The sequence below is a fragment of the Oreochromis niloticus genome, linkage group LG23 (genome assembly GCF_001858045.2).
Source record: "Oreochromis niloticus isolate F11D_XX linkage group LG23, O_niloticus_UMD_NMBU, whole genome shotgun sequence".
NCBI lineage: Eukaryota > Metazoa > Chordata > Actinopteri > Cichliformes > Cichlidae > Oreochromis > Oreochromis niloticus.
In genome coordinates, this window is record NC_031986.2 from 42,178,207 (window position 1) to 42,297,044 (window position 118,838).

Below are 118,838 nucleotides of genomic sequence, written 5' to 3' on the forward strand. Positions count from 1 at the left end.
TGAATTTGTTTGCTTTTTAGATATATTGGAGCTTCTTTTTTACTGTCCTGGGGACTTGTCAGGCAACAGAAGTGCGAATGGACAAAATGTCTGCTTTCTAAAAGATGACATGCAATTTGAGAGGTACCACGTATACTTTGAAAATGTCGAACCACACTTAAAAGCACGTACACCTGTCTTGACCTCCTCTCTTTTCATCACTGAATGGCTTCATTGAGTGTAGCCATCTCGAGCTGTATGTGTATTAAAAAAACCCTGCTCCTTTCATTTGGGGGAAAATAAACTCAGAATGGTCTCCGGTTTGATGATAAAGCACATTTTTATTGCAGAAGTACCCTTCAAAGAGATACACGTACATCCACGTTTGATATCCAAAAGTGAAAATACATATGAGGGACTTTCAGAATAAAAGCCTCCATCTTCTAAAGGTTCAGATGATAAACTGTTGATGGCATTTGCTGGAGGACTCTTTCAACGATCCCCATTGTTGTGTATGTATGTGAATACATAAAACAAGGTGTGTATAAACACTTGTACAGATCTCGTAGTCGATGCTAAACCAGATGAAATGCGTTGCTGTTCTTACAACTAAAGCTAACATGCTACCTTGCTTGTGAATTAAGCTCGCGGCACGTCGTCCTCCCATCTAGCTGCATACTGTATGTATCTAGTTACATACTGTACTTGTTGTAGTGAAATGCAGAGCGTGTAGACAAAGCAGAACACACACACACATCAATGCATGTCTGCGGGGGAACTGAGATTGATTTCTTTCTAGTGGAGACATGTTTTTTTTCCTTTTTAAAGAATGTTTGATCCAAACTTTCTGTGATCGATGCACTCGTTCCTTTTCTCCCCCCTTTTCTTCGTTTTTAAATATTAATCGATATGAGCTAGAGGGAGATTTGCAAGGCTGACGTTTTAGACGTACAAATGAAATTCTATGTATTTGTTGAAGTAGTTGGAGGTGCTCGCCTCTGTATACAGTTATACATAGAAAGCTTTATGTGTATATGGCTGCATCTTCTCTTGTCTGTCCTGGATGATTCTTGTGCTATTGTGTTACAAAACCGATGTGACACCAGGGGGGAGGGAAACTGCAGTATGTTGACCTTTTCACCCTTTGATCCCCCTTTCCTTTTCTCCCCCTCCCACCACCCAAACACTCCCTCCCTCCCACCCACTCCCCTTGACTCCTGTGCCACCTACCCGCCTCTTTGCCCTCATAGCGTGAAGCATTGTAAGCGTTTTGAGCTTTGTAAAGGTCTTTTTTTAAATACTTATTTTGTGTATAATGTAAAACCTGAAAGTGTGTACTTTGGCAAAAAAAAAATGTTTTGTGTCTGAAATCATAGCTTCATTTAAACAAACGAAAAAGAAACTATAAAAAAAAAGTACAGCAAACATTTACTATAAATAAAATGAAATGTTCTGCAGTAAGGAAGGACTTCTGGTGCCTTACAAATAAAGTCAATCAAATCATGAAAAAAGTCTCGTCTTTGACTTGATGCACACCGTCTCCTGAGTGGGATGATTGGCTCTCGTGGGCTTCCAACATTTTATTGACCTTTTTCTGCTTATTGCTGGCAGGATGGAAGAGTCATTGCTTCCCGGTTATCTCAGGGTATGAGTGTCAACTTGCAGACTGAAAATTTTGCAGTCAACATTAACAATAACCAATCCCTAGCTTGGCTGGCTGCTGCACCACTCACACCCCAAAAAGACAATGTTATTGCAGGGTAAGTGAGGTTTTTCAGGCATGCTCTACTGTGAGGGGAACCCTAGGGTGGAACCAGGACGTGTCTTCTCTTGGCTGACCTGGGACCACCTTAGTACCGCCACAAAGAGCTTAAGGCCTGAGAGAGGGAGGTCTGATAATCTCTGCTCAGGCTCGTGACTCTGATAAGGACAAATGGAGGGATGGATTGATTATTAGGAAATATGCACGTTGTAATCAGGTGAATACTGTTGCTTTTCCAAGTGTGCAGGTGTAGCAACGCTGACTCCTAAAAATAAGAATAACCCAAACCCCCCTCTCTAGGTTTTTGCCACTTTAGACAGGTGACTGTGAAAGTCTTATTTATTGTAAGGTAACACAAACCTAACAATTTTTAATTTCAGCTCTAAATAAATCACGATTATGATCTCTGCCAACAGATTCCACTCGATCCTACTTTAATTTCAGCATACACCCATGAAGCATACTTCACAAGGTAACATACTATTTGGAAAATGGGCAACTTATTTTTTTAATTGATGGGATGGAAGATGCAGAGCCAGTGATATATTTTTAAATCAGTTTCACTTCATGATACTGAAGTGCTCTTTTGCCACCATTCAGAGAGACCGATTAAAAACCCAGATCCACAAAGAAACGCTGGCATGGCTGATTAATGTGCGGATTAATCAAATCTCTCTCAAGTGTTTCAGCTTAAACTTGAGCTTGTGCGTGTCTTTGGTAAGCAGTTACTCATCACGCCAGCGCAGATGTTCTTTATAGTGGCACTAAAAAACTCAACATACGAGTGAATCACCCATCTTTTAAATTTTAGGGTCTAATTCTGAAGCCCAGATAAGAGAGCACTCGGTGATGTTTGAGGTTTTTACCAGACCTGGACTTATTAATTTAAACCTGATGTCCTGATGTTTTCTGGCCGCCCCAGGGTGGCTGTAGTTCACGTCAGATCCACCAGGAGGAAGTGTTGATTTACGTTTACCAGCCCTTTTTCCACTGAGGTGAACCCGGCAGGTAATTGCTCTGAGGTATTCTCACATGCGCTCCTGTGTTTGTGTGTCACATTGGAGGGGAAGCTTCCTGTTCTTAAGGCTGCCATGATGAGATTTTATCTATTCTGCACTGCGTGCGTCCAGATTTGATGTTACATCTCGAAGGCAGCGGATCACGACCCCGCTTGGCACCTGTACAATATCCCCATTTGGATGCTCTGTTTATCAGGTTTGAGCCCTAACTTGGTTCACCACTCCTCCTTGTCCGTTCAGGTGGATGCACATCCAGTGGATTTTTGTTTTTCTTTGTGCAAAATCACATTGGTTTCTTTCTCATTTCCTCCTCAGTCTGTTTTCTCTTTTTCCTCCCTGTCACCGTCTCCCTCTGGTTGCCTTCCTCACCGTGTGTCCAAGCAGCCAGATGTGTGTGTGTGTGTGTGTGTGTGTGTGTGTGTGTGTGTGTTTTCAGAGATGAGGGAGAGGAAGGCTTGTGAGCCCTCTGAGTTCCTGTGGTTGCAGCCCTTCCTCCCCTCTTCCTCCCTTTCCTCTCTTATTCTGTCTCCCTGCAGACGGCTCTGGATCTGACACTTAAATAAATATGAAAGTGCCCTATTTTTTCCTCTTTCTGTCTGAGGATTCACACATTCCTCACAAGAAGCTACACAGGCAGCAGAGGAGGCGCACATCTCTCTCATCCAGTGTTTTTTTTTTTTTATTTATTTCTTCCCCTCCCCTCCCCTTTCTAAACCCCACTGGAAAAAAGTGCCACATTCTTACTTAGGTTGTTTAATTAGTGGCACTTTAAAGGATAAAGTTGGTGTCATATTATGTGAACAAATCCCATGAAAAGATCCCTATTGTAGCATATTCCTCAGTGCCATCTCAGGACAACAAAAACAAACAAAACAAAAAAAAAAACCTCTTTTTCAGGCCATTTAAAAAAAACCTTTCAGATTTTAGCAGTCCGTGCTGGAGAAAGTCAGTCTTTGGTCCCCTACAGCTCCTCTCCTCACTAACACACGTAAAAGACTCAGAGCTAGGACAGCAATATGCTGCTATTTGTTGTTAATGGTGCTTGGCGATACAGGCCAGTGCCGGCCGCTGAGCTACATTTATTTAAAGGTGCCCAGCCCTGCAATGCATCGAGGCTGCGGGGGGTAGGGGTGTAGGGGTGCAGGGTTGGGGGGTGGTTTCAGATACATTATGCTTTGTACACATGAGAGAGTGAATCAAAACCAGACAAAAGCCACTCACATTTGTTGTGATGCGGAGATGTTACCAGCATGAAAGAGCAGCAGTGACAATAAGAGTACCAAGGCTCAGGTGTCAGTGTTTTATTTTTTAAAGGCACACTGCTTGTCCTTAAATTCTGCCATACAGTGTATATATTGTGGTATCCAATCTTGAAAGTCAGGCTTTGTGCAGCTCATCCCCATGAATCAAACACAGCCCAGTATAATATTAGTAAGAGGGTATATACTCAACATAGTAATCTCGCGCACACTGCTCCACCCACTTCCTGTTTATACCTTTTGCTTGCAAGCGGTGGCCAATCAGAAGGAAGCTGGCTTAAAAATGGAATGGAAGGGAAAACTGTGAGTCATACAAAGCAACTCTAGTAGAATCCAACAATAAAAATGAGCATAATTGACACTCATTATTTTTTCCAAAACGGTTAAAACCTGACACGGTGCTCTCATTGCTGCATAAACAAATGAACCTCTTTCATTACAGCAGCGCTCAGAGCCCCTCAGCTTTTCCCATCGGGCACTTTTCACCATTCAGCTGAGAGCTCTGCTTATATCCGTGTCTGCTCTTCATATAGCATACAAATGTAAGTTAGTATTGTCACTGCCCACTTGCTGCTTGTGTTGAGCTCGATGCTGTTGACAGAGCCGGAGTGGAAAAGTCAAATCTGTAGATCATGTGCATTTATATTTTAATCCATTCCACGTGCGTGACTTAAAGCTGCACGAGCCAACAGGTTTGGAAAGGACACGTTTGAAGACGCCGGCTGCGGACCTGCAAACCGAATGAAAGCACCAACTCTGTGTATGTGTATGCAGTCCTGATGGGAATGCACAGGGCCTGCGCTGGAAAACAAGCGTCTGTGTGTATGTGTGCGTGTATATGATGATGATGATGAGTGCAAGCAAAAAGAAAGAGGGAGAGAGCGGCGGAGAGCAAGAAGCGTCTTGATTAATCATGATTGACTCATTCAGAGCCCACTCGTCTTTTCCCCCTCGCTCCCTCGCTCCAGCTCTCCTTTATGGCTTGATTACGGAGACGTACTCTATCTCTCATTACCTCCCCTCCTCCGTCTCTCACTCCTTTTCTTCATCTTTTCTCTCTTCTTCTGACAACCCCCCACCCCCACCCCCAATACTACTCACCACCCCCCCTTCAACGCCTACCCCACTGCGCCACTTTATTCATCCCTCCCCGGGAAAGGAGGCTGTCAATCTCCACGTCTGCCGTGTCTCCATCCTCTAACCCGCCGCCGCACTAGCCCTCCATCCATTCATCCCTGGCCCATCCATCACAGTCATTCTTTTCCCTCTCTCCTTCCTTTTTCCCTCCCTGCCTCACTCATTCCTGCCACTTTGTGACTCTTTTATATATAAAATTTCCCCTCTTTCTCCGTTCAAAGCCTTCCTCTATTTATCTTCATCCCCCCTCCACTGCATTCAGTGATCAGTGTCTGTGTGTCTGTGAGGCACGCTCGGAAATGGAAAGAAGCAAACACACAAAGCAAAAACCATCTCTCTCTCTCTCTCTCATTCTCAGCCTTTCTCTGTGTCTCTCTTCCTTTTCTCTCGGCCTCAGCTGGAGGAACTGAGTGTTGACATAGCCCGGTCTAATACAGATGCTTCCAGAGATGCACCCTGGGAAAGCATCTCTTGGCCTGCTTTTCTAATCTTGTCTTCTCTCCGTACAGTTCCCGAATGCACACACACACACAGTTTATGCATGCTTTTATGTGTGTGCTGCATCTGATCTTTTCTGTATTGGTGTGTGTGTGTGTAGCTGGTTTTCGAATGCAGAAAGAGAGATGAGAGACTATTCAAACTTTAATGCACTCATACGAGATACAAACGACCTTTCTCTCACTCCTTCATGCTCTGCCCTCTCCTTTACTCACTTCCTCGTCTCTTCTTTCCTTTTCTCTCTTTCTTCACTTTGATATTTTCATCTTTAAAAAAAAAACCAACCCAAAATTTACTCTAACCCTTTGTCTCTCCTCTCTCTGTTCTCTCTTCTCTTTGCTCGCCTCCTCTTTCCTCCTCTCCCATTCTCTATTCTCTTCATCATCTCACCCCATTTCATTCACTTCTCTTCTTCAGTTTTGTCTTTCATCTCCCACCCCGTCCTCGTGTTTGACTCATAGCCACTCTCGTCTTATCTCTATTACTCAGCATCTATCTCTGCTGCTTTTTTCCTGTCTGAGCCTCTCTTGTTCTGCTGTCTAACGGCTGCCGTCTTCAACCAAGGCCTTTTTTCCCCACTTGGACATTTTTCGAATCTTTGTTGATAAAATTGTCAAGACTGTCTTTTTTTTTAAAAATAGTTGTTGAAATGCTGTGAAAATAATCAGAGAAATATGATTATTAGAGTTCTTTATGATATGATGAAAAGTTTTACACTGCTCTGTATCCGTGCTTTAGGTTTACAGCAAGGAGTCTGTGGATTGTTCAGCATGGCTGCTGTTAAAACTAAACACTTCTGTGCATGTGACTGATTTAAGAGCTGTTGTGTTTCTGCACAGACCGGGCGTTTCCAGGAAGATTTCAGGTTTAGTCACTGCATGTAGATGTTACTCACCGATGTTAGATGCAGGGTGTAACTTGCTTAGAGTCACTATTACCACCACAGGCTACAATCACAGACTGACACATTCACAGTTTTCAGACCAAAGTATTTGTATATGAAATTAACATCTTCATATGTATTTCTTGAACAAAACAAATAAGCAAAAGAAACTTTAGTTATATATTCTTTTTGCCTGACATTTGACTTGGTTCTTGGTTGTCTTTGTGTGTGGACAAAACACAGCATTATTACTTTTGTAATGTCATCCCATCATGGATTAGGTTCAAGTGGGGTTTTATTGCACGCTAAGCCCACATTAGACTGCATTTGTCTACAGTTGAGCACACCGGGTGTTTTTATTTGTTTGTTTTTGTTTGGGATGCTTTTAGGTCCATAAGCGTTTGGGCAATGGCACACTTTTCCTAACCTCGCCTCTGTACACGATCACATTAGATCTTAAATCAAATGATTGGATTGAAGTGCAGACTTTCAGCTCTAATTCAAGGGTTCTAATTAATTACATTAACAGCTTCTCTGGGAAAAAAAAGGAAAGACGGGATATTCTTCAATGGCCGACTTAGTCACCTGATTTCAAGCCAAGAAGGCATTTACTGAAGGCAGAGAGACCGTGTGGCTGCATGTTTAAAGGCCTGGCAGAGCACCTCAAAGGAGGAAATGCAGCATTTGGTGGTGTCCATGGGTTCTGCACTTCAGGGAGTCATTGACTGAGCGGTATGCCTGGTTATGTCCAGTGTTGTAAACCTTGCACCCTGCTGTGTCAGGCTGCGTCTGGTGCATCTCCATCCATTTACTCCTCTGCACATTCCTTCTGGCTCTTTATCCATCTAACCCATCCCTCTTTTCTCTCTTTCTTTCCTCTTCCCTCTCTGTTTCACTCATTCCCGAAGTTCCTTCTCTGCTGACTTTGCACAGTCGTTTCTCTATTTGTTGCTTGCACGCTTATTAACTCGCAATCACTGAAACAACCTCAGACCGTTAGAGGGAATGAAAATCCCACCATCGCTCATCAAAACATTACCTCACGCTTCTGCTAGGGGTCAGATAGTCCACGTGGTATTATCTGCCATGTCATTCTTTCCATGTAATTCTTGAAAATAAAGCAAAGAAGCTCCGAAACAGCTGTTCCCAAAACAAATTTTCTTTTCTTTTTTTTTTACTCCTCTGTGCTCTTTCCATTTGATTTTCATCTCTGCCCCCCAAAACCTCCCCACATCTCCCTCTGTAGTCTCTCTGCCCCCACTGGTTGTGTTGTTCAGTGTGGAGCCCTCCCCTGTGTGGTTAGTGGGCTGTTACCCAGCTGCCTCTGATACTTCCTGCCTGTCACTTCCAATCCCAGTGACAGTGTGTGTGTAAAACGTGCACACACACACACACTCCTCGTTTTTTTCCGACACACCATAGTTTAGGAACATTATTTAGCCGCCTGTCCAAAAGATATGCACAAACACGCACACGGATGTTTTTTGCACACAAATCTGCAGAACAATTTGCGTATTAAGATGCACAGAGACAGCCATGCAGAGGCGCACACACACACACACACACACACACACACACACACAGAGAAACCGTTGCTGGCAGTCATACATGTGTTTATATGAGGATATGAACATACAAGCACATGTGCCTACACACACACACACACAGCACACACATTACTGGCGCAGCAGTGCAGTAGACTCCCCATCGCTGAAAGCCAAATTCATTTAGCAAGTGCCCTCTCTCTCTCCTCTCCCTCTCTCCAGCTCTATTTGCAGCCTGCCACGCTGCTCCTCCTCCTCCTCCTCCTCCTCCTCTTTGTCTCCTGGCTGCCAGAGGAGAAACCAGGTCTTCTTTTTCTCTTCCTCTACCTTCTGTCTTCCCATCTTTTTTCTGCCTTCCATATTTGTCAGCAACTCGCTCTCCTTCTGTTTTTATATTTGCTTCGAGCCTTTGTCTGTCTGCATTTCTCACAGTTTTAACAGAACAACACTTACTCTGCACGCAGACTACTGTGCATTCACAAACTCTGCGTGTAAATGGATTCATACATTTACGTAGTGTACATAAGTAGCTTGGGAAAATTAGGGCTACTGTGCAGACGTTGTGAAACGTTTCAGAATGATGAAGGTCCTGGTGCCACTTTTCCACCTGTCAATGCACTTCATCTCAGTGGAAGTGCTCAGAGTGGTTATGATCAGGTTCAGTGGTTTGAAGTGGACTGTTTCTGTGCACTGCAGAGATTTACGTATTCAGGATCCCTGTGACACTTAAACAAACTCAGAATGCTCCCATCTTACTGCAACAAATACTGCCATTCAGTCAAAAGCCTCTGATGCATCCACGTCACTCACAAGGTGTCCCCTGGTCCTCGATGCACCGGCCACGGCAGCACTGGACGCTGCATCAAACCACATTGGCGGGTTGGAGTGGCAGCAGTTTGCATCCCATTCGGACCTTTGTTTTCACTTCCTCTATCATTTTATTTTGGTTTTAAGATGCTCCTTCACAGCAGTAATGGCACATTTCATTATATGTAAATCTGTGTAGGATTTCAGTACATTAAGGCAGTGAAAACAGCAAAATGAAACATCAAAGCTATTAAGTGTAAACCTGTGTTGAGTCTCTTTTTGAATATATGCACAGGTGTATTTGACCTCAGGTCAGCAGTAACTGAAAGCACCTTCAGGACACTTAGATCTGATTCTAGGCTTGTAAACAGTGAGCAAGTCAGAATTGTACTGAGGAGCCAAACCATTGAGGTACTTCTATAGTCCCCTGGGAACCAGTGAAGTGACTTCAGTGCTGGGGTGATGTGGTCAAATGTCAGCGTACCTGTAAGAGTCCTGCAAATAGAGCATTTCAATGATCTAAGCTACTTGAAATGAAAGCGTGGAGCAATTTGTCAGAGTCAGTTTGAACTTTTCTGCATTAACGCTGCACTTCAAAGGATGCCTACTCCATGCATTTATTCTAACTTTGAATCCCCTGTGAGCGTCCTTATGTGATCACATGGAAACAGAGACACGTTAAAGGCATGAATGGGACACGTTAAGCGAGTTTGATGAAACTGCGTAAATCGATGCTCCGGGAATGAGAGCAGGCCGGATGAGTCGTACGCTCCCTGACTATAATGGGTGATGAGGGCTTGGCACAGCACTGTGTGGTTGCTTATAGGCGTCTGATAAAATTGTTTTCACAGTTACTAAAAGCTAATGCAACCAATCAGGATCCAGAATTATTAATGCTCTTACATTTATTTATGTGTTAAAACAAACATCGGACTTTACATGTTTCCTTTGGCTGTTTGTTTGCAGTTTAGGCTGAGACATGCAGGAGCCTTAAATATTATATTATTACAATATTATTGTACTTATTACACACTGTAAAGGGGTTTAAAATGGACCTCTGCTACTCCATATAAGGCAACATACATGCCATAATTCTAGGTTATTGTATACAGCATAAATTAGTCATATATTTTGTATATTTTTGTCATTTCATTTCACAGTTTTATTTCTTGAAGTAAGCTCCTTGTTGCAGAGATGGCCAGATGTAATCACAAACTCTTTTTTTGTAATGTTTGCAGATATTAGGCCAACATAAGTTTCCTTATTTGCATATCTCCCGAGTGCCTGCCGGGAGGTTTGAGAGGAAGTTTAGTTCCATTTGTTTTAGCTATAAACAGAAGACATTATCCTGTTTTGATCATAATGGAGAACAAGGCAAAAACCATATTTATCATATGGATACAAATCTATGCAGATGAGGTGAATAAACCTGTTTATGCAGACTAGAACGTCAGCACAAGCGCACGCGTGTTTAATAAAACACAGGATGTATGACGACTGTGGCTTTAACGTTACAACATTTTCTTAACTTTACTAACATATGTTTCATGTAAACTCTGTTACGTCTTTGGTGCTATGAGCAAATTAAGTCCCTCCTGAAACTCTCATGCAGAGGTTTTATTTTTTTTCTTTTTCTTTGACCTTCATTTTGTCTTACCTTTTTTTGGCTTCCTTGCTTTTCTTTTCTGTTTTTATCTTCAAGGGAGTGCTGTTAAGCTCCAAGTGCATCTAATTCATCAAAGCCTGGCTAATTTCTCAGCTTGTTTGATTTACTGTTAATTGTTGCTAAAATGCCGGTATCGAGCTGTGAACTTTGGAGGAAAATCTTTGAGTGGATGAGAAAAGAAAAGGGAAAAAAAAAAGACACTGAAAACCCTGAATGCACTAAAATGAGATAACACTCACACTGACAGGTCTGCAGATTGCACTGAAGCTCGGTTGGCATGTGTGATACGTGTTGACAGTTCGTGGGTTCATGGCCAGCCCGTCCCGTCTATCACTCCGGCCTCACACCCTGGGCTTACCTGTCCCATGTGTCCCGGCTCTGTCTGGTCAGGCCTGTTGTTTCTGGAAAGCACTTTCATCCTGATCCTCATCACTAATTCATCCGCTTACGACCTCCATCCATCAGTGCTAGCTCAAGTATGAAAACACCTCAGGCTAACTCACTACAATAGCGGTCTGGCTTCCTCCTTGCACCATGAAACCTGCTCTGCTTCTTTCTCTTTTCTACCTGAGAAAAAACACCATCTTTCTCCCAGTTTGGCTTTTCTTCTTCGATTTCTCTCCTCTATTAGTAACTGTCAGAGTTTTTTGTTGTGTTCCTCTTGTATTCTCTGTTTATTCTATTCTTTTGCCATTTATTTCTCCCTCTCTCTGTATTTCATTTCTTACTGCGTTTATCCTTTAAATGCAAGCACTGCAGTGAGCGCTACTGACAAGATAATGGCCTTCCTCTAGTTAGTCTCCTAAACACAGTAATGCTAATGTTAGATCCTCTCGGCACCTTTGTGTGCTTCACAAATATATTCCTGGCAACACGTGCTTCCTAATTCTAATTTACCTGGTTTTCTTTTTTTCTTCTTCTTCTTTCTTTTCTTTTGTTGTTTGTATTAAAAATTTATGCGACTCGTCTGCAGCACCGCTGCACAGAGATCAAGGTTGCAGACTTTTTTCACGTCGCAAATTTATTTATTTATTTATTTTTTAAATGTTTTTTCCCCTTTCAGTTCTGGCCTTTGGCAGCCATTTAGAGTCTCTTGTATGACTTAAAAAATACACGGTTGTCAGGCTGTGAAATATTAGGTTTGCTCGAATGCTGATTCCTCGGTGATGGAAGTGTTTCCAGCTGTCACTTGTGCCAGCCAACATCCCAATACTTCGAAAACCGGTCAGTCCACACAGGATTTTATCCACGCTAGAAACGAGATTGTACCGAGGTCGCTGTTTATCTTTTGGTAATTTGGTCCGACTCTTGGAATTTTTAAGTTCACTAATTCAGCCCACTGTTGTAAATCTTTGTGTAAATATTAATGATCCCATGCAAGTAAACCGATCAGCCACAACAATAAAACCAGCTGTGGCTCATTCCACCATGTTTAGCCTAACCCATCATCACAAAGACTCCAGAGGTAGTTTTAATGGGAATTATGCAAAATTTTAGATCTCTGTTGTCATTAGTTTCAGGAGTGCAGTTCAAGTTAACACAATGACAGTGTCATGGTCCTGGAATTGTTTGACTATTTGGACTTTTTAATTTTATTTAGTTATTATACGAGATCCCAGCATTGTGTAATGCTTATATTACTTATTGTATTCCTCCTCTCACTTTAAGTTTGATTCCTCCCTTAGTGTTCCTCCCTCCTGTTACAAATCTCTTATATTAAGTTCCTTCGTTTGTCTGTGCCATCCCCATTTAGTTATCACTTCCTGTTGTACTTTGAGACTTTGTGGTCCTGGTGTTTTGCTTTTAGTTCCCATCCTTTGTCTCGTCTGCTGTGATTTGGTTCACCTGTGTATTACTCTCCCCAGCTCTGTACGCTTTGCTTAATGACCCCTCTGTGTATATATTGTTATCTCTATTCCCTCATCACAACATCTGCTCTTCTTCCTCACTGAATCCCAGCCCTGGGAAGTTTTCTAGTTTTCTGCTGTTATGTTCCAGCAGTCGTTGTTCTCAGTTTACTTGTGGACTTTTACTTTTGTACCACAATCAGGCTAATAAATGGCTCGCTCTTCGTTAAACGTTGCCTGCCTGAGAGTCTGCACTTGGGTCCTCAATATTATATCTAAAATTTGTAATGTGGTATTTATTTATTTTAGCAAATATAAAGATATTAGGGACCTGAAATTCATGTCAAAAAGTTTATCTTTCCCCTGTAGTTTTTTAAAGGAAAATCTGTGAAGGTCTGGGAGGAGGGGGCATCCTTTTTCCTCTTCCATCTCAGGGCAACATGTGTCACCAAAGCAAATATGAGGTAACGCCATGGATGTAGGAATGTTGGAGCTCTCTTTAGTCCATTCACTTAGAGCCCATTCATTTGGTAAACTGTGCTCACATTTTACACATCAAATACGATCGCTTCTCTAGTTTGAATTTGCCATGCCTGCAGCCAGTCGACCACGTGTTATCATCAAACAAGAACGCCTTTCAGTGCTGGAAATTCCACGCTACTTTCCTTCTGAAATCTGAGAAAGGCTCCAACAAACTGTGCAAAGTAATGCGTGATCTCTACTTAAGCAAACATCTGCCGCCTCTAGATATCCTTCTGCTTTATTGCACGCTTTAAAGCATTTGATGTAAGAGTAATCAAAAAGAAACCAAATGGATTAAATTACATTTCTTTGACAAAATAATTAAAATAGTTACATTTGTCTTAAAAAGTGAAAGATCCCTGGTTTGATCCCAGGAGGAGGCACAAAAATCCCTTTGGAGTTGCATCAGGAAGGGCATCCGGTAAAATTAAAATTAAATATCTGTCAAATCAAACGTGTGCTACCTGTGCACTGTGGCCGCAACTTCTGAATAAAGTATCATCTTAAAGTATCTTCTTCTATAGTTACATTTGTCATAAGATTTGTTAGAAAGTAACTAAGGTAACAAATGTATCCAGTTACATTCTCACCTTGGAATTCTTCTGTACTCTTGTCTTTTTACAGCTGGAGATCCACAGCGGTGAGTGACGGTGAAAGGCTTATTTAAAACACTCAGTTTTTATTTTTCAGCATCTTTGTCTCTTTCAATGCCAGAGTGAATCTGAAAGGGAGCGTCAGTGTGCTGCCAGGTAACACGCCCCTGTAGCTCGCTATCTCGGGTTACCTGTGCAATATAACGTTAAGGATTGCATGCAGGTGGTTATTAAGGGAAATTGTTTCTCCATGGTGACGTCGCTCGGCTGTCGGTAAATATAGCGGGCTTTACGCAGACAGGATGAGGACGGAAAAATTGCTCAAACTGGCTTCTTAGTCCCTATAAATGTCTTCTTCCTTCGTCTCTGTGTTTCTGCTCTTTTTTCCTCCCCTGACAGTCTGTTCCTGCCTTCTTAACAGCACTTCATTCCTCTTGCCAACTCTCCTCCTGTTGTCCTTCCTCCCTGACTCTTACTCCTGCCCTTCCTGCTCCACTTTTCTTTCTTCATCCTTTGACACTGCCATCACACCTGTCCTTCCTGCCATCACTCTTCTTCCTTTGTTTTTTTTTATATATGACTTTCTTTCTTGTTTTGCTGCTTTCCCTCCCTCCTCCTTCCTCTCCCTCCCTGCACACAGCCATATGCAGCTCTGTAAATGGCAGGATGCTGTGTGGTTGTGATGTGGTCTGGCTGTGGTCTGTTTGCACTGCCACTGTGGTTCATTCTGCTTACCAGCCTGCTGCTTCACCCTGTCTGGACCCGGCCGGCTGGCTGGCTGGCTGGCTGGCTGTTCGTCCGATTGACTGAGTGCTGCGTAATTGAGGCGGTAGATGCACACACATAGATGCTACCACTGCCACAAGCCTGTCACAAACCGTTATAAACTATCCCGTCGCTGCAGAGACGCAGGCCAGCCATCAGAGTCGCATTTACTGCTCTGTTTTCAACTTAATGCCCCCGTCGTCTAAATTTTCTGACAATACCACCAAATGGCATTTATCATCCAATAATTGCAGCCTGCAGAAAACTGGTCAGTGAGAATGATTAACGCGATGACTCATGGGCTGTGTTAGCCCACCTGATGGGAGCGGTGATATATTATGTGGAGCAGAGGACGGAGTCTGTATCCGAATGTGGGTAAAAAGTGTGTGCCTTCTGTGTGTTTTGGCACATACAGTGGAGCAGTTACATTAAACAGTTATATCCAGAGAGACACAAATTGAAAAGGTGACCATTTTGGGGTAAGTGCAGTAATAAGGTAATGTGGTAAAGGGAGACTTTCCGTATGTGTGTTTCGCTGTCTGTGTGAGAGAAACTGAGTCAGACAGAGAGCAGACAGAGAGCGAGAGAGGAAGAGGAAACAGGAGGAGGGTTGCTGCCAGAGGGTGAATGTTGGAACATAGAGCATGCTGTGTTGATTTGATTAAATTCAGTTCTGTTCTATTTGCAGTAGGCCTAGTTACTCAGCTATATTTGTACAGTGCTGTCTGCAGAGTTTTAACAACACCGACACAGATCCGTGTGAGAGCGGGAGGCCTGGGATTAGGCTGCAAAATACACTTTTGAAAAGGATACGCCAAGTTTTGGGGGAGATTAGCCCCCGTTTGTACGGTTTATTTAAATTAAGCCACGTGTCCCCCGTTTGGACCTGCTCTCAGTGCTAACACTTTAACAATTTATCGTACAAAAACTACAAAAAACGTGGAGAGAGGACTAACATTATCGCAAATTTAAAAAAAGATGAAAGAATAGGCCTTGAAGCGGTGCTATAAATAAATACCCAGCAGCGTTGTGTACAGTACTTCTTTATTTTGAATACCAAAGACTGTAATTGCATCTGCATGGCTAAACATTTATTCATTTATTCATTCTATTTTTATTTATCTTTCAAAGTGTCCCTTGTAGTGGATGCCATCAGAGGAGGAAAAGCTTAATCAGCAGCCCTCATTTACATCCTCCTTGTTTAAGAGCCAAAAAAGATCCCACCCAGGTTTTCTACTGGTTTTCTACTGGGCAGGAAATTGACTGGCTTTAAACCACAGTGGAGCTTCCATGGAAATGTATGTATGTGAATGGCTGTTTTGTATTTTTGCACATGTATGAATAGTTGTTGTATTTATTGATTTTTGTTTGTCTGTAACATATTCTGTGAACGAAACAAGCCGAAACACTGGTTGTATTCTGATTACTTTCATATATTAAAGTAAACAAGCACACTACGTCACTATTTGTGGAGGAATTTCAGTGAGGTTGTGTGAATATGTAAATGTACCTGTATATTGTTTACATGTTTGAAATAAATTAACAATCAATCAATCAATATAGATGGCTACAGATTTGCAGTTTTTGCCATATTATTACGAGCAGATTGGATGTAACTGCCATCTTGACCCCATTCGATCGTAGACTGACTCCGTCTTATCCTGTTTTTTATCCAAAGTATCCTTGACGACAGTAACTGACTGTGAGTAGTTGCAGACCTGGTCCCATCTTCAAAGCAACCATTTCAAAGGCAACAGGATCCCAAGTTCATTGCACGCAGTCCCAATAATTTTGGTGGTGCCGTGGTCTGCGCCCTGTTTCCTCTAATGTGACATTACCCTCTTCACACTTTACGTTCTTCTCCACGTACCTTTGGCAAAGGTGAGAAACTTTCATCCAAAGGATTAAATATGTTGTACTTCACTGAAAATCTTAAGAAAGAAAAAAGGTTAAAACCTGGAACCAACACAGTGTATGTTAAGTGTTAGCATGTAGCCCTGGAACAAATAGTTTTCCCAGGGAAAATCCAAAGTATTTAATAGTGAAGCTAGTATTTGAGACTTTCCTGTTGAGAGGATGGTGTTTTATATGTGTAATCTTTGTACAATTTTGAATTTTTAGGCATTAGTTTGATGTTATCCTTTGACAGCAGCTGTATCTGTAACTGACGGGAAGGTTCGGTTGGATCTGAAGCTGGAAACAAACAATCGGTGTTAAGTGAAAGCTTCCCTGCACTTTGATTTGAATGTGTATAACTTTCAAGCCTTTCAAGTGACAAACTACCCAAAACTCTGAGTGATATTTATGATTTTAGTTTAATTAAGATAAATCATCTTGATGAGAGTTTAGAATAAAGCTTAAACTCTGTAAGCATTTGGCTCCGGCTTCTCCTTTGTACTTTTTACTGCGTGATTATTAATACAGTTAAAACTTTTTGCTCTCATTGGCTGAGTGGCTGCTGAGTTTGACAGGCTTATATACAATGTGTGATGTGACCGCTCAGACTAACTGGAGCTGTTTTGTGCTGATGCTTTATGCAGGTTGGTGCCAATAAAACAAATACAAGCTGAAAACTGTGCATCACCACCTAAACTCCTGAAAACAAATCAGACGTGCAGCCTTTCATTTTATATTATACTGAATATTTGTTTGTTTATTTTACAATTTTGAGCAAATCTTCAGTCCACCACAAAATAATAATTTTGTCATCGGGGAAAATGACCATGTCTGCTTCTTCTTCCTGCTTTCCTGCCTGCTAGCACCACTGTTAGTTGTTCTGACCTCTTTTTAAGCATTAAAGCATTTTGTTGTCCTAACAGCACATGACGTTCCCTTCACCTGCAACTTTTCTGTTTCTAACAGGCTCTCAAAATTTCCCAAACTGCCAGTTTTCAATCAGAAACGCTTTTTCAGAGAAGGCAGTTTGATACGGCCGGTAAGAGGGTCGGGTGCACTTTTTCCTTTTAGACACCGTTTGACAAAATGGAGAAAATGAGGTTGTTTCAAGCACTTTAAATCCCCACACAATCCACGAGGCACTCTGCATAAAGTAAGTCTGAGTTACTCTCAGAATTGGTAGCCACATGTAGGAGGAAGAAAGGGGCCCATGGTTCAGTTAGCAGCCAGTTCATCTCTCATATCCTGAAATCATTCAGCACTGCAGACAGAAAAACAGCGGCGATGCTGTGGCCTGAATGCACGGTGCTGCCAGCGAAATCATTGAAGCCTTAACAGGACGAAATGCATCCTGATAGAGAGAGTTCGATAGGGAAATACTTCCTGAAAACAAATCCAATTCCAGGTGTAACAAAAAGGGAGAGATTTGAAAAATAATGCTTTCAGAGGGAAGCTGAAATCATTAGGTTCGGCGTGGAATTCAGAATTTCTCCGAGTGTGTTTTTGAACGTGATGGATGGATCGAGTCGATGTGTCGATGGTGAGTGTATAGGCGCCTGAGTCAATGTCTGGTGACAGCTTGGGAACAGTCAGCCAGCCAGCTCCAGTCCCAGGGGACACTCGGAGTAGGTCGCGCGCGCACACACACACACACACACACACACACACACACACACACACACACACACACACACACACACACGGCCCAGACTGGGTTGATGCTCACTCAATGTCACTCTGACATTTACTCTCTGAGGGAACGCTGCTGTCACTGAGGACGATGTGTCATGAGATGGAGGCAAATTTTTTTGCAGCCTTACTCTGCAGCGCACACGTACAGTAATAATACAGGGCTGGATTTTTTGGTTTTGGAAGTGAAATCCTGAGTTTACGTCTCTTTTGAGATGCGTTTTGATGAATTGGTTTCCCTTTCAGAGCTCGATGCGGAACACGTTACAAGTTTTTGTTGTTTTGATTTTAGGTGGATGCCCCGCTACTGCTGCATGAAACCCATCTGACCAGACACACAGCTTCACTCTCTGTTCAACAGACACACACACAAAGGTACTTTACCTAAACTCTGTGGCTTTCTCTCCTGCTGGCCTACAGCTACTCGTGCATACATACCTCTGCAGCACCATTTTCAGTACAGACACACCCAGGAACACACACACACACACACACACACACACACACACACACACACACACACACACACACATTCCCTGGTTGATTTTGTCCCAGCTTCCTGCCAGATGGTGTCATTTGGCCAGACAAGGTTGCTCTGCCCCAGTTGCTGACAAAAATGTCAACTCTAGCAACTTGTTTATAGTTGCACTTCACCTCATATATATATACTGTATAAATATATACAATAAGCTTTTCAGCTTATCATTAGTGATGTCTAATTGTATATTTTCATTTGTTTTTTTTTAAATTTCCTATTTGTCTCCATTCTTGCATGATGTACACAAACAGCGGATTGTTTTTGGCTCTTGGAGCTTTGGAATAATTTCAAATCTCAACAGTCACACACTTTCCCACAAACAATATCATCGTCACTCTGGATAATCCGTAGATCTCACCTCACCGACAGATGACTGGAAAGTGTAGCAGATTTCTCTTGGCCTTAAGACTGAACGCACAACTCGGTGCTTCCTTCCAATCCTCCAACATCCTTTGACTCCTGCGCTTTCCTTCGCACCGTCCCTGCCTTCACTGCATCCTCATTTCCCGTGTTACCTCAGACAACCTCGCGCTTCCATCTGTGTTCACATCCCATTACTTTTATATCTGTCAGCTCCCAAAGATGCCATTTCCTTATTTCATTTCACCCCATCACTGATACAACACAAAACTGGGTTAATTTTTATGGCAGATGCTCGGAAATAAGTTTGCATGCCAGGGCTTTGTCTCACTCTTCTTGAATTGTGTGTGAGGCTCCGAAAATGTGTGTATTTCACTCTCACTTCAGGCCAGGGTTAATGCTGTGGATTGCTGGTAGAGTCTGACCTTAATTAGCATGATATAACCCGGGCACGGTGCCAAGCTCTGTTTGCGCTTGCTCATGTGTGCGACGGGGACATGCATCGTGTCTTCTCGTCTGCATGTGCGCACATGGTTGTGCTTCTGTCTCTAAAAATATCTCACAATAAACTTGTGTGTCCAGGTATGATCATTTAGGCACATGCAAAACACGTTGCGTGCAAATGTGTAGCTCGTTTATGTGTTATTATGTGTGCAGACATGCGTGAACCAGGTGCCACAAAGCAGAAGCAATATTTCATGTAATGTAACAAAAGTAAGGAAAATGCATTTACTAACAAAAGCTTACAAGGTGAAGCCATCCAAGATTTTAAACTGAAACCTGAACCTGACCTGAAGCCAATGCAGTGGATATGAGAAAATCTATGACACTGAGTTAATCGACTTACAGCAGCATCTTCAGGCAGACTGAAGGTGATTAAAAGATGCTTTAGACAGATGAGAAAAGCAGGAGATGAATGAACATCTCTAGTTCACAACCCTGAGTTTAGCAATATTTCTCAAAAGACAAGAAATCTCTGAAAGTATTTAGTTAAAATATAGTTTCTTGTTCAAATTCGTGCAAATTTCTTTTCACTGCAATTTTGAAATCTTGGTTTCTTTTACAGACCACGTAGACGAATGACGGTGCAACAAAGACTGAACTGGGTCTTTAACCTTGCAAGAGAGGGTATACTGAGTGTACTGCATGCACATGAGCTGAACAGTCATGTGATGTGTAATTGTTTCTTTAAGGAGGACACTGTTTGCTGCACTAACAGTCTTCCTGTGATCACAAGTAGAATGAGTGAAATACTCACTTTCACCCAGTAAGACTGAAAGAAAGAAGACCTCCCCAAGCATTATCATAAAGTTTTTATTGATTCATATGAGAAAAAACCTCTCCTGCACACTCCCTGGTGTATATTTCTGAATAACAGATTCAGTATTAATAAACCTTAAAGCTGGTAAAACAACAGTGAAACCTCCACTGAGATTCACGATTAAGAAATCAAGACAAATACGATTATATTACTGACATCAGTATTATTGAATCATGTTGATCTGACAACTCTTTCTAAACAAAAGCAGTGGTGGCTGCCTTTAAAAACGTAGAGCTAGAGAAGAAAATGGGGCTGTAATGAGAACGCTGGCTTATATTCAGCTCTGTGTGAGGCTCCGGGTTGGTCACGCCGGTCGCTGCCAGTTTCCATTACCTAGTGCAGAGTCCGAACCCGCTCCACTTGGGCTCAGAGTGCTCTGTTTGCACAAATGATCTTGGCACGCTAATGTCTCGAACACCTCACTCAACAAACACTGTGTCAAGGGAGCGGCCACGGAGTAACGTGTGTAATGGGGAGTTAGGATCACTTTGTTCACTGGCAAGGAAAGCATGTCTTGTTTTCTCCAATCTTCCCTCGCTCTTTATTGCTACCTCTCCCTCTTTTATTTTTTTCGTGCATACAAACAACACAAAAATCAAATGATTGATTCTTTTTTTTGGACCAAATATTATCTAAAGATGGTGCTCATTCCTGATTTATTGCTGATCAGCCTTCTCCAACTGAAAACATTTTAATGAGAGGCGTAAAAATGTCTCCAACTCAGTTCATCAAAAAATACACTTTTTATGAGATATTTTAGTTGTTGTGTGCTTTTGTTTGCTTTGCTTGGCACAACACTGTTACCAATACTCTGCAACCTGAAAAGCAGATTTTAGTCGCACTCAAACTGAATACTCAGGTAAACACTTAACTGATAAAAATATAAAAAATAATATGGTAACAAGGTTAAAATTATAGAAACTAACTGGGATGAATGGATGTATTACTTTTTGTTATGTCATATGACATAAATGTGACAATTAAATGCTCAGGCTAACAGAAGTACTGTATACAGTTAGGTCCATACATATTTGGACACTGATACAAGTTTTGTTTTTTACCTGTTTACTGAAACATTTTCCTGTTATAGTTATATAATAAACATGGACATAATGTGTAGACTGTCAGCCTTCATTTGAGGGTATCCACATTCAACTTGAATGAAGGATTTAGGAGTTTCAGCTTCTTAACACGTTCCACCCTCTTTTTAAAGAGACCAAAAGTAATTGGACACTTGACTCATGGGCAGGTGTGGGCAATTACTCTTTTATGTCATTATCAATTAAGCAGATAAAAGCCCTGGAGTTGATTTGAAGTGTGGTGCTTGCATTTGGCATATTTCGCTTTGAACAGAGAACATGCGGTCAAAGGAGCTCTCCATGCAAATGAAACAAGCCATCCTTAAGCTGGGAAAACAGAAAAAAACCCATCTGAGAAAATACTACAATATTAGGTGTGTCAAAATCTGCAGTTTGAGAAGTGGTAGACTCAGAAATGCAAAAAGACCCGGACGTCCACGGAAGACAACAGTGGTGGTGGATCGCAGAATCATTTCCATAGTGATGAGAAATCCCTCCACAACAGCCAACCAAGTGAACAACACTCTCCAGGAGGTAGACGTATCCATATCCAGGTGTTCCATAAAGAGAAGACTGCATGAAAGTAAATACAAAGGGTTCAAGGTGCAAGCCATTCATAAGCCTAAAGAATAGAAAGGCTAGATTGGACTTTGCTAAAAAAAAAAAATCCAGCACAGTTCTGGAAAAACATTTTGGACAGATGAAGATCAACCTCTACCAGAATGATGGCAAGAAAAAGGTATGGAGAAGGCGTGGAACAGCTCATGATCCAAAGCGTACCACATCATCTGTAAAACACGGTGGGGGCAGTGCGATGGCTTGGGCACGCATGGCTGCAGGTGGCACTGGGACACTAGTGTTTACTGATGATGTGACACAGGACAGAAGCAGCCGAATGAACTCAGAGACTCTCTGCTCAAATCCAGCTAAATGCAGTCAAACTGATTGGGCGGCGTTTCATGATACAGATGGACAATGACCCAAAAGTTGAATATTATTGAACGGCCAAGTGAGTCACCTGATCTTAACCCAGCTGAGCATTTCACTTGTTGAAGACTAAACTTGGACAGAAAGGCCCACAAACAAACAGCAACTGAAAGCTGCTGCAGTAACGGCCTGTCAGAGTAATGAAAAGGAGGAAACTCAGCATCTGGTGATGTCCATGAGTTCAAGACTTCAGGCTGTCATTGTTAGCAAAGTGTTTTCAACCAAGTATTAGAGATGAATATTTTATTTTCACTTATTTAATTTGTCCAATTACTTTTGAGCCCTTGAAATGAAGGGATTGTGTCAAAAAATGCTTTAGTTGCTCACATTTTTATGCAATCTTTTTGTTTAACACACTGAGTTAAAGATGAGATTCTGCATATTTGTTTCATTTACAGTTCAATGTGGTAATGTACAGAAACAAAATTATTATTGTATAGTGGGGGCTAAATATAGTGATATAAGTAAAAGAAAAGCTTTGAAAAATCTCTTCTTTTTGGTAATTTCAGTAATGATGTTGCTTTGGTTACCATCGTTAATCTAGTCAGAAAAGACTGGAAAAATATAAAATGTATCAAAGAAGTTGGCTCTATGTTGTGGGACACAACTATAACTACATATCTGTTTTTTTATACTTTAAAATATGTTGTGCAATATTAAATCTCATTCCTATTCTCAGTTTCATGTATACTTGAGGAAATTAAACCAAGATTCGTTAAAAGATCAACAGATCTGAGGTGCCGGTAGTTTTTTGACTTTATTTTGTACTTGGTGGGAAGAGAGATTTTTTGAAATCTGAATATATTTGTCAGAAGTCTGCTAACATGTTATTGTTGTGCAAATTTTGTGAAACAGATAAATAGATCTTGGAACTTTTGTGTGACAAAGAAACCCTCGAGGGATAGATGAAACAGAAAACCAGCGAGAAGAAAAAGCCAAATACCAAAAAGATCTTTCTTTTCTAAGTTTCTGTATCTCAGCTTCTCCATATGTTTCTTACTTCTAACTCTTTCTTTGATCCCATGTCTTTTGAGTAGACACACACGCAATGCACGGGTCCAGTGTGTATTGCGTGTGCATGAGCGAGTGAGCGAGTGCCGTGCATGCCTGCTCTGTAAGGCCAGTTGAACAACAAGATATCCCCCAGGAATCTCCAAACATGGCATCATGAATTTTTCAACACTGACATTCGCCATCTGCACCTCGACCAACACACACATGCACATGCGTGCACACACGAGCACACACATCCCAATCCAGCATTCCTCGCACGCATACGTGCATCTGCTCTCTTTCAGTCCATCTCACCTCTCTCTCTTCCTCTGTGTGTTTTTGAACACTCTGCATCTGGTCGGAAGAACCCCTGCCAGTACATTTCACACTTACATAATGCATCCTACTGTCAGAATCTTTAAGAAGAGACGGAGAGAGGGGAGAGGAAGGAACAAAAAGAAGGAAAGAGAGCAGAGCGATGGGGAGAGGTATTGATATTCCTGTTTGATTAGTATTATCGATAATGCAACAAACCATTTTTCCAGTCCAATGAGGCACGACGTGGAATTCGAGGCAGAGCTGAGAGTTGGATGAGGAGAGCAGGAATCGAGGGAAAGCTTTGATATGCAGGATGTATATAGAGCAGCACGCAGAGATTCAAAACAAAACACAGCGATTGTGTTGTACTGCTGCTGCCGCCGCCGCTGCTGCTGGATAAATGACCAACTATCACAAAGTAAAGAGCTGCATGACTTTATTTTCCTGGTGTCAGTGGAAATGATCAAGGAAAGAAAAATGCAGAGGCACAAATGAAATACACAAGGCCTCTCGTGCATGTGCACTCATTTGCACAAACACAGACCGAATGTGCACGTTCTGCTGGAAGCGTTAGCTCAGCGGGGAACCGTTTTTGTGTGCTTGACTTTGAAATTACATACGTGCCTTTATTAAACTTATCTTTTTTAAGTTAATCTATTATGTGTGTTTGTTCAAGTGTTTGTTTCAGACTGTGCAAGTGTTTATAGTCAGTCTACATTCAAGCTAACACCCCTGTGAAGCCGTACTTTGGCTCAGCTGTGAATGTAGTCAGCATGCTAACATGGTGATGGTGTTGAAATGGTTCCAATGCTGCGTTTGAAATATTAAAAGGCCCATTAGCTAATCGCCACAGAACATAAAGGCTACAGGAATGCTATTTGTTTGGAGAGTAACCATTAAAAAAAAAACAACTAAAAAAACTAAGTACTGAATGAATTAAAGCTATAACGGGAACTTGAGAGCTCATTTCATGGCAATCCACCAAATAGCTGTAAATATGTAGAGCAATTTCTCTCCAAACCACAAATGTCAGCTCTTGACGAGAAGTCAGGGGATCACCACAGGCGGAGGGCTTCATCTCTGGGGACCTCAAGTATGAAAATTCAGTGACGATCCACCCACAGCGGGTTTTTCAGTCTGGACCAAACTGGCTGAGAGAGCCGACAGAGCTGACAGAGCAGCGCTGCCATCCGTAGAGCCACGCTGCCAGCTTGGCTAAAAAGGTAAGAGTAAATATTGCTATATGCATTCAGGAGAGACACAAGCAGGACTGAGTGCGAGATGATGACAATAATGGTGGAAGGGGAGAAGGTGTTTTATTTGCTGGAGTCTGCCTCGGTCCAAATTAGTCACAGAATTGGCTTACGCAAAGCAGTCTGATCCCAGGACAGTCTGTGAACACGCACACACACACAAACTGAGCTGTGCAAACACATCTGCATAGGTAACCGCTCTCGTAGCACAAACACAAGCGTTCTCACTGAGTGTCCAGTTGCAGTCCATGCGTTTCTGAACGATCAAACATTTCTTGTAATTTTGCCTCTGTGCATCACCACAGACAATATCCTCTGAATACTTTGCCTTGTTTCCTGTGAATGAAGCGAGGACTTTCAGCTTTAATTCAAGGGATTTAACAAAAAAATTAGCATTAACTTTTTACAGGAACCATTTTCTACACAGTCCCCCATTTTTCAGATGCTCACGGGTAACTGGAAAAACTGGCATAATTTTAAATATAAAGGTGTTTTGTAAAGATTATACGAAAATCATTTGAAGTCTGCAGAAGCTTTCTGCTTCGGTTTTATCTTCAGTAACTGAATATCTGTTGGTTCAGGTGACCGACTTTGCCACTGAAGAATATCCCATTTCTTTACCTTGAGAAACTCTGGAGTTGCTTTTGCACTGTGAGCAAACGAGCAGATTATAGACCTGCTGGCTTCAGAATTCATCCTGCAGTCACGTCATTAGAAAACACTGGTGAACAGATTTTACTGGCAGCTGTAAGCGCACACGCTGTAACACTGGCTCCACCGTGTTTGACAGATGATGTCGTATGCTTCAGATCATCTTGGTTTCATCTGCCCAAAGTTTCCAGAACTGTTCCAGCTGTTTATTGGCAAAGTGTAATCTGACCTTCCTGATCTTGAGTCTAACTAGTGGTTTGCACCTTGTTGTAAACCCTGTATTTACACTAATGAAGGTGTCCCTTGATTGTAGACCTCGACAATCATACACCTACCTACTCGAGTGTTCCTGACTTGGCTGGATGGTGTGAACTGGCCTCCCCAGTTGAACTGACTTCACTTGGGGTCTCACATTCAACATGACAAGGAAAAGCTATAGAATACAAATTCAAAACTTTGAACCAATTCAAAATCTTTTATTTGGATCATTTGTCTTGAAATAATAAGAGCATCTGCCTCACCTGGCCATGATGCTGACTATTAGTCCACTGTCCAGTTAGATTAGGATTTTTAACATTATCAGTATCTCAAAACAGTTTACGCAAAATTTTTGTAAAACCCTTTCACTAGCTGGGCCCACGTCCTCATTTTAGGTTTGACAGCTTTTAGTAGGTAAAGGTGAATGCTTTGACATGAATTGAGCTGCGGTTTGGGGAACGCCTCGAAGGGGCCTGGCAGATCCCCATGTACTAAATAGAAATGAAGAAGTTAAAGAATTGAGAACAAGGAGGGAGGGAGGGTGGGGCACGTAAACGAGAATGAACAACTTGCAGAACTGGGGGAACCTATATAGCTGACAGCCGGAAGGAGCGTGTTTGGAGGCGTGGTCCCGCTCCTGAAATTCCGATAGATAATCTCCAATAAATTAAAGATGAAAGTATGTGTACAGTATGCACATGCATACATACCAGTTACGCATATTATATCATCATATTTTGGGAAAAAACATACTGCACACACATTACAGCTAATCAGATGTGGAGATAGCCGATACAAACCTTTTACTACACTTATTGCATCCACCTGTGGTGAGTGTGCGTCAGTCGCCTCACGTGACGAATCACACACACGAACAATATAGAAACAGGTCGTAGAAATGTCATGACTCTCCCTTCTCCTGAGATGCACAGGTGGAAAGCACGGAGTCCCCTCTCCCTTTATGTCCTTTCACGTGACCGGATGCCGACCATCATCGTCTGGATATTTGCCACGTTTCCTGTTGAGCTGACCTTCAGGTGCTACAGCCCATTAAGGGACACAAGGACTTCTGAGTTAATGAAAAATTAACCTGACAAACTAAGGATAGCATTAAGTCTTGTTTGGAGGAAGTGCATTCTACTGTAGCACTGACCTCTAAGGCCTGTTGCATTCACTGTGTGACCACACCCAGCTTTACCGCTACGTGTTGGTAATGATCAGCTGAAGTCACCACAAGATTATCTCCTGGCTGCACCTTTTTTTTCCTTTTTGTTTTTGAAGTAAACTTGTCACAGTAAGATTTCCTGAACCAGTCAAGTTTAGTGTTCCTGGGGAATTATGCCGATGTTGGAGAACTCTGAACCTCTGAATTCAATACCAGTGTGCAGTGCAGGGTACAGGAAGCAGTGCATCCGGCTTTCATGCAAAAAAACTAAGTTTGCCTCCTGTTACAGACGGGCAAAACGTTTGATCTAACATCCGTGTACTGGAGATATTATTAGAGAAAGACACGGCACTCAAGGAATTCTGCAACAGTAAAGATGATGGTAGAAATAATCAGATCTGACTGGCGATTCCATACACGCTGTCTTCATGCCTAGCTGACTATTGAATTTGGAGCTAATTTAGACAGTTCTTAAAAACAACTTCCCAAAAATGTGTGCGAAGTTGTTTTGTTTCATTTAAGATCTAATGTGCTGGAATGCAGACCCAATTCAAATCTTGCCCCATAGAGATGCACACATGCACATCACACAGAAGTGACACAGTTCTTTCCTGCAGCAAGGAGCAGGAAATAAGTTGGATGAAGCTAATTATGGCACAGAGTGTTGCTGCACATATCCCACACAACCAGCCAGGAAGTCACACTGATCTTGCAGAAACATACACAGTCACACCCAAACATGTCAATACACACGCAAGCATGCACTCACACACATGCACAGATCCTTTCACGGTATAGCCCAATGTTTGCACTACAAGGTCAGGAGATCACATGTGTTTGCAGGCACTCAGGGGCCTGTAACACACCGCAGGTATATATACATGGCAGCTTTATTTGCTCTGTGTGTGTGTGTGTGTGTGTGGAGGGGTCTGCTAGTAACGCATGTCGACGCATTCCCCTGTTTGTGTGTGCCAGTGTGTGAATAGGCGTCTATTTATCCGGCATCAACCACACCAGAGTTTCTCCAGACTCCCACATCACAGGGATAGGGTTTCTCCTTGTGCCGTTTCCTATTACTGAATAGATTAGTCAGTGCAGATCTGCAGATCGCTTCCCTGACTGACAGCTGTGTGTGTGTGTGTGTGTGTGTGTGTGTGTGTGTGTGTGTGTGAAATCATTTAAACAAAACAGAAAACATCCGAACTGAATAGAAGATTCGAAGAAATGAACTCTAAGTCAATCAGTTAACTTTTTTTACCGCTGCGTCTTATAGTTGACATCAGCAAGTAAAATCTACTTACTCCTGATCTTCCTCCGCCAGTCCTTGGCAACAATTGGGTTCAGTCTGCAACTGACACATCTGATAGACACCACCCGAATACCTTGAAGTTTGATTAGAAAAACTGTGAAGTTTCACAGTCATAAAAGCAGAATAAGGACCGGCAAAAAAAGGAAAAGAAATGAATTCAATAGAACGCACTTTAAATCTTACTCGAACGAACTAATATTACTAAAACTTCTGAAAAGATACATGCACAAGCTTTATAAATGATCAGTTTGGTCGTTCATTTTTCTGGTCAGACCTTGAAACTGGTGTTGCATGCTCTGCAGCCACAGTCTGAAGATTTTTTTCTTCCTCTTTGCCTCCTGCCTGACGCCTCCACCTTTGTCCAGTATTTGCGAGTTTGGTTAATCAGTAATTCTAAAATGGACATAGGTGTGGATGACTTTGTATATGTTCCCGTACCCCTCATCCGCCTTTCCACCCTGAATCGAATAGAAGACTGATGGACGTTTGTATCAAACGACTCATTTCAAAGAAAACTACAACAAAAGAACTTTCATCAAAGCTACAAAGGAGTTTGATTTCCATTTCACTTCTAATAATCTGAAACAGCAATGATAAATGTCATGGTTATGGTGCTTGACCTTTCTAAAGAGCAAGTGATTGTTTCCAGACAAACAATGTGGGTATAAACCTACTGCAGAAGACGCAGAGATGCCAGTTGCTCTATTGACGTCCTACAGCAGGTGACGCAGCCACACGTGCGCTCCGAGCCAAAGACAAGGATTCGCATTCAAAGAAAATGTACTGCGGCGTGGAGTGCATTTCCCCCTAAACATCACTGTCTTTGGTGACCTCTCGGTTCTCCAGCATCCGTGTTCCCTTTAATGAGTAGTTACAGTCAGACCCTTTTACTGCATTTCACTGCCACACATTGACAGTTTCCTCTGTAGCCTGTCCATAAAGCTTTATGCAGCCTTCCACACACCTAAAGACAAGACAGTGAGTACAATGGCACTCAGCAGCTTTTTATTTTTACCCTGCAGTGCAGAGTTGTAAAATGTGGTCCGTGAAGGGAGTCATCATGCCGGAGCGTGTTTTGTTGAGACACACCAAATTTGCACAGTATCGCTCTGGAGGTGCACGCAAAAGCTCAGTGTGTGTGTGTGTGTCTGCACGCATGCACTGCATACAGCGATGTATAGAAAGCGCCACAAACAGCAGTAACTACGGAACTAGAAAATCATGTGTGTGTGTGAGTTTATACACTATGTGTGTGCAAGTTGCATCTTTAAAGATATAGAAATAATTTTACACACAAAGAAAGATAGAAAGAGCTGGGAAAACACATCGGGCATGAAAGCCAGACGCTGCAGGTTGTTTGTCATAACCGACTCGTTTTATGTGTGTAGGTTAGAGTTGTTCCACATGAATGTTTACTTATTTTAATTTTTAAGTGTTTGAAGTGGAATAAAGGAGCAAGAAAAAAAGGCTTTAATTTCGTGCTGGACTTAACTGCGTGTGAGGTGTTTACCCACTCTGTGTGTGTGTGTGTGTGTGTGTGTGTACAGTATCCTGTGTGTGAGAGAGACCGTGTGTGTGTGTGCAGTAGAAATAGCGGGATTGAAATTAACGGCAGAATTTACTGAGCATTTATGTAGCGTGACTGACAGGGTGCGTGTGTGTTTGTGCGCGCGCGCAGAATAATTGGAACTTCAATGCCCACAATCCCCACAGACTCGTCGGCTCCCCCCTCCCCACCGCCGCCGCCACCACCACCGCCCACACCCATTCAATGGCCAAGCTGCACAACGATTGGCCCGCTCTCCTCATGACATCAGGACCCAACGTGGGGTTCCCTGAAGGCAATTGGTTAAAACAGGGAGACCCTCTCTCCAATCAGAACGCGGAGAGAGCCCTCAGTCAGAGCTGAGCTTTTAAGGTGGAACCGAAGTGTTGGGGTGTGAGGGATGTGGGGGGCGGTCCTTTTCTACAGTCTAAATTGAGATGTGTTAGCATGAAACTCGAGTTTCCCTCACCTTTACGGCGTGTTGTTACCTAACTAATAGGTAATCTTATTTGAATGTAAGTTGTATTCAGCCACTGGACATTTCTGGTTTAGGCGTCGTGTGAAAATGCCGCCACTGCTAATTTGTCATATTTTAACTGTCATTAGGTACCATAGTTAAGTTGGCTGGACTAAGTTTTGGTTGCTAACAGGTTTTTGTCTCATTGTGTAGTCTTTAGTTGTAGTGCTGGTTATTTTCCATTATAGACCATGAGAGGACCACGTTTGTCCCATGCATGGCCTGATCTCGCTCTGCTAGAAATGATTACCACACATATAAACAGTGTATAAATCATCTGTTGCTGCTATTTAGTGCTTTGGAAGCTGAGATCATAGTGTCATTGTTGTATCTCATCATGTGACTTTTTGCATCAGTCTGAAGGCGCTGACTCAAAGGCAAAGGTCAGTCAGAAGACACTCCTACGCATGCATTTGATATCCATAGAGAAACTGTAGGTTGTCCAGGGTTTCAACAGTCCAACAGTTGAAATTGGCAAAAGTATTTTTTTCTTGTGATTTTTTGTTTTAAAAGACATTCAGTTAATGCTTTAACATGAGATGAGTAGGCTCTCTGTGTATCCCAAATAATATCAGTTCTTGTGCATTAACAGATTATGCCTCTATGAATGTCACTGGTGGACCTGCTGGACCTGGTACTGCGATGTGACTTGGTCATTTTGGGCTAGTGCACCCGTTTAGCCCATATTGTGTTCCGTTAAATTCCGGTCGGCACTATAAATGCTTTGAACTGATCTGTACTGATGTCTGCATCTGTCTGTGTGTTTGTATGCTTACCTATCTGTCTCTCTTAAACCCAATGTGAGGAGTCGGGGGAGTAATTACCTGCATAATCCATTCTAGAAAATTAGATAATGCTGATTAGTACAATGGGCTACACGGGGAATAGTGGTGGGCATCACTGAATGACAGTATGTGTGTGTCTGTGTCAAAGAGAACGCTAAGAAAAAAGCAATTTAGAAAGAGGAGAGACAAAGAGGAAAAAAATGTGTTTCCTCACTAAATTATAGCTTAAGCAGACTTAAAAGTTTTTTTTTGTTTTGTTTTGTGCTTCCCTCTCCTAGAAGTTTCCTCAGGTGACCCATCCACCTCTAGTCCTGCTCGGATTAATTGTTTGGATGTGAATAATCTGGATGCGTAGATGTGATGAATAAGGTGAGGCGCTTCTTTCTTAACCTTTGGACTGCTGTTGCCTGATTGCACTCATGATTTCCATTATGTGTCAAACTCTGCTCGATGCTCCAAGTGTAAATTTATGGAGAATGAACTGAGAGAGTAAGGACGGTTTCAAACGCTGAAAATATAAGAGCTTCTGTAACTTCTCTGTCCATTCATCCATTTTCTTAACCAGTTATTAAATTCAGGGTCGTGAAGGTGTGGAGCCTATCCAGACTTTCAAAAGACAAGAGGCAGGACACACGCTGGACAAGTCGCCACTTCATCACTGAGCTAACGCAGAGAGACGGACAACTGTTAACAGTTGCATTCACACTTACGACCAATTTAGACAAGTAAGCTAACATGCATGTCATTGGGCTGTGGGAGGAGCTGAGAATCCAAACATGCAAACTCCACACAGATCTTTGGTTCATGTTACAGCTTAAATTTTGTATTATTTCCCATTGGTTAGTTAGCAGTAGTTAGCAATAGTAAGCAGAAAGGGGTCACTTTCAGAGTAAAAGTCCTCCAGTATTGTAGTGGGTAGAAATACTTTTTTAAAAATGTGGGCTTTTATTTTGAAAGGCATACATATTGCGGCATTACAGACATGAGACCACTAACCATAAGACATTAACTTGTCGGACATTTTGGACATGTGACAGTCATGGTGAGAGTCAGTCAGTCACACAGGCCTAGAGACTGGTCGTGAGGGGAAATAGGAGAATTCTTTGACTGGTTGTGAATGGTTGCTGGCAGTCACTGGAAAAATGGTTGATAAAGCTCCAGTCACACAGGCCGGTCAGACACCCCCATTTTTTCTCTAGTGATCCACCTGTTGCTATAGAAAATGGAACAGGTAGGCAAAAAACCTCGCTGTTTGCTTGTATGCAAGTCACAGACTAGTCTGCAAACACTGTCCAGCTTTTCTCTGAGCTGTTGACTGTGAAGAGCAATGCACACCAGGAATGGGGACTGTTGAAATTAAAAGTTGGGCTTTTTGATGCATTGATAGAACATTTCATAGTACTTATGGAGTATATGCAGACAAACATGAAAAACTACAGGCAACCATGGCAATCACCAGCAGGTTTTGAGTGCAGCACATTCTTTGCAACCACTTTTATCCAACTAAAGCCAGCAACCTCCAGAAACCGCTGCCAACCAATCGGGGAATAGACATTTACACCATTTAACCCTATAGAAATTAAAACAAATCTCATTAGAGTAATAAAATGGCACTAGCGTTTTGAATAGCTAGCTAAACATAACAACAGTACTTAATCTACCCATGTTTTTTTTTCCCTAACCCGTATTTGTGGGGCGTCCTTGTGTTTTTGCCCCCGGCCATTATTCTGTCCTTTAAATGACTGCTGGATAAAATGTAGCATAAAAGAAGCAGAAAACATAGTATTTTATCACTTTTAAATTTAAAGAGTTGACATCAAATTATTTCCCTTTTTTTGGTGAAATGAAATGACAGAAACGAAAAGTTAAAATGAATGAAAGACAAAACATATGAGATGGGATCCTATTTCTTTTTTCTTTTTTGTTGATTTAAAATCAGTTACCTCGCAAAATGTTCTGAAATCAATTCCAGTAAGACAGCTAACAACTGAAATAGTTCATTTATCATAACAACAGATTGGCGTGTAGCATCTAGGCTCATCACTCCCCACAGATATGCTTTATATTAAATTAGGGAGTGACGAGTAAAATCCCCCTGGAGCGCACAGGTGGATGCTGGGGTGATGGAGGGGTTTTAAACAGCAGGCGGTGAAGCAGAGCTCAGGTCAGACGGGCATTTTGTTGGGAGAGACGGTAAATTTTGCAGCTTAAATAGATAAATATCCAAATTTGGATGGTGTGTTTGGTATATGACGTAAGGTAGCAGGGAAGTAAGTGTGCATGATGCATTGCAGCTTGACTGAACTAACTTACAGGCTTCTCACCATTAATCAACAGATTGCAATTAACAGCAGAAATGTCTGGCCTCATCACCACCACAGCTGCCATCAGCTGCCGTCATAAATGTATAGTCTGCTGAAATGAACTGTAGAGCCTCGCTTAGTTTCAGTCAAATGACAAATCAAACATTTGAACAAATGTAGAACAATACATGTCAGAGCGCACTGACAGCAGATTACTCTAGGATCTATAGTGTGTGGTAATAGGCTGTATTGGATAATAGGATGTCTGTATGTGGCCTTAATTGAAGCTCTGGAGCTGCCCTCTGGCTAACCCACTAGTTATCCAATGCAGTTTCTGTCTTACTGGAAACCCTCCACGGATGCCAAGACCGACTGTGTCCGATTCTACAGCGTCGGATTAATGGCTGTTTGATCAAGTTCAAAGGCAGAGCTACCCTGGATAAACTCATTATAAACTGCGCCAAAAGACGGCTTGGCCAGACTGTCGTACTGTACATGGAAAGGCTTTAAATACCAGGTCTTAGTTGGTCCAGGTCCATTCTGGGCAGTCCTGTAAATAACAGGTGCGCTGGAGCCAAGAGTCAAAAGTAGGCAGGGAGACATTTTTATCTTGCTCTAGCTTGGATATTTCTGGTGTGTTACGCTGGTAATCCTCCACTTACTCGACATGTTGATTAAGATGGCGTCTTTGGCGGGAAGTGGACGTAACTGTGGCGTTCCTGCTCTGAAGTTTTGACAATAATTATCCATTTTAATTCAGAAGTCTCTGCAGGTGGCACGTCTAGTTGTTTATTCCAGCCGAGTGTTCTTGTTAATGTGTAAGTTTTGAAAAATAGTCTGTTTTTAAACGAAATCTTGATGCCCAGGTGTTTTTAAATAATATGCTGTGAGTTTCTGTTCACCTTAAGAAACCCATGGAGAAGCAGTAGATCAGAATTCAGAACCACCAAAAACAGTTCTGAGCAGATTATTTATAAAAAGGGACATATGTGTTGTGTTTAGAGTTTTAGGCCCGTTGTAGAACATGATAAGGCTGCTGCTCTCTGCACCTTTAGTGTGGTAGCCCTGGAAAACTGTATCATTATGGAGTGTATGCAAAGCCCTGTGAATACCCTTCAACTATGCGCATCAACTGTGCACCCTTCTTCCAGGCGAACCAGACACATCGCTGGGTTGTATCCTCGTATCCCAGCCCGTGGTTTCATATTTAATCATTACTGCAAACACGCTCACAGCCTTTAGACATAAACGTGATAAACTTTAGCGTTACAGCGCGTACTTCCGTGGCACTCTTCTGTGTTAGAGAGGCTGTAGGAGCAAATGTATGTGGTCTGAACTCCTGGATGCAGTGCTTCTCAGACCTTTTGGTGACGAGGTGTGAGGAGTCACATCTGTAGCAATCTTCAGCGCAGCCTAAGTGTGTTTACACCTGGATTTGTGCGCGATTAGGCGTGATTGGATTGCTGTCGCATCATCTATGCCGCATTTTAATGCAAGGTGCAAACTGCCTAATAAACTTATCACTGTAATTGTTGTGTGTGTTTGGTGCTGCACATCGAGTGTGTCTGCATAGCTGTCCTGAATTTGCGTTGGAGCGTTTTGTGTGTTTGAATCTCGATTCATATCAGTTTGAGCCCGAGTCTTTGTGCATGACTGATTGCTTTGTGTGTCTGACCACAATTGAAAAGAGATCCATCTCTCGCCTCTCTCTCTCGCTCCCCCTCTCTGTTTGACTGGGTGTCTCTATCTACTCAGTTCCACCTTAAGAGGAGCTTTAGCAGCCTGTCGTGTTTGTGTTGAAGCCAACAGGCACAATATATTACAGTCTAGGGCTTGCTGCTGAAAAGCCCGCTGGATCCTCCACTGACCTGCTGTTCTTTCCTGCTTTCCTCTTGCATTTTTTTTCCACATTTAGATTAAAAACAAAGCTCTCACTCTCTCTCTCACACACACTCTCACTCCCTTCCCCTCCTCCTTCTCCTCCTCCTCCTTTTTCTTCTTCTTCTTCTTCTTATCCTCCTTCTTCTTTTCTGCGGCAGCAGTCAAGGCAGAGGCTTCAGTGTGTCACAGAGAGGGTGAAGAGGAGGAAAAAGCAGAGAAGAAGACTATTTGATCGAGCTGAGTGTTTGTTTACGTTTGTGTGTTTCGCCATTGGACGGCTGGGTGAAGGGGCAGGAGGAGAAGAGGGGCGAAGAGTAGGAGAAGTGGAAGAGGGGAGCTTGTCTGGATGAAATTCTATGTGTCATGTCACTACGTGTGGACCCTGACTGATCACAGGGTGAGGAGAAGGCTGAGAGACGCTGAGGAGGAGAAACTGAGACTTTCACTGTGGAAAGGACAAGAGAGGAGGAGGAGGTAAAGTCCGCTGCTCCGTTTTGTCATGATATTATCGGATGAAGGAATTGACAGACTTCTTCTTCTTCTTCAGTTGTGCGTCAAGAGGAATATGCAGTAAAAGATAAATATACATATATATACATATATAGGGAGAGAGCGCGCGAGAGAAAAAGCAAAGAAGAACAGAAGAGTAAAGACTGCTGCGTTCAACCCTGCTAAGGAGCAGAAACTGGACTTATTGACTGGTGAGAGTGTGCGGGGGTTTGTGTGTGCGTGTGTGTGGCTGTGTAACCGGTGGAGGGCAGAGGAGTGGAGGGCCAGGGGACTAACCTGGCCATCAAACGGACTGGCAGCCTCTCCTCTCCTGGGATCATGTACCCTCAGGGCAGGCATCCGGTATGTACCTCCTTATGTCTTCTTTACCTGTCTGTGTCTATCTCCAACTCCTACCTGTCTGTCCCTTTTTATGTCTCCGATTGCATTCTCACTTCTTCTTCTTTTTCTTCAGTATGTCTCTTATTTTGCATCTTTCTGATTTTTTTTTTTTTAATTTCCTGCTGGTCTTTCCTTACATCCCTCCTCTTCTCAACTCTCACCTTGTTTATGTGTCTGTGTCCTTCTGTCTGTCTTTTTCTGTCCCTCCTCCTTAGTTTTACTGTAACATGAGGAGTGAGACGTGATGGGAGGGGAGTGGGATGTTTGGGCTAAGAGATTCCCTGTTATGTACACACACACACACACACACACACACACACCCCTCCCTGTCATCTGCAACCAGGTGCCTTTGAGATCTTGTTGATAGTTGGCAGTGTAGGTGGCACATAACTGAATCTGCACCTTTCAGTGTGCATTTACGTGTGTGTGTGTGTGTGTGTGTATGTGAGAATAGATCTGGCTGCATTAATGTGTGTGCATGTGTGTGTGAAAGACCATCAGCTGTCTGTTTGCTCATTTCTGTTGCTAAGCAAACACACACAGACGCCCAGACACACACACACGCACACACACACACACACACATGCACACACATAGACATAGGCTATTTAATTGATAGTTAAATTCTACTTAATTCATTTCCATTACCACTAAGAAAGGTCGTGAGTGCACAAGTACTTCCCCTTAATACCTCTTTAAAATCCCTCCTTCAGTTTCACCCTCCACCACCAGTAAGAATTCGCCGTTAATTTACCTGCCGGGGTAAAATAAAGGTTAAATACGTAGACTAAAAAGCACAGAAGGATGAATGACAGCTTAGGCTCAGTCTGGCTTAGGCCATTCGTTTCACAAGGGCCCTGGTCTGGTTGCTATAATCTGATTTGGTTGTCAGTCTCTTTGTATCTGCTACAAATGGGTCAGTGGCCACTTTGCCTCACAGTCAGCCAGCAAGCCAACCACTCAGTCAGTCAGTCAGCCAGCCATCCAGCCAACTAGTCATCCAACCAGCCAGCCAGCTATCACACAGAATTATGAATGACATTTTCACAAGAGGAAGGCATGAGGAATCAATTATACGTACAGAGAGAATGCTAATAAGGCAGCAGCTGGAAAAGAAGGGAGAAAAAGTCGCTGGGAGAAACAGAGGAGTAAATACAAATGGAGAAAGTGAAAGATGTAAGAGCCAAGAAGAAGGAGGGGGGGCAAAAAGGCTAGAAAGAATTCTTTAAAAAGGCACGGCTGGGGGTGGAAAGAGAAATGAAAATGAATGAGAGATGCGAAAGAAGAATAGAGCGCGAACATTCCTCAGTTCTCTCCTTTAGAGACGAATCAGAGAGCTTCCTGCTGCGATGCTCTGTGTTGCTGATAAAGTTCAATGCCAGATTGAGCCAACTCCAACCGATCAATAGTCTCTATCTCGCTCTTTCTGTCTCTCTCCCGTGTTTCTCCTCCTCTGTTTTCCTCCTCTCTCGCTTCTTCCTCTGCGGCCCTCCTCTGCCAGAGAAACTTTATTTCTGGTGTTGCTGTGAAATGTGATCTGTGGAGAGGTGCGAGGGTGCAAAGAACGGTTACGTGTGTGCATGCATGTGTGTGTTTGTCTGACTTTTCATGTGCTTGTGTTTGTAGACACTATGTGAGTGTGTGTGTGTGTGTGCTTATATGCATATACACATGTGCTCAGTTCAGACTTACTTGTAATTTGCGCTCATAGCTTTTAAGCAGTCCGTCAGCTTTTCCACATGCAGGAATGCTGAAATATTATTAGTTTTTCCCTGTTTTCATACTAGTTTGTTGTTTAGATATTTTAATTGTGCCTATGTGAACAGGAAAAGGTTGTAATAGGTGTAAATATATACTCCCTTCAATAACGTCACGCAGGTTTCTAGGAATGAGCCTACATTTTAAAAGTGTGTTTCTAGTTTAGAGGCAGATTTCCCTTTTTTTTTCAGTCAAACATTAGTTTCCATTCATTTAAAAGAGGCTTGAAAGTTGCACGAGTCAGATCATCTCTGGCAGGAGTCGCTGTATTGCCTTAATTGTTTGTGGTAAAGATACACTGCCGTGTTGCTGTCTTTTTACGCGGATCCCCATCAAACATTCTCCTCGAAAACTCGTCGACTGCATCAAACAGCTGATGTCACTGGTAAATACAATCAGAAGCCAAACTGTAAGGAATGTGAAAATAAAGTACGAGCTCTGTGTATTTTTGATCACACCGCAACAGTTTTCGAAATCTATGTGAAAACTGAGTTACCAAGAGCTGATAATGTAACTTTAAATGGTTTCATGTCATGACCAAGTGAGGTTATGAAGTATAACTTATTTGAAAGTTTGTCTGAAGATGTCTTAAATATACTTGATTTCTCCCTGATCTCGTCGTCATCTAAAGTGGTGGTTAACTCATGATTGATGATGTGATTTTTCTTCTTCAGTCTGAGATGTCGGTTTAATTCCCAACAGGCTGCCTTGAATGTGACATGTTCCGACCCATGCCTATTTGGAAGTGATGTCTTCAGATTAATGGATAAAATGAGGATGCGAGGCTTGAACTGCATCATTACTGTTGTTGTCGTTTTAATTGTTTTTGGAAAAGTCAGACTTTGTTCTGGTTCTCTGGTGGGAAAGGGTTAAAAACTGAGGGTTGATTTGCCAGGCGAGCAGAGCTGTAATTGGTTCCACTGGATTTTTGTGGCAAGCGTTATCAGAACTGTGTGTACAATTTTGTGTGTGTGTGTGTGTGTGTGCGTGTGTGAGAGAGAGGGGGTTTGTGCGAGGTGTGTTTCTGTTTAATGTGTGTTTTGCGGTGTGTGTGCTTTTTCTTTTAGGTGTCTATTTCCTTTTAGTGCTTTGCGAGTGTGCACATATTTGTATTAGCTGTGTGTGTGTGAGTGTGTGTCGCCTTGTTTGTTGACTTAGATGTGTGTTTCTCAGTGTGCATTTCTCCAGTGTAAGGTTCAGTGCTGTTTTACGTGCGTTACGTGCTTTTGTGTGTAACCATATGCATGTGCTTGGCTGTAATGCTGTTAATTTTTATTTATCAGTTAAATGCTCCAGAACCCCTCGTTCTTCCTGTTTATTTATTTTTATGGAAAGGTTCACGTTTGTTTACTCGCTGCACATGGAATTTGGGCCCATCAGACAGCTCTATGCCAGTATTGCAGGGTGGATATGAATCCAGTCATGTGAAAGTACCTCAAACTTTTGCATGTGTGTGTGTTTGCGTCTGGATTTGGAAGTGGAAGTGCAAAAGGAGAGCCGTGGCGGTGTGTGTGTATGTGTGTGTATGTGCCAACAACAGTAACAATAAATATTGTCCCAGTTCGACCTCGACTGCTGCTGTGAATGTACAAGGCCTTGATTGGCTGCCACACCCCAGTGAGCCAGGGGGAGGGAAAGAAGGGGCGAAAGGGAGGGATTTCCAGTTTATTTTCACGGTTAACAGAGATGTCAGGGACTCCTAGCTTGTAGAGGGGATCACGATTAGACTCACACTGAAATATACACACGTACTTAAAAGATTGCAAAAAAATACTGGAGATATTTAACCACATCTATCATGATGTTACAGTTATTAATTTGTTCATTATTTACCATTCAATGAGTTGCCAGACAAGTAAAGAGGCAAATGTTTGTTGCAGAACCTAAAATGTACAGTCATCTCTGTGCATGTATGAAATGAGTTTGCTTCTCCTGTGGCCATGAACAGACTGACAAACTAATTGCAATAGACGGCCACAGAAAGTACATATGACTCAGTAATGAGGCGAGAGACGCCGAAGAGTGTTTCTGTGCGTCTTAAACTCGTTTGATGAGTGTGTGTCAGACTAGTTGAGATGACTTCAGTGCGTTGTTGCTATGGCAGTAATTAAGTAATTGTTAGTTTGTTCGGAAGACATGCAAATGTGCGGTGTTTGCTTTCACATGCACACACTGGCCCTGCCATTTCTTCTTCTTTTTTTTGCCAGGAATACAGCTGTGTTGGGTAGTTTGTTTTTTTTTCAAACATTTGTGGCTGTAACGACATCTACGTACGGTAAACAGCACAGAGGATTGCTGTAACCTCCCACAGATGACATTCTCTCCTCCTCCTGAGACATTGTCCTTGTCTTGTTTACATTTAATTTCATTCAGCATTTCAGAGGCAACCCTCTAAAAGGCAAAAAGTCAAGCAACAACAATACAGCTGCAGTGAGACGACCCGCAGGATAAGCAAAAAGTCAAACAACTAACCAAGCAGCTACTCCTGATCAGACATCAGCAGCCACCCAGATTAAGTCTTCTCTCTGATTAAAAACAGGCCTTTTTTCATCCTCAAATCCTGCGTTCTGTGTTCTTTTCTTTGCCATTAAAAGAAATGATCAGAGCGAGGCTTGGATCGAGTCCAGAGACTCATTTAGCTGCCAATCTTTCCCTTATTTGTAATCCACCGCTGGCTTAACGGCTGACTGGTGAGCTGCAGCTTTAACTGGCTTGCTTTCTGACTGACTGGTAACTAGTGGACTGACTGGCTGATTCAATGTCTATTTCACTTCAGGGCTACTGGATCACTGACTGACATTGATTAGATCTTATTGATACAAACAGCGCTTTTGATTTAGCTTGTAGTTGTTTTTTGTTTAGTTTTTTTAATTGATCCTCCTCTCGATTGCTGAAATTATTTATTTTTTGTTCTTTATTAGCATCCACCCAGCTGGGTTATTATCTCAGAGTGAGCTGAAGCTTTACTACAATGAAATTGAAATAATTATTGTACCACGTCAGGGTTTTTCCTCGCTCAGAATGTGCCTCTGGGGAGTGACTGTGCACTTGAGCGCAGTTGGTCTGTGTATAGTTCTGGGACAAAGTCTTTGTTACCTGAGTTAACAGAAGTTTATAGATTTTAAAAGAAATAAGCTCGACTATATCAAACTGTCCATATGAGAATATTTTTAGTACTGATGATTTTTCATATGGAAGACCAAAATATCCCAGATAGATGAAAGAAATTTCAAGCTTGAAGGATGCAGTTCTGATGCATTAGATGATTTTTGTGCCGGTTCTCAGCTGGAAACAGTCTTGATTCAAATTCTTACCAACTATAGCTGTTTCTGAACATAACCTCATGGAGGAGTATGTGAAAATCAAAATGTCCTACTCAGTCAGACCCCGGCATTAAACAGCCTAATCCAAAGGCTGTGTAATGACCAATTGCGCTGATTTGTGCCGTTGTGAAAATGCTGCGGTTAAAAATCTGCATGCTCCTTTCAGGCACTTTCCTCGACTAAACCACACTGTGAGTCTCCAGTAGGGGGAATGCATCTGAAGTGGATTTTCTCCTGCTGTGTGATACATGTAAGACGAAACCGCTTCAGACAATGTCCCAACCCGTTTCCCCTGAAACTGTCTGGACTGCATCTCCTTAAGTGTTAGTTTGTTAAGATTTAAGCTTTTAAGGCTTGAAAAACCCAAATAACTGTGAATAGTTAAGATGTTCCCGAGTTCTCAGCACAAAGAGAGAGCCAGTACCTCTAAACGGGACTCTACTGTTGGAAGAGTGTTTTTCTCTTAGCAATAAAGACTTTTGAGTGGAAATGCAGGGACAGCTGTGTGTGACTTACAAAAATGAAACTCTGAGGGCTTCATAAAAACCTTGCTGATATGTAGGTGTGTTACATTACCATCCTTCCCTTAAGCCTCTCTGTTTAGCTTTTCATCCACACACAGCCTAAACCAAGGAGCTGTTCCTGATGTTACTGCTCACTTCAGCAGACACAAATACTCACGCTCACACATATGTAGGCATGCGCACAGCACACACACACACACATATACACACACATGCACAAGGGGCACTGACACTCCTATGCCACACTCATCTATTCGTGTGCCTTTTTTCCTAAATATTTCACCAGCCAATTATTATTTCATGTGCTATCTGAATGTGTCTCTGCTTGTCTCAGACAGACACACAGGGGAAGGGGGAAAAACGAGGGAGCAGGAAGGATGAGTAAAGAGCGACAGAATCGAAGAAGGAGGGAAGAATGAGCCCGAACAGCAAGCGAAAGGGCACAAAAAAAAAAAACAAAAGAGAAAAGTGTTCTGTGGGTGTTTCGGTTGAATGAATGCATCCATGCATAGGCATGCCTGCTTATACCGTGCGAATACTTATGTGATGGTGGAAAGTGTGCCAGGGGCTAAACAGATAGGTGGAGGAGACAAGCAGACAGAAAGAATCATTTCTTTCCCAATCATTCCCAGACCTGAATCTGTTTCACAGTTGCTTCTCTCGTGCAGCAACTATCGGTGCTGGAAGAACAGGCAGCAGCTTGAACAGAAGACAGACGCAGGCTGACCTGATACCTGAAGAGAATTTAAAAAAACAACTGAAAAAGTACAGAAAACAGACGTGAATTGAATAGTTGAAAAAGTATTCATGTGCAAATTCAGTCTTTAATACTTTTTCCACAAAAAACTAGTGCCGTGTGTGTACCGTGACATTGACTAGTGACATTTACTGAATGACAGTTTGTAAAGGCCACATGAGATTTGATGATGCTGAATTTTTCACCTAAAAAAAGATAAAGAAATGATTAAATTAAATAAAACACCAGAGTAATGTGTGTCTTTATTCTGTTTGTAGTATCCACACTCAAATTGATGCTGGCACCAAACATGGGTGGCATGATTCACGTCCCACAGTTGGTTTTGCTTTTATTTTCTCTTTCTTTTATTTTGACTGATATGATGGTGCAAGGTAATTTGTTTGCGCCTGATGGAAATAAGCAGGGATAGAAACAATGCAGGATTTCAATTATTTAAGAAACTGCTTTGTAAATATTTTATGATATTTCTGAAGAAGCACATTACTGCCACTTGTATCTCTTCAGTCAGTGCCCACAGCTCATGGCAGTAGATGAGGATAGGAAAATAGATTGACCAGTAAATCAACAGGGCGCTAAAGCATCCGCATCGTTGCAGATGCTGCAATGATCCTCCTATCAATCTTCCTCTGGATTCTGCCTGGAACTCGTGAAGCAGCAGGTTTCCGGTCCAGATCATGCAAATCCACCCCTTTTACTGCGGCTTGGAGTTCCTCATTCTTACTCACTCACCTCCAGAGTGTCCCAGTTCAAGCTGGAGGTCAACATCAACCTTCAGAAAGTCAAGACACCAGCCCACCAAAACCTGGCCACACCTAGAAAATCTATCAGGGCTGAGGGTCGTTACTTCCTTACAGCCCTTGCAGTCAAACTCCTGACAGGTGGATCAGTTGACAGACAGGTAATAGTTGCAGCCAGCGGGTGGGTCCCTCCTCCGTGCCGTCTCGTGACATGGCTTCAACCACCACTCCCCTCCCTTCCTACCATATACATAATCCTTCCTAATTCTCTGCTTACCCATGCCAGCTCGTCCAAATTGTGATTGACTGCTGGCCCACATGGTGCATACGTGCACGCATGTGTGTGTGTGTTTACGCACAAGTGACCTTTATTTCTCTTCCTCTCCCCTCTTCCACCTCCACCTCCTAGATTAACTGGATCAGTTTTGGGTTTCAGGATCCCCTATGCTGGATGATATGGTGCTCTCTCTCTCAAACGCACACACACACAGTCACACATAAAAACATGGGAGGCGTTAGGCTGTTTTTTGGCTCATCGTGACGCCCTACTGGACCCCTAACAGTCTGGTCTGCCATCTGTCACAATATAGGAGAGAAGGCACACACATACACTCAAACAACAGTGTTTGTTTGGTGTACATAGAGCATTGCTTGCTGATGCTTCTCTTGCAGAAGTTCAATTTTACTCTTACTGGCTTAAGTGTCCTTGAGTAAGACACCAAGTCTCCTGTTATTACATTTAAGCATGAACTATTTTCATTCCAGCTTCCCATGCTGGTCTCTTCATTCTGACAGAAAGAGCTCAGCACAGGCGTGGAATATTTCTCCTTTCGCCTCAGGACCTTATAACTTTTTTTTTTTTTTGTATTTTTCATTTCCTTTTTCGTGCATAAGAAGCTTTATCGCTCCAGGCTCTTTGAAACTCATTCAAAAAGGTGCAACTGGCAAATCAAAAGTAAGACATTTTTCGAGTTTTTGTCCAGCAGATGAAAGGATTCAGGTCTCTCTCATCAGCGCGCTGCACAGGACGCCGTGGCGACACCAACGGTTGTGACTCGCAGATCTCTTGTATAATCCCAATCTGTGACTATGGGCTTTATTATATGACTTAGTGCTGCTGATGTAACCCGCCAGCAGCACTTTGTCTGTGTGTTCATGTGTGCATGGCAGCAGATGGTAGAAGCAGTATTACCACAGGCCGACGGACAGGGTAGAGAGACCGGGTTGTGTTGACTACAGCAAACACAGCATCTCTCTCTCTTTTACCCAGTCGGTCTGAGTCTGTGTCTCTCTCTCCCTATGTCCTCTTCCCCTCGCCTCAGTGTCAGACGGATGAATGGCTGGCTATCTCTCTCAGTCAGCAGCCACACCACTTTTTCATCATCCGTCTCTCTGTTCGTTTTTTCATTCCTCTGGAAGAATGTCAGACTAGTCTATCACACCCTCCATCCCTCAATCCATCCACCCCTCTGTCTGTCAGATGAGTATCTATCTTTCTTCTGACCCCCCCCTCCCTCCCTCTGGTCAATCCATCCCTCTGTCCCTACCCTCCCTGTGTGAGTTCATGCGTCGTTTGTGTGGCACTGTGTACTTAAATTGTGGAACTACATGCACAGTCTGTGTTTGTTTATGTGTTTTTCAATAAGCTTATGCTATGTGTGTGTGTGTGTGTGTGTGTGTGTGTGTGTATCAATGTGTGTGCCAGATCATGGTCTGCAAGCCCCCCTCCCCCCAAACACCCCCCCCCCCCCCCCCCCCCCCCCCCCGACACTCCCGCCTCTCCTCCCCCACTGAGTGTGTGTGGTGTGAATCAAGGTCAGTGGGGATCTGTTGGCAGACACCATCATCTATCCCATCTACGCCCTCCCTTATACACGCACGCGCGCGCACGCACGCACACACACACACACCCTGGGGGTATGTGTGTATTGCGTCCATCCACCCATCTAGATGTCCCCACCATGCCTGCCTCAGTTCAGTTAAGCTCGGGCTCAGCTCGGCTCCCCGGATTAATTACTGGGGAACCCACCGCGTCTTTGACCTCCACCGTCGGACTAATTGAAATCTAATTGAATTGTGCTTGTCTAGACTAATGAAGAGCCGCCACTGAAACCGCCAATCTTTTAGCCATGGCTGTTGCCCGCTAGCCACCCAGCTGCGCCATAGCGACAGCACTAGTCTGCTCATTCTGATTGGATGGATGACTGCACGGATGGACGCGTGGATGAGCATAGAGACAAACAATAGTTGATTTGGATAATTAGCCTCTGCTTAATAACCACCGTTAGCCTTTTTGCTCCTACAGTGCAGCCCTGAACTTTTAAAACGTACTTGATGGAGGCGCAAATGTTTGATGCAATCTGACTGGACATTAGCTGGTAGCTCCTTGGTACGAAGTCCGTGTGATTTCAGATTGAAGAATGTCAGAACGGAGCACCTAATTTTCTGGTGCATTTACCACTAGTGGTTGAGTGTCACGTGTGCTACGCAGACAGCAGAGCTCACATAAACCAATCAAAGTAAATGTGTCCGAAATAGGCAGCTGTGTGCGATTCTCCCAAAATTGTCCCTAGTGCAAGTGTGATAGTTGTGATACAGGCAGAAAAGATGTTGGTATTGGGTTATGCACCTGTAGGACAGCGGAAGACTTTAGCTCAGTTTACACTTCTGCGTGCCTGTGTTGCTCTGCAGTCTCCCTGACAAAATGCTACTTGGCGCTTCTCTTCAAGTTGATCCGTTTTCCTACACTCGATTGGAAAAATTGTGGCTGCAGGCTGCAACGACGTGACGTGCTGTTACTTTTATAGCAAGACGCACATCGGGTTACAACACAGGCTTTTAGGTTTTTGTGCAGCATAAATATAACTCAGAAGCATAAATTCCCCTTTAGTCTCCAAACACTACAGGAATCTGGCTTCTGTCCTCAACTGCCATGCTCTTGGCTTTGGTGGGGGGGCTCATGGTCACAGCGGGGATTATTTGCAGGCTGGAAGCAGATGAGTTGTCCTTGTCAAAGGAATTTAAAGGGGATAGTGGTGAGACTGCACTCTGATAGGTCATAAGAAGTGACTGGAAGGAAGTGTCAGAGGCACCTGGCAGTCTGCTAGGCTCGCAGTGAGCGTCATAATACAGAAAAATTAATCAGTCTAAATTAGGAGGAAGCAGGAGAAGAATGGAAAAAAAATTTGGTGTCTTCTTACATAAAAATGTCCTCTGAGGATTAACAGTGTCATTAAAAACACGCTCGTGCTCTTCCACGTACTCCAGCCCCATCCCCAAACAAAACAACTTCTGCATCGAAAAACATCAACACTGGCCTCGTTTCTCAAACTTTGCGAAGACTATGGAGAAGCAGGGCTGCTGTCGAAAGCGTTTTAGACAGGCATGGAGGGCTGGTGGGGGGGGACCCTTGGGAGATGCTTGTTTTGTTGGGCCTTCTTTGGCTTTTAGCAGGTGAGAGACGATGCCGTGATTCCCTATAAGTTATTCATTTGATGTTTCCTCCCTTCTCAGCTCTTTGTAGGCTGGAATACATTAGCAGCCTGGCAGAGTGAAGAGGATGCTAATGTGGAAGCGAGGGAGAGTGAGAGGACAGGAAGAAAGGATAGGGGGGCAGTGGAGAGAAGGAGGCAGAGTCATTAGAGGAGGAGGAGAACAGAGAGAGAGAGGACAAGGCTTTTATGATGTGTGGGAAGGGGAAGTGACCTTCCCTCTCACTTTCATCTTGGCTTTTTTTCCTCCTCATGCCTTGCTCCCTCACACACACAAACACACAAACACACTTACAGTTTCTCGCACACACTCCAGTGTGCAGGTTCACATGCACCTGCACATTTACAGCAGTGCTTACAGTCACACACACACATTCACACCTCTGTATCTGTTTTTCAACCACTCTTTGTTCTGTTTTTCCCCCTGTGCAGGTCCCCTTGCAACCTGGCCAGTCTTTCAAGTTCACAGTCCTGGAAACTCTGGACCGAATCAAGGAGGAATTCCAATTCCTCCAGGCTCAGTATCACAGGTACCCAAAACACATAACACAAATCCATTTGTGCATGCATGCAGATACACGAATTTATTTAAAAATGTAAATATTGTTTGGAGACGAAACAAGCTTCCTGAAGAAACTTGAAACCAGTAACGCTCTTCCAGTCTTAATATAGAAACAACAAATTGTAATTCAGTTCAGATAATAAAGATAGAATGGCTGCACATCAGTCCTTTAATCTTTATAAGGAAATATGGGATGCCTGTCATACCACATTCTTTCTCTTTAGATGTCTCTACATAAGTTTCAGTCTTATCCGTCGCTCCTCATTCTAATAGGCATCCGTTTACACTAATTTGGGGAGAAATATGCTATCATTGTGTCTGTCCATATCAACCTTAACATGATATTAATAAGAAATAAATATATCACATCTAATTTTAAAATACTGCATTTTTTTTAACAGTATAACTGAGTTTCCAACATAAAAAAAGAAAGTTAGGTAATTCAGGTCTTTTATTTTTAACTGCTGGAGGTGTCTGATCAGCTTATCACGGCTGGTTGACCTGAAATGACCTTAGCTAATAGAGATAAACAGTTAGGTTTAAAAAGAAAAAGCCTCTTTCTCACACCTCAGCATGCAGGTTGAACAGCCTGCTGTGATACATTAAGTAATTCACTGCAGGGTGTGTTGGATCTGTGCAAAACACACACATATCTACAAAATCAAAGAGCATCACACTAACGCCCTTCATAATAATGACCCACTGGAACTTTCTTCGTTTAATCACTGTTGATTCGTTTTAAAACCACACACTCTAAATATCTGTCACGTCTAGAAACAATAACAATAATAAAAATGCAGACCAAATGTGCAGTTTAAGCAGAATTGAAAAAACTTTCCACTTGGTAGCACAGAATCAGACACCTTCCCACACACGTGGTGTTTCTGTGGTGAACTGCAGTCAAGAATGAGAGACACCCTTCTGGCTGTCGCTGTCATTAAGGTGAACATTTTCTGTGCCACTTTAAGCAGACCTTAGACCTTAAATATTACTTTTTGTGGCATATAGCAACCTAAACTATGTCCTGAATCCTGTGTAAATTATTTCTCTGGATTTAAATAAACCACTTCATTCATGCGTTTGTGCCTTCTCTCGCCCTCGTGCAGCCTGAAGCTGGAGTGTGAGAAGCTGGCCAGTGAGAAGACTGAGATGCAGAGGCACTACATCATGGTGAGTCCAGTCACATCTTTACCAAAGCTATATGATAATTTGCTAGTCTGACCAGGGCTCTTGGGCTCTCTGAGAGGAGTCTGCTGGGCAAAAATAAAATAGATGGTATATATTGAGGTAAGTATCTTAAATATCAATAACAGCAGAACACGCTTGCACATTTGCACAATATAATCTTTGCTATCGAGAGTTTTTCTCACACGCCGTTTATCTTGCTCGCTCATACCTGTCTCCGTATCTCTCGCCATATTTTATTCCTCATTCAGACCTTTTATATTGTCTTTTTCTTTGGCTCTTCTTTTTCTCTGTTTTCTCCCGTGTGCTAACAGCCTGAGCTCCTCGTGTCGGTGTGTCTGCGCGACTAAAGGCTCACATGTATCGTAAGCCTTCGTCTGTGGTACAAAACCCACACAGAGCCGACCAGAATACGATATGCACCATCTGCTAAGCTGCTCGCATTTCATAAACCTGGGAGAGCAGGCAGGATCAGGGCCGTAAGCTAGATAGACACACAGATGGAGAGACATAAAGAGGGAGAGAGAGAAGAGAAGCAGACTGGCAGATAGACTGACAAAAGAGAGAGAAAGGTAGAGAGAGAGAGCACTAAACAGGCAAACTGGCAGACAGACAGATGGATATAGATGGCCACAGACAGGCAGGAGATCAGCAGATAAACACACCCACACAGACACCCACCCACACACAGAATGTACAGGGTACTCGTTCATTCATCCATACTTGCACACGACCTTGTTCCTCTGTCCTTACGAGGACCTAATACAAGTGCATGCCAAATGCTGTTACACATGCATTTCCCCAAATAGAACAAAATTCCTTTTTTTTTAAATAAAAGAGCATAAGAACACTCTCTAGCAGTTGTTATTCTTATTACTTACAGTAGTTTGGTAAGGCCTGACAGCCTGTGGTCGCTAAGGAAATAGTGTAATTCCTGACCAGCTCGAGAGGTGTTGTTAGGGGTTGCTGGCTGTCGCTAGGTAAAATTGGTCGCAGAGACTGCGCTACATACAAAAACCTCCATGCAAGTGCTTTGGTCGTTAGCACAATGAAACAACCTGTAGAGTGCATGGAAGATGAAAACTAGTCTGCAAACTGGAAATGAAAGTAAAAGAAGAAGAAAATGCGCCATTGTTCAGCTCACTGCACTTGGGTGGGTTACTGCTGTGAGCCTTACTTCCGTCCAGTGTCGTCTAATAGTTCTTTCAGCTAATATAGCATGTTTGGACAATTGTGTGATTGAAGTCACTGAAACTGCAACCCTGAACATTTCTGGGCGATACGTGAGAGCACAACTGTCTCGTGCTGTTGGATCAGACATAAGCCAGTCAACCTGCGAGCTCCCCGAGGCTACAGAGTCTGCGTGATGTCATTTTGTACCGATGTGCAAATAACACAGATAGTAGTACAGTGCATTCACTTCTAGCGTGTTCCCTCCTGCACGCTCCATCCAGGCTGCTGCCAAATGACACAGAGTACTTCCAGTTGTGCCAGCGCATCTGAAGCAGGCTATATCCCGCTGTGAGAAAGAACAACTGTGGAAAATATCCAACCTCATTATCTCAAAATTGGCTTGAGTTCATGTGTGAAAATGTCTTGAGATAACACGCTGATTGTACAATTCTTTTGTCTAACAAATGTTTTAGTTTCACGAGAAGAAGACTGAGTGTTTCACCAGCAGATTTGCTTGTTGCTCAGGCCGCTCACTCAAGTTATAATGACATCTTTAAAATCACTGGAACCGAAATCTGCTGTGCTGCTTGCAATCTAAGTGGCCACTGTTCAGGAAAAGGTATGCAAGCTCATATTAAAGTTATTTGTTATTCACTTATTCTGATTTACAATTGAATTATAACAGAATTTCTGCTTTCACTTAATTGCATTTCCATGATTTGTCACTTACTCCCAATACGGGAGCCTTTTCATTACATTTTAAAGTTATTGCATTTTCTGGCAGCTGCATAAACACTATAAAACTTTAAATTAATGGCATACTGCATGTCAATAAATTCAAGCAACTGGACGACCAAATGCTGATTGAGGATTCCAAACAATACAAAGCATGTGCATTAAAGATGAGAGGTTGTCAAACTGACCTCATTATAAAGTTTTTAATGTACTTCTCATTATAAAAATCAAGAAGATGCATGCGCACATAAATATGGTGTGGTACAATGCAGAGAACTTGAGCAATTCAGACACTCCCCATTTTAGCTTCACACATTTACTGTGGGGAAGAAAAAGCTTAGATAAACATCCGTCTTCCCCAGTGTAAATCTTCACCACCCTTTCTTATACAATAGGGGCAGCGGCATGCCAGAACAGATACATTTCCGTGTCTTTCAATAGTCAGCGGGATTTAATCAAACTTGTGCATATCATATGTCACAACCTCTGTGACCGCTGTGGATGGAGGAGGAATGACACACAGTATCCGCTGCTGTGTGTTTAAACACGAAGCTTTAACGGCTGCCTTTTGCAGGAGGTCAGGGAGCTGCAGATGCTGATGACATATCCATATAGGTTAGCATAGCAGAGCGTTAGCACCGCAGGCTATAATATTTGAACAAGGGCTCACTGTAGTGTAGTGGATGGCTAACGCAGTGTAATGCTACTTCATAGGCATGGCTCAGAAATGAGAGGGAGGGAAAGAGGGAGAGAAAATGAGAGAGAGAAGAGACAGAGAGGCTCAAAGGGAAAGATAGCTTGAGAGAAAAAAGGCTCTGAGAGTGTCAGACAGAAAAAAACAGGGAGCTGCTGAGGGAGGAAGGGATACAAAAGGAGGCAGAGATAAAGAGAATAAAAGAGGAGAGGGAGAGAGAGTGAACGAGACGAGAGAGATGCAGAGAGAGAGACAGAGTGTGAAAAAAAGCTGAAAAGGAATGAGAGAGAAGAAATGAGAAAGAGGGATACCAGGGGACAGAAACGCAGAGAGGAGAGATGGAGACTGAGAAAAAGATGCTGCGAAGGGATGAAATGGACAGAAAGGGAGAGGGAGAAAAAGAGTATGCAACACAGAGTGCAAGAGAAAGAGATAGCGATGTGTTTATGTGTGTGTGTGTGTGTGTGTGTGTGTGTGTGTGTGTGTGTGTGTGGTGGTGGGGGGGGGCGTGAAATGAGAGGGCGAGAGAGATGGAGAAGGAGAGAGAGGGTGCACGCACAGACACGTAAATAATGTGAAGCAACAACGGACTCGCTGCGCCCACAGAGGAGATAACCCAGAAGGCTATATTTAGCTCGTTAGGCCTGTCATCCACACTGAGGCCTGTTTCCACAGGCTGGGGCTCTGCGCACCATGCTGCACTGCTCCTGCCTTTACTATTCATCAGTTTTAAGCTCTCTAAATACCAGGGTGAGGGGTTGGAAAGTAGGAAGGTAGTTACACATAACTGGAGCGCATGTAATTTCTTGTAAACTGTAAAAGCTTTACATTCAAGATGACATGACAGTTAAGAAACATATACTTTGTGCCTAAAGGTGGGAGGTCTGGGTGTCTCTTTGGTCATCAGAAAGCCTGCTGCTTGTTTCATACAGGCAGTCACTTTAGAGTCACTTTAGAGCGGTTACAAGTGTACTGGTTAAAAAAAGACATGCAAGTTGAAATACGCTTCAGTCTTTGTTTTAAATTGCTTTCCTAGTAAACCATTTTAGTCTCTTAGAGACATCAAAAATATTCTATGAGTAGTTTTTGGTTCCCGTTGTTTGGTTTTAGAATCAGTCAGTTGGTAATTTGTTTCCTGAACACGAATGAATCACATCAGAAATGTTTCCGTTTGCTGCATTCTCAAGCCACTAGTCTCACACCGCAAAAAAAAAATGAAAACAATAGTGTATGCACAACATGCTACCATGCCACGATTGAGTTGACCCAGGTCGGGCTGTTGCTGCATGCTCGCATGTCCGTGGGAGCACCATCGCTGATCTGATTGTTCTTGGCTCTACCTGCACTTGTCACATTTTTGGAGCAGCATCTTGCCCTGCGGTCGTTTCAGCAGGACAGCGCCCACCCACAAAGTACCAAAATAGCTTGGGTAGCCAGACTTCAGTCCTGATATGTATCTTATTGAGCATGCCTGGGACATGCTGGGCTGACATGTTCATCAGAGGCAGCGACGATGCAACCTACAGCTACTGAGGAATGCAGAGCAATTCCTCAACAACAGATGCGGATACTTGAGAAGTCCGTGCGCAGATGGGTGACTGCTTGTATCACATCCGGGGGGGGCATACCTCGTATCAAACATCTTGCAAATATAATTTTTTTCTAGTGGTGGTCTATAAAATGTATTTACATTACTTTTTTTGCCTGCTATAATGTCTTTACCTAGCATGTGGTAGCGTTGCTTGATTGGCCATTCCTCTGGTAACTTCTCAGAACTGCAGCATTTGTGCATTTATCACAAATTAACCAGTGTTATGATTTTTGCTTTGGGACATGTTGAAAACAGGTGTTAACTGAGCCGCCAGTACAACCACGTTACAGTTGGTGTAGGAAATTATATTTGAAGGACAGTTTTTTTTATGTGGAAAACCACAAATAAGTCCTTTATTCTTGTAAACATGAATTCTTTTATTCAGTTTAATCACAGTGTGGCTGGGAATTGCAGGTTTTACAAATCACATTTCTTTGTATTAATCGTCTTTAGGCTAATGATAATTACTAAATGGAGGTAATAGTGCTGAAAAATACTAATTGACTAATAGCAATAGACTGGAAATGCCCCGTGTTCATTAAACTATTTGAGAGAATGAGGCACAAACAAATCAACACGAAAAATAAACTGAAGTCAGAAAGTAGCTGTAGTGTGTGTGTGTGTGCACACAGAAGGTGCAAGTTTTACTGCGCTGCTAGCTCTCTCCTTATGGCATTAAACTTTTGGGGAGATGCTTTTTCCACACATTTACCACTTTAATTCTATAGTTGGCAATGGGTACGTTTTACACATTTCACGCTTCAAGAGATGATGCCATAACCCCCTCAAATTGCTCCTGTTTGTGGCGTGTTGCCGCAGTAAAATAACACAGCCAGGTTTGGATGTAGTATATTTCTATGTTTGGCAGACCCAGTCTCTGTAGCTTTTTGGATGGGATATATGTTTTATGTTGGCTAAGCTACTGGGCCGGCTCACTGGCAACGTGCACACACACACATGCACACACACAGACAAACATCAAGACGCGCACATTAAGTGTCTGTGGGAGTCGTGCTCTTATCCGGCAGTTGCATTTATAATTCATGGCTCTCAGATTTCACTGCTCTCCTGGAATTCCACTGTGTATTTTTAAATAAGGTTACATTGTAGCCCTGGTTAATCAGCGGGCGTAGACATGTCGGTCACATGCTCACACGGTGCGTGAGCAAGACTTCCACCTGAAGAGCTGCGTTCGCCCATCGTGGGCTGAGGTTGGATCTCGCGAAGAACAGATGAAAGAGCGCGAGGCTCAGAGGAATTTGAAAGGAAAGGAGTGATAAAGTTGTTTTCTTGCGTCATAAAACTCCCAAAGTCACCTACGGTTGAACCTCTTGTTTTAACCTATCCTCTCTCTCCTTCCTTCATGGCTCTAGGCAACATGAGGGAAAGAGAGTGGGATACTTGTGGGTCTAAGATTGGAAAAAACTCCTTGATGACGATTTTATGGCTGAAAGTTTTACAGTCAGTTTCTGCCCTCGTCTTCTCCATTTTCTTTTCTTTGTAGGAGTTAATGCCTTCAGAAGCCTTTTTTTTCTGCGCAGAGAATTGCCTTTGCTGCAGCTCTCCTCTCATCTCTACTGTCAAACACAAGACAAAACTCTTACAGAGGGGTGGACTGCCCAGCCCCTTTAATATAGAGTTTAAAAAAGACATGTCTACTGGAGGGTGACAGCTCGCAGTTGGGAATCACATTAGGTGGCCTCTCCATCACTGCGTTTGTGTCTATGTGTGTAAGTGAGGTACAGTGGAGCTGCAGGGGTCTAGGGTTAATGAAGGGCCATGCTGCTGGCAAGAGACAAAATATTGTTGCATCACGTTTCATGATAAAAAACAATCGCGGGATGAAGTGCTTGGTATGAAATTATATATTTTATAATCGTGTTTTCCCTCCCTGTATGAGGGGACTGCGAACAATAGAGCTGTCATCATTTCAAGCTACCGTTGAAACATAAAGCGATGATTTTAACAAATTCAAAGTGCCTTAAGTGTCAAACAGCAAATGGAGACTCGTGATACCAAGCCAAAGCATTAGTTTCATAATTCAAGAAGCCTAATAATTAGAGTGAACATGGCATATACTGTACTCACCACAAATTTTACACAGGCGATTCTTAATGCAGATATCTAATCAGCCAATCACACGGCAGCAACTTGATGCATTTAAAGCATGTAGACATTGTCAAGATGTTCTGCTAAAGTTCAAACAGAGCATGAGAATGAGGAAGAAAGTTGATTTACGTGGCTTTGAATGTGGCTTGTTGTTGGTGTCGGAGTTTAGAGAGACTGGTTTGAAAAAGAGAAAATATCCAGTGAGTGGCAGCTCAAAAAGCCGTGTTGAGAATGAGCGTTTCAAGCTGACAATAAGGCAACAGTAACTCAAAGAACCGCGTGTTACATCTAAGGTATGCAGAAAAGCATCTGAGGGTACACTTTGCATGGGCTCACCAAAACTGACAACAGAAGGTTGGAAAAATGTCTTGATTTCTTTGAATGGTTGGGTCAGAATTAGTGTAAACAACATGAAAGCGTGGCTCCATGCTGCCTTGTATCAACAGTTTAGTCTGCCGCTGGTGGTGTAACGATGTGGTGATTTTTATTTTAGCTCACCGCGGGCCCGTTGGTACCAACTGAGGATCATTTAAATGCCACAGCTTACCTAAGTACTCTAACTGATCAAGTCCATGCCTTTATTATCAAAAGTGAGGTGTAACCATCTTCTCATTGCTGCTTCCAGCAGGATAACAAACTGTCAAAAAGCTCAAACAAAACCAGTTTCTTGAACATGACAGTGAGTTCACTGCGCTCAAATGTCCTCCTCAGTAACCAGATCGCAATCCAGTAGAGCACCTTTGGGATGTGGTGAAACAGGAGATTCCCATCGTGGATGTGCAGCTGACAGCAGCTGTGTGATGATATCATGTCAATATGTACCAAAAATCTGAGGAGTGTTAACATCATCTTGTTGAATCCGTGCCACAAAGAGCTGAGACAGTTTTAAAGGCAAAATAGGGTCAAACCCAGTACGAGCAAGGAGTAACTAAGAATAAGGTGACCAGTGATTATAGCTTACTGTTTTAATACATGCTAAGCTTTAGTGGAAAATAACGCAACAGTGAAAGACGTGGTTACTCATATTATATCCTCAATATGCATTGTTTGATGTTACACACCTGCTCTTTGTGAAACTGATCAACAAGTCTGTCAGTATCAACAGATAACTTCAAAACTAAGCTAAGCTTCCTCTAGTGGCTGTAGGCTAGCATTACACCTCCTGCTGTGTTATGGCAACTTTTTGAAAGGCTTTTACTGCAGAAGTTTGCATTTTAAGGATTAGTTGGCATTCATTACATTAATATCAAAACATCATGCTACTCAATTTTTCGTAGTTAAAACGATTAAAAGAAAACTGAGGTAGAAAAAAACCCACTGGTTGGTCACAGTAGTAAATAAGTAACATTTAATACTATTGGCATTTCATTTCTTACATAATTTATTACCTAGAAAGCTTACATTAATGGGTTTTCTTTTAGAATCACGGTTTGCATTATGGAGTTTCATGCTTTTGCTCATGTTTTGTCTCATGCAGTCATTTTCTGGAGCATTGTGAGGATGTGTTTGTGCATGGTTTCTCTGTCTTAGTTTGTGTGCGTGTGTGTGCAAGTATATATCTATGTGCATTGTCCGTTCAGCCCCTCAGGCAGGGACTGTGTGTGTGTGTGTGTGTGTGTGTGGATTAATGCAGTGCTCTCAGCCTCTTACTCCACTCCCAGCTCATCTGTCTGATTCAGGATGACACACTGTGTTCTCTTCAGCAACATTACAGTCACAGACTGCTTAGGAAAGGGGGGCGGTGGAGGATGTAGAGAATAGGAAGGAGGGCGTATAGAAGCAATGAGAGAGAGAGATGGGGACAGTGAGATAGATAGAAAAAGGGTGAATAAAACTGAGATGAAAGAGAAATATGAGAAAGAGGCCACAAGGGCATTGGCAGAGAGAGATGGAGAGAGAGGGAAAAAACAGAGCAAGGACACTGTCGAAGAGACGGGGACGGAGAGAAACCCAGAAAGAGAAGAAAGTGCAGATTTTTCTACATGAGGATGATGGAGGAGGGGTCAGAAAAAGAGAAATGACAAGAATCAGTTGGAAGTAAAAAAATAAAAGTGATGCGTGATAGGAGGAAGGCACAGGGCAGAACCCGAAAAGGGATTGGACCGTGCTAAGCTAAATGTTGCCCCACCATCCACGAGTGGGAGTTGGCCAGGGGATTTAAGCATGGCCAGATGTAGGGAAGGATTGAGTCCGTTTTAAGAATCTTAAACCTGTCTGAACTGTCTGGAGCGAAGTAAACAAACAAGACAGGAGTATTCATAAAGACCGACCGAGTCTCTGTTGCAGAACATACTGTACACATGTGTTTAAGGATAGAAACCCCTGAAATTCATGGTCAGTTATCCGGCTGTGTTTGTGACTCTTTCTCTGATGAAACTGGCTGCAAGAGAGGCTGCAGTGAAACTGGATGTCGGCTGTGACTGATTTAGCCGTCACCCGCTGACAGGACACAACAGAAAAGTCAGCGTCTGCTAACATAACCTCCGATGTGGGTTAGCACAGCGTGCTAATAAATGTTTTAACATTGGTGGTATGTGTGTGTGTCTAAGTGCGTGTGCGTGGGCGGGCAGATGAAAGAGACAAGCTCGCCCGAGAGACATCGATGAACAATGCTTTTGTTAAGGCTTTTTCACACACACACACATGTGTGCGCGCACACACACACACTTACACCATGCTCGAGTAAAAGCATGCCTGTAAGCTACACACAGACTGTATGAATACAAACATGCTGTAAAGCCACACGAGCATGAGTGTAGCGTTACACACACACACACACACGTGAATGTCCCATTTAGATAAATCACCTTGGATTAGACCCACTTCCTAAAGCTCATTTTAAAGTCTGCCAGCGTTCTTTGCAGAATGCATAGAGGAGATAGAGGGGAAGAGAGAGAGAGAGAGTCTGGCACTGTTGTCTGACACTCTCTCAGCACCATGAGGGTGGAGGGAGGGAGGGCGGGCAGGAGTGGGGGAACGAAAGAGCAAACACTCCCTGAAGAATGGAAGAGTGGAAAGGAGGAGGGAAACACGAGAGCGAGGGAAGAAAGAAGCAGACAGAGGGAGAGAGAGAGCATCCCATTGAGAGAAATGCAGGAATGCTTTTTGTCTGTTTGTGCCCCGACGATGACAGTGCAGTCCGTATGTTATTAGCAGGAGATGGATGCTAGATATGAAGTGTGTTCAGAAGAGTGGGATGTTACAGTTCGATCAGATAAACAAGAATTACACTGCTACCTCATTTATCTAAAGTAACCCGCCTGCTGAACTGACATAATGAGCCGAAAAGCAAGCAGAAAATGAAGGAGTGATAATGGAGTGAGTGAGATGTAGACTCAACACGAGTATACAAGTATTTTCTCTCTCCCTCTCTCTCTGTTTTTTTTCCTTTTTTTTGTTTGGCTACACTGGGAATTGAAAACATTTTAAGGCTCCGCAGATTTTATTCTCCTCAGCTGTATGGGTGAAAAGCTTCACTTTAAGGGAAAAAGAAAAGTTGCACACAAGTCAAAGAATTAAGATTTTGCTTTCTTTTAGAAGATAAAAAAGGCTTCAGATTTGTAGGAAAGTAAAAGTTTGCAGATGCAACTAAGTGTTTAATTAAATTAAACTTGCTGTTAATTCATTCCTGTTCAGTTTACTTCCAGTAGAGGTCAGTTTTCATATTAAATCTTGCCAGTATCTTAGAAGCAAAGTTGCCTTTCCATTCACAAAGAAAATACTTTCATGGAATATTATTAAATTTACTCAGTCTGTGCCAAAACTAATATATATAAAAGATGGATGTAGCCACTGTGAAGTCACTTACGGGTTAGTGAAATCCTGGCTCAAAGCCTCGGGCCGAGCAATTTGGCTGTCGACACCTTGGTGTTTTGACACCGGATGTGACGAGTGAGGAGAGGATCTGACTGAGAAGCCACAGTGCTGTTTTTCCCAACACTTCCATACAGTCAGTGGTGTAATGGCCGTTAGAAAGAGTGCAGATTTCGGGCACTTGCGTCCGTCTTTGTTTGCACACATTATGCCGCTAAAATCTCTTAATTCCGAGATAATAAAATTGCATATTATTACAGTATTTATCGTTTGTACAAATTTTGGCTTCAAAACAAAATGAAGCAAAAAATAAAAACAACCCAGTTTGTTACCCAAAATATTCTGCAAACAATAATTAGGTATTATTGTTCACATTACCTTGGGGGGTTGATGACAATTTCGCTTTTACCGAGGTGAACTTGTTTTTTTGTATAATGGATTGCACCTCTGTTGTCCGTTTTTCATGTTTTGTGCATGTGTGTCTATAATTTTGCGAACGCACTATAGCACATTTAGGTTAATGCAGCTATGGCCACCGATAACAATGTCTGCATCACATAAGACGCTCTCATTAAATGTCATTTGGTGATGGATTCACTTTAATCTAAGAGCGCTGTGAATGCCTCTGTGGCTATGTGCTCATGCCAATTTCAGTCTGCTCTAAAAATAGAAAATATACATAACCATAGTAGATTAGTCTCACTTTCCCAAGCTCTCTGGTTGTGTCCTTACAGTTCCCATCATCTTCAGATGAAGCTTCACTGTCTGTTACAGATACACACACCACAGTACACGTGCACACTTCTGTCTCTGCTCGCTGGGTGGGCAGTGCTGGGTGTTCTTGGTAAGTGATGTCAGCCAGTTGGCTTAATGCCCCTCTGCCAGGCTTAACATACCACACATATACACAAACACACATGCTCATCCAGCGCATGTGCCTTGCAGTGTGTGCGACACACACACACACATGCACACAAAGCCTGCATACACCATAGATCTTACACCGAGCGCTGAATGAGATTGCAGTGACACAACAGAGGGATTATATAAGGCAGAAGAGCAGGCATCAGTGGGTGTAATTGGAGGTTGGGGGGGCAAGCAGTTAAGAGGAGATGAACTTATTAAAAACAGGACTACAACAGACAAAACATACTGTAGTACAACAATTTCAACTGTTCAGACAGAAGCGTTATTAGTCATATTGTGTAGTCATAGTGCAGCTGTTATCCCCGCCTACTGTAGGGGACTGTGCGGTGCATCTGTTACTACTGGAGTGCATATGCACAATGCAGTCCCACGTTGTGATATAATTTTCCATCTTCAGTTCTACAGGCTATAGTTGAACATATTTGTGAAGTGGTTGACTTTAGTATTATCAAAACAAAGACATTAATAGTGGTCTGTACTGTAAGTGCCAGTCACGTTCATTTGAAATCAAACACAACTTTTAACTGCTTCAACAGACCAGGCTCCCATAGGGTGCTGTCGCTGCCGCTCTGCAGAGATCGCACAAAGAGTACAATAGTCACTTCACTGCTGTCTGGCCTACTCCCACTGGACAACTGTTACTACATTTCAGTCTCCTCTTTTGTGCCTCTTCAAAGGAAACCCTGGCTGAGACAAGTTTTGGACCAGTCATTTTACAGTTTAAAGAGCCTATTTCTATTTGGAGCAAGTTACCAGTGTAAATCAGCGATGTTGTAAATGATACGCTGCCTTGTGGCTTGTGTCCCATTCAGCTCTTAGCTTCTTATCATCTTTTGGTGTTTAAAATCCTGCAGATTTCTATGTGTGGGAATTCCTGTTTTATTTTCTTTATAGTGACTTAGATTTAAGTCCTAGTAGTTTATATATGCACACCATACTGAATAATTATTTGCTGCTTACAGAGGTTTTCCTTCCCCTGTACTCTCTCCTAAAATGTTTAAAGGTAATCCATGTGTTCATGTCTTTTCTAATGAGCCAGGAGTGGTAGAAACATTTTAAAAAGTGCTGCCAAACAGTGCAAAGTAGTGCAAACAGCACTCAAAGTATCAAAAAAGTAAAAGTTACACCTCTTCAAGTGGGCCAAGTCACGCTATAGGAGACTATTCTGTAACACTACTTTAACCCCGTAAGACCCAAAGACCTTGCAAAATACTGATTTTTTGGAACTGAGATGTTTACTAACCCTTATAACAAAATCCACAGTTTTTGCTTTTGCTATATCATGTTGTGTATGATATATTTATTAAATATTTTGGTGTTGCATTTGATACATTGGGTGTTTTTGGCAACTTTTTGTCCATAACATTTTGAAATTATGGCAAGTATTGATCATGTTGCTGAGATAGAGGTCTCAGAAACTCATGTATCAAATATGATACAAAGGGCATTGTAGGGTTAATGAACTTGAATTCGAGGGGTCAGATATCCTTAAAGGTCAGCACGGTGGTGTGCATTTAGTGGGATCGGGTAAATGGATGGTTGTAGATTGCCCGTATGTGTGAATGTGCAGATGGTTGTGTGTCTCTTTGGCGACCTGTTCAGGGTGTACCCCGCCTCTTGCACTGTGGTAGCTGGGATAGCCTCCAGAAAGGCTCCAGTTTTTCAGTTTTTGAAAGTTTTAGCCACTTTTCCTACAAATCAATAAAAAGTTGAAGACAATTTAGGCTTTCCTGGTTAGTTTTGGGCACCAAAACAACACTAATTTAGGAAAAGATCATGGTGTGGGTTGCTCACGCTCTGTAACTTCTGTCCGTGCTGTGCTTTTGGAAACCCAATTTCCCAGAGGAACCCACCCGAGGGATTATTAAAGTTTTATCTTTATCTTTATCTTATCTTTATCTTTATCTTTATCTTAAACAGACCTTTTCATTTTGCTTGGTTCCTCAAGTGATGAGTCTCATCCCTACAGTTTGCCCCCCGGCAACCGCCTTTATTATAAAAAATACTACATTTTAACCCGTGGACCAACATAGCTATTACATGTTTTGCTTTTGGTCTCATGCAAGCTAAAAAACATATTAACGAGAATGTGAGCACTCACAGTTGCTCATACCCTGTAATACTGCAAAAAGAAATTTTAGGCTGTGGCTTTTCTCAGTGTTTCTGATTTTCATGTGGGTGTTAAAGCACCAACTGGTCCTAACCTGCGATGAACACAGGGGTCAGAAATCTTCTGTCAGCAATAACAAAAGCACAAATAGTGATACTTACAGATACCTACAGTGATACAGTACATAGATCCAAAAACAACTCCACATACATTCATGCAAATAAAGCCAAAACACTGACATGAAAAATCAGTATCCATAATAAGAAAAGTACAAAATGTGATATTCTATATCATGCAATATAGTGAGTGATCAAATATACACATTAAAAAGCTATAAATGCCTATAAAAAGCAATCCATTAGATGACCCTACATAACTAAATTGTTTATCATAGGGCCTGTGGTAAAACATAAAGACCTCTTAACGAGCACAACAACAATTCCTCATTTCATCCCGGAAGATACACTATTTGCACAGGATGTATCCCGTAGGCCAGATTTCGGCTTTGTGCTGTTCCACTGCAGGATTTTTCTTCGGCCCAGTTTTATCTGTAACTTTTTCTTGGTCTCAGTTCTCCTTAATTGAGACTGCTACAGTGGAAAAGCTGCAGGTTAGCTTGATTTTAGCTTGAGTTTTAAATGTGAAAGAGTTTATTGAGCTCTGAACTTTCCCTGTCATTAAAGGCTCATTTTTAATGTGTCTTTATTTATTTTTTCCACTTTACTGTAGATCGTTTGCCCATGGGTTTTTGCATAGCGTACAACTGTACAGTCAGCTGCTTCGTTTAAGTCCAGACTGGAGTGCCCTTGCAAAGGTCGGCTGCTGAAGTGATCTGGCAAGGTTGTATTCAAATATAGGAGCCCCAGTTGTAGCACTCAGCTATTTGTGTAATGGGAAAAATGTTGATTACTACTTTTTTTTTTTTTTAAAGAGGAAGACGTAAGAGAGGAGGGAAGGAAAGAGTAATGACAGGTAGTGAGGCTGATGGCAGCGATGGAGGGAGAATTAATAAAGAGAGACAGACAGGAATCAAGTTAAAACGATGGGATGAGCTGAGGGGAGGTGTAATGATGGAGAGGTGAAGAGAGAGGCTGAGGAGAGATGGAGAGAGGGGGAGAACAAAGAGAGATGTCACATGTCCTTTATGTTGAGAGGGGCTGGAAAGGGAGACACCTTCATGCAAAGACCTACTCACATGTGTTTGTGTGCATATGCTTTCAGCAAAGTTTGTTTGCATTTTCACACGTGAACGAGATCCCAAGATTGCGTCTGCTTTTGTGCACATGACTTCTTTTTCTTTCTTTCTTTTTTTTTGGCCAGTCTGTCCATGAGAGAAATGGAAAGAATAGAGAACTAAATACACAGCGGAGGTGAGCTCGACAGAGGGAGAGAAAGGAGAAAATGTAGATATAGCACTCAACAAGGACGAGAGCGGACAAAATACACAAAGCAAGGGAGCCAAGTAGAAAATGGCAATAGAGCGAGAGAGCATGAAGCGGGGCGAGAACATAAAGGAGAGGGATGATTGATAGAAATTACTAAAAGGGGGAAAGAAAGGCTAAGAGAGTGTAAGGGACAGAAACAAAAATGATACGGCAGATAGATAAAACAAGGGGGGAGGGATAAAAGAGTGTAATGGGGAGAGGGAAAGAAGGTCAGAGAAATGAAAGAAAAGGATAATTGGCCAGAAAAACAGAAAAGGCTTTGGCAGCTGAGAGTGAGAGAGGATGCACAGGAGGAAGAAGGTGACAAAGGAGAGACGGGACAAGAGGGTGACAGCAGAGGGAGTCAGGTTTGGTCGCGGTGGGGCACAAAGATGACTTATGGTGATCTCGACTCCTGCAGTTTAAAAAAAAATCCATTTCAACCTCCTTTCTAAGATGTTTTACAGTAATGATGTCATTCTGTGTCTGCCATCGTTCCTGGCAAGCCAGTAATAATTCATACAGCCACTAGAGGCCCTGACGGGTAAATTGTACTGCTGTGCCAATGTGATTTTCTATACCTTGATTAAGGACGATCTATCAACTCACAGTGGTGTCTTTTCCCCAAATAATAGCTATATTTTATGGCATGGAATCACTTTTATATAAATGAAAAGGTAAATGCTTTATTTATAAAGGTGGCCACTCATTTCTGAACTAGAGCAAAAATACCAAGAATTTCACACATGCACAGGCCAAAGTTTAATGACAGGAATACTGACACACCGAAGCAGCAAAATGTGCCACAGCATGTCACTACCTGAGGGAAAAACCAGTGAAACTGTACCGAGCTTCTTCAAAAGTCTTCCTTTTGCTTGTGATCTTTAGTTGTTCTTGCTGTACGCTACTGTGTAATCCTGCAATATTGTAAATATATTGTAGTGATGCAAAAACTGCTTGCTTTTTAAAACATTGTTCTTATTCTTCTTTACATTTTCCCAGTATGTAATTTGAATTCGAGATGGATAGGTGAATCCATGGGTAGAGACAGATAAAGGCAAAGATACAGAGTTCAGTAAAATGAGACAGGAAATAGAAAAATACACTGAAATGGAGAGTGAAAGAACATCTGACAGCTAGGGAAAAAAAGGGAAGGGAATAAGTAGAGAGCAGCATGAGAGAAAAGATGGACTGACAACCCCTTAAAAGATAGAGATTGGAGTGAGAGGGAGGGACCGAATGAGGCGGAGAATAAATGGAGAGAAGAGAGAGCGATCGAGTGAAAATGAGCAAGAGAATACCGAGAGTGGAGTGGGGGGGGAGTCTCACTCTCATCAGTCAGAGCGTTGCTCATCCACCGGCAGAGGATGCCTTTGTCACCATGACGGATCCTCGCTGTCTGTGTGCCGCTCGCCGCCAACACCATTACAGAACATTACTGATGTACACACAGAAACACACAGAGGAGTGAGAGACACATATTTAGGAGGGGAACACGTGCAGTGGTGATAGCACATGGCATTTAATAAGAAGAGGCGCAGGTATTGTGCCGGTGTCAAACATACAAAGGAGCACAAAACATACTCACTCAGGACAGGAGTCTGACATGCGCTGGTACTGATATGTTGTGTTATTGACCTCTTTAGAGCTTGTTTTGATGTGATATGTGCACATTATGCACAGCACGGCTAAAACTGATAATAGTTTCTATGGTAATCGGTCTGTTAGTTAAATAATAAGTCATTTAGTCCAGAAAATGGAGTAAAACTATGCAATAATTATTTGCATATAAATGCAGAAGACACTTTTTTTTTTAATTTGTAAGTTATTTAATCATTAAAATATTGCAAATGATTGACAGTCAGCTGAATCCATCATTAATCAGTTCGATAGCTTAAGCTTTTAGCTGGATAATGACATCTGATTGGAGGCGTTACATCTCGTGTCCCACATCAAGGGAAGCAGTGACGCTTTACGGGCTCTTGTTTTTCTCTGTTAAAAAAAGTTCCTTTGAAATTGGCAAAAAGCAGGAAGAAGGCGTAAATTCATTCTTTTTCTCGTGGCCACACTAAGTCTGCATTTACACCTCACCTGTGTGCTCACAATACCAGCTTTCAGATGTGGTTTGGCCAAGGTTGTAGCAATCCAGTCGCATTGTGTTGTGCGTGCATTTACGCCTTGCATTGCCAGATGTTTTTTACTTAAAATATCCAGACAGATATTTCATGGTAACACTAGGTGTGGAAAGAGATTTTGTGCCTGTACAGTATTTCACACACAGACTATGCACACACCGAGCACAATATGTTCACAGTAAGCATTCACAGAGTCTTATTATTCGGATAAAACGCATAGCTTTTCGTGCACATAAAACCAACATCCACACAAACGGTGAGAGAAAACAACATGCAGTTAACACACACAAGCACACTCATAATGTCATGCTCATTTGGCAGCTGTGCACAAATAGTCAAACTGTTAAAAGGAACCCTGACACATGCACAACACACGCGCACATACAAATGCTCGTGTAACACTGAGACAAAAATATCTCATTACCTCCACGTAGACAGACACACACTTGTTGTGCATCCCATGCGCACTCTTCATCTTTTCCGTCTTTTCGCGCACTCGTTTTCTTTCTGTCGTTAAAACCACGGTGACAAACAGCAGCATATGCGGCTGTGCCGAGCAACAGCTGTTCAATGGGAGATTTTGTGTAAGACTGAATGTTAATGTGGGCTGTGAATAAAATGCTAACAAAGCTCCGTGTGTCTCTCTGTGTGTGTCTCCGCAGTACTATGAGATGTCCTACGGTCTCAACATTGAGATGCACAAGCAGGTAAGAAACTCTGCATGTTGTATGATTGGATTTCTTCCAATCTCCAGGTTGGTGCTGTGTGTTTGGTTGCCATGCATATGTGTGCAGTGTAATGTGGCTGGGTTTAAACTGTATTTTCTTGTGAGTTCAATGTATGCAAACAAATAGGACACTTATTGGTTAAATGTATGGTTGTAATGCTGGTTAATACATACCACCACCACCATAAAAATAGCTTCAAAATGTATTTTGCGGATAAATACACACAAATATTTCTCTTGACTGAATTTTTGCATGATATTAGTTTTCTGATAGTGTATATATTTGGAAGGCGTTGAGGTATTTTGTGGGCAGGAGTGTGTTCACACATCTTGGTTAACTTGTTCCCGTATTTTAAATGATTTTGTGCACACGCTTTGGTTTATTTGTGTGCTTGTAGATGGAGAGCCTGCACAACAGATTAGCCTTTCTCCCCAAAGCATTAGGTGAACTCTGCCTGCTACTTAGTACAGAGTTGTTAAAACACAAGCACCGTCTGTTTCCTAGAGTAGTAAAGCACACAGCAAGCTACAGTCAAGTGTTTGTGAAGTGATTACGCTGACGCTACTCTGACTGAAGAAATTGGACATTTTTGTATTATCTCGGTGCACTTTGCAGATGGTCCCCGTGAATTTGTCCTACTGGGGTCGCACGTAGAATTTTCAATAAGCCTCATCCAACTGACCTGCTGCCAGAGTCAGTTTGCAAAAAAACACCCAAACCAAGCGAAACCTTTTATCCATTTATCTTTTTCTCCTACTGCTATGATTGCTCTTTAAAACTGTAATGAAAGCAATAACTAAATATATGTAGCTCCCATCTGTGTTTCTGTAGATAGGTTATGAATAAGAAAATTTAGCTGGGTATCATTTATAAGGCATATGATGTTATTTATGCTCTTCTTTGTGTTTTATGTCCACGAAGGACTATAATGGTGCAGCACGGTTATAGAAAACCCAGCTGCTGGATTCAGACTGGCTGCAGTAGAACAAGTGAAATATGCATTAATAAAGTTCAATAATTTGATTAAGAATTCAAATACTCCACGGCCATGTTGGAGTTTAATTTCAGAACCTCACAGCTGCTTTGTCACTAGTAAATGAGTAAAAAGTGGCCTTGAAAGATTTTTCGCTCTATGGTTACTGACAGGCTCCATAGACGGAGTGATCCCAGTTTTTCCTCCTCATTTATGAAGACTAATAATCAGCCGCTAAAGTAGCACGTTGTTTCAACAGGCTGAAATTTTAGTAAGGGTCACTGCCCAACGTTCAGTTTAGACCTGCAGCGATTCATCGAGTAACTTAATAACTTAAAAATTTTGCTTTGATACTTTGTTTAAAACTGCGACTCTGCAGCGCTCAGTTGTCACCGTGTAACAGTTTAACGTGTCTGTCTGCACAAACAGTGTTTACACACAAGGCTGATATCAGGGGTCCTACTATCGCAGTGATGACTGCAATAAGCAGGGGTGAGCCTAAAGGGGGGCATGGGGTGTACTAGACCACATTTATTTTAAGGCTTTAGTAACATTACTTTTGCACATGTAGTTAATATAAAATTTAGGAAACACATACACATGAACATACACCAACTCTACCTGATCCAGGTAGAGTTGGTGTATGTCAGTATTTTATTTTATGGCTTTGTGTCGGTTGTATGTATACCTATTCTATTTAACATCACTGTACTTGTGATTATTTATTTATTTTTGCATTTTAAAAAAAAGCTTGCTTTAAAAAATTATTTTAGTATGGCAATTAAATATAACGAAAGGGTTTAATATTTTTGGACAGATGTTAACTATTGGACACATTGCAGTTTCTCAAATGAAAACCAGTGAGTGCTTCATTTTTTCCTCTTTGAATAACTAGTATCGCTCATGAATAAGACAAAAGTATTTTATGAGATCACTTGATTCATTTGAAAATTGATGGAATACTCGATATATCTGTGCATGCATCAAAAGCAAGCTCTGCAATCTCTGTATGAATGAAAAAGTCATTGGTTATCTCAAAATTATGATAACCAGTGAATGTGTATTTGTGTGCATGTTTTGCTTGGTCATTATAAAGTAAAACAAAGAATAATGTGTGCGCATGAAAGAAGATATAATTACTCTTGTGAGAGACAGCTGACTGGCACAAAACGGTAACCTTAGCGATGATGAATGTATGTTATACAAAACTGGTGCTGACAGATTGAAGACAGGTGACATTAGCTCAATAAGGATTAGCTATAATCTGCAGCATGTGATATGATCAGGGTGTAAAAATCATTCCCCATGGTTCTCCGACGGCACTGTAAAGAATACCATGTAGAAAGGAGTAAAGGAAGGTCGGTGTAAACTGTGCAGCGTTTCCACTTGTCCTTGCTGAGACTGGGTGTTCCTGTATGGAGACATGTGTCTAATGAGCAGTGTGTGCTCTCAGGAGCCAGTGACTGCTTGAATTCCCACACTTGCTGCTAATTTGCTGTCTGTGTCACGTTACAGGAAAGAACAACAGTCAAACCACACGTAGAAAGACGTGCAGACAGTGAGATAAATGTCTTGGCAGAAGGACAGACGTTAAGACCTGAAAGCTGTTTTTTCTCCGTGTTGATAGAATTATTATCCGTTATTATCCACCTTAAAGGCATTTCCTTTAAGAAGCCTGCATGTTCCGCCCACCTCCCTCTCTGTATATCTATCAATCTATCTGCGTCATGCTAACTCTCTCCCTCGCTCTCTGACTTAGACACTGTCATGGAAGAAAAGACAAGAGGGGTTTATTATTTTCACATTTCACAATGGGCTCTCAACCTGCCTGTTATAGCCTTTCAGAAGGAAGCTCATTGTTTGAAATAATCTCCAAAACGCCTTTAAATGAAAGCCTCTGCACTTCAACCTCGTAATCATCGTGTCATTTAGCCATCAAGGCAATTATAGCGCAAAGACATCAAACAATGGGTCCACATGTTGAGTACTGTGTACATACGTGCTCCAACTCCTCTGCTGGGTGTCGTTAGCAAAGAGAAAACACATGTTTAGGGGCAAGTGGGGCATATGTATCGATTGATCTGAATCAGCTGTAATAATTTGAGTCGAGATCTTTGTGTAAAGCATCCAACAAAAACACTGCGTCGCATTCTGTTGTTGCACTCGAACTTCCTCTTAATTCACGTTGTGAGCAAACGGAGTGCAGCACAATACGTCTCTTTCCTTTGGTGAAGTAAGGATGTGTTGTGGATTGCCTCTTATGTTGTAGTATTTTTGAAAACTACAGTTACAGAAATGAAGCTATCGTCACCTCGCTGGAGGTTCATCACCTTGGTTCCTGTTTTCTTGTAGCTTTTTTTAGGCCTACAGTCTGCATATCAGATACATACTTAGATTAGTGATATTTAAGACATTATGTAACATGCTTCTGAGGCACCTTCATGCTAATTCAAATCCAGCCTCCACATCTTCATTAAAAATCATTATTCTGGTCTGCTATCATGCATTATCTGTTTTTCCAGCGCACAATTTCTGCTTTCAAATATAAAACTAACACAAACACTCAGAGTTTAGTGGATGCACTGGGGGCAATTTGGGCTTAAGTCTCTTTCCCAGGTACGCTCTAACATGCATAGTCTTCCAAAATTTAGCATATTTCTTTCTACCCTTCCTCAGCCTTACAGTGGACACTACTATATGGAACAATTACTGAGGAGCAATGATCAGAAAGAGTGGAAGACTGCAAGAGATGGAAAAAAACAAGAAGGGGGACTAGAGTTGAAAGAGATCGCAGTACTGAAAGGGTACTGTGATGGTTTTGTGTTAGCAACCATTTATTTCATAGAGGAACAATTTGAACTACAATAGGATAGAGAATGGCGACACAAGTGCAGTTCATTATTACATCCACACCTGCATTTACTAATGTTCACTGTGTATAATATCATATAATGATATGTCAGCTTTTATTAGTCCAACTGGGGAATTTAACATTTAAATAATAATACTTGAAACAAATAACGCCAACCACTGAAATGCAATTATCTTTGCTTTCCTTGACATTTAAAGCTACCCCCCTTTTAAATGTATTTTGGGTAAACCAAACAAAACACAGTGAAAGTTTTATGTTAATCACAAAAAGGGAAACTATTACTCAGCAGGAAGGGAGCAGAGATAAAGAGAGCCAGAGCGAGTGGGGAGAGAGAAATATGGCTGGCAGCAAAAGCCAGGCAGAACTGGACTGTCAGCTTTTGTCGCCAAAAAAGAAGAAATGGACTCGGTGCTGGCTGCACCTCTGAGAGATGAAGAGAGAGGAGGAGGGCGAGGGGGAGGATGATAGGTGGGGAGGATGACAAAGAGAGACCAAAGGAGAAGTGAGTGAGGAAGATAGGAGGAGTGGAAGGAGAGATGGGAAGAAAAGATAGAATGACAGGAGGAGACCAAAGAGCCGGAGTGGGGCGTATGAGAGTGAAAAAGAGAGAAAGTAATGAAGAAGAAGCGGTCTGGTGTCAGGAACCAGCGAACGAGGCTGCGAGAAGAGCTAGCAGCCAGAATATGAGAGCGAGGAAAGGTGGAAACAATTTATGATTGAGCAGCGGGAAGGAGAAGTGCATATGTGCAGAAAGAAGAAGGAGGGCGGTTAAAAGGGATAGGATAAGATGTAGGAGAATCGGCGTGAGAGGAAATGTGAAGCAGATAGCAAAAGAGTACGCGCGGTATCACAAGTAGAAAAGGAAACAGAGAAGCCCAAATTGACAGAAATAGAATAAAAAGAAGGCGGTGGAAGAGAAAGTGGTCTAGCATGGAAAATTAGGGAAGTACTGTAAAAATGGCATCAAAAAGAGAAAGGATGTAAGAATTTTTGAGAGAAAAGAAAGTGGACACAGTCATTGCACAGAACGAGAGGTTGTGGAGGATGTTACAAAGGGAGAAGGGCTATAAAAGTGAGTGGAAGAGTTTGAAAAAGTAAGATCATTTATAAAATGGGGGACTGAAGATATAAAAGTACAAGTGCATGTAGAAAAAGACTGTCAGAGTATGGGAGATAGGGAAACTTTAAAAAAAAATGGCAGGGAGAGCCGATGTTGGAAAAAGTGTGAGAGCAGTGATGAGAAGGAGAATAGGAGATAGAGATTAATTGAACGGATGAAAGAGGAGAGGGTAAACAGGAAGGATGGAGCCTTAGAAAAGACAGATAAAGACCTCATAGAATAGATGAGGGGGGGGAGAAGCGACGGAGATGAAAATGAGAGCCAAGAAAAGAAAAAGCAATGGGGGGAAAGAAAAAAGGGGGAGAGCAGAAATAGGGAGACATAGAGAGAAACAGAGACATCAAGGGAGGGAGGGGAGCTTTGAGCTGCAGCACGAAATAATGAATCATGAATAGATTTAACAGTATCTGCTCTTATTTCCTCTCCACACACCCCCAGCCCCCCACCCACCCTCCAGCTTCCTCCTAACATCCTGTCGAGATCACTGCTATTGCGTCTCTCTTTCTCTTTCTCCAGCGCACGCTCTGTCATTATCTGTGGCAGGGCCATCTCATGTCCTGGCATTAATTGAGCTGTAACAGTCATCTCTTGCCTTTCTACCCTTCCTTTGAGTCCCCTCATCTCTCTCTTTTCTGTTCTTTTACAATTTAATTTTCACATTTCTTTAAATTTCACACCGCTTTTTTATCTCTGCGCTTCTTTCTTTCACTCTCTTCCTCGTTCTTTCTTTCTTCTCCGATGGTAGCATCTCCCTCCTCCTTCTCTTAGGCTGTATGGATACACTGACATGCATGCACACACGCACACCATCACATTATCTCACTTCCATTATCATATCATATATATATACTAGCTGTATCCCCAGGAGGAGCGAGCGAGGCTGTGAGGACTTTACGCTGCTCTCCGTGGTTATTCTGTATTCATTGATATAGCACTTTTGGGGCTTGAATAGTTATTGCCTGTATCCCTTGCTATGCACAACATGTATATTCAGTATATTTTGTAATTCATCCATAAACTGTGAGCTCAGAGTTGTTGGCAGAGGGAAGCTTACAGATGCAATGGTGTGCTGTATGTCTTGAGATGTGTTTTGAATAGACTGAAACTTGTTTTGTATTGATGCTTAATTCTGGAAGCAGATTGATAAGTTGGTGGGATGGAAGCTGTGTTAGACCCGTTTCCCACAAGAGCACAGTGCAGTCTGGGAGACTGTGAAAATGTGAAAGGCAGGAGGTTAATAAGATAGAGCCAATACTTGTTTGCTGTAGCAAAAAGACAATCGCAGCAGAACTAACCAGCAGCTTAAGATTCATAACTACGGTGAGCATTACACGCATTATTGGTACTTACCGGACAAAAAGCTTCACAGGTTGGAAGTTCACGGTTTGATTATGATGATGTGAATACAAATATTTCCTAAAATAGTCACAAGAACAACCTGGACAGACACAGTTTCAGTCAATAAAAGTGTAATTTTGAACGGATCCTTAATGTGGTGTATTTGAACTGAACCGAAGAGAAAAAGAGCAATACTGGCAGTAGCATGATACGCCACCATTTCACAAGCATCATATTATTGTTCATCAAAAATGATTGACTTGAACACAAGATGATATTTGCATCCCATCTTATACGATTTACAGGATGGGATGTAAGACGGACACCCTCTCTACTTTTGAGATTAGCTGTAAACATTTCTTGTGTGTCTTTGTCCTGCCTCTCTCCCCTGACTCATAACCAGTCGCGGCAGATGGCCGCCCCCCCACCCACCGCCCCCCAAGCCTGGTTCTGTCAGTGGTTTGGTTTCTTCTATTAAAGGGAGTTTTTCCTTCCCACTTTCGCCAACGCGATCACTCACAGGGGGTCATCGGATTGTTGGGGTTTTCTCTGTTTTCTGTGCGTTATTGTAGGATCTTTACCTTCCAACATAAAGCACTTTGAGGCAACTGTTGTTGTGATTTGGTGCTATATAAATAAAGCTGAATTGAATTGAATCATAGAGAAGATCAGAAGGTCACTATGTCCTCACGAAATCCATCTTTGGCCAAGAGTTCATGTCAAAATGTTACACATCAGATATAAAGTGATGAAATAACCATAAACTGTTAATTCACGTTTTTCTCCTGTTAATGTGGGAGAGCATATTATCAGTGTTACTGCTCCATGCATTGGGTTTTGTGACATGATTTTTACCAACAGTGGTGGAACTGTTTGTCTTAACAGTTCACTTGGAGAAGTTCCTGTGATTGTCACTATAATGACTTACTGGAACTCCTACTGGAACTGAGCCATCGTTTATTTCACCAGTCCTTTCCCCGCTATGCTGAGTCAAAATGTCTGCAAAGACCAGAATTCTAATCAACCAGTGAGTGAAACCGTCTATTTGACGGATCATTAATTGTTGAAGAAGCTGTAATGTAAAGTGACACAAAGATTAGCTGTGCAACTCTAACATAAAGCACATCAATCTTTGTGTGCTGGTATGCTGAGGTGTATACAGGAGTGTTTCACTGAAATGCCAGTAAACCTGTGATACTTACACAGCTGGTCGATGGTGCTAGGTGCAGAGAAACGCTCCGCCTTCTAAAAAGACTGCGTCTTCTGCACTATAAGCTGGCTAACTGAGACTATTTTGGGGGTTGAAAATGACAACATATTCATGTATCTTTCCTCTATTTTGTAGTACAGCGTTGAACGGTGCATCCTCACAGTTTCAGTGGTAATATGCGATTTCAGCAGTAGGCTCCATTGCTTCTTTGCTGGGGTTCTGTCCCCTTGAAAACCCAGGGGGTCTGCAGGGGCTGTGGCAGCATTTCAGTAACTGCCTGGGTAAGTGTTTCTGTATGACTGGATCGGGATCTGACAGTGCATCGCAAAAAAAAAGAAGCTCAGATGACTTCCAGGATTCATCCTTAGACTGCCTCTATATCTTCACCTCCTTCCTAACAAAAATAAACTCCACACATTAGTGTCTAAATTATACCTGGAAAGGAAGCAGGAGTGGATGAAACGCACATGGCCTAAGCTTATGTTGCATCATGTAGCCGCTCTCCTCCCTAACAGTCACTCCACAATCTTATCACTGGAAACAGGAAAATCCTGCCTTTGACTCCAATTTGGAAGACTTGATCTCGTTAATTCATTATGATTATGCATGTACAATGATCGCTGCTTTTAGGTGTGTATAAATGTCTGCCTGATTTATTTAGAAATCAATATCCTAAGGAAGCAAATAGCAGCCTTTATGAGTCAAGCTTGCGTGGTCGGCTGATTGAAATCCGTGATTTTTACATAAGGATCAACACTGAGCCGTGACAACAATTTTAACCAGTTTGACGTTTCAAAAATTATTCACACGGGGAAGCTGGGGTTGAAACTGCTTATTTGTTTGCATTTAAACAGCTTGATAGAACGCGATGCTACAACACAAGACTACTGGGCAGCAAGGGCAGTTAATTAGGGATTAAACAGCAGGAAAGTGTGAAGTTAAAAGCCGGGTCACAGCTGAATTTTTATAATGGTGCATACAATACGTTGCTTTCATGGCAGAACACATGCATTTACCAACTCGTCTTTTTCTTACAAATACCTGTATTTTGCTTTCTGGTTACACTCACACGCACTCCACTGTCAGATACGTTTTGAAATATCCTCTGTAATAATTTTACAGGCTAAGAGGCAGAAAAGGTGGCCAAGTGGTGAGTGAGAGCATCCCATTAGTGAAAGGTGTCAGTGTGTCCTTGAGCTGGAGTGAACCCCTGGCTGGTTACTAATTTTAAGCCATTTAGGATAATAACAGCGTGAGATAAAAGCTTTAAAATTAGTAGCTGGGAATTGGGGGAAGCCAAACCTAAAACCTCAAATACTTATTAAATTATAAAAATTACACACAAGAGCGACGGCCAGCGTCTTTCCGGTCATCTTTCCGAAGTTTGGTTCCTGAACTTCAGGATGAGACTTGGTGAAATAAATACTCGGCAGGAAGGGGACGCTGCGTTATTTCAGCACACATTTCCCCTCAATAAAGAGCAGCGTGGGTAAGAATGCCAGATTCCCACACTATATATGGTACATTATAAGAATCAGCAATGCACACACATATATATAGCCTTTACATAGTGTATCAGGATTCTAGTTAAAGAGATTGTGTGGTGCACAGAGCAGGCAGGATATTATAGGAGGCTGTGTTTGATAGTCAGGATGCTCAGCAGCCAGACTGTTTCCCCTGTGGACTCCTGAGGACAGATGAAGCAGCTGGCTGTCCTTCCTTCCTGTTCCCTCCTTTCATTTCACCACCACACATATGAGGCCGAGGGTGTGGGAGTGTGTGTGTGCGAGCGTGTGTGTGTGTAGGCACGCTTTTGTGTGAGAGAAAAACAGCGAGTTTCCCAGTCATTTTTGTACTCTCATTTATGTGGCGGGTTATGTTATAAAGTAAACAATTTTATATTTCTCAGCAGTCAACGAATAAAAAAAAAAAAGTATTTGAAACGAGCCGAGTAGTAGTGGGAAAAACCTGAGAAAAAGACAGGAAAGAGGCTGAGCAGAGAAATAAACAGAGAAGATGAATAAAACAGAAATGGGGACTAAGGAAGATTAAGAGAGAGTACAAGCAGGAGAGAGAGATCACACGAGAGAATATTTATCTGCTTGCGTCGTATAAAAAATTGTGTGCATGCGCTCATCCTCCAGCCTAATTAGCCCGGGCTGTCTGGCCTTTTTATGCATGTGTTTGTACACATGCGTGTGCGTGTGTGTGTGTGTGTGTGTGTGTGTGTGTGTGTGTGTGTGTGTGTGTGTGTGTGTGTGGTATATTTGGCTGAAGTTGTGACCTGAATCCTCATCTCAATGGGGAGAGGGAAGAGTGAACGAGAAGGAGAAAAAAAGGGGGGAGAGTGTGAGCAGGAGATGCCTTCATATCATCTCACCGCTTTGGTTCATAATAGGATTGGGCTTCCCTCTCTTTTCCTCCTTTTTTTCCCTTCTTCTGTCTCACTCTTTCAATCTCCTATGCCTCTGATTTTTTTCTTTCATTTTCACCACCCAGTCAGTGCATAATCCCATGGTTGCGGTTAGATTTTTATTTAAAGTGGTTTTATTTGAAGGGCTGGATTAAGATGAGGCTGAATATGTGGGTCAGCTAAAACAAGCTTTGGAGAGGTCAAATGACTTTGTTTGTGTGTCTGTGTGCGTGCGCGCGTCTGTGTTTGGACTCTCTTTGATAGTGGTGGTATAAGCAGTCCCCTCTTTTAACATGTTAGCATCTGTGCCCTGTGTGTGTGTGTGTGTGTGTGTGTGTGTGTGTGTGTGTGTGCGCGCGCGCGCGCATGTGCAAAGCTTTGATGTCTCACACTGTCTTTCCTTATCTCCCTCTCTCTCTTTTCAAACCGTGTGTGTGTGTTTGCTTTTGTATACATGTGTTGCAGAGCTCATTTGTGAATAATGAAGCATAGACAGCGAGAGCTGGGTGGTTTGATATAGCCCTTTAGGAATGATAGAATAGAAGTTGAGAGAAAAAGAAAAACAGTGAAAAAGAAAAAGAAAGATGAGTTGAAAGATAAAAGCAAGTGATTAAATTCCCAGGGAGCTAGCCTTTTAGCGTAATAGCTTTGTCACATTGGCAGAGGATCTCTGGTTGCTTCACAGACTATATTGCCTATATTGCTGTGTGTGTGTGTCTGTGTTTGTGTTGACATGTGCACATATATTTGAAAGGGCTGTATGTTGTGCCAGTGACCTGTGCTTGAACTGGAATAAAGAAGCTGGCTACATTAGGAAGACACAGTTGTAGTGTTCACTATAGATAACATATTCTGATGTGTTTGCTTCACGTTTCTTGCTTCACGTTTTGTTTAAAGACATTCTTGTGGAGCAATGAGTGAGAAGTTGATTTTAAATACCAAAGTAATAATAAAAGTATGATATTTCTGTGTTCCACTATCTTTCACTCATCATGAAATTCACGTTTTAAAATCCTTTTGTATACTTTTACAATTTTAAATAACTTGGCGCCTAGTTACCTTACCGATCTCATTGACTTGTATCGCCCCAAGAGAGCACTTAGATCCTCTAACCAGCTGCTCTTAGTGCAACCAAGGCCCTGACGAAAGACTAGAGGGGACCGTGCTTTTGCAATTGCTGCACCCAAACTCTGGAACAATCGATATTTGCACATCAGAATCCATACAATCGTTTAAATCGCGCTTAAAAACTCACTTATTTAATCTAGCCTTAGAAGCAAATTACTTCGGACTTCCACCCGGTCTGCATTTGTGCTACATAACTGTAACTGTTACTGTAACTATAACTGTTTTTGTTCTCTTTTGTTGTAACCCGCGTTCCAGCACTTGTGTGAAGCACTTTGATGGACACTGGTCCTTTTTAAATGTGCTATAGAAATAAACTTTGATTGATTGATTGACATTTGTTATTTTGGAGGTAATGATTCAACCGATTTTAGATGAATTGCAATGAAATTTGCTTCAGAAGTGCAGCTAGACAAATTGATGAAAGGATGAAGAATTTAAGTACTGTCAAGTTAAACTGCTAAATTGTTGATGTAAACATTTAGTGTAAAGCATGGCTGTGTCTTTGTACTAAATTAGATCTCCTTCAGCACCACGACTAGACTTAAGTAAGTTTAAGTAAAGTAGAAAAGTAAAGTAAAACGAATTCAAAGTTTGTCTGAGAAGTGATTGTTGTTATACTGACTAATACCGCTATAGGCAAGCTCATAAGTCTTGGCAAGAGTGTTCTGATTTTCTGTTGTGCAATTTTGGTGAGCCTGTGTGAATCGTAGCCTCAGGTTCCTGCTCTGTGGTGTCTGAAGTGACACCTGCTGTGGTCTTCTGCTGCTGTAGCCCATCTGCTTCAAGGTTTGACATGTTGGCGGTTCAGAGATGCTCTTCTGCTGGTTGTAACAAGTGGTGTTTTCAGTTACTGTTGCCTTCTCTGACCTCTGACATCAACAAGGCATTTATACCCAAAGAACTGCTTCTCATTGAATAGTTTCTCAGTTTTGGCCATTCTTTATAAACCCTAGATGTGGTTGTGGAGAAAAATCACAGTAGATCAGCAGTTTCTGAAATATTCACACATGTCTGTCTGTCAACGACAACCATGCAATGTTTAAAGTTGCTAAAGTCACCTTTTCTCCCCCATCCTAAATGCACTGAGTTGCTGCCATGAGTTTGGCTGATTGAAGAGTTGCGCTAACAAGCACATGAACAGGTATACCTAATAAAGTGGCCGGTGCGTGTATAGAGTGACTGTTAAACAGATGCTGAAAAAATAAAAAAGCAAATCTAAGAAACTATGTGCCCCACACCATAGAGTGAGTGTATGTTTCAGCATCTCACAGACCCGGCAACAATGAGATGCATAAAAGCAACATTCATTCGCGTATATGTAGGTGTCGGTGTGTGTGATGCGCACGTCTTTGAATGCCTTTTCATGCGTGCATACTCTGCATCCAGCTTTGCTACTCTGGCTACTTTGTGTCTGATTGCATTGTGGATGACATGGGTTTGAAGCCGTATGCAGTCTGTCAATGCAAGCTGGTGAGCTGGCACAGTGTGAATATGACTAATAGCTTAGTGTATAATAGAGTCAGAGAGCGCAAGATCTAGAAAACTATCAAATTTCAACCACAATTGCGAGGCACAGATTTTGTATCTCATTGTCACAAGCTTGTGTGTGTGTGCGTGCGTGTGTTTGTGTATTTCAGAAGCATAGAGGGTGTAAGGACTGTGCATCTGTGCATCTCGAAATTATCTATGTGCCTTTTGTGTGAAGTTTTTGCAAGTACATGTTTCGTACTGTGTGGCACCTCCATGTATGATTGGATACGTGTGTTCATGAGAGAGTCGAAGTGAGCTATCTGTCTGTATTTTTTATTCTAAATGATTCTGCTGCCCGCTCCGCTGCCTATCTCGTATTGGTTCTACACTGAAGGTTGAATCTGTGTCTGTGTGTATGTGGTGGAGCAAGTGTGCGGGTGTCCCATGCTGTGAGGCTGCTTGCTCTGCACACAGCTCTGTGTATGCGTGCTCCTCTGCTCTGTTTAGATTGGTTTTCTGTGTGCTCTTCTTGCTCGGTCCGTGTGTATGTGCGCGCACGAATGCTCGCCGCGGCTTTTGTGTGCGTACTTGTGGGCGCAGTTGCGATATGCACAATTCCGAGGGTGCGTGCATGCTCGTGTGTGTGTGTGTGTGTCTTTTTGGTGTATGTGTCTGTGTGTTTTGGTGCCCCCCTCCCTCTTTCTTTCTCTCTGTTTCCCTTCCTCTCCTTCCAGAATAGTGGGGCCATCAATCAGAGGCAAGGGGGATAGAGGAAGGGAGTGAAGGGTGGAGGAGGCGAAGTGGAGGAAAGGAGCTGGCTCGGTGCCAGGGAAGAGGAGCTGGCACGCTGCCCAGAGGAGAGAGAGAGGGAGAGAGGGGAAAAATAGGAGGGTAGAGGGAGACTGGGAGAGAGAAACAGGGCAGAGAGATGGAGCAAGAAGGGGAGAGAAATGAGAGAGAATAAGAAGAAGGGCAGAGAGAGAGCAAAAGAGCAGAGCCAAGTGCACCGAGGGAAAACAGAAGGAGAGAGCAAGAGAGACACTGTGGAAGTGGGGAAAAATGAGCCAGCAGAATAGATAAAGAAGAAGGCTGATTGCTTGGAGAAAAAGAGGAAATAGGGGGAGGAGGCGGGGGGTTGCTGAAAGGGAGGAAGTGGGAATGGTTGTTCTCACCGAACAGCGCTGTGTCTGCCACCCCAATCAGTGGGTGATTAGTACGTCATTGGCTACAAATATTTACCTTAAACTGTTCGCGGAGGGGAGAGCGGCCCAATTAGAAAGCAGGGGATGGAGATGAACTGCAGGACTGTGTGTTTGTGTGTGTGACATGTACATGCTGTGTGACTCCTGAAAGGTTCTGAAGCCATGTGTACAAAGAGAAGGGCTGGGTGGCACTCTAAGATGTCCATCGTATGTTTGTCTTTAAAGAAAATCACTCTCAAAAGTCACCACACTCCACAGCTGCTCGTAATGATGCCGACTTGGACTTAGACTTAGTTCCTCCTGCGCCGGGTGGCGCATTGGGCGGCAAGGGATTGCCAACGAGCTCGGTTTGCAGCCACATCTTCAGCCTCGTCCCATGAAAGATCGACCGCTTTCAGGTCCTCAATGAATGACCGTCTCCATGTCTGTTTTGGTCGTCCGCGGCTCCGTGACCCCTTGGCGGGTCTCCACGGCATGGCTATCTTCAGTAATCGTTTCGGATGTTGGCGAAGAACGTGACCGGCGAAATGGAATCGTCGCTCCAATACCATGTCTGCTAGCGGTCGTGAGGCAGTGTGCTGAAGTACCTCCTCGTTGGTAACATGATCTCGATACGAAATCTTGAGAATCCGTCGGAGGCCGCGCTGTTGGAAAACATTCAGTCGTCGGATAATTGTTGCCGTCGACTTCCATGTTTCACTCGCATAGATAGCCATCGGTACAACTATCGTATTGAACGAACGGAATAGATGATATCGAGATGGTGGTTGATCTCCAAACCGGATTCAAGTTGCGCATGGCCGATTCTGCCTTTCCGAGCTGACAGGAGATGTCCTTGTCCAAGCCACCGTCCTGTTATCACACTGCCCAGATACGTGAACTGATCGACTTCATCAAGCGGGCGGTGGCCGACAAGTACTACTCCGGTACTCGTCCGGTACAGTTAATGATGCCAAACGATGATGATTAAAATGTGTTTAGTATTACATAACATGATAAATGTTGAGGATTTTCTCTTTTTTTAAATAAACTGGATCTTTTACTTTATTAATTACTGGTTTCTGTTATCTTGTGTTGGAAGCAGAGAGTGTATTTGATTGAATGAGTCCACTCGCAAAACGCATAGGTGTGCAAAAACTTGCACAAATGTATATGATGCTTTTAGAACAACTTTAGTGCCGTGAACACAGTAAGATGAGCTTTCATTGTGATTCACAAATACTATGAGCCACCACTCGTATAAATTACAAAGGTCAGAGGCTCATTACTCTTTCTGTCGCCACAGAACCGTTTTGTAAAACCTTTTATATCGATGTGAAAATGACTGGATATTCTGTTTTTAGTAGCATCATCTGCCAGGCTCACTGTGGAGTGCATTCAATTTAAAGTTGCCCGTTGCCTTCAGTTCTCAACTTTTACTCTTTCTTTTTACAACCAGCAACCAGCGACAAGCAAGGGGGGGAGCAAAGAACAGAAACCGAACAGGAGCTAAGAGAGGTGGCAGAGATTTTTGTTAGGAGCAATTAGAGCGAGTAGAGGGGTATCACTCACACACTTATGCACACACACGCACACACAGACACACAAAGCTGGCTTGCTCAACCATAGTGGGACTCAGAGGCTGGCACAGCTGGCAGTGCCAGAGCACACTGGGCACCATCTTCCTCTTCCCCTGCCAATCTCAACCCATGCTCATCACATTCAAATTCACCAAGCTTTATTGGCAAGACGAACGCGGTCAGTGTTGCTCGCTGTCATGCTGAGAGACCAAATTGAATGCTGATCTTTCACAGGGAAGTGGCTTCCCCATTGTTCCAGCTCAAGTTTACTTTAATGTCAAAAGTGAAAGTGTGTGTTCTAGGAGAAATGGGACTTTCAGTTCAGCCCTTTATTTGAGTTGCTCTGCATTTAGTCTTCATTGCTTTCTCAAGCCTGTCGATATGTTGCAGCTACACAGGATGAAAAAAACACAAGATGCTTTGTCATTCTAAGCAAACATCAGCGTGCAGATCATAACACGGCGTAACGTGGCGTAACACGGTAACACGACCTCCCTACGAAACAAACTTTGGCTTTGTCAGAGCAAAGCCAAACTCTTGCACTTTTTTTTTTTTAAAGAAAATTGCATAGGCAGATGCACCATCATTCTGCAGTTGCTTATTTTGTGAGTGTTATAATTTTCTTTTTAGAGTACGCACAGCCTCATCTACCCACCTGTCTGGACTATTTCTACTTCAGTTAGTCATTTTCAGCATTTTCCAGAATGCATTTTGACAGCCTTCATAGAACAGACAGGAACGTGTTGCGTTTATGCTGTGGGTTAAATATGTGGGTGGACGGAGAGCAGCAGATAGCTATTGCAAAGTAAGTGCAGGAGAATGAGGGGTTTTTTTTGTTGTTTTTTTTTACAGTCAAACTCTAAGAATTACACCTCTAACTCAAAGCGTCACTCTTGCCTCTGCATTATGGTCCACTGAGCCGAATGCTGGTGTGGAAACTGTCCCTCCTGCCTGTCGTTGGATTTCCTCCTGACTGACAGCTGAATGTAGGTCCAAAATGTTGGGTCAAGGAACAGTTTATTGGCGTGTATGACTGACTTGCATTCAGATTTTTAATCATGATGTCAAATCATGTGCTGCTGGCCACTTTAAAATATTAAATTTTGTTTTTTCCTTGGCTTGTAGGAAATATTGAGGAAATAAATGGCATCGCATTATTAAGAAATGCACAGAGGGCGTATTCTTGATTGCATTTATGATAACAGTCATAGCAGAACTTTACAAAGAGCCTGTGCATTCTTATATGGTATTATTTCACTCCAGGTGAACATTTTTTGCCAACTTTTTCAAGTCCTACTAACAGAGAAACATCAGCTCAACACATCTGTCTTTTTATAGACTAAACTCTTCACTTCTGCTGAATTGCAGAGATATCATCATGCTGGATGTCATGTTTCTGACGGTCTTTGATGTGACTTAGTACAGTGTGCTGTGTCTAGGGTACTGACATTTTTTTCTGTCTTTTTTTAGTGGGTTCATGTAGATCTTTATGTATTTTACAATATGCGGTATATAATCGATACGGAATATACCTGCATACGCCTGGTAATTGCATAGTTGTTTTAGATTTGAGAGGATTACATCCTGTCAGTGATGAAAAGCCTAGGTGCGCTTCTACTGAGCGATCTTGTCTGTTGCATGAAGACACCGTCCTACAGAGAGCATGTGTGATTTGATGCCTCTGGCTCGAACAGTCCTCTGGAACAGACTGTCTTTGTCCCAGAATTCATTCCTTCTTCTTCTTCCTTGTCTTCATTGCTTTCAATTTCCCTTCCCCTATCAGTCTGTTTATTCTGGAGACTGTTTTGGTAAAATCTTTGCCCTTGTGATTGAAAAGCTATTCCCTCACCTATATTTTATCTCTGTTTCATCTGAAGCTTTTTTCTCTGTCTCGCTGTCTGACTCCATGCCAGCTGGCAGGGTATCTGCCCTCAGGTGTTTATTGACCAGTCCCCCGCTTTCCTTTGTATCTATCCATCCATTCATCCCTCCATCCAGCCAGTCTTTGCCAGTCCTCCCCGGTGGCTGTGCTTTGGTTGGACAGTAGAACGACAGTGTGCGGCTCAGGCTGCTTCAGCAAGCTCGCTTTCGTTCAGTTGTAAAACCCATCAGTTATTGGCATCTTGTGCTCATAATATCTACTGTCTCTCAGGCATAACATGGAGTTTGTTTGTTTATGATCTTCTCTTTAACTTTTGTTTTTTATCTTTCCAGTAAAGTTTGTTTGTATGTCGTAAGATCAAAGTTATGGGGTCAGTAAATAAGAGTGGCTTCATAGACCAACCATGTTCAGGTCAGTCCCTTCAGATTGTTTTTGGTTACATATGGTTAAACGTCAGTACTGTCAGACTGGTTTCCTACTGGCCAAAACTGAACCAGGTCATCTGAATTGATCTGATGGCTGAGCACAACCTGTTGCATGATAAGCGGCAATCTGGCGTAGTTGCAAAGATAATTAATGGAGGAGAACACTGAACACTGAAGTGCACTGAACTATACCCTGTATAAACAGTGTTACACCATTAGCAAAAACTCGGTGAGAAATGGTTGTGAACCATCTCACAAATTACAGTGAGACAGTTCATCTTCAAACATGTGCCCACTTAGAGCAATTTGTGGATCAAGCTGTTCCCAGAGTGTGATCTTTTTTAATAGATAAGAACTTGTTTCCTATTTCGAAAGCTGGTCGTGTCAACTCAGAGCAACAACAGATATACAGTACTGTGCAAAAGTCTTGAGCCACCCATTATTGCTTTATATTTTGCTTCCAAGCAGCCACACTTTCTTCTAATGTTTTACTGAGGCCTTGAGCAATAGTTCTTCAGGTCATCTGAAGGTCTTTCAAGATTTTTCTTTGGACATTTGCTGCTTTTTTCTCTCATTTTCACTCCCGAATTTGAAGAAGAGTCATTGTACTGGACTATTTTCAAGGAAATGTTTTCTTAACACTGACCTGTGAATTACTCAAGCATAAAAAAGTCGCCTAACTCCAGGGATGAACCAGTTTAAATTCTATCTCTAGTCTCTTTGTTACTAGCAGAACACATCTGTTTTTCCCATTTCTTTAGTTGAATCTAAATGCCATGTTTGACTGGCATAAATTGTATTTTTACACCAACAAAGTGATTCCCAAAGAGCTATTAGCTGAAAACATGGCATATCTCAGCAATTTGAAATATCTTTTTTTAACATCATCAGGAAAGAAGTACAACAATAAATCAAATCAAATCAAATCAAATCACCTTTATTGTCACATCACATGTGCAGGTACACTGGTACAGTACATGCGAGTGAAACTGTCCCACAGACACTGCAAATGCAGTAAAAGCATACTTGGATAGAAAAACACACAGTGGAACACAAACGGTTATAGGCTGGCCTTCCTAGAGCGCAGACCCAAAGCAGTGTGGGATCATCTTTACAGAAAATGGAATAAAAAGCAGCCAACATCCAAGGAAGAGCTTTGAATGACCTTCAAGAAGCCTGGAGAACTATTGCTGACGACTATCTAAAGAAATTACAAGAAAGCTTGACTAAGAGAGTTCAGGCTGTATTTAAGAAGTAAAGATTGGTAGAACTGTACAAATGCTCATGTTTCAATAAATCCCTGCTTCTATCTCCCATTCATCGAGTACGAGTGCTTTGATTTATTTCCATCTGCGATCTAGTAGGACAGATTGAACGAGCAACAGGCTAAACTATAGTCAGGCAGACTGACCAAGGTTTCAGAAGAACAGATACCACTTGAATACAGAAGAACGACTCCCTTGAGTTTAATGTAGTAAAAGTTTCACATTGGCAGCAGGCGGATAATCGACTTCCAGTTATAAAAAATGTATTCAGGTTTGCCAAGTTCTTCTTTCTAACTCTCACTTTTCTCTTTGTGGTCCTCACATACATACAGACACACATACTTTATAGAAATACACCAAAGGAGCTGAGGCACAGTCGTCTACACATGAATGCATAGGTTGACACACGCATGAAGCTGTGTCTGTCCTTGGAACTGAGCCGGGTGTCTGGTGCTAATTGTTTATGAAGCCTTGTTGAGAGTAACCGAAAGGCTGGTTGAATGGTGCATGTCTCTGTGAGCCTTTGTATGACGGCGTATACAGCCCCGTCAGTCGCTGCGCTGCCCTCCATTGCCACGTCTGCTGTCTTTTATCTATTCCTCTTCAACGCCTCTAAGTGCCAGCAACATGTGTTAGTGAGGATGAAGTGATGCAGAGAGAAAGAGAGACCGAAAGCAGGACGGGCAGATGGAGGAAAAAGGGGGAAAAAATAAGACTGTCGGAGAAAAATCACCGAAAACATGAGAGCGACTGATGTTATAGAGGAAGAATAAGGGCAGCTGAGGGAAAAAGAGGGCCGACAGATTATAAAAGAGAGGAAATAATATAGAAAAATAGAAAGATGGGAAAATAGACAAAGAGAGCAACTGAGGGGAGGGAGATGAGAGAGGAAGAGAGAGGGGGAGAGGGATGGGAGGAAGAGGATGAATAGGGTAATAATGGCTCAGTGTGAGAGCTGTTGTAGAAAAAGAGAGAACGGCTGAGTGAAGAAGAGAACAAAATGAGGCTGAGGGCACTCAGACAGATAGAATTAGACACACCGCAGAGGTTCACTGTGCGTGTGTGTGTTTGTGTGCAAGGCTGAGAGGGAGTGTGCTTTTGTTTCTGTGTGTTTGTGTGCACTGGTGTAGAGTGTGTGTGTGGGGGCAGCAGTTTTCTTAGTATGGGCACTATTGCTGTTGGTGTGAATGGATGGATGGAGGAAAAGGAAAAAAAGCCTTTTTCAGAACAAGAAAAAGCATTTTCGTGAATTTTCAGAGTTTTCGGAAATGGACAAACATAATGACACGAAATATCCGGCTGAGACAGGTGGAGAGCTCGGGAGGAATTTTCTGAGGTTTTCGGCTCTCTGTGAATGTTCGTATGTTTATTGTTGGAACGTGAGGACAAGCTGAGTTAAACTAGAGTGTGGAGGTGCTAAAAGACCCAAATGATGAGCGTAGCTCTAATGCTGCCTCCATCCCACCACCTCTGCTGTTCGCTCACACATTCCCCCACATGTTTCTTCTCTCAGTCTCACAGAAATGTCACTGACAGAACTCCTTGCTCATTAAGAAGGTGTTTAAATGCAACAAAGGCTTAATGTGCTGTAGAGGTGTATCATATGCTCTGTGCTCATTGTGTACTTATGATCCTGCAATATGCAACATGATTATATATCCCCTACTACTCTCTCCTTCTGTCTCTCACTCTCATTTCTCTCTCTTTCCATCACAGGCGGAGATTGTCAAGCGTCTCAGTGCCATCTGTGCTCAGATCATCCCTTTCCTCTCTCAAGAGGTAAGTGTCACTGCAGCCAGAGACATTTACACATGCACAAGCAACATGCTCGCACAAAAAAGGGGAGAAAACCACTCACACCTCAGGCACTTCCCCCCAGAATATCAGAAATCTATCATATACTGCATACAGGACATTTTAACAGTTGAAGAATTTAAATACTAATCCCGATTTGCTTCACAGATGTTAATTAATCCAAGTCCTTTACATTTTAATGCAAGCATATTGATAATGGAGCGCTACCTTTCAGTGGTATGTTGTCACTTGGACAGAATTCTGTATTATATACAGTTAGATCCATAATTTATTGGATAAAAACATCTAGTGTTGCTTCTGAGTCCCACAGTTTCAGGCTTAAAGTCAACTGGACAGTGTTGAATTTGTATTTCACTTTATTTTCACTGTAATTTTGCCAGTGAAAAATTCCATCATCGGGCTGAAAAAGCAAAATAAACCGAGAGAAAGCAAAAACTTTACGAGTGGCCAAATCTGCAGTTTGGTTTATTCCTAAAAATAAGGACTCCACTGACCAGCTCAGCTTTTTAAACAGCAAATCTGTGAAAAAAGTCACTAGTGTTGTTTACTGATGATGTAAATGGAAAATGAACCAAAGCAGACTGAAAAAACAACCCAAGAGTTTATCAATGAAAACAAAATGGGTATTTTTTAATGGCAAAAAGTGATTCACTTGATCTCAAACCAATAGAACACACTTTTCAGGTATTTAATACAAATCTTAAGGCAGAAGGACCGACAAACAAGAAGCAACTAAAAGCAGCTGCAGTAAAAGTCTAGTTGAGCATCCCGAGGCAGGAAACACAGCATTTGCTGATGTTCATGGTTCTAGACTTTTTGCTTCTGAAAATGTAGAACTGTGTATACAAATATCTGTAAATACTAAACAGTGGAAGATGTATTTCTTTTTTAATGACTTGAATTAAAGCTGAAAGCCTGCACTTCAATCATGTCTTGAGTGTTTGATTTTAAATCCAATGCAGTGGTGTACAGAGGCAGCATTATTAAAAACGGTCTCCAACAAATTATTGATCTGGCTCTGTTAGGCAAACACAACAACTGGCTAATTTTTAAGATAAATAAATCAAACCAACAATAATATATAAGAATAACAATTTCACAATTAATGTAGCAGATGCAATTGATACTTCTACATTTCTGACTTGAAGGGGCCACCATGTCATGTTACAGTCAGCTGATATTTGATATTATTATTATTATTATTATTTAATGTAATGCCCCATGGTGAAAACAAGGTATTACAGCTATATGCATTGTTTCTGGGGTTATTTACTAATGAGCTATCCAATAGCGAATGGCACTGATAACATAATAAATCTCACAACTTTCAGTGTAACTGGAGACAAAGCAGAAGACTTTAGCATTGTTTTAGACCCAGCTATACAGCACATCATGAAGTAAGCTCTCTGACTACTCTAAATTAAATACATACTTTTTTTTAGTGCTTCGGGGCCTCTTATCATTCAGAAACATTATCACCATTCCTGCACGAGTGTTTTGCTTCATTAATTGCTCCTTAAAGCCATAATTTAATTTATATGTGCTTAGAGGAGCAGAATTATTGATGATATATTGTTACATTGTTGCTCTGACTTTGGGCGAGACAACAAAACAGATGAAATGAGAGTAAACCATTTTTATAGTTTAATTCTACTGCGTCAGTGTGATTTTTACTGTACATTTGTGTGTGCGTGGAGGATTTTTTGTGCAGGTGTGTAGATTGTGTAAATACAAACCTGCAGACACCCTCCTTTTTTTGTCTCTAAGTGTGAGTGTACACTGAGTGCGCTACCTGGAGACAGCAAGGTCACAGCTTTGTCAGTTTGATCAATATTGACACTGTGTGTATTCTGTGTGTAGGTGTGCAGCAGCAGCACACACATGTATGTTTGAGTTTGTGCGACTGATTACATTGGGATTTTGTTCAAACAGAGCTGAGATTTTCGTTAGCGTTGCTCTCAGTGTGTGTGAATGCGCACGTATCTCTGTACGTGTCTGGCTACAGTGTGTGCGCTTCCGGTTTTTGTGACGTTCTCTCAGTGTTTGTGTTGTGTGAATGCACGGTTGCTCCATCCAGACGGTCTTATTTGCACTACCTGTACCGGCTTTGGATGGAGGCAGCAGCGTTTCTCTAGCTTGTTTAATGTAAAGTCCCCGTTGTGTCATTACTGAGTGTACATGCAGTATACTCTACATCACATTATGCTTACAGTATATATCACAGTACACACTGTGGATGATTATGCACTGTAATGTGTCTTTCTTTCACTTTCTCCCTTAATGCGTATGTGTAGCACCAGCAACAGGTGGTCCAAGCTGTGGAGAGGGCCAAGCAGGTCACTATGGCTGAACTCAACGCCATCATCGGGGTGAGTCACCTTGATTCATCAACACAGAGGGACTAAGAATGATGGGAATTAAATTATTATTCATTCTTAATGTCTATAAATACAAACGTCTCGTCAAGCATCTGTGATGTGCAGTCCTGTGAAAATGATTCAGTAGCTTGCAGAACCACCTTTAACGGCAGTAACTTTCCATTTCTCTCACATCCTTATGGAGGAATTTTGCCCCCCCTTCTTTACAACTTCACTTCACCTCATTGAGATTTGCGGGCATCTGTTCATGCACAGCTCTCTTAAGGTCCCGTATCAGCATTTCGATCAGGTTGAGGTCTGTACTTTGACTCCACTGCAACACAATCATTCTTTTCTTTTGCAGTGATCCTGCTGTTTGCTTCCTCTTGAGCAACATCAGGTGGTCACCCAAAAAGTTGATTCACAATACTTTGAATACTAACTTATTAGACTTAGACTAGATCAGAGTATTTTTGCATCACCAAAAGCTCGCCCTTGCACATTTGGCTATATTGTCCTGAGTATGCATGTGCCCCATTGTACATATATGTACTTTTCCTTATTTCACCGTGAGATGATATCGGTCGCATCTAACCGGCGATGCCCTCGTTATCTTTCATTGCAGCGGCAGCTTAAACCGAACTAAACGCTCGCCGTTAACGTTTGGGAGCTGTGGCGCCAGCATCATTCTCCTCCTCCTCTCCACCACTGTTGTGGAGCTATGTTTAGCTCACAGGTGCTTCCTCAAATTTGAAGGGGGAGCTTTTCGCAGCTGACAGACACTTTACACCTGGGCACAGTTTGCATTTCCCTGTGATCTTCCTGCCATTTCCACCCACAAACTTAAAATAATGTGGATACTTCCAAAACATAAAGGCTTTCATCGCTGCTATCTTACTTGCTGAGCTACATGCACAGTGAGACCATAAGGCAAATGTTGATCATGTGAGCGGAAGGTCACCAAGTAGAAGTCAAATTTTAACAGGAATGGTTTATTAATTTGAAGATTTGACATAACTAAGTAATGAGTTACCTGAATCATCAATTCAAGAACTTTACCAATGCTCATATTGTGCATATGATCTACTTGTCTGTATATGCATATATATGTACGCACAGAGACACAGTGATGCTCCTGAGTGCTGTGGTAGATGGGGCTTTCCACAGCTTGTCAGAGCACTGATCACATTACTGTCTACTTAAGGCCCTTTGTTCCTCCCAGCACTACAAACACTGCTGTCTCTAAGGTGTGTGCTTTTGTGTGTGTATGTGTGTCTAATACACCGGCTTGACAAAACAGCACACAAAAACACATCATAATGCTCCCTTCAGGATAATAGCCTTTCTTTATCTGTAGCTGCTCCTTTGCTCTCCTCTCTCTTTCCTCATTTTTCTCCTTTTCCTCCATCTCTCTTTTTTCTTACCTTCTTCATTTTCTTTCTGGATTTTCCCGTCCCTCCCCACAATCTTTTATCGTTCTCTCCATCTTACATCGGCCGTGTCCTCATTTATTCTCTCCTATCATTTTTTTTCTCTTACCTTTTATTCTCCCTGCTGCACACTTTCCTTCCCTTTCTTCCTGCACTCATTTACTCTTCCCCCTGTTCATGTAATTCTCCTTCACTTTTCATTGCTTCCTATGTTATTTCCTTCTGTTTCTCCTCATCATTTGCTCTGTGACTCAAACATTTTCATCCTTCCCTTTAATCCTCCCTGTGTTTTCCCATGGCCCCTTTTCTACCTTTTTCCTTCCTTTATAATAAATCCCATTGCCTCGATATCTCACTCTTTAAAAAAACTCTGGTTCTTCTTTTCACTTCTTGGTTTCATTCTCAACTGCCTTTGCTTTCTGGGTGTATCATGATCATTCAATTTCATTCTGCCTTTCTTTCCTTGTCCTCTTTCCCATCCTTGGTCTCCATCCTTTCACCTGTTAATCCTCTAATCACTTTCACATCCTGTCCACCTTCATCTTAATTTCCTTCTTCACCGTTGGGCTCTCCATGTGTGTTTTATTTAACTCGCCTTCTCCCTTTCTTATGTTTTTCCTCAATTCTTTTTCCCAACCACAACACTGCCTTCCCCCTCGCTTCACTTCTCCTGTTTTTCATGCCCTTTTCTTCTTTACCTTGTCTTTTCTAACCACACACTGTCTTGTATCTCACCCTCCCTCCCCTTACTCCTTACCTCCCCGCTACTTTCTTTCCCTGTGGCCACAGCAGCAGCAGCTCCAGCACCTGTCTCACCACGCCCCTGGCATCCCCCTGACGCCACACCCATCAGGGCTGTCCCTGGGCGCAGGGGGCTCAGGTCTGCTGGCACTGACGGGGGCTTTGGGAGTCTCAGCCCACCTTGCCTCCAAAGATGAGCGCAACCACCTGGACCCTGAACATCTCAGAGGTAAAGAAGCGTTTAGCCTCTTAGTTCTCAGTTTTGACTGTAAAATCAGGATTATGCGTTTTGGTAGAGTATTTGTCATGAGGATATTCTGAGTGAGCAGCTAGAATAAAAGACCTTTGTCTCCTCTGTGACTTTGAGCAGCGTTAGTCTTTTCTACTATTGAAACCGATTGCCTTTACTTGCACTCACACTCATCAGAACATTTTGTTTCTTAATGTGGAGATTTTTACCTGTAAAAACCCCTCCAGCCCTGAAGTGTACCACAGTTGTTCCACAGTGAGATTCAGTGTACTTGTTTTTGTTTCAGGTTTACACAAAGTGCTTGATCGATGATGAAATCAATAACAGTATTGAACATTTTGAGGAGATTGGTTAGCAAGTTCAGTATATGTGAGGCTGAGGGAAAGGCTCTGCGAAACGGCGCGTGCACCTATCGAATATCAAACGTGCAGAGATGATTTTTTGCTTCCCACAATGTCTGTTTTCCAACATTTGCATTTCTGATTTTTGTCTTTAATTGGCTTCATTTGTCATCCCAGAATCGGTGGATAGTAACTCGTGACAGCTGCAGAATAAGAAAAAGATCATTTTTTATCATTTTTAACCACATAAAATGTAGTCAAAAATGCAAAGCAGCACTATACATCATCTCTGACAGGCAGCTGCTTTGTAATTTGTCCAGGAACTCACCTTTTGGACTCAGTTTGAACTTTCCTGTTTCGATTGCTGTCTTGCTATGACCAGATGTATTCATGGCCTTTCTGTAAATGCAGGAGAAATGCTCTCTTCCTATGAACTTCCTTTCACCCCGATAGAATATCTTATCTTTCTGCAGTTTTTCCGGCAGCGAGCCAAGAGAGACTTTCTCATGAATAAACCGAGAGCTAGAAAGAAAAATGGAAGGAATCGGTGAGAACAGAAACGGGGGAAAGATAAAGAGATCACTGTGTTCGTATTGTCGCGTTAAGCATCTGTGTAAGAGCTTATGCATGTCTGCAGCTGTGTGTGTTTCTGTTCTTACATATGAGACGAAGAATGAGGGAAAAGATGGTGAGCGTTGATGGCAGCAGGGGAAGACAGCGAGCTTTGTCTGCTTGGAGGAGAGAGAGAGGGAAAGATAGAGAGGATAGAGGAGGCTGGAGTCGGGCACAATAGTGGGTTTGTATCTTTATTAGACAGAAGTCGTCGTAGTTCAGCCTAACCTTGGCTGACTGGGGACTGTTGTTGTTGTTATCGGCACTGACGTCAAACTTTCTCTCTTCTCCCCATTTTCCCTTCTTCATCGCTCTCTTCTTTTCTCTTTTCTTTCCTTCCCTTTCTCTGCCCCAACCCAGAGGGAGCGCCCAGCAGGGTGAGTAGTGTTGCATGTGTGTACCTTGATGTAAGTGTTTTGTACGCCCACGTTTCACCGTGTGCGCGCGCCCGTGTGTGACAGTGATAAACTGAGGGAAATGGAGACGCGCCGCAAAGTGGCCTCTAAAAAAGGCAGTGTTTTGCTGGAGCTCAGCCAGGAGTAGCACTGCTCAACACCGGCACAATAGCAGCTCATCACCATCAACCTTGAGCTTCTCAAGGTTTTCCACATTATACTAATGTCTGAGCTCGCCGCATTTGACTGTTATCTGGAGGAGCCTACGAACTGAGTTAATGGACTGTTTCTTTATCAGCACCACAAATATTCTGGTAATATACAACATTTACAGAACACGAGGAAGGATTATATCTGAGTTAATGTTAAATGCTGCCCAAAATACCCCAAAATAAGAAATGCAAGTAAAACCGCTAAATACTGGCCGTGAATCACCAAATATTCCTGCACAGCAGATCCAACAGCGATTAGATGCTTCAGAGTCGTAATTATCCTCAGTTAATATTAAACGTAATGTGCAAAAGTGCCGTCGCCACGATGAAGTGAAATCGCTGCACCAGAAAATCAATATGGTGTTCACCATGAATGGGTGAACAGTTCGAAGGCTTGTGGAGTTTCTAGCCTGCAGGAAGTAATATAATGTTTGGACACAAGAGCAAAAATGATCAGTTTACCAGCCCAGTTCCAAAAAAACTTGGGATGTTTAGCAGAATGGAAATAAAAACAGAATGTGTTGATATCCAAATCTGACAAAGCCTCGTTTTAGAACATAGAAAACATGAATGGATGCATGGTGGATGCAACATGTTTCAAAAACTTTGAGATGGCGGCTGGAAATGGAGTGAAAAAAAACCCCAGCTGCAAGAAGATTATTCGACATGAAACAAAAAATATAACAAGTTTGGATTAGTTAGTTTGTTCGGGTTTGTGGTTGTTTGACAGTTTTTACATGCACAGTAACTTATTGGGCACAATAAGGATAAACCAAAGTGACACAGATGACATTACAGTAGCTGTCTTTTCTTTAAGGTGACATTTCACTACAGCACTGACCTATTTGACTTTTTACATCAGAAGCAGCGAGAATCATTTGTGTGAAAACTGAAAAAGAAACTAAAGAGAAGAAACTTGAAACTGGGTGGAGGGGACAATGTGCTGGCAGCGGTGGGGTGTTGTTAAAAATACCAACAAGTCTTTGTTCTAGCTTTATTGTGAAATAAAAATGATTTAGGGCCGCTGCTGACTTTACTTTCCCTCGCTCTTTCTGCAGTGAAAACCTTAGCATAATTTAACTGCGAGCACAATGCCGATTGTTAAGCACCAAGAAAATATTTCTCTCATGAGCGGAGGTTTCTGCTGAACTTAGCCAAGCATTACAGCATTTGGGGAAGAAAGGGAGGAGGAGGAGGATGCATATCAATTGACATTTATCAGAGAGCCCCACACTGGCAAAAACAAGTTTGAATTTGAAATGGAGGGGAAAAAAGGGACAGCGAGAGGAAGTGAAGAGAAGAGGAGAAAAAAAGGCGGAGGAGGAAAAGAATGACACGAAGGAAGTTTGCGGAGCTGCACTGAGGTCCATTGTGTAGTCTCTTCTCTCATCTGTTGTGCTCCTTCCTGCCGTTCCCGTGGGCTCCTTCCTGTGTGACTCAGTGGTGTGTTAAACCTTCGCTGTTCTTGTCCTCCCCACGGGGGCACGGAGAATGACAAGTGGCCCTCGCCGAACCTCCGGCCCTTGCCCCAGTGCTAAAACAACACAACGCTTTGATCGGATTTTCAGAGTGCTGAGCACCAGGAAAGGCTTGTAAATATACCTGCACAGCTTTATTGGCCAATAATGAGACTCATATTTTACATGAAGACTGCTGTGTTGAGGGAGAGCAGTAATTAGCTTTATAGGCTGGCCTGTGCGCTGCTATGTCTGTCTTAACCTGTGCTTGTGTTTTTCTGTGTGTGTGTATGTTTTGTGTGCTTTTAATGTCTGTTTTTCCATCCACTGTGTCTCCACGTGTTTACTTTGCTGTGTTTGATCATTTGCGAGTGTGACGTGAATCTGCGTGTCATGCCCTGGGCGATCATTACCTGTGCTTTTGCTGTGAGGTAGTGTTCATACCTTTGATTGTGTCCCTGTCTTTTCTTTTTCCCCAGAGTAAGTCGGTGTCGTCCACAGACAGCCAGCCAAATGAAGAGCGCCAAGGCCCATCAGGAGGTTACGCCTCCTCGCAGGGAGGAGCTGAGGCCAAGAGAAGGCGCTGTGACGACAAAGAGTCTCTCCCGCCACATTCATACGTATGTGTTTGTTACCTTCACCAATGTGACTGAGGGTTGGTTCAGTAGTGAAGGCCGGAGGGGGCTGCATAGGTGGTGAATCTCAGATACAGAACTGGATCCAGGAGTGTTTTTGGAAGGATTCTTTTCCATTCTTTCATAATTTCTTCACAAAAAGCATATCGACATAAAATTTTAAAAAAAATTGATATATACTCTTGATTTTCTTAAAAAATTGCAAAGCGACCCAGATTCAGATGTCCTACACCAGGGGTGTCCAACTCCAGGCCTCAAGAGCCAGTGTCCAGCAACACAGCTGATTTAAATGGTTAAATTACCTCCTCAACATGTCTTGAAGTTCTCCAGATGCCTTGTAATGAATGAATTATTTGATTCAGGCGTGTTGACCCAGGGTGATATCTAAAACCTGCAGGACACTGGTCCTTGAGGCCTGGAGTTGGACACCCCTGTCCTACATAATCTCCCTCCCAATCCAAGCATGTTGCAGTGGGAATTTTCAGCCTTGGTGACAGGAAGCGTGTTATGTGACTTTGTGCTTATAATCTGAGCCTGAAACGATGCCACTGAGAAAAATAAAATGCAGCAGCGGCGGTAACAACCAACGGGAGGAATCATAAAAGTTACATGTAAATTAACAACTTTTGTTCTTTATATCAACCAAAGATGTCTGGAAGTGTGTGTCTGTGTGGTTGTGTGTGTCTGTATGACATTGCCTATGACATTACGGGCCACCCGGGGGTCGGGGGCCCGTGGCCAATTAGAGTCGTGTTTGGTTTGGATGGGTCCAGTGGGGAAGAGCAAGCAGCCAGAGGCGATGTAATGCCAGAAGAGAGATGGCCAAGGCAGATAGCTGTAATGAATTAGATGGCTGTGTGTTTGCAGTCTGGAGGATTGATTGACACCGGGAGTCTGTCTGTGCAAGACGGCCTCCAGCTAAGTCAGTTTGGCATCAGCAGCAACAGTCCAAATCTTCCCATTAGTTCAGAAAGAGAACAAGCACAGAGAGCTTCCACTTTCTGAATGTTTTTCCTCTCTTTCCGTCTGTCGAGCCGAATTACGCCTCCCATTTCTCTCTGTTTGCCTTTTCCTATTCTATATCTTTCTCTGTCTCTTTACCGCTGTTTCTCAGTTCCTCTTGCTTTTTCACTCACGCTCCACGCTCTACTTCTTGTTTCCTTTTCATTTTTATTCCATCTGTATTATTTTCTGCCCCCCCCCCTTGAACTTTTTTCTCGTCCCTCCTCACCATCATTTCCACTCTCTCTCTCTCTCTCGCTTCATCTCTTGCTGTTTTGTGTGTGTGTATTTTTGTTCCAGGAAGGAGGTTGTAGACATTGTCCTGTTTTGGCTCTGCATAATAAGGCACTGATGTCACTCCACACTGATGTCAATAGGAATATCAGGCCATGATCACATCAAAGCGCTGTTGCCATGGTGACTAAGTGCCATCGTTCTCACCCCAGAAAAAAAAGGAGAGAGAGATGGAGAGATGGCTAGACGAAGAGGGGAAAAATGTGCTGTGTGTGTGCGCGCGTATGACCGAGATCAAAAAATCTTTGTACAGGGGGATGTTTGGTGAGAATATATGATATACAATATCTCTGTGTTAAATGTTGCATGGACGGTGGACAGAGACCGAAAGGAAGCAAAGAGCAGCCAGTGATATTGATATATCGATCTGTGTGCGCACTTGTGTGTCTTTATTATTTAACTTCTCCGTGTACACATGCAGCATATTGTATCTCTGTGCTGGTGACTGAGGAGGGGAAAAAAAAGCTGTTTTATCTTAATGGATCTTGAAAAATCATGTTTTCCCCTTTCTTCTATCTATCTTTGCTCCTCAGGACAGCGATGGAGACAAGAGCGAAGACAATCTTGTAGTGGATGTCTCCAATGAGGTGAGACGCCAGTCTTTCTAAATGACTTTGACAGCACCTTGATGTGGCTGTTATCAGCAGGTTTTCACAAACGCATATATGTAAAAGAGGTTGCTACGGAAGCGTAGAGCTGCCACCCAGGCAAAAGAAAAATAGAAGTGTATCACGTTATAACGTGAAAAGTTTATTGTTCTAACAAGATACTTTTGACGTTTGAACAATATAATATCACGTTATTACAATATACATAATTATCACGTTCGTACAATATAAATATTATATTGTAATAACGTGATATTATGTTGTTCAAACGTGAAAAGTATCTTGTTAGAACAATAAACTTTTCACGTTATAACGTGATACACTTCTATTTTTCTTTTGCCTGGGTGGCAGCTCTACGCTTCCGTAGGTTGCTTGTAGTGATGAATCCACAGAGAATTGTCACTTGACTCTGCTTTTCCACCTCCACTCTGTGGAGCTTTTTAGAAAATTGTCTGCTAATTTTATTTCCCTTCATGTTCACCTTCATAGGCTGTATATAAAATGGATATAGATTCTGGGTTTCAATGGAGAAGCCAGATAGAGCTGCGTTATTTTTAAAGGCCACCAGGGGGCAATAGCTGTGGTCGCAGAAAGATTTATTGTCTGTGGGGAAAACGGCTCTCTGCCGGGACTTTTGTAAACACATTGCTTCTCAGTTTATGGCCTCTGTCACTCATTTTGGTTCACACTGAATAAAACATAAGATCCACTCATTACCAAACGGCAAACAGCAAAAGTTAGCGGCTGGCTTCTGAATTTAGCGGCTAGAGTCCGAAATCTCTTTCACAAGTTAGCAGAGGCCAAAAATTGAACTAAAAGGAGGAAAAATGTTTTGTATCACAAGAGGTAACACTCTTTCAGTCAAAAGAGCCAGCTTCACAGTAATGAAGAAAATATCTTTAATTGGCAATATTAATGAATGCATGGTAGTGGATGACAGTTCATTTAAACTGGTAGAGCACACACAGCCACCGAGATCCAAACTCAGACAGACCACTGGTTTCTTATTAATAGAAGTTCAGTCTAATTTGTGAGTGACCTATCAGGAAAATACAGACTGAGCTCTGTGCAACAAATACTTAACATTTGTTAATAGTCTAATCTAATTAAACATCTCAGAGAAATCAAGTTCAATTTTTTTTATAGTTTTTTATATTTTCTTCAAAATATTTTGCTGTTTAAGGGTCATTGTTTACTCCATGACATCCTTGTGCTCTGTTAAGTTAAAAGCTTCTTTATCCAACACAAGCTCTGTGACACAGAGGTGCAGCCCACACGTGAATAAAGCATGAGTCCAACATTGGAAGGACCAGTGTTGGTCAGGGCACAGTATGGAGCCTACTGCCACCTCTGCATAACCCTGCATGCATATATATATATATATATGTTAACAGCATAATTGGCCAAGGAATAAGAAAGATTTCATATCATAATTTGATATTAATTTGACTTATTTCATTATTTTAGTTTAATTTGTTTATTATTATTTGATTCAAATGTTGCAAACCAGTTATTAGTTATTATTTTTCAGACTAATAGAGTAATCATTTTATTTAAAAGTAGTTTTTGTGTTGTAAAATGTGTTCACCAAGATATTCATTTAGACGTTTTTCCTTTGAAACATCAGAATTTTTTTTGCATTTTCATAAGAAAAATTCAAAATTTGGCAAAGTCTAAACATTTTTGCGTTTCGGTGATGCTTGTTTGCTTGCTTTAAAAAAATATTGTCCATCTGGAGTAACCTTGGTGTGTGTGTGTGTGTGTGTGTGTGTGTGTGTGTGTGTGTGTGTGTGTGTGTGTGTGTGTGTGTGGTGCATCTGTGAAATGTAAAACGAGTCAGCAGGTATGTAGCTAGTTCAGCTTTCCGCTGCAGTTTCCTTGTAAATAGGAAGAGCTCCTATGTAAGCTCATTATCAGCTGCCACTGTTTATGCTTTCTTCTCGTGAACCAAGTCCGTACACACACACACACACACACACACACACACACACACACACACACACATTCACAAATACGCGGTCTTCACCTATTTCTTCTCATTTACCTCCTCTGTGTACATTTGCATCCTGTAGCTTCTGTTCTTCCGTCTCTCCACTTTTCTCTCACTCATTCTTTTCCACTCTTCTCAGCCCGCTCCACCTCCTCCTTTCCACCTCCTTCCTCTCATTAGATAACTGCAGTCGGCTTCATTTAATATATGCAAAGCCGTTTATGCCCCTGGAATATTTTAGTTCTTTAAATACTTCACGCAGTGTACCAAAATATGTTTCATCTAAAGCCTTCTGTATTTTGATATTGCACACAAAAGCAGAACCGGCCTCTTGTGTGATTTGGAAACTGGTACAAAAGCATAGAGGAGAAAAAAAATGTGACAAAAGTGGGTAATGGAAGAAAAATGGGAGGGAAGTGTGTGTCTGTGCCTCTGTGTGTTATAGAGACGACCTACATGCATAGGTTTAAACATACATGCAAGCTTGTGTGTATGTGTTTGCCTGCAATTAGCAGATGAATATGTGTGTGTGTGTGTCTGTGGCTTGGAGTAGAGGATGTTATTTGTGCTTGCGTGCCTGTGTGTGTGTGTGTGTGTGTGTGTGTGTGTGTGTGTGTGTGTGTGTGTGTGTGTGTGTGTATAAGCACTAAAACGTCTGTGCTGATCACTGTGACCCAGAGAGAAGTGCTGACACCAGCACTTTGCTCTGGGGGAGGCAATGCTGGCTCAACAGTGGCTCCAGCCAGTGATGAAAGCATCCGTAACAGCAACATTATCTCCAGGTCCACACACTACTGCATCAGCAACACCGACAACCTCTGCTGCTTCATGTGGTGTTTCCTGAGCTCTCTCTCCCTTTACAATCCAAATAAACTCCGTGAGAACAGAGTTGCTGTTGGCTTCATTAGGCTACTTAAAAATGAGAAGAAACTACTGTAACATAAGCAGATGAGGATCTGCTATCTTGGGAAAACACACATTTGTCTTTTACTAATGGTAACTGTAGTAATTAAACAAAACTTGAAATAAAAGTCAAGACGAAGCTTGAAGCTGTCACTAAGAGCGACAGCGTTAATGAAGCCCCAGGTACCCCAGCAAAAATATTTTACTGGCACTATTGTTGGCCTGCTGTCAATAAGCATCCTGTCATCTGTGCTACTTATCATCTTTTAGCATTATTAATTGTTAAGTACTTAATTTTAGTAGGTGATCCTGGAATTGGTTATAGATTGCTCTGTTTTTCCAGTCTGTTTGGCCCCGGTACCGTTCTGGAGTGACAGACGTTTGGGAGATTGTTGTTTGTTTGTTCGATTTTTCCTTTTCTTTTTTCCTGGTGGCCTCTTGGCTGACCGACTGATCTCTAGGGCTGTGTGACTGAGGCCTCAGCTCGCCTCTTTGGTTAACAATGTGCATCTCTGATTCACTGAGATGTTTCACTGTCAAAAAGAAAGGCTTAAAATTAAACGTATTTTCTAAAGATAAATCGCCCAGCTGACTCCTCAGAGTATCTTTTAATGCAAATATGACACTCAACTGTCATTCAGAGCACTTTTTCACACCTGCATGTTGGCTTCATTCCACAGTCGCAGAGACGTATACATATATTGGTAAAACTGTTATAAAAGAACTGCAGAAATGAGGACGAAGGTCACATCTTGAAAGACAATATGCCACAGTGGAAGAATTCAGCACTTTGAAGATCAGGATAGAAAGAGAACAATGAAAGCATTGTGTGATCAGAAATAAGATCTCTTTTATACTCATGTAGAACATTAAATATTTTCTCACCTCTCTTTGTTGCTCAGGAGCCTAACTCTCCCGCAGGCAGCCCTCCTCACTCACCCCATGGGAACGGGTTAGACCGGGCCCCCACTCTGAGGAAAGAGCTTCCAGGGTCCTCGAGCACAGGAGAGGCGCCGTCCACGCCAAATCCCCGCAGCCCAACCACAGGGAAGGCCAAGGACCCTGGACAGGTGAGATAAACAGAGTTGCTGTACTCCACTGACTGTAAAAATCCCTACTTTGCTTACAAAGCACTGCAATTTTTAACATTTTCAGTAGGAAATCTCTTCACTTTTTACCCTTAGGGCATTCATTGCTGGTGTATATTACGCTATCATATTGTTTTGCTCTGGGGTTACAGAAAAACTCATACATGACTAATTTATGCACACTAAATGGCTCTGATACAATCTGTGCTCCAAGACAAAAAGTTTTGGATGTTTTTCACACCGAGAACGTTTAAGCAGTTTCATTCTGGAGGTTACTGCAACAGATCGGCCATGTTCCTTTTTTCCCACTTTCTTTTTTATTGTTTGACATCTCTGCAGATGGATAAGTCCCAGTCCCCGTTGTCTAAGTCTGGCACCCCATCCCCATCCCACCGTGAGGCCCTTACTCCAGGAGCACCAGGGGCCCCAGGGGCCCCAGGGGCTCCTGGTCCCAGCACCTCCTGCCTTCGCCTAGTCAGCAAAGCAGCAACCAGTGCAGATCCCCTTGGTGAGACTCTCCTGACTGACTGACAAGCCTGCTGTAATTTAAGTCTAAAATAACTGGTTATGATAATTTCACTGTAGATAAAGGCCCGCTCTGATACAAAGCTATGGTGACACTGTTTTTTAATATTTGGAAATTGTACAGCTGATCACAGTACCACTGCCCTTGACTTTCAAACTTAGCTGCTTTACTGCAGGTCTTTTTCATACAACTAATTGGATCAAATCAATCTTTTAATTCAGGCTTTGTACCCAGCTGACCTCTGCCCTTCATACATTTTAACCTCTTATCCCACTTTTTTTCATTTCCACATTTGTTTATACTTATATACTGAATAATCTTGCCTACTCTACAGTTTTGTTGCAAATTCGCTTAATATGATCAAAGCAAAGTTGAGCAAAATGTGCTATAGTCAATAATGTGGATACATTCTGAGCGCGTTCTGAGCGCTCCTTGCTCTGCTCTCAAACTCGGCGTATAAACAAAGTTTAGTGAAAAGAAACATTTTTCATTCTTCTCAGTCCCTCTGTGACTGTGTCTGTGCTTGTATACTGTGCATTGTTCTTCCCTTGATCCCATCCTTCAATTCCTCCTTCCTCTTTCCCTCCCTCCCCAGCTCTCCGCAGTCCCATGTCTGTGCCCCCCGGTTCATACCCGGCTCATTTTGGCGTGGTGTCCCACGCAGGACTGAATGGGGAGCTGGCCAGCCCAGGAGGCTTCGGAGGGGCTCTGACTCTCTCCCCGCAAATCAGCGCCGCGGCCAGCGCCTACTCCAGAAGCCCCATGGTGTGTAAAGGCCAAATTTATCTTCTCTGTCAAGCTCTGATTTATTGTTCAGATGCAAACTTTCGACTTTTGTAGCACTGTTCAAAAACTTGATGAATCACTTCTGCGCTATCAACTGCATTCATTATATACTCGAAGCTGTCACATTTACATTCTCGCTCATATAGCGCTACAGTCGTAGAAAAGAGAAACTTTACTACAAAGAGCCTTACCTTGATGGATTGCATCTATCTTGCATATCAGGAAACGTGCGTGAACAAGGAGCTGAAAGAGTCCAGTTAAAGTCTAATGTAGAAGAATAAATTCGTCTCTTCTAATCGCTTTAAATTGCAACTATTTTTATTTATTTGGGAAACAGATTCTACTGGATAACTTTTTACACCTTTTGATGATAATCTGTCTGGAAATGATTCTGATTCTTTTAGGTAGCCTTTGCCAGGCTGTCACTTGTTTGTTCACGCTTTACTTTCCACCAGGTGGCGTATGACTCTCGGTCTCACCTAAGGGCCCCGGGGCTGCCCTCCTCTCTCCCTGGTTCCTCTGGTGGCAAGCCGTAAGTCAGAGCTTCTATCGCGCATTAAAACAAGCACAGATTAGACGACGCTCCAGCGTGAAGAGAGATAAAATATAGTGATTCAATGTGCTGCAAATTTTATCTGAAGCTGAGTGTTTTCAGTGTTTTTCTGTTTTGCAATTAAAACCATCTGCAGCTTTGAGGCACATGTAATAGCATTAGTATTGTTTTTATTTTGCATGGATGTGCTGTGTAATTGAATGACGCAGTTACATTTTTAATCGTATTTTTAGCTGATGGTGCTTATAGAACAGCAGAAAAGGACAACAACACAACAGGCACATACTTCAAATATTAGCTCAGTGATAACCCACAAATATTTGGCTTGGATGGGAATCAGGATGAACTGTAGCTGCTCCTCTTTGTGTTTTTAAAAGAAAATAGAGGACATTTCAAAGATGTCCATGAACCTTTTTTTTCCTGTCTGAAATACTGGTGTGATTTTTAAATGTCCCGGCACCCACTCAGACAAATTTGCAGACTGAGGAATTGTGTTGTTTTTGTCATTCATTGCAGAGTGGCAATTCATTCTTGCGGCGCTAATTTGAAATCATAAAACAGCCTCGGCTTCCAACCGCTGCAGTATCGATCAGCCATTAGCAAAGCCACACTGACTCTGCCCTGTAATATAATCTGCCATTATGCATTCCTGCCCGTAGCTACGGTGAGCCCAGTAATTGCCACAGTTCGGGGAAATACTACTGGAGTTTCAAGGCCATTATGGTGTTGTCAGACGTCACACTGCCCACTGACATATTTGTGGTCGTTAATGAGTTGTGTGTATTTACCCCTAGCACTCTGCTTTTACTTGCTCACTAACTGATTGATTGATTTTCATCTTCTCTCTCTCGTCTTCATAGTGCCAAGGAGTCCAATTTTAGTTTGTTTTTTTAGCTGTAGCTCTTTCTGCCTGATTGTATCGATTTATTTTCCCTCCTCTCTCTATCCCTTCTCAGCGCCTATTCGTTCCACGTGAGCGCGGACGGTCAGATGCAGCCCGTGCCCTTTCCTCCCGACGCTCTGCTGGGTCCGGGAATCCCTCGTCACGCCCGTCAGATCCACACCCTGAGCCACGGAGAGGTGGTGTGCGCCGTCACCATCAGCACCTCGACTCGCCACGTCTACACCGGAGGGAAGGGCTGCGTCAAGGTGTGGGACATCAGCCAACCAGGAAGCAAGAACCCCATGGCCCAGCTGGACTGTTTGGTGAGACATGATGGAAAATGAGGCACACACGAGTGTTAAAAAATTCAGATGGTTGCACTCGTAACCACTCGCATGTGAATCCGTGAAAAGTAGTGCATGCATCCACAGAGCAGATTTGTTTTTTTGTCTTTCCTCCTCCACTTTGGTAACAGACATCAAAACGTCCACATTAATTTCCTGACTGTCCCTAGTGTTGCCATCTGTCCTGTAAAGTCTCACGCACTTTTTTTTCCCTCCTTGATCAAGTTACAACAGCCATAATCTGACTGGTTTCTTTATCTTGTTAAATCAGAACAGGGATAACTACATCCGCTCCTGTAAAATCCTCCCAGACGGACGAACCTTGATTGTTGGAGGAGAGGCCAGCACGTTGTCAATCTGGGATTTGGCCACGCCAACTCCCCGCATCAAGGCGGAGCTGACGTCGTCCGCTCCCGCCTGCTACGCTCTGGCCATCTCCCCTGACAACAAGGTCTGCTTTTCCTGCTGCAGCGACGGCAACATCGTCGTCTGGGACCTTCACAACCAGACGCTCGTCAGGTAAGAAGGACCTCTGCAGGTAGACTGTAGTGAGAAGAGAGCAGAAAGAGAAAGCTGAGGAAAAAGAAGGTAGAATATTTCAGGTGGAGGAAGGGAAGATAAAATATGTAAGAAGAGAAAGAGAGTGAGAAAGTGTTGCAGTCTGGCTTCTTTAACTAACACCAAGGTCAGGTGCAAACAAAAGGGATAATCTAGCCATAGGGGATGTGAAGAGGATAAAACAGCTCTGTTTTAGCAAAGCTGGGCTTAAATAAAAAGGAAATGAGATGCGGAACGCTGTCGGTTCTACGGGGAGCCAAGAATTAAAACATATTTAATCTGACACCTCTGCCAGTAAAGAAGCAGAGAAACAACAGGGAGGCAGAGTCCGCTTTGCTTGTGTATTCGAAGGGGTTCCAGTTTGGTTCTTAGACCCTCTTTTGTGCGTGTTTGCGTGGTTGTTGTCCCGGCAGGCAGTTCCAGGGCCACACGGATGGAGCGAGCTGCATCGATATCTCCAACGACGGCACCAAGCTGTGGACGGGAGGGCTGGACAACACAGTCCGCTGCTGGGACCTCCGAGAGGGACGCCAGCTTCAGCAGCATGATTTCACTTCACAGGTGCGCGCACACACACACACACACACACACACACACACACACACACACACACACACACACACACACAGTAATCATATTCTGCTCACACATTTAAACATGTTGATACAAGCACAGTACTTAAATGATAACAGATCCCTAATATTGCATCTGTAATAAGATTCACCTCAATAAGGGATCGTGCACAGTAAATACAAGCATACAACAATAATCTAGACACACACACACACATTTTGTCTCTTTCACTATTCACTGTGACAACAGGACTACAGTTGACCACTGGTGTCAAATGAGTTTCGATCCACAGTATAATGACTTTCTCTGTCTGCCATCTTTCCTGAGATCTGTTTATTTCACTCTATATTTAGCTCGTTTATATCACTTCACTCTTTCATTTTTCCTTTTCCCTGCTTTCCACCTCTGATCTTTTGTTGTCCCATCATCTTTATCTCTTCTCTTTAATATCCTTCGATCCCTAATTTTAAGTTCTTTTATCTGTCCTCCCTACTTCCTTCCATTGTTCTCTTTTAATCAACCTTATCTTCTTTCCCGCCCCTCATGTTGTTTTTCTTTTCACTTTTTTAAAAATAATTTCTGCATCCTTGCTGTTCTCCCTTCTAATCCTTCTGTGTCGCCCCTCATTTTGCTTTCTGCTTTACTTTATTCATCTTCTTTCTCCTCCACCCAATCTCCAGATCTTCTCTCTGGGCTACTGTCCGACAGGCGAGTGGCTGGCTGTGGGAATGGAGAGCAGTAACGTGGAAGTCCTCCATGTCTCCAAACCGGACAAATATCAGCTGCACCTCCACGAGAGCTGCGTTCTCTCCCTCAAGTTCGCCTACTGCGGTACAAACACGAGCGCTTTAATCCGTTCCCAAATCATCTGACACACATGTGGTCGTCTTCTCCACGCTCTTGCTTTGTAGTTTGTTTTTCCCCTTTAGTTACTCCTTTCTCATTGATTAACATGTGTTACTGTGGCTTTGTTGTTTCAGGGAAGTGGTTTGTGAGTACAGGAAAAGACAATCTGTTGAATGCATGGAGGACACCTTATGGAGCTAGTATTTTCCAGGTGAGAGATAAGCACCGGTGACTGGCTCTGATGACGTTTATCCTCTGTGTGTGTGTGTGTGTGTGTGTGTGTGTGTGTGTCATAGGGAGAGAGTCTCTGCAACACAGAGCCTTCAAGGCAAAAGAGAGAAAGATGACAGGGTTCAAAGGGAGAGAGCGTGATAAACCTCTATTTTTTTCACTTTCAGATTTGTTGATCCAAGGTGACTTGTGGAGATTTATCAGATGGTGCAGACTGACGCACACACACAAACACACACAGTGAATCAAAATACAACAAACACCATCTTTCCATTTTGCTCAGTTGCTTTGTTTGAGGAAATGTTGAAACATGAATATGCAGGGAATATTTTTAGCTGAGCGAGTACATCTGGGTGTGAATGAAACTCGAGAGACGAAGGCACATTTAAGCTTAGCATTTTGTTTGTGTGTGTGTGTGTGTGTAAAACAGTGTGGTTGTCATATTTCTGTAAGCTACAGTGGGCAGCAGGGTTGGTGGCTCCCGTCTTTCCCCGTGGACTGAAAGGAGAATACTGGCTATCTTGCTTTGTTATCCAAATGCCAAATGTTCCTCCTGCCAAACAGCTCCCTCCTGTCACTGTGTTAAACAGAGCTGCTCTCCCTCTCTCTCTCTCGCTCCTCTTCATCGCTGTCCTCTCCCGTTTGTCTCTTTGCCTCTTTTCAAAGCGCCGTTTCGCTCTTGTCTTATTTTTCCTCTGTTTGTTGTTGTCCTCCCTCCCTCTGCGCTTGCTCATTTTTATCTTTTCCTCCAAATCTGCTTGGACCCACTTTCTTCTTTGACCTTGTCCTTTTTATCACTGTCCTTTGCTTTCATCGCCTTCCTTTATTTTATTTCCAGTTTTCCCCTCTTTCTCCTCATGCTCGCTTTCATTCACGTCCTTTAGCTGGTGTGTGGCATCACTCTCTTTGTTTGCTTTCTCTCAAGGGAAACTGGAAAAGGACAAAGGCCATAAAGAGTACAATCCAATCAACATATGCAGACAGAAAGAAAACAGATGGAACAGTGAAACGGTCCGATGAGTCTTGAGTTCAGAAAGTTTAATAAGGGCGACTTTTGTACAGTGCAAAAGTTGTTCTCTTAAATCAGTGAATTTAGAGAAGCGACTGTGTTTGCGGTGCACAGGGAGAACACAGACATCCACTTGTTTCACTGTCCAGCCGGTATTCACACCATGAAGGTTTCCCCTCTTCCTTTTTTCAGCTTTTATTGAGCTGTTTTTCGCACCGAAATGCCAAACATTCTCTCATCCTGGCTCGTCTGTTTTCAGCGGTATTGGTTCAACAAAACAAGCTATGTTATCATTCTGAAATGCTGCTTTTTATAAATGTTCATTCTCCCTGCTATTCGTTTTAACTAAGACAGTTAAATGGCACATTAGCTGAAAATCCGTGCTGCCAGGTACATGCCACCATGTTCACGTCACATGGTAGCATGCAGCTTCACATTTTCAATCACAAAGATGTTTTTTTTTATATACAAGTTCTTAAATGACGATGCTTATTTTTAGCTCGTTCACTTCGCAAGCACATCCTCAGCTTCTTTTTAGCAGTAAACTAGTGTTTCTTAAATGTTACCGAACATTTTAGGCTAAAAGATGAATCATATAAACCCTGTGACTCTTTCACAAACAACAAAAGTCACAAACATCCAAAAAGTAAATCAGAATGTAGAGAATCAGAGTTTTAAGTTTCTCAGGGTTTTTCAATGTGTTCTTTACTTTTCTCATCTTCAAACTCATCCTTTAGCCTGTCACTGCACCCCCCGCCCCTTTAACGCCCCCTCCCCTCCTGCTGTCTTGTTATAGTTTGAGGATTCCTGTGTGAAATGGCCTCTCACCAGTGCCCTGATGATTGACAGCCCCACTGAGCTTGTAGCGAGGAAAGGAGGAAAGGGCAGAGAAGTTTAGAGAGGGAGAGGAGGAGTCGACACGAGAGCTGGGGCCTGAGTGAAAGGGGAGCCTAAGAGGATAGAGAGTGGTGGTGGAGGAGGAGGAGGTGGAGGAGGAGGAGGTGGTGGAGGAGGAGGGAGAGAGTCTGGGAGGAAAGGGAGGAAGATAAATGATGATGGAACAGTAGGGGGGAAAGGAGGTGAAGGGGGGGGTGGGGTTTAGAAGTAGCTTTAGATCATCTAAAGCCGGTGCCCAGGTCTGGCTTTGGGATACAGGGGGGGAAAAGAGAGCAAATAAAAGGGAAGGATTGTGCATTTTTCCAGTTGAGGCTACCAGGCTTATGCTGCTTAAAACCTGGAGTTAATGTGGCAGTGTCTCACACTGGAGCAGACGAATGAGTCAGCATCCTGGAGCTGTGGAGTTGTCTGTTTGGAAATAATTGCCGACTGTTTTGAAATGCAAATATGTCTTGTGTGATTGAGTATTAAATGATGAGTCACATCTTTTCTAACATCTCTTTGTGTTCCTTTCTCTCCATCTGTCTTCTTCCATCTATCATCACATCCCTCTTGCTTTCTCTCTCACCCCCCCGCCCCACCGGTCTGCGTCTCTCGAACACTTCCAGTCCAAGGAGTCTTCATCAGTGCTGAGCTGTGACGTCTCCCCAGACGACAAGTACATAGTAACTGGCTCTGGGGACAAGAAGGCCACGGTGTACGAGGTGGTGTACTGAGGGCCGGGACAAGATGGGAAGAGACAAGGTGGAGATTTTAGGGGCGGGACACTCTGCCAACCACTCCTGATCCTCATTACATCAGCAACAGCAGCACCTCCGTCTCAGTCGTCTTGAGTCCTCCTGACTCTTACCCCCAAAACATCCCCCCCCCCCCCCCCCCCCCCTCTCTTTTTTTTTTTGCTGTGATATAAGCTACCGTGGAAGCTCCCAAATGCCATCTCCCTCCTCCCCCTTCCACTTTTAGCCCAAGGATGAGGCATGATAGCAGAGAGAAAGAGAGAGAAAGGCAGAATGGGAAGCAGCAAGATAAGAAGGACAAAGGAAAAGGGCGGTGGAGCATAAAGATAAAGTTTGGAGGAGAAAGAGGGAAAGATGAGGAGAAGAGAAAGAGAGAGTGCGGAAGGAAGAAATGAAAGGGAGGAAGAGGACGATGAGGAGGAGGAGGGAGGCAGGGTAATTAGGGCTGTTTCCTGATTAAGAGCTCAGTGGAAGGGAGGCCCCCAGAGGAGGCACGGAGCGGCACTGTGGGAGCGCCAGCCAGGAGCACTGATACCACACAATCGATTCATTAGCCAGACAGTGGAAGCCTTAATGAGGCTGACGCCGCAGCTCGATCTCCCCAGCGAGAGGTGTCAGGAGCTGGGGAATGATGACGCTCGGAGACGGAAGGGGGCTGCTTCAGATATCCACATACACTGACGTGAAACATAGACCTGCTAATACACACACACGCGGCATCAGGCTAGAATACACACACACTCAGTTCCACCCCCTTGAGGTAATCGTATGAAGAGAGAAACACACACAACACATAGAGCACCCAATTAAACATTCGCCGCAGCGCTCCCCGTCTCACTGCTAATATCTATTTTATTTTGGTCTGACAAAGGCAGCGTCTAATGAGCAGCGGAGTCAATGGGATTCTCCCAGGGCCCAGAGACACAAACAGAGAACATCAGCCGAGCTGTTCATTCTAATTCCTCTGGATTGTTCTCCTGACACCGGGCGCTGCACTCACTCTCATTAAAGGCACTGTCAGCTAGATGAAGTAGCAGCACGCCAGCTTCACTGTAAGGCGGACGAGGGGGCAAATTAACACCACACGTTTACACTATCATCAGCAGCCAACTAAGCAGCGACTAATCCGATTCCTTTCAAATTTTATGCAACTAGTTGCTGTTTTCATTTACAGACGAGATTACATGTTTATCAGAGTCATTATCTCCATCTCTGCCTGCCTGCTTATGTGCTAGTGTTCAAGTGCTCGGGCTAATTCTTGTTTCATAAGCTATTGATTTCTATTAACTGAGATGCTAAACACCTTAAAGAATTTTTTACATTTTCACTTGCTCACTGAGATTACGATTAGAAGATTTATGCCACTCTCATGTCTGTAACGCAAGGGTAAAGTCGCCGCAAGCAGCCTTCCAATGTAGCTTGGCCAACAGACAGAAAACAGGTGTCCAACAGAGCATTTTACTCTTTTAAGAGCGTACAACTCATTTTTTATTGACATTTGACGCACCACAGTAGCTGGCTTAAACACCTTACCGCTGTAAACTGCATGCTGAAGTTTCAGTGCAGCCAGAATAAAAATAGTTTACAAAAATCTCTGAAAATAACTTGTGTCAATGTGTCACTAACAGTGTTATCAGTATCGACCATGAGTTCAGCTTCTTTTGGCCCGTTTATGCCAGACTGGTCGCTTTGCATGCAAACAGCTCCATACCATATACCGTGTAGGAGAGAGCAATGTGTCGTGATTTATAAGCTGAATCATCATCACTATGCAAACATATTTTAATGACAGCTAAATCACTGTGATTTTTACTTTCCACTAATTAGTTGGAAACACAACTTTCAGCCTTTCTTATATTTTAAAATTGGGGTTTTTGGAGACCTGGGATGTAAATGTGCCGGCATTTGTGTGTACAGGCTATAAATAAAACAGACGTGACAGTCAACACAAAAAGGTTCAGACATTTTTCAAAGTGCCTGTTTGTTAATTTAACACAAATCGCTAAACTTACGGGACAGAAACTAAATATCGATCCTATCAGGATAGTATTGATCCAGTACCAATACCAGCATTGGTATTGATATTATGGCAACATTTAGAAAATGAAATAAATGCATAAATCAGAGGGTTTTTTTCCAGAAATCCTGATGTTATCAAACTGTTGCAACATCTCCCTCTCTGTAGTGTGTGACTCTCCAAGCTTCTCTACCGATATATTCTTGAACCAGTGGTTAAAAACCAGCACAAGCGTAAAGTCGGCGAGCATAAATATGTCCTTACAAGTTGGCGACAGGTCCTTCTGGTGAATTTGGCTTCCATGCCATCAATAAAGTTTGGCCAGGTGCTTCCTCAGATTGGACACGTTACCGTGGCCACCTTCACATTTAGCATCACAAATGTCACAGAGGGCGTCGTCTGCATTGCATAACCACACCCGAGGTGGATATCAGGTGTGGTTATGCATATATCACATCAGATCGCTCAAACGCCGCTGAAGTCGAGGTTAATCATTTCTCCCCTTTTCTGTCTGTGGGCTAAGCTTACTTACGTATTAGTGGTCCTGACCAATAGCAGGTTAGTCTCCCTGTTATTCTTCTGTGGCTGCACTAAGTAGTATTCTATTCTCAAGTATTCTAGCACGTTATATGGCTTTTACTTGGCTTTTTATGGATAAACGCATGAGCATTGGAGATGCTGGTAAGGAGTTTTTAGGGGTTTTTCTTTACATTTCAGAACCTGTTCTCATTTGTGTGTACTAAGCTATCAGGCCTTGTAATTATTGTACAGACATGAGAGTACTATCAGTCTTTCTAATTCTTGTTATGACAGCAAATAAGAAAAATGTCAAGCTACTTCTTTAAATATAATCCTTACTTTTGATTCCTCCTTGTATCATATTCCAAACTGGCAGGCAAACTGTATATCGGAGCTCTCTGCTTCTGTAGAACATGCATCACCAATGTTTAGACTAAAAAGGCACATTTCAAGATTTTCTTTGATTACTCGTTAATTTCTGAATATTTTTTTTAATAGTGATTGCTTGTCTTATGTAATGATGTGTTTATGTATTGGGGTTGCCTATGATTATGGGGAGGAATGCACTCACACATGGAGACAGAATATCAAGAGGAACACAGGCGGGACTATTATTTTTTTGTCTTTTTTTTTAAAATCAGGGTAGCTTTTATCCTTGGTAATGGTGATGGGCAGAAGGTGTACAACATCAGCAACCCAGTGTAAAGAAAAAAAAGAGCTCCTCTGTCCACTCTTTGTTTTTATTATCCCCCTTTTTTTTCCAAAGTGGTAGTGCGTGTATTTTAGTCTGTTTTCAGTCCTTACTGTGTAGTAATAAGCCGTTTCTGTTGAGTCTGTGGACCGTGTGCAACAGGCATTGGCTGCGACATGAAAATATAGATTTAGCCATTGATTGATCGATCGAGGTTCCACTTTTTATTGCATGTTTGTTACATTAAAGCTCCACTGCTGGTAGAACAAAATCAGTCTGGTTTCGTTCGATAAATACAGCGAACGGTCTCACAGCCGCAGTTTTACACAAGAAAATCTTAGCGTGACAGTATGCAATCTAGCTCATCTGTATAAAATGTCAGCAGGACTCTTCCATGCTTCTTGCTGCAGCACTAATGCAGAATAGGAGATTTACGAGAGACTTCTGAGATGGCTCGTGTACCAGCCAGGAGTCAGAGATAATCTGTACAGTTTAATGCCTTTGCCTGCCTCTTTCCCTTTCTGCCTGACAGCCACAGGCAAATCTAAACGATATTCTCATACACAAGCTTGTAATCTACTCAAAACGATGCTGTATAATGGCTATGCATTTGGTGGTATAGCATAAATATTTGGGACATTGTATTTGATACTTTTCTTTAACAGTAGGTAACACGTCTCCCCTGCTTGTGCTTCTCTGTTCCAGCAGTGTTCAAAACTTATTTTCCCCCCATTTTACAAGTTCATGTAAAGTTTCTCTTTTAAAAAAGCCAAGGAACTTCCTCCTTTCTCTTTTTTTCTTTTTTTTTTAACTGGGTCTTCCCTCCTGAAGTGTTTTCCCACGTGCTGTAAAAGAAATACTATGTGTGAAAAATAAACCAAACTTGTGTTCATCCTTTCCAGTGTCGTCTGTGTCAATTATTTTACTATGGGGATGGCAGTGGGTGCTCCGCTTTTGGTATAAATTTCAACATCTCTAGAAATGAAAACTGAAAAAAACGAGGCCAATGCGAAAAGTTCCCTAACATGCATCTCCTCTCTCTATTGTCTCTGTAACAGCCTCAAGTAACAGTGGTGAGAGCATGCTTTGTTGAAGATGGATAGCACTACCTAGATACACAGGGGACCGACTGCACTGTGGAGAAGAAAGCCAAATCCTAATGTGAGCCAAATATTAACTTTCGTTTTAGCAGTTTTCAGGCTTTAGATTATCCCAGCTGTCGTAGGTTGAGAGGCGGTGTACACCCTGCGCAGATTATTAGTCCATCACAGGGCCAACACAGAGAGTCAGCCAACCATTCACACTGACATTCACACCTATAGGCAATTTTGAATCAGCCATTAACCAAACATGCATGTCTTTGGACTGTGGGAGGAAGCCGGGGGGAACCCACGCAGGCACAGGTAGAACAAACACAAAAGCCCCAGTCAGCCAGTAGATTCATACCCAGGACCTTCTTGCTGTGAGGTGCAAGTTTAACCACCAAAGAAACTGATTCCATTGTTTACAATAATCTCATTACTGTTTGCAGAACCTGTAACGCATGCGTACACATCACAGGTGAGCAGAGAGGAGTGCAGTTAAATGGTCTCGTCATGTAACTTTACACCATCTACTTATCTCCACTTTCTTATGATCGCTGTAAAACAACGGCTCGCAGTGTGTCTTACAGACAATCACTGTGGGCCAATCATGGCAACTATAGTAGGTATATCTATTCAACCAGTCTGATCAACCAATCACGTGGCACAAACTAAATGCATCTAGGCATGTAATCATGGGCAAGACCGCCTGCTGAAGTCCAAACCGACCATCAGAATGGAGGAAAAGGTGATTTAAGTGTCTGTGAATGAGCCAAGGTTGTTGGTGCCAGATGAGATGGGCTGAGTGTTTCAGAAACTGCTGATCTACTGGGATTTTTACAACCATCCATCTCTGGGGTTTACAGAGAATGGTCAGAAAAAGAAAAAGTATTTAGTGAGCAGGAGTTCTCTGGGTGAAAATTTGCCAGTAGATAATGGCAGGACTGCTTCAAGCCGATAGGAAGGTAACAATAACTAAAATAACTACTTGCTATAACAATGACATGTAGAAGAGCATCTATGAATCCTTAACATGTCTAACCTGGAAGCAAATGGGCTACAGCAGCAGAAGACCACACCAGGTGCCACTTCTTTCAGCTAAGAACAGGTAACTGCGGCTATGATTCACACAAGCTCACCAATATCGGACAACAGAAGGCTGGAAAAACAAAGTCTTGATTTCTGCTGGAACAGTAAGATGGTAAGGTCAGCACTTGGCATAAACAACACAAAAGTGTAACCTTGTACCAGCAGATCGGGTTGGGGATGCTGGTGGAATAGTGTGTGAGAGAGATTTTTTGGCACACTTTGAGCCCTTTAGCTCCAAGTCAGCATTGTCTAAACACCACAGCTTACCCGAGTATTGCTGCTGGTCATGTCCATCCCTTCATGACCACAGTGCTAGTACAATAGTACACCATGTAGCAAATCCTTTTACACTGGTTTCTGTGGAAGCCATTGCAGTCAAATGGCCTCGACAGCCACCAGAACTCAATCTAATAGAGCAGTTTTTGGATTTAGTGGAATGAGAGATTTGCACCGTGGATGTGCAGCTGAGAAATCTGCAACAGCTGTGTGATGCTGTCATGTCAATATAGACCAAAATCTCAGAGGAATGTTTCCAGGAATGTGTTGAATCTGTGCCACAAAGAAAAAAAAGAGTTCTGACTCTAAAGGCAGGTTGTAACCCTAATCATTGCTGCCGGTGGTGTGGGGTAATTTCTTTCTAGGAACTCAAGTGAGACAATAACCCTAAATTATTGGACTGAACTCTATCATATTGCACAAAAACAGTATCAGACACAGGGCCATCACATGCTTTATCAAACTGACACTCTGTCCCGCTTTCTCAGACACTTTCATTCAAAACGTATTCAGCACGTTTAAATTTTCATGTTCCCATCATTAAGCTACCAGTCGGCTGTCTGTATTAGCCACTGGTTACAAAGACTATTTTCTTCACACACATAAAACTGTCCATAAAACTGTCTGTCCTTGCTTAACATTTCAGTTTAGCACAACTGTTCATTGCCTAACAACATAACAGAGGAGGAGGTTATAAACTGTCACCATCCAGGTAACAAACAAATGCTGCAAACACATGCTGCTAAATCCAGCCAAGCACGGTTCAATGCACAATTTAACCACATCAAAATTTCACACACTGGTACACTGGCTCTTCAGTCAACAGCAAGGCACAGAAGTGGAAAGAGGTTCATATGTGAGGTGGGTGGAGCGATTTAAATATCAGTACCAATGCTGGTATTGGTAGGATTGATAGTAGCGCATTATGATTGATGATGGTTGGTTTCTATCATCTAAGTTCAGTATGTAGCACATTATACTGTTTTAAACAAACAATTGTTTTTGGAAATAAAAATTATACCTCAAACATGAACTGTGAAGTTTTTAACCCAAAGTCCTTTGGGGCATATTTAAATTCCAGGTCTTTTCTCCAAAAGCTGAAAGGTGGGCTTTGTTGTATTAACTAATTATTCTGGAAAATAAAAATCACAGTGATGTAGTGGTCATTAAAATGTGTTCAGAATATGCAAATTAATGATGATTAATTTCATAAACCATAAAACACTGCCCTCCGTGCACAAATTGCCTTATATAGTAATAGCAATAGTGGTCCTGTAGCTTCTTAGTATCAGAACGATACCAAAATTTGCACTATGTACAACTCTGGTGCTCTGGTGTCTTGCTCACCAGTTTTAAAGACGTGCCTTCTTTATCTTTCTTTCTCTTTCATGGTGCTCAAGTTTTTAAAACTCATATTCTAGACTTTGCATTTATTTTCCACAGAGTCAGCTGGTATTTTTGTCCGCAAATCTCACAGCAGCACTGTGAGAATGAATCCTTGCCATAATGATTCAAGGCCAGAGAAAAAGCCCCTCTGAGGTTACTTCCTGTTAAAAGGGACTTTTTCCTTCCTACTCTCGCCAGTCATGTGATTGTTCTCTGAATTATTGTAGTGTCTTTGCCTTACAATATAATATGTTTTTGTGATTAAGATCGTGTGTGTGTGTGTGTGTGTGTGTGTGTGTGTGTGTGTGTGAGAGAGAGAGAGAGAGGGAGAGAGAGAGAGAGAAAGTGCTACCGCTGCTACGGTATAATATGGCAGTAAGGCCCCCCCAAAAAATATCTACCCCAAGGCTCTTCACACAGTCGTTCCGCTTGTGGATAACATGCTATAATTCAACGTGCAAAAGTCAAAAGGATGAATGGCTTCTGAACAGTAATGCTGTTCAAGTACTATTAGTATTCAAGGGCTCAGGCTTACTTTGGCAGTTGTATAATTACAGCCTCACCTGATTGGTTAATTAAGCTTTTTTTTTTTTTAACAAGGTAGCCGTTGCTTTTTCCAGTTTTTTTTTTTTTTTACAGCCATGTCCTTAGTGAGAATTTGGGACGTGATAACAACAGCAGTTAAACAGACTTTTAAATGAAAATGTCAAAAAAGGCCTCCACCCACTGTGACTTGAAATTATTATGAGATTATCTTCATAGGTGTGATGAGTCGTGTGTATTTAATCTTTTGAGATCAGAACAGAACTGAAGGGTGGCTGTAAGATAAAAACACCATAACACACACACACACACACACACACACACACACAAATCATCCTCCATGTTGCAGCCTGTGCAGCAGTTTCTTGCCCACCATGGGATCCGGTGCCAGGTGCACAGAGCCAGGTCCATACCAGACAGCAGAGGCAGCGAGGCCCGAGGATGTGCCAGCAGAGCACGGCTCTCCATCCATGCACCTCCAGTCCAAATGTATTCTCTCTGTTAGTTTAATAGTCTCTCGGAGCTGCTACAACAAGCTTACTGCTGGCTTGTTGTTAGCATTGGCTAAGTGTAGTGTCTAGCTATTGGTCCATTAAAAAAAAGAAAAAGAAAAATCGTCATGAAATGAAATCAGAAAATACAAAATGTTCTATTTTCAAACAGGTCTAAGCAGAAGTCTTTACATCACTCTGGTGTTCACACACATTATACAATACTAGTAAAGAAGTGAAGGATGATTGGACCAAATCTTGCCAGTAATGCTTCGTGGTTGTTGACTTGGAACATCATCATGTGTCCTGGCCAATAACAAATCAGTATAAAAAATGAAACTGAAGTGCATAGACAAAATAGTGCTGTCCTCCTTTCTGCCCCCATGCATACAGAATTCAATAATGGAGATTTTATATATATTTTAAACTTTGAGGAATCTCCTCTGCCTAAATGGAGCAGCTGCCACAGATGCAGGAAACATGCAAATATATATTTTTTTTCCCTAAAACTGCATCGGAACCAAATGACTGGCATCAATCAACCCTATAAGAAAACACTATAAAACCAGCAGGGGCTTCAAATTTAGCTTGTAATTATCTTCAGGTTCATGAATGTAGCACCAAATGACACCAGCAGTCACCTCAAATCACTTTATATTGTAAGGTAAAGACCTACAAATAATACAGAGAATACCCCAACACTCACATGACCTCTATGAGCAAGCACTTGGTGACAGGGGGAAGGAAAAACACTCTTATAACAGGAAGGAACCTCAGGCAAAACTGGGCTCAAGGAGGGGCAATCGCCTAGCGTGACCAGCTGTGTGTGGGAGGGAGACGGGACAAAGGACACACTGTGGAAGAGTATGTCCACTCTCTTCTACAACAATCCCACCCTTTAATGTAAAATGATTCAAATGTAAAATCACTATAGTTGCAACCATGGTGGCAGACATTTAGTCTTGATGTTTGGATGCTGAGAGAAAAATCTGATTCACGGGGGTGAATTCATTCCCTCAGCCTCAGTTTTGTCTGATTTGACGACAAACCTCTCTCTTCATCCCTTCATTCATTTTCTGCGCTTCTGAAAAACGTTTTGCGCTTGCACACTAAACATGACGTTTGGCTCATGACAGTACAAAGACAAATTGATGCCACAATGTTTTGCATAACACGGACAATACACAAGAAAAAATCATTAAAAACCGGGCACCCGCTGACCCCATTTGATGTGTTGGAGGTTCTTTGGATTCCAAATAATTTGCACGCATCAAATAAAGCAGATACCCAGTCTCATTTGCACACATTTCCATATGTGTAGACGTTTAAAAAGATCCCAGTACTTTGGGCCTAAATTTGAAGTACAAAACCAAACAAATGCCTTCCAAAGCTGTGTTTAATTGGCAGTCCGCATTCTCATTTATCTCTATTCAGTCTGGCAGTGTCAGCTGAGCGATGCGACTAAAGCCCAGAGCAGGTGAGAAATCCATTTTCCCTGTACACTTTCCCTTCTGCTCTAGCTTGCTGCCACACCGTACAAAAGCCATAACTTTGTGGCAAATCAGTGCTGCGATCGCAGGTACTGAAGGGTTAAAACCTGCATTTCAATCCTGCACAAACTGAAATTAAACTGAATTAAATGCATCACTTACATAAGTATGCCAACAACCCTCCACTCCAGACAGGAGATAAATGCTTCACTTGTTTTGTTTTTCTTTCCTCAGGTTCTCTTCTCACGCAGTTAAAGCTTTGTCTTGGCAGAACAGTCACCACGACACCCATAATCACTGAAGAACTCCCTCTTGGGCATTATTGCAATAATAACCCATCCCACAGTTTATTGTACTGCAGCTCACCTTTGTCTCATCACACTACAAGCTCGCTCTGCACAAAAAAAGAAAGAAAAAAACCCCACACAACTGTAAGACGGCATTATTTACTGAGAGCGCAGTCACAAAGGAGCTGTGAATCAGAGCTCGCTCATGCTGTGGGTTTGGATCCCAAGACGCTTTCTCAC

The 118,838-nt window shown here is 42.4% G+C and overlaps 2 protein-coding genes and 1 long non-coding RNA gene across 7 annotated transcripts in view; all 3 read left to right on the forward strand.

Moving 5' to 3' along the window:
• The window catches only part of tle5 (TLE family member 5, transcriptional modulator), a 54,837-nt gene extending 53,347 nt beyond the window's left edge, over positions 1-1,490 (forward strand). For both annotated transcript variants that reach the window (XM_005479042.4, XM_003439831.5), the window contains exon 7: positions 1-1,490. This exon is cut by the window's left edge. The gene's annotated coding sequence lies outside the window, so the exon portion shown is untranslated.
• Positions 1,491-14,445: 12,955 nt separating this feature from the next.
• Positions 14,446-18,233, forward strand: LOC109196930 (uncharacterized). Its single transcript, XR_002058283.2, has 3 exons — positions 14,446-15,579; positions 15,960-16,162; positions 18,159-18,233. It is a non-coding gene; the product is annotated as an uncharacterized LOC109196930 (long non-coding RNA).
• Positions 18,234-24,589: 6,356 nt separating this feature from the next.
• On the forward strand, positions 24,590-112,851 carry tle2b (TLE family member 2, transcriptional corepressor b). Of its 4 annotated transcripts, none has more exons than XM_013268194.3 (20): positions 24,590-24,685; positions 47,044-47,141; positions 48,280-48,343; positions 65,732-65,776; positions 86,371-86,433; positions 88,764-88,838; positions 91,046-91,226; positions 92,561-92,577; positions 94,744-94,884; positions 96,729-96,782; positions 100,599-100,766; positions 101,124-101,292; positions 101,906-102,075; positions 102,552-102,628; positions 103,606-103,855; positions 104,148-104,395; positions 104,848-104,995; positions 105,688-105,838; positions 105,988-106,064; positions 108,599-112,851. In XM_013268194.3, exons 3-20 carry the CDS (start codon positions 48,323-48,325, stop codon positions 108,704-108,706), a joined length of 2,163 nt encoding a protein of 720 aa, XP_013123648.1. In that variant the 5' UTR covers positions 24,590-24,685; positions 47,044-47,141; positions 48,280-48,322; the 3' UTR covers positions 108,707-112,851. The 4 variants fall into 4 exon arrangements, with proteins under 4 accessions (XP_013123648.1, XP_025758781.1, XP_013123645.1 ...); XM_025902996.1 differs by lacking the exon at positions 24,590-24,685 and adding an exon at positions 35,061-35,982; XM_013268191.3 differs by lacking the exon at positions 24,590-24,685 and adding an exon at positions 35,061-35,982 and having other exon boundaries at positions 91,049-91,226.
• The last annotated feature ends 5,987 nt before the right edge of the window (positions 112,852-118,838 follow it).

What these genes read in the sequence shown, in the direction of transcription:
- tle2b (XM_025902996.1), top strand. Translation starts at nt 35,959, where the DNA reads ATGTACCCTCAGGGCAGGCATCCG. An exon ending in CCTACTCCAGAAGCCCCATG is followed by an intron (nt 102,076 to 102,551) that starts GTGTGTAAAGGC and finishes ACTTTCCACCAG; the next exon opens with GTGGCGTATGACTCTCGGTC. An exon ending in CACAACCAGACGCTCGTCAG is followed by an intron (nt 104,396 to 104,847) that starts GTAAGAAGGACC and finishes TTGTCCCGGCAG; the next exon opens with GCAGTTCCAGGGCCACACGG.